This window comes from Athene cunicularia (genome assembly GCF_003259725.1).
Source record: "Athene cunicularia isolate RWA chromosome 4 unlocalized genomic scaffold, athCun1 chr4_part3, whole genome shotgun sequence".
In the NCBI taxonomy this organism is placed as follows: Eukaryota; Metazoa; Chordata; class Aves; order Strigiformes; family Strigidae; genus Athene; species Athene cunicularia.
Window position 1 is genome coordinate 14,546,328 of NW_020799100.1, and position 144,179 is coordinate 14,690,506.

The 144,179-nt window shown below is 45.6% G+C and overlaps 1 protein-coding gene across 1 annotated transcript; it reads right to left on the reverse strand.

The window, feature by feature from the left end:
• Positions 1 to 14,511: 14,511 nt before the first annotated feature.
• On the reverse strand, positions 14,512 to 99,851 carry HS6ST2 (heparan sulfate 6-O-sulfotransferase 2). The gene is made up of 2 exons (XM_026848842.1): positions 99,767 to 99,851; positions 14,512 to 17,469 (listed from the first exon to the last, which is right to left on the reverse strand). Exons 1-2 carry the CDS (start codon positions 99,817 to 99,819, stop codon positions 16,767 to 16,769), a joined length of 756 nt encoding a protein of 251 aa, XP_026704643.1. The 5' UTR covers positions 99,820 to 99,851; the 3' UTR covers positions 14,512 to 16,766.
• Between the last annotated feature and the right edge of the window lie 44,328 nt (positions 99,852 to 144,179).

A 144,179-nucleotide genomic window follows, 5' to 3' on the forward strand; every position in this document is an offset into this window, starting at 1 on the left:
GGAACATAACATTGAAGGTAGAAACACTGTAGGGGAACAAGAACTCACGAGGGAGGCAATGGGCCGTGGGCGGTTGTGAGCATCAGGTACATGCAGGAAAGAAGACCCCAAAGATCAGGTAGTCAGGCTTTTCAATGAAGATGGCTTGGACCAGCAAAGAGAGGGCAGGAAAAGATGCTCTCGGTTAATTTGTGGGAGCAGATAAGGGAGGCCCAGATGTGTTAAACTAAAGCCTTTGGGAGTTGTTCTTTGCTGACTGGTGTAGTGGGATACCCACAGGACACCGCTTGGTCCCTTCCTCCAGCAAAAGAGTGTTTCTGCCCCCCCTGCCCTGCACACCCCTACGCAGAGATGCGCAGAGCCAGGCAAGACGGGGAAGGAGGGCTCGCTCCTCTCCACGGCCTGCAAACCACTACGGCTGCCCTGTTCGCCCCTCTCCTAAGCAGCCATGGAGGAACTGCTCTGCAGGAAGGACACGGCGGCTGCTGTAGCAGCAGTCAGGCACAGCCCCGCAGAGAGCCAGAGTGCCAGCATGTGATGAACACGCTGTCCCCAGTCACGTCGCCGCACCGCCGGGGGGAAGGAAACTGAGCTTCAAAGGGAGGGGAGGCAGGAGGGGCCCGAGTTTCCGGGGGCGGCTGCTCCCCAGTGTTTGTCATCGTCCGAAGGAAGAGTGAAAGTTTTTGCTCTTGGGATAATTATTAAAGGCATTTGGGTTTTGCTTTCACATGCCCTCTTCATTTTTTTTGTTTTTCTTTTTTTAATTAACTGTAAACCCCATCCTGGCTGTTAAACAGGGATCTGTAGAACTGAAGCTTGTATAACCGTAGTGATTTATGCTTCTCTGGAAGTCAACTGGCATTTCTGAGGAACCCCACCCAAGCCTAGCAAATACTGAGCGAGTGCGCTGACTCACTGGCTGCTGGCACTCGCTCCTCTCCCTCGATGGCCGGAGCCTGCACCAAATTCGGGCGCATGCGAGACGATTGTGGTTAATGAACTCCAGTCCCCAGAGACTCTACCTTACACTGGAGAAGTGCCTGCCAAAACCTCCCGCTCCCAGGGGAGGTTTGGGCAGGAAGAGCAGCAGCGCTGCAAGGCTGAGTCGAGCTATAATCACCAGAGCGATGCACTGGAGGAACCAGCGTGTTGGCATAGCCTCTGCCTCCAGCAAGGGCTGGTAACCTGCCTCCAGTTCACAAGCATTTATGTCACCTGAAGGCAGAGGAGAGCCCTGCAGAGTGGCCTGCATGGCAAGTCCTGACACAAGCCCCTTTGCTTTGCTACATCATGAGCAAAGACCCTTAAGATCTTTGGATCAGTCAGGAAGGGTAAATGAGCTTGAGGATACTCCAAAAATCCAGTGCTTATTGCAGAAGGCTCAGCTGAGGAAGCAGTCGCCCCCTGAACACCTGGCACAGAGGAGCCCAAGTTACAGAAATCAGTTCAGCCATTTGCAGGTGTGATCTTGGGGTTAAAAAAAAAAAAAAAAAAAAAGGCGTTACCCTGTTGTTAAAATGGCCCCTGCCTACTCAGCTGTCTGCTCCCTCGCATTAATGCAGTCATGTTTGATGACTTGAGGGAAAAAAGTCCCTTTTGATTGCAGCGCTCCCACCAGCTGTGCAGAGCCAACCTCACAGGCTGGTTCTCGCCTGGCTCATGGGGCATCTCCCAGGGCTTGCAACACATCCCCTATACAAAAGGCTCCCCCGGGACCACCAGCTCACTGACCCACCTGCCTGCACCCTCTGCCCCAAAGAAGAGCCCCTTCCCATACACCTGGAGATAGCAGCACCGTCTGCAGGGGCACCTGGGGGTGTTTGTCTGCAGGAGCATGTGCTGAGCCCCTACAGTTCCCAAATGCTGGAAAGCAAACCAGCTGGGCTGGTCTTTCCCTGCTTTCTTTCACTAGCTACCCATCCAATATCTGCTGTAATAAAAAAGGCAAATCAGAAAACAATGCAGTCTGTTTGTGTGTTGTAAACTGGGAGAACAGCTGCTACTCCTGGGCTAAATGGGAAGCCTTGCTACGAGAGCCATAAAAAGCAGAGTTTCTACTTTCAGTTGCTGCATCATATTGCAAAGAGTGGCTTCTGGCAGCCTTGCTGCCTTTTTTCTAAATAAACTAGATACGGTAGTAGGGAACAACGCACAGGATACAACTTTGTCCCTCAGCACTCAGCTGTGCCTTTGTAGAGCCTGAGATGCATCTGAGAAGGAGAAAAATTGTTTGCCAACAATGCCCAGCATGCAGGGAACTCTAACATACCCTGCCCCGGTGTGTTCTGCCATTTCGCAGCATCACCTCCGAACACAGCCAGCTCCATCCCCCGCTGGAGACCTTTCCCTGCAGATCACAGCACGGACACACTCTGTCTGGGTGTGCATTTCAGATCACACTGGAATAACATCTCCCTGGGTCATCGCTAGACTCAGGAAGCAGCTGATGCTAAGGAGGTATCTTCCTTTCCCAAATGGGTCTCTTTGCTTCTCCCAGTGTCACGGCTCCAAGCAGAAGCATGCGCCAGGCTTCATCAGAAGCTAAAAGCTGCTCTAAATTTGATCTTGGGCCAGGCTGGGCAGCCGAGCTTGCATACTTGCCATCATACCGAAACACACAGATGCTTTGTTTAAGCATTACTCAGCTAATATTTTTTTTTTTCCTGTGATTTACAAAAGGTGCACTAATCACTGTGGGAGAGGCCGGGAAGGATGGCTACTCCTTGCACCACCGTGGCTCAAACCTGTGGGCCTCAAAATGCGGCTGTGCATATCCCACCTGCCGAGCCCTGCATCCACTGTGCCACGGGTCAGCTGAAATCCTGGAAACCCTTCCTGCCTAGTTAGCTAGTGTCTGCTTCCCTCTCCCAGCCTGTTGCTGGATTTCTTTATCCCTAGGGTCAGGTCTTTTGGGGAATTGCATCGTCAGACCCAGAGACCCTTTGAAACTTTACACAGCTGGGGGCACAAAAAGAGCACAGGAGCAAGAAGAAATAAATAAATAGGCGATGTCTGCTCTTTGCTGAGAATAACCCTGTTTGATGGGAGAAAACTTTTGTCCTATTTTCTGTTTTATCAGCGGAACGGCGCCTGACAAGACCACTGCTCGGCTTTTCTTTTCTTGTTGTTCAGAGGGAAATATTTCTGCCTTAACAGAGATGATGTTTCCTTACAGACAGAACAGCAGCCCTTACCCGAGCTGCAGCGTAGACAGCTCATCAAAGCTGCAACAAAGATGCTGTTGTACCGTAACACAGCAAAGCAAACAGCCTGCGCCTGTTATCGTTCAGGCCTCACATATGCAGCACTGTAATGACCATTAATAACAGCATGGGCTAAATTCTCATACCTCTGCACTGATTTCAGCATTGTTCCAGTAACAGCCTCACTCTTCTCCACAAAGCCGTTGGTGCAAGCTGTCCCTGCAAAAAATACAGCCCTCGGAGCAGCTGTATGGCATGTCCTGGCCTCGCAGTGCATTACCCTCCTCAAGGGTCCTTCAGTGAACATGGATTATAGCACCAGTTCCTAATATTAGCTTACAAAGGAGGGAAAAAATGATTATTTGCATTTCTGTCATTATAAGTCAGCCTTTATAAACAAGCATCCTCCAGCTGAGGAAAACGGGGACCCAGGAGGCGGTTGGAAGCTGGGACTTTGCTGGTGAGCTGGGAAAACCCATTCCCTGTTTCCCAACACAGAGAGGGGTCAAGCAGAAGAAAAACAAAGGAGCTCCCTCTCCCTCAGCCCCAAGAAATCCCTCCGTGGGAAGCTGCAGATATTAGGAGCGCAGAGGATTTTAAGACGAAATCAGGCAAATTTGTGGGTGATGGGCACATGAGGACCATGGCAGTTCACTCCCTCTCCCACACTGGAAAGCAAAGATGCTGGAAGCAGGAGAAAAAGCTGGAATTTCAGATTAAACAAGTCTGCAAGAATAGTTTCCAGTCCCTGGAAACATTTTAATTGGGTCCTGGTTACCTTCAACAGTGGCAATTTTTCCTGCTGAGAGCGGTATATGGTGTAAAAGCATTTCCTGGCTGTATGCACCATGTTTCGGGGTGGAGCAGGAATACAGGGTAAACATCTAAAGAGACCAACATCACCTAACAAGGGACATTCTCAAAATGCCACATTTTGATGTGACTGAAATCAAAGCTTTTTCCCATCTAAAACTTTGTCAAAAATCAGCATATACAACAAATACACTTTACTTTCAACAGAACTGCTCCTCCAACATCCCCAAACAGCTTTTTTTGCAGGATTTGCTTCTCGAAGACACCCATTTTCCCAGGGGAGAAGGCGGGAGCGGGCAGGAGTCAGGGCTTTGGGGAGAAGGGCAGGAGCCTGGCAGCAGCCTGGGGATCGGTTTTTCCATAGCTCCCTCTAGCGTGTACAGTCCAAAACGGGATTGAACACATACATTGGGTTTTACGCACTTGATGCAATCTCAGATAGATTTAATACAACAGGCACTTAAAATGTATTTCCAGAGAAAATGTTTGCTCTAGTAGAAATGCTATCATTTTGCGCAGAAAAAGAGCTATTGGAGTTGCCTGATCAGCTGGCTGCATTTTGCATGATCACAGAGTCTGATTTCCTGTGCTTTTGAACCAAAAATTAAAAGGTCAGAAAGACTATTCTGTAATAGCAGCTCTGGCCTATTTTTCACCTATCACTTTTTAATTTATTCATATCTTCCTCAGGGACTAATCTACCTATTAGAATAATAAGGTTATTTTCTGAGTCTAATCTAAGAAAATAAATTAAAAAGTCTAAACCTTTCATTAGATCTGAGAGAGACAAAATTTCTCGGTCAAGGAGAGCTGAGACACTCAGGAATAGATGTCCAGCAAATAACATTTATTAATTATGCATATTCATCCCCACAGCCATGGATGGCAGTCAGCCTCTGCAAGCAGACTCATAGAAGGCTGCCTGCAAACTGATGTGTTAAGTAAATAGGTCTTTTATTGGTCTAAGTAGTCACATAGTAAAGGAGCTCACATTTCCAAGTATCCGTGGAGCAAAATAATAGAAACACTATTAAAATCCAGAGAAAGATAGATTGCATTATACTGCCTAAATTAAAGCCTAAATTGTTACGGATGTAAACATTAAGGTTCCTACTTTCTTCCAGTTCTGAATACCAAGCAGAACTTGGCCAGCATGTATAAATCCCTTCAATAAATGGTTTTGTTTTTTTTTTTTCCCCTATAGTTTTGTGTGTGTGTGTGTGGTTGTTTGTTTGTTTGTTTGTTTTTTATGTTTGAATCTATTCTAAGCCCAGAAGCATGACTGTACTGGAAAGGGCAGGTTGTTATGGCTTCAAGCAGATAATGTGCCAGTGGCAGCTCATCCCCTCCACTGCCTGCCAGCCATGAGCAGCTGAAGGATCCCATGTCCAATGCTCAGCACCTCCGAGCTCAGACCTCCACCCCGGAGCTCAGGTGGGGCTGGGGAGGGGGAGACTTTGCCCCTGAGGGCAGAGGTCCCGGCAGTGGCTGCAGGCAGAGTGGGCTGGGATGCAATGAGAGGCCCAGGCACCTCTGCTGCTTGGCAGGTGAAGAGAGCATCGAATATTCAGCCCCATGGTTAGCAGCACACTCTTCTCACACAACAGTCTATGGCAGGGGGCATCCTCGGCTTTGGGGGCCCAAGAAATGGACGCTTCTCTGAGGTGTCACCAAGCAAGTCACCCTTGAGACATGCTAGATGTGTCCCCTCTCATCTCAGCTGCACTTTCTTTGCTCCCCTGGATGGGAGCCCTCCCTGGAGGAGCCAGGCTGACCATGGGCAAAAGCAAAACAAACAAGTCATACCCCAATTAATCGGTGAAGCAAATCCAAGGTGCATCCTGCTTAATTAGCAGTCCTGAGAACGAATCAGAGCCGTTTCCCAGGACTGGAGCAATGGAGCCGCATGCAAGTGCTTGTATCCAAGCCCCTGTGTGAGGTCTGCGAGGAAGACGAGCGCTGCCAGGGTCAGAGATGGGGATGAAGGGCAACGAGGACCAATGTCTTCCATTGTGATCTGCCACACACAAGAAATACATAAAATGTTCAACCAATTGCAGCACAGAGAACCCATTTTTGCAGTTGACACTGACGAAAGGCAGTTTTGCTGCGCTGTCACACTCAGAGCAGTCTCCCTCCCACCCTGGGGCCTTTCCAACCCCCAAAGCAAGGCACTGCACATCTCTACAGCTGAATTTCTCTGCCAGGGAGGCTGCACAGCGTGCACAGCCCCACTGAGCACTGCAGGGGATGGAGGCAGGCAGCATACTGCAGCATCCCTGGAGGCACAGGGGACAAGCATTGACAGTGGCTGGTGCCAGCTGAAAGATATTTCTTTACAGGGTCAGAATAAACTGACCCATGACTATTCAGAACTTGCAAGACCTTTTTTAAGAGCACGTCACAACTGTTAAGGGTGGCTGAGATTAGATTATCTCTACTGGCCACCTGCATGTAGTGGGCTCCCACCACAGTTCAGCCAGTTGCACTTGCACTGGGTCCAACAATTTTGTCTGGCAAAAGCATGCCCTGCACGGCAGCAACCAGCCTTCATCTGGAGACAGCAGGAACTGGAGAATCCCCCGCTCCCCTTGGTGGCTTGTTCAAGCAGTTAATCACCCCCGCTCAGAAATTTGTGCATGAAGCAGTAACGTAAAATTAATGATTTCTTTCATCTCCTGCCTTGGCAGCCTGCTTGAGCTGCTTGTTCTACTGACAGTAATGATTCAATAATCTCAAAAACATTGTACTTCGTTTACAGTATTAACAGCTGAGTGTACAGATACAGAGATTGTATTTATCCTCAAGGAAAGGCTGTTCTGCAGCCTGCAGAAGGTGACAGAATGAGTCACCTTTAGATCTTAATTTCCAGTATTGCCTCTGCAGTCTTTGCTTTGTCTTCTATTTTTATACAAAAGTGACAGAAAAGCAGCCAGGTCAAACGGGCTTATCGGCGGTTAGGATTAGGGCACAAACTGCCAGATTCAGCAGAGAACTAGCAGGCAGGAGTGTGTTGGGTCCGATCGTCCTTTATCACAGCTCATGGTCTGCACTTTATAAATCTCTAGCCCAGGTAGTGATGTCTCATCCACCACCCAGGTGTCTTGGGGGAAGAATCTCTGCCAACAGAGTGCGTTCAGTGAGTCCCACTCTGCTCAAGAACTGAGCACCACTGGGGAAAAATTGAGCGTCAGACATTTCGGTGCTGATCTCCTTCTTCCCAACCAAAATTTCACCCGCTGCTCCCGGAAAATCAATGCAGCCAAACCAGATAATGTTACCCCTCTGCCCTGCCACCGGGAAAAGCGAGGGATCAGCTTTGACAAATGCAGAGGGCCACAAAAAGTGCACTGCCTTAAAGAGCCATCAAAGTAATTTTAAAATCAATGTGATGTTTGACAAAGAGCCAGCATGACTCCCTCCAGACGGGCAGCGACATCCCGAAAGGCCCTGGGAGGGAGTTAAAATTCTGCAGGCAGCACTTCATGCGCTGACGCCGATGCAGCATTTTCTCAGCAAGGCCATAAAAAGGAGAAAAAAAAAAAAAAAAAAAAGAGAAAGCATTGCAATAGTGTGACCCGGTGGCGAGGGGAAGCTGGCTGCACCATGGCGTGTGAGTCAGCAGCACCGCGGCGTCCCCGCAGAGCCAGCCCCGCTCACGCCAGCGGCACGGCCGGCCAGGCAGCTGCAGTGCGTAACATGCTCTGAAGGGCACCGGAGGAAGGCAGCCCGGCATTAATTTTAATTTGTGTTCTCTCCATGACGGAGCTTGAGGACACAGCGGGAGGGAGCAGCCCTGTTCTTGCTGCCGTGAAATCTGTGACTGCTTGGGAAAGCTGCCATTGCAAACCTTGCCCCCTCTGCCTGCTTTGGCGTCGGCTCTGCCTCCTCGGCTGCCCAGTCGGCCCCAGCATGCGGTAACGTTTTGGCAGGGCCTGATGGACATGGCCAACCTGGGCTGAGCCGTGGAGGGACCTCGGGAGCAACCCCAGCACGGAGGCAGCTGAAACGCAGCAGTGCTGCCCAAAGCATGGCAGGGAGAGGGGCACGGGGCTGTGACAAGGACCCGCCACGGACACCGGCCTTCTCTGTGCACCCACTCGTCTGCCCTGAGCAGTCCCGGTGCCACCACTTCGCACCAGCAGACAGGGGGTCCCTGCTCCCGTGCGTAACCCTCTGCGGAGAGGACTAGCACACTCGTGACTCACCAACCCCGTGTCTTCCAGGGTGACGTCACATCCCAGGCTCCTCGATGAGGGTAGGAACTCTCCGTTGCTCCTCTCTGCAACAGCTGCCCACAGGTCACCTCTTGGCTTAGATGCCTGCCAAGGACACTGGCCGTAGGGACAGTACCTGGCACCGCCTGGGCCACCTCCAGGTGTGAGTCCTCCACAGGCAAACTCAGACACTGGAGCGCAGAACCTGAGGGGAACAGTTCTGTGATTCCCTCCCAATTATTCCCATACATTTGCACGGTAAGAATACATCTTTCCATATTTTAAAAATGCAGCATATTGCTGCTTTTTATTCACAATTCATTACTCCCAGGAAGCACCTGTAGCTTTTATATATATATAAATAAACAATGCAGCCTCATTAACTTTGCACAGCATCAAATCCAGCTTTATGTTATTTAACCAGGGGTGAAATACTGACTCACACAGCCTCCCTGCTCCTCCATCTCCACTTTGTGCTTCCTGGAGAGGATGGGCAGATTTTCACCCCAGTTCCAGACCCCCTCCACCCCCATTCCCTCTGCCAGTCCAACCCTCACCCCATGGAGCACCCCACTTTTTGGCTGCCCAAGCCAGCATAGCTGTGGCCACGTGCTGGCAACGAGACCAGCTCTTGATGGCAAAAGGCAGCCTTGAACTTGGCAGGATGGGCTGGATGTGAGACAGGACAACAGCTTCTGCAAGACCTGGTGCCATCAGCCTGCGCTGCACAGCTCCAACTGCAGGTCTCAGACTGGTGGTGACAAATACATTTTTTAAAAACCTCAAGCTTCACTAGCCCCAGTGCCTCGGGAGGTGCTTATTGGCAAAAGTACAACATGCTCCTTCACTCCGGGGATGTCGGGGTGTTTTGCAGTGCGAGTGGTACTGTGGTGCCCATCGCAGGGAGGACAGTGTTACTTGCCAATCCTCAGTGTGAACGATTCTGACCTGATATAAAACACCCTTTTCCCACACCTACCACCAATCTCTCCAGGGGGAAAGAGCCGCTTGTAAAGAGAGATCAGAGAAATTTGTTTGCCAGTTATTTCTCTTTCATCTGTAGGTATTCAGAAACCAAAGGAGCTGCCACTTGAAAGCGGGTGACGGCGGGTTAGCCAAAGGGAGGCAGGAACCTCAGAGCCACCCTCCAGCCGAGGGACACGCTCGCTGCATTCATCTGTCCACCTGAGCAATTAGCCTGCCTTGATCTAGGGGGCAGGCAGCGTATCCTTCTAGTGAATCAAGATAAATACATGCCCATAAAAAAAACTCTGAGGATTACAATAAACAGGGCAGTAGCAGCAGCAAATGCACTTCACAGCAGCAGCCCGGGTTATCCCCCAGCACTGGGAACAGCACTGGGAACAGAGGAAAGGGGAGTTTCTAACACTGGCCTTCAGCCCGAGCAGCCGGGTTACTCCAGGTGTGGCTGTTCTCCAGAGAACACAAAAATCCCAGTCATGACTGTAAAATCTGTGGTTGGTCTCTGCAAACAGCTCTGGGGGGCACGAGTGTGGGGCACACTGACAACCGGTACACCGTGGCTTCTACCCACCGGCAGCGGGCATCCCCACCCTGACCCACAGCTGGCCCAGCACACGGCCAGCGTGCCCCAGCCATGCTGGTGCTCAGCTGGGATATTTACCCCCTCATAAAACCACGAAGCTGCTCAAGGGGAGCAGAGGTCCCTGCTTGAACCTCAGTGACAAGACGTGGGTGACTGCCAGCTCCAGCCAGCCTGGCCACCACGCTCCTGAGAGCAGCCCGCCGCAGAGCGGCTTTGCCCGGCCACTGTTCGGGGTGTGGGGCAGTGACACGGGCTGGTGCATGGCTGTATTTTGCACGAGCCACTGCTGCTTGACAGAGCAGAGAAGCTGCAGCAAATCCCTGCTGCCACGGTGAGCACTGGCACAGCCTTGCAACGGCCTAAGCCGCACCGATTTTGGGTCTGTGCAGCTCTCGGTGAAGGGGATGTCTGTTTAGGATGCAGGGGCTCCACAGGGCTCCAGACTCTTCCCAGTGTTGCTGATTTATTTTTGAAAAGAATCAAAACATGGCATATGAAAGTCAGGTCTGCAAAACAGTACAGCTCAAAGCATGGGGACAGATCATCTCCCCAGTGGGCACTTCTCTACATGGGTCCTGCTGCTCAGAGGTGCTGGGGACCCTTGCCCAGCTGAGGTTTCTCACCCAGCCCCGTAATCGCTTTCTGTGCCCCTTTACCCTGAAATCCTGCCACGGGGCCGGCCGGGGGCCGGCTCACCAGCCACACGCAGAGCACATCTGCACAACCGCAGATGCTCCAGGAGGGACGGGCTGGTCCTGGAGCCTCACGCCCAACACGCCCCATGCCCCCAGCCCCGCAGCAGCATCTCCCCAGAGCATCCCTGGCGGGTGCTGTGGCCGGGTGGGCTCTCACCCGGGCAGAAGCCAGCCCCAAGCTCCAGAGAGTGGCAGCCTGCAGGGATGGGCCCCTGCCCTGTCGTGCGTTAATAGGGGATTGACTTCAAAGTCCTGGAGCAGCTGATGCTGCTGAGGGGGCTGCAGCCATTCAGACAGCTTTATTCATTAGTAATTAGGCAAGCATTGTCTGGCATCTAGATTAATCCCACTTTTAATTATTTTGAAACTGTGTGAGATTTCCCAGGCATTAAAGATTATGTACGCACTTGCTGATTCCACAGCAATTATTCTAATGTAATGATGTCTATTAATACACTTCCCAGCTTGCCATGCCCGGAGGGGAAACTCCCAGTTTCCCCCTGTGGAGCAGGCATCTCCCATGCGGCATAACCCCTCTATCCACCTGCTTATATTGCACAAAATACTTTCTATGTGCTTCACCTAATGCTAGTAACATTACAGAGCTGTTGCTGTACCGAGCACCCGGCACCACTTGCAAAGGGGTGAGAGACCCCTCGAGGCTCGTGTCCCCTCACAGACACAGAGCAGCAGCTCCTGCTGTGGGGATGGGAGTGGAGGCCCTGCTGGAAAAGCAGGAGCATCTTTTCTTCCCTGGGAAACTGCTCCAGAGCTCACACTCAGCTGCAGCCTGCCCCCAAAAAAGCAGCTTATATTTGTAGGGCTATTTGAAATTAAAAGGTCACAACATTTCCATCCTGGGTCAGGCTAAACCATTTGACCTGAAATCAAAGGTTTAATTCAGTTCATGGATTGTTTGAACTCCTTACAGATTGCCTTTATAATTTAAAGACAGTATTTAAAAGAAGAATGTAATTTCAAAGAGGAACAATAATAGAGGTGTGAGCTGAGAACCTCAAAACAGAGCTGCTCTGAAATCTCCTTTCATTTAATATCCATTTAGTTCATCCCATTTCACTATAGCTCTCATCATTCCTAAACTTCATTTACTAGAAAATTTATTATTCACTGGCAAAACGAGTGTCGTGCCACTGGCCACCAAATTTATGCTGTGGAGCTGAGACCTCATTAGCAGAACAAAGGCTCGACTGAATGTTGTGCCAGGAGTCATTTGCAGCCCCCTGTCCATGAATGCCCATCAGAAAATACATGTATCTGACATAAACTTCTATAGTTTATATGGTTTATGTAGATGTTTATGTCCACAACTGCTTGTGACATCCTCACAAGTGAAAACCTTATTTGCAGTCATACAAGGGAAGATAAAAATTCAAAAAGCTGAGAATACCAAAAGGAGGCAGTCGTAAATGAAAATGAACACTCAGCCCTCACTATAAATATTTTGATTGCTTTGCATATATATTGTTTCAGCATTTCATTGCTCCCAAAACAAAAAGCGATATAACCTCACCTGTCTAGTCTAATGCATTCTCGCAGAGCTAAACTGCATGACAAAGCTTCTTGGTCGAGACCACGGGTAATTTGGCTGATAGATCCTCTGGAAGCTTAGAGCCAAATTTGATTTCAGGTCTAAACTCATCCCTCCGTCCCTACAGATAGCAGAGCAGCGATATTAGCATGATGGCAATGCAGTTGACTCTGAACTCAAGAAATGGATTAAATGAAATTACACTCTTCCCTGATGAGGCTGGTGGAACAGGGAGATTGCTTTAGGAAATCCAGAATCGAATTTCATAGGTAAGAGTTCAGATGTTGTGCTATTTTCTCAGGGAGGTTTTGTGCAGGCTGTTCCTCCCCTGCGTGCAGGAGCCGTGGCTGGCAGTGGGGTGGGAAGAATGGATGGTGCCGGCTGCCTCCACAGCCCGGATCCCACCCTTGTTTTTTCATCACAACTTGGTATGTCACTGCTCCATGCACCTTGGAGGCAGGGATCCAAACTCCCCCATCCCTGCATCCCCATTCCCACATGTGGAGGGTCCTTCCCTCCACTTTTCTCCTGCCATATGCAGGGACCCGGCAGGGTCCAGCAATAACCAAACCATCTCTCGGCTCCACCCAAACGCTTCAGAGACAGGGATATCTTTAGTAACTGAAAGATTTAAATCTATCGTCTGCTTGGAAAATATTTGTCCTGCAGAAGACAACTCCGTAAAGATGACCTCTCCATCCAGAGCTGCTCCCTGTGGCTCCCCGGGAGCACATGGGCCAACCTGGCAGCCCAGGTCTGCAGCTGAGGGTTTGCATTAGTTTGACAGGTTTCCTCAACTATCTGATATTTCTGGCTGAAATTTAAGAAAGGAGATATGTCAGGTTTTCTTCTTTCCTCAGCGATCTCATGAACTGAACCAATAATTGCCCTGGTATCTGTTGGGTCTTATTCACGGCTCCGATCATTTTGGATAATGTGTGAATTAAAAAAATTACATTAAAAAGAGCATTAGTTAATTTTTCCTCAAAAATGACATAATTGGAGGCACACATGTATTACAGCATACTAAAATATATGTTATACAAAAAGGCTGCAAAATTCATTGACAAAAATCAGCTGAGCAGTTCACTTCCAACAACCTTTATGTTCCAGGTACCCTTTAGGAAAGTTTAAGTCCCAAACTACCAGCCCCAAACATGGCACTTTGCAAGGCCCCACAGGTTTCACATCTACCAACTTTCCAATCTTTTGGAGGGCAAAATGAACGAACCCATTCCCTTTAACATCACATATTAATGCTACACATCCCCATCTCCAAAGCAGCCCTTGGCCCCACACCAACTGCCCCAGGCTGACGCTGGCAGCATCAGCGTTGCTATCTGGCAGAAACGTAAGAGGCATCTTGGTGCTCAGAAGAGTTTTCTTAACACGTGCACCAGAGGGTTTGAGTGCTATTTGATTCATTGCTGTGGCTCCTCAGCTTCTGAAATTTGTCTGTCCAAACACATCTCCCCCTCCTCCATCCTTCCTCTCCTGCAGTAAAAGAGTTTTCACAACTGTCAAAGTACTCCTCGCAAAAGGCAACCCCAATTGCTTTTATGCCAGACTTCACTGCTGGGTGCTTTTTGGGTTGCAGGGAAGCATCTTGCATGACCTCTATCCCACTAGCAGCTCTACCCGCAGCTTTCTCAGTGTCCTAATAGACCTGTATATAAAGTCACGTCAGTCAAAAGCAGATTCGCTGGCAGATCCCTCTATTTGTAGAGGTAAGATGTCCCTGCAGGCATTCGCAGGAGGAAGGGCACCTCTGTCCTCACAGGGGAATTCAACTAGGTCAAGGCAAGGTCCTCCTATGGACACCTTCGGGTGTACCCCGCTGCAAGTCCTGCAAGCCTGCCGATCTTTTATAGCCACCAAGAAAAAAATGCTCCATCCAGATTGTAAGAAAACATCTTTTCTAGTTTATCTGGGGCATTATGCTCAATTAATTCTCACCTGTTTTTCCATCTAATTCTGGTTTAGCTTTTTTGTGTTTTAAAATATCCCCAGGATGGATGCAGCAGGAGGCACTGGAAGTCAGTGGCTAGGCAGCATTCTCCAGAGCCAGCTGGAACAAAAATGATGGATATCATGTAAAGCGGAAAACCAAAAAACCCCATACACACACACACACACACACACACACATATATGTACATACACAGAAAGAATCTCTTAATGCTGCAGACCATCGACAATCATATTTAAAATCACCAGAAATGACAGCTTGTTCTTCTGAGGACAGCTCAGAAAAGCAGTCAAAACCTCTGCAGTAACTCCTGAACCAGAGAAAGTCTGAAGTGGCTTTGCCCTTCAAAGCTGTAGTTTAAATACAGTTCAGAAAAGCCATGATTTTAAACTCATATACTTGCCTGTCAACTGCTATTTCATTTGTGTTGAAATTACTGTTCATTCTGAACTGTGCAATTCCCAACACATTGTCAGATAAAGAAATAATCACATGAAAATCAGAAGACTGTAGTTAAATTTTATTTATCAGTTCTATTGTTAAATTACACAATCAAAGTCAGTGGATCGGCCTGTAAATCTACACAATAAGACAGCGTCTACAGTGGAAATCAGTAGAATTTGATATGGTTATGACAAAACGGTATCCTTATATTCGTACATCCCCTATATACAATAAACAGTATACACAAAGAAAATGCAACTAGTCTCTGTAAACCATGCACACCACAGCATAAAAACAAAATGCACTTTCTGCAACAGGCCCTCCAGCTCACCCACGGTTAAATCCTGTTTACAGCAGTGCCTTTCAGTTTTAAGAGCGAATATTTTCCCCCGTAAAAACCAAAATACAACCGAGACATCATATTGGCAACTGCAGTTTTCATTTAAAAAAAAAAAATAAAAAAAAAATTGCTGTACATGAAGTTATTCTCTTTTCCAAGCTGCTAATGCAGGGTATTGGTTTGCTGCTGCTTTGCTCTCCGCTTGCCCCCGGCAGCATTGCTGCACCCCCGGGCTGCGACACAACATCAGGTGTAAAACAACTTCCAGATAACTTAGGCGTGGAGCCCTAAGATGTTTTTAAAGCCTTCTGCCTCATTTTATGACCCCCTGCCCTCTTGATATATAGAGTATTACAGGCGAACGGCAATAGTGCAAGTGAGCCTTGTAAGCGTCGTGCACAGCGGGATGGAGCCGCCCTGTCCGGGTGCCTCCGTCACCGCGCACCCGCACCCAGATCGCCAGTGAGTGCCAAGCTTGGGAGCGTTGCAGGCTACATACAAAATGCCTAACTTGCTGAACGTATATAGCCCAAGCCTTGCAGAGGTTTGTCTTTTTTCTTTTCTTTTTTTTTTTTTTTTTTGCATAGAGATTTATAGGAGCCCCTCACATCCCTCCTGCCCCATCTTCTCTCCCGGTCGGTCTCGGTGAGGCTGAAGAGCTGCAGGTGAGCCCGGTCCAGCTCCAGCTCCGCACCCTGTGCCCCAGCAAAGCCTGCTCGGAGCAGGCTGCTGCATCCCTGTGCATCCTGCAACCTTCTCATCCTGTATAACTATGGCTATGGTATAACTGTTTTCCATCGTTTTTAGTCATCGCTCATCTGTCATCGCTGAGAAGGGCTCAAGAGCGTAGGGAAAAAAAAAAGCCCTGTTCTTATCTGGTGTAGCAAAGATTTACTGGAAGTAAATCCTAATTCAAGTGTAAATCTACTTCTTCCATTGAGCAATTCCTGTCATAGTATTGCTGGGATTAGAGAGTTTTATGACTTTTTAAAGACACTACACAAATATCCGCAACATAATTTCATCTAGTTTATACCACCAATTATTAAGGAATGATAAATTCAGCATTATGTATTCTAATGGGTAAGAAAGACTTAAAATTAGACACTGTCACAGGACTGTAATTTGGAAAAGGCTTTATGAAACATGAAGATGTGCTATAACTTTTCCAGAATGGTTAAAATCATATTGCCCTGAAAAATTCTGGAAACAGTGTCTTTAACATTGGCATTGAGTTCAGAAAAGTATGTATGTCTTTTTTTTTTTTCTTTATTTTTAATATGAGATAGACCAAGCTTAAAACTCTAAACAGCAGTAGGTAGAAAAAGTTTAAAATTTTAAATATTTATATAACTAGAGAAATTACTTCTATTCCTTTTAAAAGCCAATATTACACATAAAACTAGTCGATATTTTTTCTAGACCTTTATTGTTCCCTTCATCGTCCATTCATTAACTTGGTAAATATCATAAGCAGTTGGTGCCCTTGAAAACACATTATTAAAATAAAATTAAGATAAAATCAAAGGGAAGAGGTTTTGCTCATATACTGTATTGTGAGAGTATGCTAAATGCTCATTATTAGGAAATGAGTTTGCTTCCCAGATAGATTTCAGCTGAGCATCATAAACATTTTCCAGCATCCCATTTTGTACTCATAACTAATTTACGGATTGTTTTTTTTCTTTTAAATAAACGTCCAAGCAACCATTTCCGATGAGCCTACTTGGCTCCTGTATTTCATAAATAATCCAACAAACCTAAAAAGGACAATTTAATTACACGCTAAGATTAAGTGTTCCACGTACAGTACAACATTTACTGCAAAGGCAACTGCAAAGGCAACATTTTAACCTCTTTTTGCTTCAAACCCTTGAGAAGCGTAATTTGTTGGGATTGCTCCGTCGTCTCCTGTTTGTGGGTTGGGTCGGGTTCTGCTTCGCTTTCGGTGTCCGGCGAGTCCCCCCCCACTACCGCCGCCACCGCTCCACGTTCCCTATGTAGTCAGTGCTGGAGCTGTTCTCGCCCTGCTCTCTCAGGCGCGCTTGCTTCGCCCTCAGGATCTTGCGCTGCTCCTGGCGTTTCCGTCGCGCTTCCTGGTGCTCCTTCTGCCGCATGTACTGGTACCGCTGCAAAAACAGGTCTTTTGCATAATCGTACAATTCCATGTCTAAAAAATTGAGGGCCTCGATGCGCTGCTGAGTCTGCTCATCTATCTCCACGCTGGAGGCCCTTGTGCTATTGTACTGCGTGAACGGCGAGATGAAGTTCATGTTGAAAGTCTTCTCAAAGAGATACTGAGTCTTCCGCTGAAATTCAGTCAGGCCGAAGAAGGCCATTCGCTTCAGGTTCTCCTTGGCACTGTCTAGCAGAACCTTATTTCTCTGCTCCTCGGGCATGACCGACAGGTTGTAGCATCCCACCAAGCTGAGGTCGGACAGCATGCGGACCTGGCGGTTGTTGGCGAGGTTGTAGGGGCAATCCATGAACTCCTGCAGGGAACAGCCCGACCAGTCGTCCCCTGTGTAGCAGCTGGGCAGCTCCTCGGTGGTCGGGGATCGCCCGTCGCAGACATGCAGGGACGCCTTCCACGTCGCTCCTCGCTGGACGTGGCGCCATTCGCTCAGGTATCGGGAGACGGGGTCACGCAGGATGGTGATATAGTAGAAATTCCTGCCAAGGGGAGAGGAAGGCAGAGCGTTTAGTCCCGCGTGTCTCCAGCACGCAGTGCATTAACGTTCAAAATCAATAGAAAACTTGGAGATGCACTTAAGAGGCTTTCAGGCAGCCCTGCTGCAGAGTGCTCCTCTGCGTGCTCACCTCTGCAGGGTGAAGGACGGCTGAACAAACTCCCCAGGGGGAGCGGGAAGGGTTCTATCTACCTGCACATATCTGTCTCTGCTTAACGTGTTTTGCCTCTACAGAGGCAGAAAGGAACCCAAGATTTCCCTCTGTGCTGGGCTGCCCATGTGGCACTGTGCTCCTGCTGGGTGCCTCAACTGATGCCCTCCGCAGACCTTGGGAGAATAATCAAAATATCTCCCAGGATGTAGGTCCCAACCCAAGCAGGGCACAGACAGCTCTGGCTTTTTTATTTTCCTCATACAACAGAGCTGCACTGCCAAGTTTATACAGTCTGCAAAAAGCTGCTTGTGCTACATTTCCCAGTGAGCAGCCGTGGGTCTCAGCTGCACGAGCCCCAGAGCAGTGTTACACCTTTATGTTACACCTTTCCTACACTTCCTGTCACAGGTGACATAAATGGGATGTGCCCAGAAGCCCCAACCCACTCGCCCTGAAATGAGGACCTCAAAAGAGCCCAGGCAAATCCCGTTTTATCCTCCTGCCTTCACTTTACACAGGATTGCGACAATGAGGGAGGGGAGAGAAGTGGATAACAGGAAATTAAAGGATGCATTACAGCGTTCTGTAAGAGAAAGCACTTCTAAGGGATGTCCTGGCTTTGGCTTGAAGCAGCAGGACAGTGGCACAGGCTGGGGACACGCTGCTGCAGGGAACCCCGTCAGGCCACCAGCTGGAAAAGCTGCAAGCTCAACCTTAGGAATATCATTAAGAGATCACTCTGGTTTGCACATTAATATCCACCATGGAACACCGTGTTGTCCGCCACCAGCAGCCTGAAGCCATACACACTGAGCTCTTCACACCTCCTTTAACATGGCCACAACCTCAGTGACGATGCTGGAGGTACACTGTCAGGATACCAGCCGTCTGCTTAAGTAAATGGAATTAAAATAGCTCAATAAGCAACTTGCCCTGCCAGGAAAGGCCACTCCTCCAGGATGAGGACACCGAGGAGGAGCATGTGCCTGGGAGCCCCGAGCCCCCGGGGTGTGATTGCTGTGTCCTTTGTGCTTAGTAAGGTGGAGAAGGGACATTCATTTGTTTTCCCGAGTGGCATCAAGACTGGCCACCCCGCAGCCAATCTTTTGTTCTCTATCGTTTCTTTCGGCAGAAAAGCCACTAGATGTCAATGTTTTACAGAAAATTGTCTCTGGGTGGACTAAAAAGCAAATCACAACCACCAAAAGCATCCAACAGCACAAGGGAAAGGAAACAAGGGGAGCTGCCATTCCTCTTCCCATTTAAAGCATCCAAGCTCATAAATAATTAAATAAGTAGATAGTACAATAAACTTGCAAAACCAAATAAAGCCAAGGAGCCCAGTACAGCATCAGCGGCCGGACACAATGGCACCTCATGCTCAGAGAGCCAGGACACTGCAATCAGCACTGTCACTGTCCCCACACTCATCCAGGCGCTGCTGCCACCCCCCCAGCTCCGAGGGCTTTGGCTACAGATCTATGCAGGCAAAGGGAGCCAAAGCCACCCCCACAACCCCGAGGAAAGTCCTTTTCCCAAAAAATGCCATTTAATAATTTCACAGTGAGAGCTGGAGTTAAGAGGGAACAAGGACAAAGCTCACTTTAATGTTGCAGACCCAGAGCGGCAGCTGCCAACCTCACACTGTCCCTTGCAAAGATGGGAAGAGTTTTGCTCTGTCTCATCTCAGCAGGTCTCTGGCAGTGTTGCAGAACTCAACCTGGCAGAAAGAAAGGCCTTTCCACAAGCACCATCACCCCAAACAGCCACTCCGATGAGCAGGAGCTGCCCCTGGTCATGCTTGTGCAGCAGGCCCCTTCGATGCAGCAATGTCGGGGTCCCCAGCATGGGGAAACGGAGCATCTCCGGGGCAAACCCAAGCCCCTTCTTCAGCTCCTGCCAGAACTCCTCACCCTTGGATATAGTTTACTGGGAAACTGCACTAAAGTAATGACCCAACCCTCAAGCAAGAACAAGTTAGTGCCATATAGCACTAACCCCTCTACTAACCATAGCAACTAACATAGCGACAAACCTCTGATGCCCAAGGAGGCAAAAGCAAAGCTCTGCTTACTCCAGAGCACTTTGTACAACCTGGCCCATCAGCAGTTCAGAAAGGCTGGGAGGGGAGCTGCATGCAGGCACGGGGGTGCTTCTGGCTAAGTGAGAAGACCAACAAAACCATATTCTCTAAGGTCATCAAAGCAATCGATGGGGTGTTAATGCAAGAAGGGAAACAAATCCTGAGCCAAGATCGATACAGCGAGCTTTTCATCATAGCTCAAACTCTTCAGCAGCTCTGCCTTTGTGCTCTTTGGTCATAGGCAGTGACAAAGCGCCTCCCTTGGCTGCTGTTGTAAAAACAAAAGAACAAATAAAAACTTGTATATTGGCAGAAGAAACTGTGTCATAAACAGATCCTCATCACCCCAGGTGGCTGTCGGCCTCATCCGGGCAGGTACCTCCATCAGTGCTGGGCAGGGGAAAATACCACAGTTGATGGAGACGGGGAAGAGGAGGCTGAGTAAAGCTGTACACTGGACTCTGCAGGGAGCGTGGAGGCATCTGGGCTCCCTCCGGCATCCCATGCTCAGGAAGCCAGGCCATCAGCAGGGATGCTTATGGGATTCCCCAGCCAGAGCCCATACCCTACCTGGCCTGAGCCTGCTTCCCCACAAACAGGCTTTATGTATACCTGCTGTTATTTCCCAGTGTCTTACAGAGAGATGCTTTGTCAGTTGCTGGGCCAATCTCAGCTGTTTTGTGCATTTCTCCCCCATCTTAAGTTTCCCTGTTAAAATTCTACCAAAAAAGACGCTGGCTCTTTTGGGAACACCAGCCTTTGGGTTTGCCCCAAGCCACTCTCATCCGAGTTAGAAATCACAGCAGCTCCAGAAGAGCAGCCACACTGCTCTGCATTTATCTGAACTGAGCTTCAAAAAAGTCATGAAAGCATTAATGCACCGTCAAGTCAGAGCTGTGCCAGAGACGGATTCGGCCATCAGCGCTCAGAGCATCCTTCTGCTGCAACTGGGAGGAAGACTCAAAGCTTTGCAATTATTTTTAGCTTTGTATGTAACAGCTTGTTCTTTCTGCTGTCTTAACAAGGGGGTGTTGAGCTCTTGCCCATTCCTTGAAGCTTGTGCTTCAGAGCCCAAGACAACATGTTTGCAGGTGGAGATCAAACTTTACTGTGAATCATCCCTCCGACTTAAAGAGCTGCACTCATCAGAAACATGGGTTTTCTAATAAAGTTGAGCTGGATGACTATGAAGCAGAGAATAAAAGGAGCTTGCGGGCAACTCAGAAAAGTAGGTTGACCCTGGAGCCACGAGGAAAGCGAGACGGTGTGACAGTCACTTGATTTTGGCATCTCCCTGTGCACAGCTATTCCCTGAGGAACATGGGGAGCAAAACAGTCCCTGAACAGTCTCACGGTGTTGAGTTTGCTTCCTGTGCTGCATCACCCGCTCTCTTCATCACATCATTGCAAGGTTGAAGCCAGAGCATTTTTGGGAGCTGTGAATTATTTGTGCACAATCCAGTCCCTCAGAGGAGCTCAGGAAAGGTTAGAAGCTCCCCTCAGATAAACGCCCAGCTAACGCCTCACATCATCTGCTGGGGTATGAAAGCTGGGCTTCTTGGTGCTGTGATGTTTCTACTCATGGGTGGGACAAGAAAAATTGGGAAAACGGCAGAGACAGGTGGGGTGATGCACTGAAAGCCAGGGACAGAGAGAGGAGATACATGCTTGGCCTCCGCACAGCCATAGCTATGCCAGCCCTCACGCTGTATCCTCCCGCCATCCCATCCCAGCATCACTGCAGTGGCACAAAAGCCTCATTTCACCCATGGGCCAGAACCGCAGCTCCCTCCGACTGACCCAGCTCAGGCACCCTCTGGGGCTGTGGTGCTGCCGCACGAATGCCCATGGCCAGTCCGAAGGCACTTTAATAACCTACATGGTCATGAAGATGCTCTATTCTCTTCCTCTTGAACAAGTGCTGCTACTCCACATCAGCATCCCAGAGACCCCACACGGGAGCAATGCCTGTCAGGTTGGGGGGATAGCACAAGCCCCTGCCTGACATTTTTGCTATGAGATGACTTTTGCTAAGATTTTTTTTGTTGAAAGGGAGAAACGTGTGCTGTCAGTGGATGGACCTGCTTTCAGCTGTCCAGATCCTCAGCCCAGAGCAGTCTCCTCTCTTCTTCCTGCACAGCCCCTGGAGAAAATATGAACCAAAGAGAAACCTCAAAGACCTCCGCGAATTTCTCTGAGGGGTTTATTGAGACTCAGCCATCTGCTTCCTTTGAAGGATAATTCTGTGGTCACATAGCGCATCTGTGCCAGCCCCTTCCCCACCTCTGCCCAGCACAGGGGCTGAATGAGAATCCTTTTTTCTAATCTAATGATTTTTTTAAAAAGCATCTTTGGAGCAAGCTTCTAAAAGCAACATTAAAGAAAAAAAAAAAAAAGTCAAAGTGAGGAGGTGTGAAACCTCAGGGGATGACAACATTGAGTAAAGCCAGAGACTACAGAGCCCAGAGAAGCTGCCAGGGAAGGGATACGCAGCTGCCCATGCCGCAGCACTCAGGAGGCTCACTGTGAGAGGTGAGGAAGGGGCGACTTTGCTTAAGGATCAAAATGGGTCAGAACCTCCCGAAGCATGAATACATCTCATCCCAACACAACTGCCCTGGCCATGCAAAGCAAGACTGCAAAGCAGCAACAACCCAGGCGGTGCAAAGAGAAAGGGTTATGGCCAAACCTGCAGATGGAAGCGCGTGCGGCTCCCTTCACTCCTCCCTTGCCGTGCCACAAGCCCCGCTGCCACAAGAGGCCTGGCAGAGCGGCCCATCAGCAGCTGAACATCCATCCTAAGGGCCTGAGAGCAGCGGGCTGCATGCTGGTGGCAAAGCAAACTCCTGTCTAGCAGCTTTAACTCTTGTACATGCTCCCAGGGCACCTTAACCCTGATGGAGAGGCTCTAAGCAACTGCTGTGGGGTCCAAACAGGTACCGTTTCCACGAGGATCATAACTAGAGCTGGCTTCAGTTTGGAACCTCTGAGCCCCTTTGGGTCAAAACTCCTGCTGGTGCCGAGGCTGAGGAGTATCGATCCCTGCCAGAGGACAGAGGCTGATATGCTGTTTAATTGCTTGTTGAGGTAGAGGAAGGCTGGAGGTCAGACGCTGGCAGCTGCCATGTCTTCAGCCTGGAAACCTGAGCCTGGTTTGATGGAGCTATGAGGTAACGAGCTGGAGAGAGGAGCTGAAAGCTAAACATCCACTCCCCATTACATCCATTAGCGTATGGATCAGTAGGTGAGGGACCGAGTGACCTTTTCCCATTTCTGCTGAGAAATGAAGTTATAGCAAGAAGGGCTTTGTAGGGTAAGAAACCTACAGCCTTTGCACAGGAGAACTGCATTCCCAGGAACATCCCGACCTCCCCCCTCCAGACTGTGTCGGGGGCACACTAACCCAGGAAAACACCATTTTAGCACAGGGCTGTGGAATCAGAGCTATGATTTCCAGGGAATGTATTGGGGCAGTCCTATTCACCCAGCAAAACTAAGTCTACCCTTTAAGCTAGCTCACGCACAGCAGTTTGTATCTAGGTCAAGCTCATCCAGATGGCAAGCCTGGCTAGGACAGTTTGTAGTCGCAGACAGGCTTGTGCAATGAATGGGAGGCAATTTTAAACAAGTGACTCCATCTCATTAGGTGAAGGTGGGGGAGGAAGGGAAATTGGGGAATGTTTCCTATTCTGGGGGATTTTTTCCCCCAGTCCATGGACTTTGTGGTACATTAACAGGGCAATGTGAAACCAAGTTATGCTCCAGGTGAAAATGGACATTTTGAAAGTTAAGTTCCCTCTGGAGGGACAGAGGCAAAGGAATAGACCAGATAAGTACCACATCCAGCAGAAAAGCAGATAAAATGAACTAAAACCCTGCAGCAGAGATTCTGCATATGATGCAAAGGATTAAGGACTGAGTTACTGAAAAAAGAAAAATAATCATAGGGTTGGTGCTTTGGTACCAGAAACAATGCACAATCACCAGAACCAGCGAGCAGCACAAGGACAATCAGTGTCCTTCCCACCCTCCCTTGTAAACCGCTCATGCCTCTGGATTAAAATCTACAGAGCTCATTTATAAAAGAGAAGTCACATATTCATGTTTTTAAGCTTTTCATATTTTTTTGAGACAGAAACTACTTCTCTCACACTGCGCATCCAACCAGAGGAAGACGGCCCTGCACACGTGTCTGAGATCCCATCCCCTTCTCCGCTGCTGCTCCCAGCGGTGTCCTGACACTCCACTGCAGGCAGGCTCCCACGCTCCTCCCTCGCCCCGCACTGCTCGTGAAACACCTCCGCTCGGGATAACCTGACAGCAAAGTCGCAGACAATGATGGAAGGTCAGGAATGCAAACGGCGCGAGTCTCACATTACTTGCTCTGCTCTTGGAAACCCTCCCCGTGCGGCTCCAAAGCTGACAATGGATTTTAACCTTTGGCAGAGGGTCTCCCTGCCAATCAATCATGCCCACCATGTCTCTACGAGAAGTCAAACTCAATTACACCACGCTGTGCGCCAGGAGAACTTCGGTCCCAGTAGGTGAGGTTAATTCCCATCAAGAGTGGCCCACTGAGAATTTGATTTGCTAATACCGCAAAATTGTTCCTCCAAGAGAAATACCGCTGCTGCCTTATTTGTTGGAGGCAGGCATCTGTTTGGAGAACACTGAGAGAGAGGTAAAATCTTCATTTAAAACTGTGACTCATCCTGATTCTTAACGAACTTTGTCACCTCGAGACGCAATTAAAAGGACAGGGGTGAGCATCCTGGTGACAGCCTCTCCTGCCTCAGCCATGCACGCTCGGAAACACCCCTGAAATGGGAATACCTCTTCCCTGCCGAGAGGTGCTCCCGCAGCACAGCTCGCAGAGACAAGGCCAAAATATTTGGCAAGCTCACTGACACAGTGCTGGGAATCAAATGTTTGCATCTACTCCAGATCAGTCCCAGATGCTTCGCAGCAGTGATGCGGATGGCAACGGCAGCAGCCAAGAAGCATCACCCATGGGGCTTCCCACAGCACTCCTCTCTGCTCCCAGACCTCCTAGCCCTGTAGACAAGGATAAAGGGCCCTGTCTCCGAGCAGGAGAGGAGCAAGGGGGACTGTTGTGCTCCCCAGCAGCTTCAGAGAGAAGATCTCATGTCCAGTGTCCCATGGAGGCTGCACGGCTGCCTCCATGCCCCGATCTGCAGCCCAGCTGCCCACACCGGGTCCTCCCCTGCTGCAGTCACAGTGCTTGCAAGGAGGCGAACCCAGAGCAGGGTTATCGGAGCAGGTCTGCTCCCCTTCTCCTCCCCTCTTCCCAGCAACCTCAGTGCAGCACCTGCCACGCAAGCAGACCCAGGGCTGGGTCCTACTTGCTCCTACGAGACCTCTTTTCATTCAATCATTTCAATTAAACTAGATTTCCAGCTCCACTCATCCAAAATGAAAAGTACAGCAAAATCTAGATGAAAAAATGACTTCTTTATTAAAATGAATTATAAAGATTATGAGGAGGAGGAACAACAAACACTGCTTTTCTCTGCAGCAGCCTGTAAACCTACAAGCACGTGGATTATATTCCTTTACTCAGGGTCTCAGGGTGGCACAGGAGAACCATGCATTAGCTCGGAACAAGGGCCTGGGAGGAAAGGAGATAAGTATTTCAGAACTGTGAATTAAAGCCGTTAGCAAATGTAAATTTACATTTCCTCTAAGTAATCATTATGTTTTCACTTCTATCAGCACCCAATGAATCACAGAGATGTTTTGTCTAGAAACACTAATGGTGGGGGTAGGAAGCCAGCAGCCTACCCACGGTAACGGCAGCACGAGAAAAGTGCCAGAGGAGCCCATAAAAAGGAGCTGGATTTTGCAAGAATGGCAATTACCAGCCCATCATTGCCTATGAAATTATCAAATAGGAAAGATCTGAAAAAAAAAAGGAGCATTTCAGGCACAGAGGAAGGCAGCGATTAAAGATTTTGCAGCTCAAGGTACATGTTCATATATGTGCAGACATGGACATGCACACAAAGATAATGAAAATAAGGCTTTAAATAAGTAAAAAATATGCAGCCTCACACACGCACATGCTCCCAGCTACCCTCACGCACATACTAATTGTCCACAGCACTGCCTGTGGAGGGGAGAGCTGCCCTGCAGATTTGCCAGAGTGGTATTAATTTCATAATTGCCTGTATTATTAAGATCTCTGCAGGATACCCTTGCTCACAACCAATTCAGCAAGAACAGTGGCATTTTTACTTTTTTTTTTTTTTTAAGTGATGCATAAAAAGAGAAGCAAGTTTCCGTTTTTAGACTCGGCAAACAGAAGAGTGACTCAGCTGCTGGAGCCAGTCCCGAATCCACCACCTCCACCCTGGAGTCTAGCACGGGAAAGGGCGGCAATGCTGGGCAGAGGGGCCCAGACCCATCCCACCCACCAGACCTGCTGGGAAAAGGGCTGAACTGCCCTTTGGAAACACCCGTCTCCCACCACCCTACCCAGAGCAGCAAAGCTTCCCACCTCATTAGCTTAATTATATAATAGAGGCATCTAGATGGAGGGCAGCAGCAGTGCCGAGATCCTCGAGCTGCACATGGGAGGTAAAATCCAAGGAAAGGTGAGAGAAGGTGGCAGAGGAGCATCAACAGTGTTAAGTGTGCGCCATGCTTCTTGGTAGATGATGAGCTGCAGCACAGGTGATGCTGGATTGGTGACACTGGCCTCAGCAGCACACAAGTCCTGGCTTTGGAAAGTGCCTTTCTTAGTAAGGGCGATTATCCCTTAAAAAACAGGATGCAGAGCTGAATTTTGACCTTTAAACATGCTAGGAAAAGTCAAGGTGTGAGTGATGTCTTCTGAAAAATCAAGCTCTGAAGCCCACAGAGTACCAGAAGTACTTTCCTACTCCCAGTATGAAGAACCATCCCCGTCCCCCGGAGCTCCCGTCTCCCGGAGCCGCGGCACACAGCACGGTCCAGGTGTGGGACAGCACCTCCCCATTCACAGAGCTCTTAGGGATTCATTAAAAAGCACGGCAGACCTCCCAAAGAGAAAAGGAGGCCACTGCAAAATTGCTGGTGAATAACGACAGGATGTTGCTATAAATCAGATATTTACAACAGTATTTACCCTATCTAAATGCCGTCGCAGGAATTGGTTTTAGCTTGTAACTGATATTTCTGCGGCGGTGAAGATAGAGGTTTGCAAAGCCTACACTCCATAAGCAGCGGTTTACAGAGAGGGAATAGTGGCAGTTTTTCATTTTCCAGAGTCCACTCACCCTTCCAAGAATCTTAATGCCTCATTGATTCATAATACAGTACATAAAGATTTCATTTTTTCCTGCACACAGTGATATATTATGGAGGCAATCTATTTTGCCACTGAAAAGTTTGCTTAGTAGAAAAATTTGGAGTTTTGACATTCAGGAAATTACAGTCATCTGTAAAGCACGATTGATATGCCAAGGCTAACATTTTCATTGCACTTATGGAGCCAGAATAACTATGCTAAAATATTTATATTATTTAAAAAAAATAATCCAGGTTCTTGTTTATAAAAAGCATATATTTAGTATTAAAGAAAAAAGCTTTATCCTTATATCCATATATATTTTAACTATGTCTGAAATGTGATAAGCCACATAGTCTCTGACCAGATGAAAATAGCTTTAATAATTTAATAAAACAAATACTTCAGATCGCCTCTGCTGAGCCCTGAGTGTGCAAGTGGAGGGCAGGAGCTGACCACACGGCCCCATGGAGCAGCACAAAAGCAGAAATGTGGGACAGGGGCTCCCACACTGAACCTGCCCCGTATCCCCTGGGGCTGCTGACACTCATCCTGCCACCCACCAGCCACCCAAAGCGTGCACATTAGCTGGTGCACGTGAAGCAGAAGATTGCCGAACCCTGTGTACTTCACGTGAAAGTTTTGCTGTTAATACGATCTAGAAGCAAGAGGGTGCAGAGGGCTCCCATCTCAGCTTGACACATACATTTGTCTTTTTTACGAACGGTTGAATGTGAATTTAGAAGTTGTGATTTACTGTGTTTCCTGAGCACTCGTTGCAGTTTCCTAATTGCTGCTTGAATCGCAGTCATGTGCCTCCCAACTCCTTCGTATATGAAAGTATGTACTATTGAACACCTCTGCCTCAATGCTAGAGAAATCTTGAAGCTCTCAAGAAAAAGATCACACAATCAGCTCCAAGAGCTCTGCATATCACACAACGGGGAATTAACTCCAGAGGGATATTTATAAAATCATTTGTTACTATATCAGAGTTCAATCAATTCCCTTCAATAATACATAAAAGGAGAGGGTTTGGCTCACGTGAAAAAACGTAAGGCTGGTGTTAATTCCTTCACAAGCCTTTTGCAGATAATCTTCCATATGCCAGTTAATATATCCCACGATAAGTTACACAAAAGTGCTTTTAAAAGCTAAAGTGAGGATACATAGCACATAAAATAGGCACATTAATGCAACTTATATTTTGCTTATGATAATCATTGGGCATACAGAAATCCAAGGAAAATCCTTCTCAGGCTTTCTAAAATTTTGTCAAAGGCAGGCATCTATTGAAAATGTCTCTGAAATATAATTAATGAACTGATACTAATATATTCTCAGCCTACTGATATAAGAAGGACCAAGGAAGGGACAACATATTTACAGCTGCAACTTGCTACAATTTTAATTTCAGCTTTCATTGATTTCATTTAGCACCATGAGACTGTATAATGAAGAAATCTGTATCAATTGGAAATACCAAGTGTGCTCCTGCCCCACTAGGGCACTTCAGTAATATCATGTAATGGAAGGGGATTCTCATTTAATTGAATTGGAAATGAAACACATATTAGCTAAGAAAACTTAATCAGTGCAATAATATTAAAATGGGCCACTCACACAAACTATACTGATTAAGTCACTTGCAAACATTTCCGTAATCATCACTGAGACTTGTGGCGTTAATGATTTAAACTCACTTTTCTACTCCAGGGAACAAAACTGTAATTTCATAGCAGACAATTAGAATATTTTAAACCCTCTCTCACACATTACAATACAGTCTCCTGGCAGAAGCGCAGGACCTGATCCTGCAGTGGTGTATCTTGAGCTTTGATGTACAAGAAGGTCTGTCTGGATGCTGGGATGTCATCAAAATGTTTGATTTAAGCCAGGAGCCAGACCAGAAAGTACCTTGCTGGCTGGCAAGCATTTCTGAAGTACTCGCTGCAGCTCCTCCGCAGACTTCATCTTTAATCTTGACTAGTTACTGATAACACACACCAATGCACTGTAAAGCTGTAAGCTTCAAATGTCTCCCAACAGACCTGGATTTTAAAAAACTTATTCGCACATAGTTGACATAAATGGATTTAAAATTTTCATGGGATAGCAGTGTGCATTTCTAATAAAAATCTGTAGATGTATTTGTTGTGTCAAAGCTCAGCTGGGAGGGGTTTTTACATCAGCTAAGCAAGCAAGACGTTGCAAACATTACAAGATGTGCAGAACATCCCATTTCCCATGTCTGCTAGTTTCACCCCACACATTCAGCAAAAGCATACGTTACATAGTCTGAATCAGAACGATGCCCTCAGAAAGCCATGTTTATGGAAAATGCTACTTTTGCCTCTTATACAACCCTGAACCAGTGCAGGGATGTATCATGTTGTGCTCGGAGGACCATCTACACAGTCCAAGTGTGTGATGTGCCTGGGAACCAGGGACTGAGCTGGCAAAACTTCATCAGATGCTTTCCTGGGGGTTAGCGACAGCACATTCAGCACAGATATCAGCTAGGACACATTGCAGGTTTATGGATTTCAGATGTCTCCTATATTGTTAATTAATCTGCAGCATTAAGATGTTCAAAATCCCATTTTCGGACAGCCAAAAGCAAATTCAATTTTTGCATCTTTTCACTGCCATGAAGCAAACTTCAGCCAACTTGGCAGCTGTACTGAGGCCACCGCAAAGAGGAGATGCAGCAACCTGGGCTAGGCAAGGAGAAGAGCCCAGCTCCCCTCTGCACCAGTGGAAGCAGTGAGGGCTGGCATCGCTATGCAAAAAAAAGCACTCAATTCACTGCCCACGAACAGCACTGCTTTGTTTTGCCTTTTGCTCTGGCTCTCTCGCAGTGAAGGTAACTCAAGCATGGGGCAAGACCTGACCTTTCTCTAAGCAGCTTCTCGCTGTGGTCCTTGAGCCCTGAGCCTGCTGCTCAGGGGAGCTGAGCTCCCAGCCCTCACCACCCACAGCCAGCCAAGCAGGCAGTGCCTTTGAACCCTCAGCTACACCAGCTGGAGGAAAAGTCTTGCTTTAAGTCAGCTGAGATACCCTTAAAAACAAGCTGATTTCAGCTGAAGTCAAAGCTAACCTACCGCTGCCAGAAGAAAACCAATGAGAGGCACCAACAGCCCAGCCCAAGCATGACCAAACTAAAGCAAAATAAAACACATTATATCCAGTGTCATTCACTAAGCTCCTTCTAAAAGAATCTGGTGTTGCTCCCATTCCTCTAACCACCTCCTCAAAATATGAAAAAATGCAAACCTCCTCTATGAGCAGTGAGGAGAGATGGTTCAAAACAGCATCGCTCCTATCTGCGAGCATCTCTTGAATGATTTTCAGAAGACACAGTTCTACTCCTCCACAGATTATTCTGGCTAAAAATGTGTGTGACATTTTAATTATCAAGTACAAATGTTACTGCAAGCAAGCAATGAAACAGATGGTGTCCTGAATTTTACAGTACAGCCACATTTTCCTACTCAAATTTACAGTTCACCAATCAGCAAGCTTCAAGTCCTGCCTCTACTGCGTGTCCCCTACCCATCTGAACCGCCACAACCTGTCTGATGCTGGGAACGCAGCTTTGGGAGTAGAAACTCAATGCAAGCTGTCCTCCTCCAAGCAAATGCAGAGTGTTTTTCCAATGAGGAAACGAAACAGAGCACAACTCTATACATCCCAAAAAGATGGCAGGTATGAAGCAGGCAAGCACTTGCCTTGGATAAAGGATGAAGGGGTGAAAGGTGGCTGAAGGGGAACTGCCCTACTCAAGGGAGCAATGAGGTGACCTTGCTAGCTCCATCTCAGTGAAGGACTTATCTCAGCATCTTCCTCAGTGAGTCCCATTTATATGAGTTAGAACTCCCCAGATTTCCTACTGTTCCCTGCAGGCATATTTGGCAGTCCTCCCAGAGGGCATCCCCAAGGGGAAGGGACAGGATGGCATGACTGTCCCTTCAGAACCCATCAGTGCCAAGTCCTACAACCCCAGGGGATGAAAGAGCAGCAAAACCAGAAGCTTTTCTATTCATCCTTATCTACCATCTTGTCATAAAAACAGTACCTATGACCAGAGTTGCACTTTCACATGTCTATTTTCCCTCTCTTATAAAAAACATAATTCCAGAAACAGAAGCCACATAGGGGAACGTCACCACACGTCACACAATGTAGACAGGGACAAGGAGGACCTGGGGCCACCTCCAGCTGACCACAACTCTACAAAATGTACGTTCAGACATGTCTGAGCATTATCCAGTAATGGATGTAGCCACAGCCTAGAGGAGACCCAGCTCGGGCTGAGTCCGCCCTGGGTTTGGATGTTTCTTCTGTAACCCCCACGCTCAACACAGCGAAGTGGGTGAACACTCATCTCCCGGGTTTACAGCACCATGGAAAACATGGTTCTTGCTTTGAGGAGCTTATAGTTCAGTTCAGACAATTAGGAGAGTGTGTGGGGCCAGTGACTGCTGGGGAAGAGCTGCGGCAACATCCCCGGATTTCAAGCAACAAAGACGGTGAGCTCCTGGCTGTCACTCCCTGCTGTGTGCCACCAGGCTATGTCCCCATCAGGCAGAGGAGAACACGATGACCTCATTGAACAGGCTCTTGATTTAACAGGCTATGGCCAAACTGAATCTTAGAGAGTTTTTCCTGACACTCCATTCATCTCCACTACCGCAAAGGGGAGCTGCTGTCGGGGCTTACAGCATCAGTGTTGTAATTACTGCAAGGAAACATTTTCTGGGAAGGTGTCCCAGAATATACTACGCTGAACATTTCCTCTTGCTGCTCGCAATAGTAATAACCCCTTCTCTCAACGTCAGCACCAGGCTAGCTTCCAGTTAGGTTTGTGAGGACAGGCACCCCTCCCGTTGTCATGGTGCTGGTAACACCAGCTCTGCTCTCCCACTTCACCCTTGTGCAGACACTCCAGGGATGTGTAAGTACTCCTGCAAAGACCAGACAACAGGAGATGCTGCATGGGCCAAGGCACAACCCCTTTGGAGTCCGAACTTTTGCCATTTTGCTGTCTAGGAGTGGAGCTTTGGAGGTAGAGGGGCTGACTCACCCCACCAGCCAGAAAAGCATTTGCCGCGTGGGCTTTGACTCTTGCATGCAGATTTCCTTGCTGTCACTTAATCCAGTGACACGTTGGCATCCCGAGTTGCAGATGGTGGGACTCGTGGTGGTACTCTGAGCCCACCTGGGGAACCTCTTCCTAAAGGGAAGAGGGCACTTGCAGAGCTGGAGGGACCAGACCAAGTGCAGAGCTTGCTGTGGAGCACAGGTGCCTTCACAAACACTTTCCAGTGAGCCCCTAAACACCCAGAAAAACCCACCTGGGCATCCAGTTCCCAGGGAGAGGAGTTAAAGCACTGGCCAGGGCCACAAATGCTGGGGTACACAGCCTGGTTTGCAGCAGATCGATGATTTCTCATTTGAACTCAGCAAACAGGTGCTCCAGAGCATGATGAAGTGTATCACAGTAGTGCAGGTTCTGCTCTCAGTCACACCGGCAGCTGGATTGCTGCGATAAATAAACCTGAAAATCAACTGTCTGAGAGACAACAGCCTCTTCCTAGGTGTCCATCCCTGCAGGGGTTAATCTAAAACAATCTAATTTCTTCCCAAATTGCACAAAATCCAATAATCACCAGGCAGCAGTGTCTTTTTCCATTTAGCAGATTAAGAAACTGTGCTCTACCAAATTTATCTGAACAATTCATTCCCACGAAATTACACTGGGTTTTGAACCTGAGGTTGATAGACTCCATTATATCTGCAGGCTGAGCCATCCACCAAGGGGCTATATTAACGCACAACCAAATGCCACCCGAGCGGGGTTTCTGGCAAAGCATCCGAGCAGAGACACGGACAAGAGCAGTGGGTGTGAAAGGGCTCACGACAGCAGCGACTTGGGCCCAGGCTCAGGCACAGCAGCATCTAAAGCTACATCTCCGCCATCCTGTCATTAAACCAGCAGCACCCCCATAACTCATTTCAACATACTGAGACTGGTCTTCTCTTCACATTATTTTAAACAGAATGACACTTTCTCTAGACACTTAAATGCATCCTGGTCTCATCACATCATCGGAGGAAGCATATTTTTTCTGTTTATGTGAAAGGTGATATTGGATGCATCATACATTGAAATCGTTTGCTGGCTTCCTCTCTCAACATAAATAAGGGGAAAGAAAGTCAGAGAAGATAGATTTTAAAGATGTATACATATGCATGCCCATTTTCTAACCTAGAACATTATTAAATTCTTTCATATATTCATGTGAGAACTGCAAAAGATTGCAAAAGTAGAGATGCTATCACTCATACTTTCCCAGAGCAAGGATTAGGGAGCTTTTCTTCTTAATAAGAGCTATATATTTAAATAATATCTGTTTGGTCAAGACCTAGTTACTATTGGCTAACAGAGGCGGGGTGTACAGCCCACATTCCAACTTCATGGGATGGCCCTGCCTGCAGGACCAACCCAACCAGAGCAGGACTGAGCACAAGATATCTCATGGTTGTCAGAGCTTTGACCTTTTTACAGCTATTAAACACCTTTAAATTTCTGCAGTTTCCACAGGTCTGAGCATCCTCTACAGAAAATACATCACATGTGCCCCATCCAGCCCCTTCCCAGCCCTTGGAGAACTGAGCCCAACCAAGCTCCATCTGAGCTATGCTATCCAAAGGCATTGCAGAAATCTTTGCAAGTAAGGTTTGTAAGTGATGCTAAATTCATCTAAACAGCTTTATTTATGAGTGGTGTTATATTCCCCTTCTTGGGGAGACAGATCTGCCACTAGAATTGCCTTTTCCTGCCTGCAGAAACTGTAAGTCTGCATCAACACTACACAATTATTTTAAAGACATTATTTAGATAGCTCTATGGGGCTGGTGTACATACACATTACCAGTCTTGCAGAATTTGCATAGAAGAATTTTTTAGCATGCTTCTTAAAGGTTAATAATTTAAAGCAAGTTGTAACTGTGCTAAGATTTAGTCTTATGTTTTCATCACTGCTTTATATTCTCATAAATATCCACCATTCCCAAGTATATAGGAATCTGAGACGGTATTCAAGAGGAAAAACTGCAACCAATATATCTTCCATTTATGGAATTGAATATAAGATCATATTCAAAGTGCTGCATTTACTGTCTGATTTTGAATACATAAAATATATAGCCATTACAAATTCACCTTTCATTGCAAAGCTTTGTTCTTGTAGTGACATAACTTATTGCCAGATTAGAGCCCTAAGTACAGCTAGACTGTTTTTCATCTTCTCCATTCCCACAAACACGACTGGGAGAGACAGGTCGTGCTCTCTATCAAAGTTGTGCTTACCACACAGCAATATTGCAACATGTCCCATTACAGTTATGTCTGCCGAGACTGTGAGCACAGACTTGGCTGCAGGCACCTCCTAATGGAATTACATAATTGGAGGCATGTCATCTAAATCTGAACAAATTGGATTCCCTTGTCATGCACTATTGAATCAAAACGGAAAGAACACTCCATGCTGTTATCTATGGTAAACCAACAATGGCAAATCCAGCGTCACTAATGTTTTGATACTGTGATGTTTATTAAAAATGGGGGAAGAACAAAAAAAAAAGAGAAAAGTTTCATGTCAGGAGTGCCAGAATCATGTTGCATGCAGAAATGAGCTCATCCGAGTTTGGTTTCAGACTGGGAATTGTGTTATTGGTTTATGATGGTTGAGATGTTAAGAAGATGTAACAGCAGAACAATGCGAAGCTGGTGGCCTGTAGCAGTCAGGGAAGTGGAGATGAGGACTTTAGTCAGGCTCTTCCACCAGCTCTGCGTCTGGAAGAAGTGACACCCACCAAGGTGTTTTCTCTGCTGCCAGTCCCTCCTCTGCCCAGTTCACAGTGGTTTGGCTGCATTAACATTCACATCTTGCAAGCAAATTCTCCAGCCCTTGTAATTCATAAGCATGCCCTGCTTTTCGTTTACAAGTATATCAACTTTAATTTGGAATTACTGAAGGAATCATAACTAGGGAGCAATAACTTTGAGGGCACCGAACTGCACATTCAGGGCAAATTTCCACTGAGTGCTCAGCTCGACCTCCAGTTCTGCACATATGAAAGAACAGAGGCATTAATTACATTACCAGAATCACTAATCAGCCCATTGCATCTTTACATTTCATCAGCTAACTGCTGGTGCAAAATAAGAGGCTTTTTTCTTTTAATTCAGCTCTTCAAGCCTCACCAGGATATTTCGATGAGCACATGGAATGCATTCATTAACAAAAACAACAAGAAAAAAGAAACTACGAAAAAAATTAATTCTGACACCTTATAGAATTTCTGGTTCTCCTAGTTAATTAACTGTGGGACGAGGCTCCCCCATCTGCACCAGGCCATCAGGGCGTCTCGAGGATGGAGCTGGGACACGCGAGGCGGCAGCGTGCAAGGTGCAGGGGAGCAGAGCAGAGCATCCCACCCAGGGCCCAGCCCAAGGCACGCAGGACTTCGGGCGACCGGCCGGCGGCCTGCGGCAGCAAGAGGGGGTTATCTGCAGTACGACTCTAACGTGGCTAGCGCACTGCAGAAATTTGGATTTCAGAATGACATCAGCACACTCTAACACCAACAGCTCTCGGCTGCCTCTGCCCCCCACCTCCAGCAGCGCTGCATTTATGCAGTAGGTGTGCCAAACGCCTATTTATATTCGGTGTGAGGGAGAAATGCTGTCAAATCACCAAATTACCTCGAGTTGTGAGAGCACACAGTACACAGCAGGGGGAAAAGTGTTAACTACCTACCTAGCCTCCGCCTGTAGATCAACACTGAGAGGAGCCAGCTAAATATTTACTTTGCGCTCCCAGGGTCTGAGCGTTTCCCCCGAGTCGCAGTGCAGGATTGCACCACCAGGCAGGCCAGCGCCCGCCCAGCGCCCACCCAGCTCCAGAAATGCGCAGTCCTGGCTCCGCAGCCCCTTGCAGAAGATCTCCCCCAAAAAGCAGTACCCCTAAAATCTATGAGCCTGTGCAATTGTCACCTAAAGGGTCACTGATCCATGTAGACGAAGGAACCGTATGAAGAACAAATGCTCCTTGGGTTGCCCAGCACTGTGTTTTCAGCCAAGTGGGTTTCTCCTGCCCCGCGATGGGAGCGATGCCAGCTCACCAACTCCTTGGCTGCTTCTGCACTGAGCTCCTGGGGGGAACTGCACCATGGAAAGTGATAAACATGTGGGAATGGGGCAACTTCCCATGGTAGGGAAAGAAACAATGACAGGAGAGCCCATGCTCTAACTGAGACTGTCCTACTACTTCTTCAATACCACTACGTGGTCCCACTTCGATGGCTCACACCAGTCCAAAATATTGCACTAATATTTAGTGATGCTTCTAGATGTAAAGTGAGGGAGAGGGAAAAAGGAAAATCACCAACCAGCTCAGTATTTTGCAAGAGCTGGCAATGCCTGGCACATCTTAAATCTGAAGATTACTAAATTATGTTGATACTACTTGGATCTCTGAGTGTCCTTGGGATTAAAGCTGAGCAGCTGAAACACCTCTGACAGGAGCACTGTCTGTGCCGATTGCCCACCCTGGCACTGCCCTGCAGGAGCACAGCAGGGAGCTACACCCAAACTCCCCGCTTCCATGGCTGTCTGCTCAGCTCACATCTTGGAAGCTGTGCCTAAATAAATTGCAAAGGATGTTTACCTGCTCCTATCAGGCTCAGAGTATCACAAGGGAGCCAACTGACCACAGCGTAAACAAAACCAAAGGGGATTACTGACTGCAGCATCGCCAATTCTTTTATCAAACCATTTTTTGTTGATTTGCAGCTTCAGCCTTTTCTGCCACCAGTTTGTGACCTTCCTCACCATGTGCCCATCTCCATAGAGACGAGATCTTCTTCTCCATGGCAGTGCTTTGCTCTCATTGACCAAAGAGATCCTCTTAAGTGACTGTGGCATATGCAAAAGATCTGAAAGACAGCCCAAATTACAGGATACATCCTTACATCTTCACATCAAGCGCCAGCCTGTCTTAAAGCCTTAGTGCGTCTGGTTGCACAAATGACCTCAACCATGTTGCTAAGGCTGAGATTTTGCAGGGCTCGATGCCACTATGCTAATATCCTCAAGTGACACAACTGACGCCACCAGACAACATGTACTTGACACAACCGTGTCACAGAGAGGCTGCTGTTTTGGCTAACAAACCAGGGACTGAACTGGGGACCTCCGGGAGAGGCAACAGCAGATTTGCTCTTTGCATTAGAGCAAGAATGGGGGCTAATGCAAACTTTTTATCTGATATGGTTTAGAAAGAGCCAGGACAAACATCCCCCTAGGGCAGTTATATGGAATCAGAGTGACTCGCCACCTTCTGCAACACAGAGTTGCAGAGCTGTTGAGTTGCAGAGCCCTGGAGCCACTCGAGAGCCAGCAGCCCGGGCTTGCCATGGCACATTGCGTTGCACCAACATGGACAAAGCCCCTGGGGCACCACAGCCAGGGAGGGGAGGTGGGGAGGGCACACTGCCTCGCTGAGCAACAGCAATGTCCTCAACACAACAGCAAGAACCAATGCCAACCTCCACTCAGTTGGAAGACACTGGCACACCAGCCCTGACCCTGTACACCCACACAACATCATTAAAATCGTTATTTTACCTCTCAGATTGTACGATGCTTCTGCTAGCAGTAACGAACACAGCTGTACAACCACAGCTCTCCAGGGCAGCTCCAAAATTCAGAAAACTCTACTTACCCACAAACAGAGAGGTTACAAAGCTCATCCTTGCACTCAGACTCCTTTACATTAGAAGTATCAGCTTGTAATTAATACATTAAAAGTAATTAATATCACTAATTAATGAATTAGAGCAAGGACAGGAATCTAGGAGAACATTGGTTTAGATAGCTATAAAATGTACTAACAAGAACTGACTGGGAAATGACTCTGGTTTTGGGAGTTTTTACAAGTTTGATTTTCAATCAAAAAAGTTATAGTAAATATTTCAAGAAAAACATATTAAAGAATAGACTGAAAAAAGCACTGCCTAGTGCCTTCAGTGTCACCCGTCCTTCCCCCATGGCAATGCTGTCAGGCTTTACTGGACCAGAGGGGGTCCACGTGGGAGAGGGATGGCAAGTGCTTCAATTAGTGCTCACACCTCTTTAAAATCAACCAACCATGAGACATAAATCCCCGGGAAAATACGTCTTGTCAGTGGTCAGTGGATGGCTTGTCTGGAAAGGGCCATGCTAGAGTGAGGTTCCATGCACTGCCATGATGCTGAGCTAGGGAAAGAAACCCAGGGAAATATGCTCCAGAGTCCTCCCCCTGTCCACGGGGAACCTCATTTTCCCCCTTCATGGCCAGGGCAGCCTTGGTGCCTCCCTCAGATGCTAACCTGGGGACACTTGTCACCCAGTCAATAGTGATGGAAGTGCACCCAGAACCCAGACCTGAGACAGCCTGGGACTGGCGGGGGGGGGTGGGGTTTGTGTGTGTATGTATATATGTGTGTTACACAGTAATAACAGCTGGTCGGAATAATAAATTAGCACCTAATTAACAGGAGTGTTGGCTGCAAAACACTGCGTTAATGGAATAGAAAAAAAGAAGGCAAAGAACCGCTGCTGTGAAATAGGGAGGTTGCTTTGCGTCAAGGACGCATCTTGGAAGTTGAGGGTTTAAAAGCTGAAGAAAGAAAAGTGCTTTCATTGGGGGAAACTTCCCCAGTCCTTACCCAAGGTCAGGATTTGTTTCCCAGGCAGGCATTAGCCTGCAGCACTGGTGGGTGATTAAGTCCAGACTCTGCCTATCAGGCAGAAGAAGGGGCTGTAGTGTCTTGAGATTGTATGCGAAAGGACAAGGTAAGCATTTGGGATGCAGATAATACAGTCAGGACAAATATTTATTGTGTCAGTAGTTGCTGGTGAGAAAGAGAAGCTATAAAGCGGAGATAACAAGGAATAATGCTGTCACAATGGGAAACAGCACTAATGACTTAACAGCTCTTTGCACCTCTCCATAAAAGCCTCCTAAGGGAAATCTCTTATTCAGTGCCAAGGAAACAGTGGTGTAAATCTGCTCTCCACTACATCTGACCCCCCTTGCACTCACAGCAGCTTCCTCCTTAGCCTACTGTTTCCTACCCTGTTTCTGCTTCCCTTCTCCAAGCAAGCTCCCATAAATACTCTCCCTCAGCTTCACGGCAGGTCCTAGCGGCCTGGTGGAGCAGGGCAGGAGGAGAGACCCTCACCGCCCTCCCGTGAGCTTGGGGGCTTCCCGGCAGGGCCATCGGGACTGGCACAGGCAGCAAGGGGGACCTGCACCCTCCCACACCAGCAGCACTCCCCCAAACCCCAGCCCACGCTTGCCACGGGACCACGCATGCAAGGCTAACGCAGAATAAGCATCTCTGCTAGGTAGGAGACGCTAAGGACACAGTTAAAAAAAAATGCCATTTAACTGTCTTTAATTAATATTCCGCACTACGTCTAAGCCTTTAACACACAGCAGGATCACGGTGAAAGATTTATGAGATTGGTTCACCTTTTGCAAGTGCTGCCTTGGGTCATCAGCACAAACTTATCGTCAAGCCCATGTACCAGTGCAGAGCTAGAGCGAGAGGGGAAGGGTAACATCTGCACGAGTATGATGTGACCTACTTTTACAGTAATTTGAATGCATATCTGGGAAAAAAAACCCACCCTCTAAAATTTTAAGGGAGAATTATAAATCAAGGCATGACAGTAAACAAGTAATTTGTGAAGTCGTACTGTCTACTCAGTACAAACAAGAGATTCATCAAATAATAAAATACTACTTTAGAAGAAAACAAGCACAATTATTTTATAATTATGGCTGCTCTAGCCTTCTGAGGGCAGGAAACCTTCCTACCTCCATAGAATCATAATCAAGACTCATCAAAGTCCTGTAAAAGCAAATCAATATCTGCTCTTGGCAGGACGAGTTAATTAATACCAGAGTGCTCTTCTGCATGCCTTCCTGGCTGTCAGTCTGAAGGCGCTAAGTACAGTTCTTCCTAAACCCTCTATAAAAAGAGCACCTAGCACCACTGTGGCTACGGGTGACAAAGGACGCCGCGTTTCTGCGTGTCTGGATGTACAGGTACCATGGGTGGTACTCTGCGTTGCGAAAGGACACAGACATCTAGGCATTTAAAAATCAGTAAAATGCAATCGACTACTCGCTTCTCCAGATCCTTATCTCCATCAAACAGGAGACTCAGGCAGCACCATGCAGCTAATTTTCTGGATTATCTATCACCACATATACAGGGAAATCAAAGCCATATCCTTTGCATCACTACTGCACTTGCAGAGCTGGTCCCTGGTTATGTGGTTATCTGAGGTGCTGTGGCATCCCACATCAGACACCGTGCAGGAATGCTGGTTGTTATCAGATAACCGACTCCTGTTGCCAGCAGCAGTGGGTTAACACTCTGCCAGAGACTTTGGAGATGCCATGTCAAATATTGGCAATCAGAGCACAAGCCTTCATCTTTCCATGCCAGATTCACTGGAGCTTTGTGCCATTTACTGCATGTCTCTTCCTTCTTTTTTTCCTTCTTATGAGACCTTTAAAACGGAGGTCTTGTCTGCCCTCTGTGATTAGCAAAGATCTCACAGCCTTTCTGAAAGTGCAGGGAAAATTACAGCCAAGAACATGACAGCAGTTAGACGCCCAGAGCAGGAAGGAGTGAGATGCACTCAGCAGATTGCTTTGAAGCAAAAGCTCGGTAAAAACATTATTAAACTTATTTTTAGCCCCATTTCCTAAAGAAATCAGCCTCTCATGAACGCACTGTCCACCTCCATCCCCTCTCACTAGCCCCCTGATAATTTTTTAATTGGTTCCCTTATCTGGAGACTTCGCTGTCAAATTTGGGTGGAAGATAAACAAGCACTGAGAAGGGATGTAAGGGAAAACACCCTGCTGGCACTGGAGAGCAGGCATTGCTGGGACCCACAGCCAGCCCAATAGCATAAGCAACTCCCATCACCCCTGCTTGAGATGAGATGGTGATTTTTAGCATAGAAAGCTGGCAGATGCAGCAGGGGCAGAACACAGAGGTACCGCTTGATGGCTTTGCTGAACAGCACTCACCACATCCCAAGAGTGCCAGTGACGTTTTACAGACCTCCTGCCAAGAGGAGCTGACACGTCATCTCAAATCAGGGATAAAAATGGGACAAAGATGCAAAATGCCAGAAACGTAGGAAAAGCCCGTTCTGCCGAGCACCGCTGTTGATGTCCTTTTATTATTGTTTAACAGTCTTCTTGAACCAAGCAAGGGAGAAGATCCAAGCGTGCAGAGAGAATTGGCTGTTCCCTGCGTGCAGGAAAAGATATCAAAACCACGTAGGCTAGAAGAGTACAGACACAAGAGAAATAGGTGAGAAAACAGGCTGTATAGTAAGGAGGGGTGGAGAAACACAGATGCCTGTCGGGACAATGCCTGCTGGAGCAGGGACCAAACTGTAAATGCAAGCATTTGGCTGGGAAAAGCAGTTTTTCTTTGCCTAGTTAGCACAGACTTCACCTGTGTCAGTGTTTTACTAAGAGGATAGGGAGAGAATGCAGGCTATTAAGTTTCCACAGGACTAAGTGGTATTAAAATCCATTGCTGGAGTTTAGGTAAGTGGCTGGGTAAATACACTCCCCAGCCTGACGCCGCTGGGTCCATTAGCTGGTGCTACCTTCGGCGGAAAGCGGAGGGAGAGCGATCCATACAAATGCTGTTGTTCATAAGCCAGCTCTCATTTCAGTGCAGTCTTTGAGCAGACTGCTCAGTGACGGTGCTAGATCTCTGACCTGCAGCCGTCCAGGCAAAGCGGATGGTCAGGAAAAGGCTCTCTAGGAAGAGGCTTTGCCCTCTAAACCACACTAACCTATTCCCCTCCATGTATTGGTTCCTTTTAGGGAGCAGACAAGGACAGACACTCTGCATACTCAGAGACTGGTTTCAGCTCATTTTATCCCTTTCCCTGCCCTTTCTTGGGTTTTGCTCTGTTCTGGGATTTCAGTAAAATAATGAAAAATGAACACAACCTCCCCAAACCTTTCAGTAACAGTGAGGGCAGGCAGCCACCACGAACACTGGGCACACACACATCCACAGCCTCTCTGTTCTTCAAAGTGGGTTCCCTGCTGCTTTTGGCTGAAGGATGCAGGGGACATCACCGCACCATTTTGCATCTGTTAGGGTCTTTGCTTCAATAACGTCTTTGGCAGATCTGGCCAAGAGGCTCCTGTTATCCAAAAGAAAGAAAGAGTGTGGCAAAGAGCCTGGGTGCAATTTGGTCACAAACAGCCAAGCACCCTTGTGCAGAGCTGGCTGACCCAAGACAGTTCGCTGTTGTGTGCTGTTTTCTGTCCCAAATAAACCTCTTCATGCACCCCTACACCCAACCAGGGGGTCTGGATACACTCCACCCCCTCCCTGTGGTGAGCAGAGGGGGTCTCCCTACAGGTACCCGCACTAGGCAGCTTGTGAGGGATAAACCACACTGTAAGATCAGGGATTGTTTCAGAAGATGCTCCATGTATCTGTGGCTCCATGGTGCCCCAGGAGCCAAAGGCACTAGGAAAGTTGGCCCTGTGCAGCTCCATTCTGGTGAACAGAAACCTCTAGCCTCTTCCAAGTCAGTGCACACAGACGTTCCCATTCATCTTCAAAACCAAATTTTGTGTGAGTCTACAGAGCAAAGACAACATTTTTTGCTTTCTAGGCATCTTCTTTGTTTCTGCTTTAGAGAGACAACAGTTAGAGCGAGCTGAAGAAACGGAAAGGGACCAGACAAGCACACCATCAGTGAAGGTGGGTTCCTAGAGCGGGAAGGCTCAGCTTGGTCCCATGCAACCCCAGGGCAGGATGAGCCATGAGGAGGACCAGGAGAAGGACCACTGCTCACCTCGGGGCCGGTGCAGGCTCCTTGCAAGTTTGCCCATCAAGCAGACTTCCAACCAGGCCACCATGTCTCAGGGACAGGCTTGGTGTCCCACGCAGGGACCTTGCAACAGACCAGTGTCCCACAAAACCACATTCACACTGGAGGAAATAATCGGATCTTTGAGATGCAAGTTCTTGGACTTAACATACTGACTGAGCTGCTCTGATGTAGACAAAGACCAGACTTTGTATTCTTGCTACTTTGGGCAAAATATTTCTCTTCTCAACAGTGAAAACGTTTCTCTGAACACCTTCCTCCCCCTGCATCCAGTGCTCCTATCACTCTGCTGAAGGAGGCTGTGAGAATGGGAAATGCCGCAGACATTCATCTTTTGCAAGTCTCATCTTTCCTGTGGATTTGGCAATTATTGCAAACAACACAGGACAAGCTCAATAGTAGGTGAGTGAAAAATTGGATCTGACAGCCCTAATTGAGCCTGAAGTCCCATTTACTGAAAATGATCTGGTATAATTAAAAATTCACAACTGGAGACCAGTTGTGAACACTATACATTATGGTTTCTCTGAATTACTTTGGGAAACATAGACTCTCCAGACTTTGGACTTGCAGCCAAAACAGCTCGAGCCACATCAATGGAGACATTTGAGAGGAGTAACTCTGGACTTCAGGGAGAGAGGGAGGCAGATGGCCCCTCTTGCTCAGCACCACCACCCGTCACAGCAAGAGGGTGGCTGTGCCGAACTCGCACCAAGCACAGGTTTCCAAACAGTCTCTCTGCTTCTAAGATTTCTTCTGATGCAGTTTGTTGCCATTCCTACACCCTGGGGATGCTCACCGCTACTATGTTAAGGCAGTAACAGGACAGCTACTGTTTTTATATTTTATTTCAAGCTTTTCATGTTATCTCAGTACAGAGCAAAGGGACTAACTTTCTTGCAAACACTAATGGGAGCAGCTTTGCACACACAAGGGCTCCGAAACCTCTGCCCTGTGCCATGCTGCTGTAGTTTAATCCCAACTGACTAAGCACCATGCAGCTGCAACTCTGCCCCCTACCCTGGTGGGATGGGGAATAGAATCAGAAAGAAAATAAAGTAAAACTCATGGGTTGAGTGAACAGCTTAGTAATTGAAACGCAATAATAAATAATGAAAAAGGAGGATAACAAAAAGAGAGAGAAATAAAACCCAAGAAAGGCAAGCAATACAGAGTGCAGTTGCTCACCACCTCCTAATCGAGGCCCAGCCAGTCCCTGAGCAGTGATCAGCCCCTCCTGGCCAGCTCCTCCCAGTTTATATACTGGGCATGACACCCTATAGTATGGAATATCCCTTTGGCTAGTTCAAGTCAGCTTTCCTGGCCACACTCCCTCCCAGCTTCTTGTGCATCTGCCTGCTGGCAGAGCACAGGAAACTGAAAAATCTTTGATTTCGGATAAGCACTACTTAGCCAGAACTAAAACATCAGTGTGTTATAAACATTGCTCTCATACTAAATCCAAAATACAGCACTATACCAGCTGCTAGGAAGAAAATTAACTCTGCCCCAGACAAAACCAGGACACATGCCCACTGCTAACATGCAAAATCATCAGTGCCCCAGCACAGACACATGTGCAACTTTGCAATTGCTTTCTCCTTATTAACGTAATTGGGACTTAATTTCAGCTCATCATTTGCAAGCTTCACTTAGCCTGAGACAACTTAGGGTAATGCGATTGGAAACATCTTCGTTTCTGCTTTTAGCAAGCCACCAAGATATTGCCAGTAGACAGAGTATTTGAATAAACACACACCAGTCTTCAACAGGGCAGGGTGTGGGATGTTAATCCAGTTGCGGTGCGTTCGTAGGGAAATAAAAGCCTCAATAAACAAAGCACGTTCTGTTCTGCACACAAACATACCAATCACTGCTAAATAACAGGCCTTGGATCATTTATAATAAGACCTAACTTTCCATTTATAAATGTTTTTAGGAACAGCCCTCAAATAGGAGATCTAACTGAACTGAGCACTGAAGGTACTAATCAAATACTCTACTGCTGTATCTCCGTCAATAGGCAGGATGCTTGCAGGAGAAAAAGAATAATCACTTAATCATTAGCATTTTTGAAAGCCAACATATCCACAGTGGTAACTTCATTATGTTTTTATCCAGACTAGTATACTGATCCTCCCATCCTATAGCTAAGGTTCAATGGATATAACATGCCATTCAGTCCTCCTTACCAGCAGGGTTTTGTTGTGGGGTGGGTTTTTTTTCCCCTTTCTCCCTGTCAGCTGCTGAGAACTGGCACGACAACACAACCTCCCAATAAATCACAGAGGCAGTGACTCATTTAAACCTTCCACTTCAGAGGAACAGCAAGGTGTCATCTTCTCAGCAGCGCCGCAGCAATCGTTAGCAATGCAACGCTGCTTTTCCAAGGCACGTCACCTGTGCTGCAATCCAAAAATAGGCCATCCCAAAATAGGTCATCAAGGCAGGAGAGGGAACCGAGCTGCACACGCAGGCATTTCCAACAGGTAATGCAAAACCCTACCGCATGCCCAGGCTGGAGGAAAAAAATAACCAAGGTCTAGCCCCTGCTTAATTCTGCAGGGCAGCTGGACCTTCCCAAGACCCGCTGTGATGCTAATTTGAGCATCTAGGTGTGAGACGAGCATTTATGCACCAACGTGCCCATCTGCTGCCAGAGAAGAGCCCACAGCCGGGCATGGCTTGCCACCATCCCATGGGGCAGGACAATGGCTGGACCTGGGCAGCTCTCCAGGTGCTGCTGTGGCAGATATGGGGCCACTGAAGAGGGCTCTGCCATGGTGGGGGACAGCAGAGCATTCCTGGGGTCCAACACTCAACCTGGGGCTTGGTCCAGCTGTGGAACACCAGGACTCAGCTTTATCTCTCATTTAACCAGGGATGACTGCAAGTGGGTTCAGCTTCCCTGACAGCACCATGGGATCAAACATTTTTTAGCAAGGAAACCTCAAACTCCCCAACCTTTTTGTTCCCTGTGCAACAGATCATGAAAGGGAAAAACAACTGTAAGCTTTCCTGTCAAATTAATGCCCTTTACATTTCCTTTGGGTTTTTGGCATCACCATCTAAGGGTACCCAACGACAGAGAGGCAACTTGAAGAGAAAGAAGCAGGGCTCACATCCTCCAATAGCCTGTGAAAGGATTTAGGAAGAGGTAGTAATCTGTTAAAACCACTGAATTTTCAGGAATTCAACCCATCCCCTGAACTCTCTGTGGGCTCTGCAAAGCAGAGAAAGGCAGCACCTCTGCCTGCCAAGTTTGCAAAAGCCTGACTTAGCCTATCCTCAAACTGCCTAGGTCCGCCAATGAGCAAAGCACAAGGAAGTCAATAAGACCCAAAAAATAGAAAACTGGAGGAAAAACCCGACACCCAGAACAAACTACTCTCCCTCTGCTGCTTTCAGCTACAGAATTTCATTACATTTGATGCTGTCTTGCTAATTTTCTGGCACATTTGGGACACCGGAACAGAGTATTTTGCACAGTGTCTGCCATTATCAAGAGACTCACAGTCTGCAAACTTGCACACAGTTTATTGCCCGTATTCCCTCCCTGGACAACTCTCCCTTAAGCTTTACATAGAAAGCATTCACAGCAAGCCTGCTTTGATGCTTTCTCTATAAATTGTGAGTATGGAAAGATCGCTAACCCCTCTCCCTAGACAGTAGCACTTTGGATGCTTTTATTTTTTTCCTAATTTGATTAAAAAAGAGGTGTCCCAAAGCTGCAAAACCAAAAAAAAAAAAAAACAACCAACCAAAAACCACTCCTCCTGACCTCAGTTACTAGTGCCCTTTGCCAAGCTTTCATGTTGTCCTTTAAGGTGTCAGCAGATGTTGATGGCAAAATATTCTCCCGGGATCACACACAGCCTGTCCTCATAAATCGCTGGCAAGTATGCTTCTAAGTTTGCCCCAGAATCATCTTGCCTCAGACAATTCCATATTTATAGGCTCCAGATATATTTTTCAGCTTGGGTTTATTTATTACAACCCAGACCAATAAAACAAGAAAATTTAGTTCTACGTGCACACTGGATTCAATGAAGAGAGCAAAATTTGCATAACTTTGAACTATAATCTTCCACAGCAACAACTAATCTGCCAGTGATTATCTTTTTATTCGCTTATCGCTGTCTATATTGATAGGGAGATGAAACAGGACAGCACCACAGCAGCAGAGGGGAAGTCATGCTGGAGTTCAAATAATCTGGAGCTAAGGCAGGAATCCATGTGTTTGTTTTTAGTTAGGCTAAAAGTTATTCTATCTCATAAATACTTTGCCTTTCCCAAGCTTCTGGATCCCAGAGTATTTTACAGCCTCGGAAGAGTCTCCAGGGTGTCGGTTCAGCTGCCAAGTGATCAACTTTCTATCTATTAAACATCTGAAACGAGCTCAAATCTGGCTAGCCGCCACTTCACAAGCCCACGGAATAACAAGCTCATTGTAAGTCCTTTTAGCATGGATTAATTGGTGCACAGAGCCGGCAGTGTGAAGAGGGCAAAAAACCAACCACCCAGCTCCCCCTCAGAAAAGGCAGAAAGCTCATCAAATTTCATTTGCTCCGGATACCGGGCGAGTAAAGACTTCCGTGCTACACGAGCAGACACAAGCTGTCGGTTAGCCTGGCTTCAGATGTGCATCACCCTGCTTCTCTGCTGCTATTTTAACATTTCCTGCCATTCCAGCAGTTGTTTGGGAGAGGAAATAAATTAAAAAAGCATCTGGAAACACTGCAACTATCATCAAGGTAATTAAATAAAAGGAAAACAGCCCAAAGTGCATCCGTGAAGAAAGGAAACCAGAAACCCAAAGTTCTGCTCCTGATGGTGCTGGCCAAGACGCAGCTCTGCATTCTTCACCTCGCTCGCACATTAAAAGAGAGCATTAATAGAATCTTTGGGCACCGCACGGACATGGGAAAGATGTTTATTTAACATAAGGTTAGCGTGCTGTCACTAAGAGTTTTTCTAAATACTTGCATGGTGTTCTGGCTGTCATAATCTGTTAATAATATTACTGGTGCCAGGTTAAACGCAGGAGTTACCAGTTTTTCTGCAAATCACTGAATCCACCTCCTTCTCCCCACATCCTCCCAATATGTACTTGCTGTCTTTCAGCCTGGATTTGGCCATGTGGGTACCTCAGCTCAGGAGACTGCATCTATTCAGCCAGGCAAATCTGCACTGCACAACAGGGTTGGGTCACACTCTTTGGATGCACAAAAGCCCCCAGCAGTTAGTACAAGCAGGGTATGGTGTGCGTGATCCTAGTGAGCATCAGAGGGGAGAAAGAACTGTGATGAGAAACAGGATGAACATTTTGACATCCCGAGATGCATTTTTCCTGACAGTTCACTGGGCAAAGGACAGTCAAAGGATTGTGTTGCCTCATGAATCAATACTTTTTGGAGAGAATTTCATTAGCTGTGACACCTCTTCCCGATACAGGGGTAACGGGAAGTCATTCAAGTTAGTGGACCCCATGACAGTATCTGCATACTGATGGAGGGCTAATTGTATTTGGGACATCAAAAGGTCATAAATCAATCTGGCATCTCCCTGGGAATACAATAACTTGATTCATACACGAAGGATTTTAAAATTTAAACTCAGGATCAAACAGGGAACTACATTTATTAACATTTCTTCCACTGTGTTTCAACTCCTCCGTCAAGTGGTTGAATTGTCCAAACGGGCTTAAAACTACAGTTAATCAATATCGAACGTGTTATTAAGCAGCATGTGGCCAGAAAAGTGCCTGCTGGTTTGTGTCAGCCCATTCTTCTTCCAAAAACCAAATGACAGGAGCAGTCCCTTTATTCCAAGTAGACGCCTGCAAAAAAATCAGCACCAAACCTCAGCTGATTTTACACCTCTGCCTGCATTAACATTTCTCTCCTGGTAGCAGATAAAAGCCTTGCTATACAGCATGTGGGTCAAAGAGCTTGTGGTGGCAGCAGGAGGGAGCTGTTGGTGGTCTCCTTCCCATCCAGGAGGCATCACGGTACTGTAATGCATTGGTCCAGAACCAACGTGTGTCAGCATTTATTAACTCAATATAAAATTTACTTTGCCCAGAAGACAAAAGTAATAGACGCAAAGGAAACTAAAGGAGAAACACTTGAATGCTATAGATCACAACATGCAAGACTCATGTGCTGCTCTGCAGTACAAATTCATGGGACAAATTAACAATGACAAAAAAATTAGCCAAGTGTCAAAGAACATGAATTAGCAGTAGTACATATTCACAGTGCAAAAATCATACTGCCACTTCAGAAGGCTCCAGGGAGCAGCAGGGATAACCCTGTACCCTTATCATTCAAGCATTTTACAGTCAGACCATGACTTAGTGCTCTGCTCACTGACCAGCAACCACTAACAGAGGTGAGGTGTAAGCAAAGCCAGCCCAGCACATCCCAGCAAGCTGCCGTGATGCTGAGCAGAAGCACCAGCTCTCCGTGCAGGGTGCTTGCATGCCTTCGCTCACAGGGCACTGAATGATGCCCGTGGGCAGGCGTACCACTAACCAGGGCACTGATGGGTTGGCCAGGGAGGAGGAACTAATGCCCTTTGAAGTTTTTAAGGCATCTCTTAGCACATCAAGGGTAGTGAAGGCACAGGAGAGCCTGCCTTGGACAAGAGAAGACACAAGGAAACTTAGGTCTCTAATGAGGCAGATGTAGTTTTAAAATAAAGCAAAAACTGGGCATAAGGTAGCTTTTTTAGTTTGCAAATTTCCTTGCTCACGTGCTTTGGAAAGACCCTCCTGCTGAAAAACATGTCCTGATAATTGGCTTTTGCACAGCACTGGCTCTGCAGTTGCCTCCCTCCCTTGCAGGGTGTCTGCACCGTCAGCAAGCGGCACTTACCCAGGAATATTTGTAACAGCAAACAGAGCAAGATATACAAGCCTACTGCGCTCTGCATGCTCGGCTGCCCGATTTGGGCTGAATCAGCTGTCATACACTGTCTGTATCACAGATGAGTGCCTTCCCTTGTCTCTTACAGCAATCTCTTTTTCACTATGCCGAGCAGCCCATATGGCCCTAAATACAACCCCATAAAGGTCCCCTAATCCTCCTTGAGCATCACCCTGCTTAAGCGCAGAGCACGAGAGCAGCCCTGGAGACCACTGTGCCGAGCAGGAGCTTCCAGTGGGGGCTTCTGCCCTGGACCAGAGAGCAGGATGCCTCCCTCCTACCATAGCATGTCCCTGTCAGCAGCTCAAGTGCAGGGCAGTCTTCCAGGCTTATTTCTGTTAGACAAGGGGGAAGGAGAAAGGAATTAGCCTTTAGACAACCAAATTCCTTCCCCCTTTTCTGCAAGGGAAGCCTCACTCACGTAGGCTTTGATTTCCAAGTAATTTTTAGCCATCTGAAATATCAAGGAGATTAACTTCTTCCTGCTGACCCGAGATTGACTCAGGAGTAATCATATTTAACAGAAGCGCTGCAAAAGTGAAATTGCAGGCAGAGACTGTGACACCTGCAAAGACTAGCAAGCACGAGAGGGAAGATTGTCTGAGTTCCTTCAGCTCAGCCTTATTTTGCAAGCAAGGGGAGGACACAGAGCAACATGAAACTGGGAAGAGAAGCTATGTTCAGACAGGTGAATGCCCAGAGCTGCTGAGCCTAGCAAGTCCCCGAGCCTTTGAAAGCTCTTTATTTGCACACTTAGAGCATGGCACAGTCACTACACGAGCAACAAAATGCATGGAAAGCCAACACTCGTGCCTCTATCCCCAGCAGCACCTGGTCATCCATCAGGGACCTCCCCCCATGGTGCAGGTGACAGTGCCCATGGGGACATGCTGTCAGGTATGCCACAGCCAACAAGCTGTTTTCACTTTCCCAAGATAGATTCTGAGCCAAAGATAGATATATTCTGATCTACTTATCTTGTATAGATCATATTAAAGGCTTGGATAAATATTTTCTGCCAGCTGCTTTATTCCAAATTCCAGGTGATTTCTTTTCCCCCTCTTTTTATTTTTAATTAAATCAAATTCACACAATCTAAGTGCCAATGTAATAAACATTTTTACAAATGGCTGCTTCTTGCTGTTGATCTATGCAACGACAAACACTCTGCAAGAATACTATTTGGGTATTCCCAGGCTATCCCTCCACATTCGTAACAGCCAGGGTAGTCAGTGGAGCATGAAATTATTATTTTAATGGCTTCTAAATGTGCAGGTGTTAATTTGAAACCTGTGATCAGATAGAGGGTGGAGAAGCTGCAGGTGCATTTATTTAAATGGCTCATTTCCAACTTCTCTGTTTGGGAACTGCATCTGGCTGAAGAGGGCAGGCATGGCCTCTGTGATGGAGAACTCCTCAACACTCCTCACACACTGCGTGTAAGCAAAAGTCAGGGAGGACTTGCATGACCACCTCTTCCTGCCAGGATACGCAGGATACACAGCACAAGGTGCATCACTTCCAGTGTGGTCACTCTCATGCTGTGCCTTGCATTTACTACTTGAAACGCTGCCTACTTTTATTCTACTGCCTTATTCCTTTTGTTACCCCCAAGTCCTATAAGACCAAAGCATCATCCAACATCGATGAGCTACAAGACTCTAAGCTCACATGACGTCTTTGGCATCTGTAGACTGATGAGGTTAAAGAATAAACGGTTGGGGTTTTTTTGGGCAATCCGTGGAGAGCTCTGCTGAGATGAGACACTGGCTTATGAGGCTCATTACGATCATACTGCGGCAGTGACCTTCAGCACGCAGCAAAGGAAAGCAGGATTTAGTGTTCATGTCAACAGCATAATGAAACAACTCAGGGGAAGGCCAGACTCAGCCTCAACTTTCATCCTGCTAAAGAACTTGCAAATCCACAGCAGCGAGAGGGAATCTGCAGACAAAAATAAAAAGGACCCTTTTCATCCTGCATTACAGAAGAAGCCGTAAATAAGGCAAGAGAACATTTTGCTGGATAAAAAGCCATTAGGGGAAGCAATTCTCAGCTTTTCACTTAGAGGAGTTCTGGCAGTGGCCATCCAGGTGAGATTGGCCTCCCCAGGGGCAGGCAGTGTGTGCCAGCCAGGCTCACTGGAAACCCACCCCTGGCCAGTGCCCGCAGCTTAACGCACTGAGGCGAGCTGCCCTGAACAGGGCTGGCTTCCCCAAAACAGCTTCAATGTCCGTTTGTATACCATCACCCACATTGCCCGCTCGCTGAAAATTCCTTCACGCCCTGATTTCTTTTAGGGGCAGATCGAGCCACAAAACCCGCTGCAACCTCTCACCACATCCCAAGAGCGACATGGTGAAACTGTTGCACGCAAAGTCAACAAGAGGAGGACAAATTATGCCTCTCTTTTTATACCTCTCAAGTTTTTATCCTCCTGCCCTTTCTTTTTGCCAGCTCTACTCTTCTGGGTTTATACCTTAGGCACCTGCATAATTTCTGATAGTACAGTCTTAGAGTACTCCACATCTCATTTGTATCTTCCCCACAACCTTGTGCAATAAGGAACTGTCACTGTCCCTGGATTCAGGTGAGCACACGGACAGATTGCCTCTCATATGGCAATGTAAAGGAAAGGCAGGTCTGTCCAGGCTGACCCCCGCTGTGAGCCTGTGATGCTCTGGGCTCATCCTTGCTTGGGACATCTACAGTGCCATTTTATGTTCACTTTCTTCCTTCAGCAACAGTGAGAGCTTGAATCTGGCACTGCACACCACACGAAAGAGTCTGAAAATGCAGCAGACCTTTTAGTTCCCCCTCATTAAACCAAACACATCCGCAATCCCCGGGAACATGCCGACAAGCCATCCGCAACCATGCTCCCCGACAGACAAGGGAGAGACCACAGCTTTGGATCTGCTCCACAGCTCAGCAACCCTCTGCTCCTCAGCCCCGAAGACTTTTCATCCAGTGCTAGTAAGTAAACAACTGTGTGACAAGCCAAAAGGTACTTGAAAGCCCTTCCCAGTCCTCCCGCACCACATGTGTGCAGCTGGCTCTGCCGTAGTGGCTGCAGTGTCAGACAATAATTTATTTTCCATGTGAGTTAGCCAGCTTGCAATTATAGATTTGATTGACTTCCTGGAAATCCCAGAAGAAGACCTGTACCAGACGGAGAGTCACCCTCTCAGACTTCAAATTAGTACCCAAATTAATCAACCCTTACATAGTGATTTCACTAATTTGATGAATTATCATCAACATTGCATTGTTGATTTACCTTGGCTTTGATACTTACTTGATAAGCATATTGCTTTGTTGCTATTTTAACACCGTTGACAGCACTGGGGGGACACCTCTTTCTCAGAAATGTGTTAAAACATTTTGTAATAAGTGATGCACATTTATATTGATAAACTGCATATAAGTAGGGAAGAATGAGGGCTTGAGCGAGGGATGTGGATGACTCTCCTTATGCACCCCCCCATTGGGGTGTACCTTGTCTGCTCTGCACCCCTCGAGCAGACCAGGACCAGAGTTTTGGGTGATGGGAATGATGCTCCTGTCACCCTTCAGCAACTCCAGCTGCCTGCCAGCTTTGCTGGATGGGGCAGAATGGGGACAGCCGAGGAACTGTCTACTGAGAAATTACGGTATTTTCTTCAGTTACTTACTCAGGTAGGTCCACTAATGACTGGATCATTCAGAGCCGAGAAGCAGAACAAGAAGAGACAGAAGATGACAGCTTTTGCTCTTCTGTCAGTTTACGAATAAAAATAAGATGCGAGAAGATGGAAATTGCTTGCTCATCTTGAAGGACGGGATGACCAAATATCACCAGGCTTGACTGTAACTGAGGGCAATATTTTCCTTCCCAGTCAATGACGAAGACAAGAAAAAAATGTTTCAAGAAACTTGCTAGTTTTCTATATATCCTCTACCTTTGAATTACTTCAGTCAATTAACACCAAATTCTAAAAAGGGACTTTCTAGAATGCCTCTTTCATCCCACCTACAACTCAAGGCAAATTATGAATCAAAAATAAAACTTAGCAATTAGCTGCAAAGGTAACATGAGGGGACCCAGGTTAGCAAGAGGTACCAAACAATAAGACCAAACCTCCCTTCAGGGAGACAACCAGCACACACAGACGGAACAAAAGAAAAAGGAAACATCGATTATTTAAACCTTAGGTGCTGCTTGGCAATGCAAATCACAATTACAATCAGGAATTTAACAACTGCTTTCGATTTACGATCAGTTCATTGGGGTGGATGATTAATGTTTGTTTACTTGCGGGGTGGCTGTACTGGGGGAAATCAAGCTGCAGCCCACTCCCTTTGCTGCGACTCCGAGGGATGCACTCCCTGTGCTGGGGGAGCAGGAGCCTCGCAGCACATCAAGGCCAAGTCCCTATCCCAGGTTTAGCATCTTTAATCATCTGCCAAAGCAACAGAGCAAAGCTGCACCCAAACAACGACCCGAGCAATGTTTTTTAATTACACAAATGACACAATACAAGTCTTAAGTAGTTTTAAACACTTGCCTTGGCTGCTTCTCCTTTGGCATAATGAGAACCTGCCACTGAAATGGCAAGTAGTTTATTGTGAAAAAGAAAAACAACCACCACCCCAACAACCCAAAACTGCTTCATTTGAGTGGCTGGTGACAACTGTGCAGCCAACAGGCTTCCCAGAAGACAGAGATGTACAAAAAAGAAACCTAATAGGCAAAGCAGTATCTCTATAATCTCATCAATCGTCCTTTGTAAGTGATTCCTAGAAAAAGATCCATAGGTCTTTTAACCTCTTTATCTCTACATAAAGGTGGACTTAACACCTACCAGTATTTTTTCATGAACCTGCAATTTGTGAGGATTCCCACACATTCACAGGCTTGGCTTTGCTGTTTCGGCCTGGTGAACTTTCCTGGGAAGAAAGAAGCAGCCATCCATGCCAGGAAAAGCTCAGGAGAAACACCTTCTAAAACTGGAAAAGCTGATGGACAGGCTCCAGTTTTTCTTTACATGAAAATTTTGTTGCATCTCACATGTTTAAGGAGCCCAACCAACCTGAATCCTCAAATAGTTTGAACTCCGGTGTCTGGAGACTGTAGGTCCAACACACTGGAATGGCTGGGATCACGGGGCCTGATCTCACCAATAATTCCCACATCAACAAAGTTGCACAGGCACCCTGCAGCTTCTTGCTAGGAAACACTGGTTTGACTCCCGTGTCCCCAAGCACCACCAAACAGGTCCTTGCAGAGGCTCTAAGTGCTTCTTTAGCAGGCACGAAAATCCAGTTAATGTTCCCTTTCAGTTTGATTAACGTGCTTTAATGCAATCCAATTAACAAAGTATTATGGTTTCTAACATCACAGCTTTTATATCCTTTTCTAACCAGGAAAAATCTATGACATATGATACAGCCATTAGAAAGAAGCAGATAGCTTTCACTCAAAAGGCTCCCTATTGCCTGATCCAAAACCAGATAGGGTCAGCAGAAAGACATTTGCTGACTACAGTGGGTCACGGATCAGGCACTAGAGAGTGAAATCTATAAATGCCCTTTCACTGGGGAAGTCACATTACTGAAGTCCATGAATTATGTGGGGGGAAAAAAAAAAATCCCAGCTAAGAACTGCAGTATTTACAATGCTGTCTCAGCCATAAAAACCCTTCTTGGGAATTGGAGGTTGGGGAGCGGCGACTGCAAAAGACTGTGCGAGAATTACGATCAGATGGATTAGCTGAGCATCAACAGGCCAAAGCTGTACAGAAACATTAGAGAAGGAGTATTTGAAAGCCAGCAGAAAGTCCTTCCAGGATTAAGTCCTTCCACTGGTCTTCCTTTCAAAATAAGGAAAAACAAGGTAAGATGAATTCCTTGTCAAGCCTGTGAAGAACAGACTCCAGCACAGAAATAAACACAAATTGAATTTACTCTGGTGGCTTCAGATAGGTCACATCAAGCCAGAACTAATGCAGTATTGACCTGCTCTTACTCTAAACTACATAACAAAGCAGCAAACAACATTGCAGGCGCTGCGGATTCATTTCATTTAATATCGTCTGAACAGCAAAGTTAGCCTGGGATAGAGGCTGCATTCAGCAGGTACCTATCTGTCAGTGGGAAGCAGGATGAATACTAAAAGTTGGATGTTTAAGTGCCACCTCAGAGAGACGAATGCCTGTGTTCCTCACCACAGCCCGTCTGCAGGAGTCCACATGCAGCCTGTTGCCCACCGGAGCGGCCACGCCATTGCTCTTACCAGTAACACCCCTAGGACTCGACTGGACAGCCAAAGTGAAAAGGCAGCAATCCGCCTTTTAGAAAACCATGCTGCAGGCAGTCAATATACATTTTGAAGCCACACAAAGCTGTCAAAATTTGAGCAGCACAGCCACCAAAAGAAAACTCGATCTCATGCAGAGCCAGGTTTTGTGGTGGTGGTAAGAGACCCCCGCTGTGCGTTTCCTGCAGATGCTGTCAAGTTTTCATCCATCCCTGCAGGCCTCAATGGGAACCAGCTGGAGTCACAAGAGCTGTGCTGAGAACCCTTCTTCTCTTACGCCCTGGGAAGACTGGGGAATTCAGGTCTGATGTTTCATGTACAGATTTTCATGCAGGGCAAGGAACATACAGAGTAAGATCCACAAGAACAAAGCATTAAGCAGTATCAAGATGGTACCATAAGGAAGTTTTGAACAATCTCCCATCCTCCCTGACCTTGTACTGAAGATGACATTACACAGATCATGCAAAAAAATCTCAGAATAAAATATTTATCATATTCTCCTTTAATGTAAGCATGCAGCTTCCACACCAGATTGAGTGAAGTGAACATGTACCTTCTCTGCTCTTCCACTGCACCAGGGCACTAGCCTCTCCCATCTGCAATTAATTATCATCAGCCACATAATGGAGTGGAAACCAGTGTGAAAAGCATAATACATCAATAAACACAGCTATCGCGAGATCTGTAACATGCCCATGCCATTGTGTACTTTAGGTTGATGCTTATAAATTAATTTCTGCCAGCTATAATTCCATCAGGCAGTCCCTGAGACTGTGAGCCTCCCCCACTCGTTAATGTAATCTTGGGAACCATCAAAGAGTCACTCCCACAACTTATTCACAACCGCTGTTGCTTTCAATGGGAGTTGTGTGATACATCAAAGGACAAAATAAATCAAGTCTGCTTGTGCAAATAAGGGAGAAGTAAGACTAAGGGTGCACATTACTAAGAAGTTTCCATCAGAATGCTTTTGAAGGAAAATTAGGTTTTTGACAAAACTATTTATCACGAAGGGTTCCTTTTCCTCAGGAAGCTTCTGCAGATTGGGAAGGTAAACATCTGAGACAAAATGATCAGAAAGCTTCCAGCCACAAAGAGAAGCTATGCTGCCCCATCTCACCAGGCAGTCCGAGAGCTGCCTTTTCCCTGCGTTTTCCTCTTTCTGGACAAATGTCCTCAGTTTGGGCTGCATCTTTCACCACAGACTGCAGCAGCTGAGCAAGAGGGGATGTGCAGCAGATGCTGGGAGAGCTCTTCTGGGCTCCGTGTGCTGTTGGGACACAACAGGCAAACAGTACAGGACTAAGTGTGCTCCTGCTACAGTGCAATGACAATGCAAAGCCTCTCCGCAATTCCTGATTTTTATCTTCTCCTTGATAAAAGCCAAATTTCCAGCAAGAAACCCACTATAATTTCTTACCTGCCCCAGCTATTGCTATCCTGGGATGCTAGAGGTGTTAATTCCTCCTTTTCCTGAGTCGAAAACCCCCAGTTGGAAACAGGGAACGCTCCAATAAGCAATTTTCATTTTGTTCTTATTCAGTCTGCAATCCCTGTCCCCCCTCTCCAGAAAGTGCATCTGTTTGAGGACCCAACCTTGCAAGAGAAAATGGATCCGTGAAAGGACAGAAAAATTAAAAAAAGACTAAAAACCTTCAGCCTTGCATAAGAGCCCAGAGGATGTCTTCCCTTTTCCCTGCAATAATTTATGCCCAACTCTTCTCCTCCTCATGTGAACATGCATTACTCATCCTACCTGATGGATGGAGAAGGGTGGGAGGGACAGACAACTGCAAGAGAGACTGGAAAACATCAGTAATATGTATCTCGAGGACCTCTCTTCCCTTTCATGAACAGTTTGACTTCTAAGTTCCACTGCACAAAGAAACACTGATTATGCCCCAAAACACCTGTTTCGACCCATGCAGAGTCAGAGGAAGACCTTGTTTCAGAGGAAATGATGGATGCCCCAGAAAAGCATCCTCACAGCCAGGCAGAAAACCCGCCTGACGAATTAACTAAATGCCTTGCTGAGTTGGTTCCCGATCAGCATTGCAAATAAGCGCTGCCTTGCAACAGCCCAGGCTCCAGGAAGGGATGACAGACCCACTCATGCAGCGTTACACTTCATGCCTCTAAGCAAGCATTATTTACAGCCTCACACTCAACCTGTAATAAATGCAAATCAGATTAAAACTCCGTTAATAGTTCATATTTATTAGCAGTGCATGGAAGACACTCATAAAAATAAGTAAATTATGTTGGTGCAAGCCTGCACTTTTACTTCTTTAAATGAGATTTTGGGTTCATTGCGTATTAAACCATTTGGCTTTTGGATTACACAGTATCATCTTGTTTCAAGCAAGTTCTCTAAAGACACTATCCTGCCCTTTAGGCCATCATTTAAGAGCACTCTCAACCCCATACCCAGCATCCCATGGTATGTGCTTCAAAGCTTTCCTAGCAGCAGTGCTTCGCTGGATCTAGACATGGTAAATGTTTGTTACCACATATGACATACGTTTCACAAGCAAGTTATTTTTCTCAAGCATTATTTATGCAGAAAAAGCTACAGCTTGGTACAGGAAAAGCTTTTTAGATGATCTTCTGTTTCAGGATTATCAGCAAAAGCTTACAAGGACCTGCTCACCCAACCACTTTTCTATGCTGCTCACACCTTTCTTCTAGCTCATTGCTGCAGACTTTGCTTCTGACCTGGGCACAAACGGATGCCTGCCACCCAGGGAGAGACATACTCTTTGCTAAACACCAAAGAGAAAGCAGCCACACAGCCCTACAGGACAGGGCTGTGCAGGAAAGGTACATCATAAAACATCCACTAACTGCTGCCCATTTCAGGTGCAGAACAAACAATTTCTGTTTTTCCTCAGGATTCATGAGCTTGCTGAGGAAGAGCTGTGTATTTTTTAAAATTCCAAACTAAAGACTATTGTAGCTCGAGTCAGCAGACATTCAAAAAATGAAAATTCCCAGGGTTAAGGTCTTTGCCAGCCTATCCTTTGCTCCATCTTACTGACCCAGCTCTACATCAAACTCAGACTATGTGGCACAAAACATTACTCACCTAAGAACTTAAATGGCTTTCAAAAGAAATGCTGTGACACAGAGGTGGATTTCCCAGCTCCCACAATTCCCACAGTGCATAAGGACACAGGCCTGCTTGAGCAGGTCTGGAGGAGGCCATAAAGATGATCGGGGGGGCTGAAGCACCTCCCCTGTGAGAACAGGCTGAGAGAGTTGGGGTTGTTCACCCTGGAGAGGAGAAGGCTCCAGGGAGACCTTAGAGCAGCCTCCCAGTGCTTAAAGGGGGCTGCAGGAAAGCTGGGGAGGGACTCCTGATCAGGGGGTGTAGGGATAGGTCAAGAGGTAACAGTTTTAAACTGAAGAGGGTGGATTTAGATTAGATAGGAGGAAATTCTTCCCTGTGAGAGAAGCTGTGGCTGCCCCCTCCCTGGCAGGGTTCAAGGCCAGGCTGGACAGGACTATGGGCAACCTGGGCTAGTGGAAGGTGTCCCTGCCCATAGCAGAGGGGTTGGAACTAGGTGATCTTTAAGGTTCCTTCCAACCCAAACAATTCTGTGATTTTGTGAAATAAAGCAGTCATTTTGCATGGGGTCAGTCTGGTCCTCCACATAGCCAATACCAACTTTCCACCCAGTTTTGCAAATTCAAAACCATATGCAAAGTCCCTCTTCCAAAGGTATATTCTATTTTCTGGAGAGTAGGAACAGGTGAACAGGTAAAGCCAGAAAGCAAAGGCAGGTCTCATCTCTTGGCACTTCCTAGGCAGGAATGCTCCATCAATGAGCAGGTACCCAAGCTATCGCCAGAACCTCGGCTGAGCCCTCGCTTCATATGACAACAGCAGATACAAGGATCCATTGTTTGGAGACTGAAACGCAGCCCTGACTACATACATTTACATACACTTCATCGCTTAGACAGAAGCTTGGGAAAAGAGAAGACTATCGCAAACGCTACACTGCAAACACAACAAATATAATCTGGTTACAACCGACTGCAGAGCTTATGATACCAGTGGCTATGGGGAAAGAGAGAGAGGCACTCAGAATTAATGTTCTTCCAGTCTACAGAGAAACAAATGAGTTTCTGGTGCTGAACAATTAGTACTCCTGTTAATTATGCGTGCGGGTTAGAAATAACACCAAGCGTTTGGGACTGCTTCCATTTCGATTGTTTTCCTTCTGCACTGGATAACAAAAATATATTCAGACAGCTAAATAAATCCTTCATAACACTGATGGGACTTCTTGTTCACAGCAAGCAGTTATGCAAATTGCTAATTATGAGGCAGAGATAATCATAATCTAGCACATTTATGCAACCACATGTACAACAGGGATAGATAAAGCAATAGTTGCCTTATTGTCCTCACTGCATTTTTTAAAGTCATGCCAATGGGCTGGCTCGCTGCACAGCACTGCAGCCTGGTGCAGTGGGTATTATAGGCCAGGAGCAGCCACGTGCCCCTGGGATGCAGGAAGACCACAAAATAGAGGATTTAATATACTAAAAAATACCAGTCACTGGAATAAAAAGACCAGGTACCCTTGAGAAAAATAAATGGGATAGTATGTGCCAAGCATCCCCACTGGTTTTACATTGTCCCACGAGAACCTGCTGAACCCCAAACTCTCATAGGTGCTCAGCCACTTCTCCATGGTGCTAGGCTTCAAATTCCAGGCTCTCAGGGCACGACAGGACCACTGGGTCAAGTCTCACCTGTTCAAACCTGCCTGAAATCCTGACATGGCTCAGCTGGGAGAAAAGCATAAGAGATGATAGGCATTTGGAGAGTGTCCATTTGCTGGGATGAACTCCCAAGGGTGAAAGGAAAAAAACCTCTGAGCTACCCAAAAATATGATCCTCCTACCACTAATGAAGAAGACGCTGAGCTGCAATGCTTATCCTGAACGCTATTTAATAAAAAGTATCTGTTTCAGTGATGTTCTTTTGCTTCAGACTGAGGGAGACTAATTAAAAATACCAGTCACCAAAAAACAACCCCATGAGAGAGAAGGAAGACTGCAACACAAACACAAACCTCCTCAACCTAGAGCAGTGCCTGCTCATTTGCTCTCAGCCAGTACACACTTGTCTCACTATTTTTGTCCAGTTTCCCAGGTCAGTTATTCCAGTTCAATAAAACCAGCATTACTTTATCATTTCCACTTAAGGCTCCAAATTCAGAAGCTTCCACCAAGTTACTGCAAAAAAACATAGAGCTAAGAGCACAAAGTGCTGCAATGCTGAGGAAAGTGCACGGTGACATCCAAAAAGATTTCCTGCAAGGAAAGCCTGGAAGATGGCCTGCTTCTGCCCTAATTAACTATCGTTTTGACAAGCGCAAGGGAAATGCAGTGAAAACAACCCTGTGACTTCACGTACCCAAAACACAAAGAGCAGCCCTGGATGGTCTCTGAACTGGAAATGATGGATGTGGCTCGCTCGTGCTGTAATTAAATCTCCTTCCACAAAATAAGAACAGCAATCTGTGTCCTGACGAAAAAACCTGCTGCATCATGGAAACGGAACAGACCGTTCCATGGTCCTGGGTGGACCTGGGAGGAACTGTCAAGGATTTTTTTTTTTTTTTTTCAGCCTGTCAGTGAGATATTAAACTCAGAGAAAGAAAGAAACAAACAGCTTGCTCAGACCTGGCTGCCTCTGCTGGGTGAGAGACTAGAGCAGGGCAGCAGGAGAGGGGGTCCTGCTCTGGGTAGTGGCTGGAGGGCTGGCACTAAGAAAGCAGCCATGACACCGGGGTGCTGCTCGGCACGGTCCTCTGCTTGCAAGGAGCTGAAGGTGACCAGGTAAGAGAGTAAATTTGTGCAGGGCTGTTCCCTTTTGTACCGTGCCAGCCAGCCTGGCACCGTACATCACCTGCTGGTGCTCATGCATGCACCAGACCCAGAGCTGGTCCTGGCACCTTGCCTTCTGTCACCCACCTGAGGTCATGCCTGTGCCCAAGGGATCGTCTCCCTGCCTTGCAGAGGACATACGGCAACAGCAGGGAAGAGTCACACCTAAGCATGGATTCTGGCCAACCAACAGTAGCAGCTTTCCAGAACTGAATGCTGTGTATGACAGCAACTCAAGAATGGCAACTAGAGGTAATCCAGGATCAAGCCTTCAAAACCTAAGAAAAGCCCCAAGAATCCTCGAGCTTGATTATTTGTATTTGACTTCTACTCTCAGAGCATTTCATTTTCTGTCTTCAAACTGTCCTTAAGAGCTAGAGGATTATAAACCTAGTTTGTTCCTTGCAGAAGAACGATGCAAGTAAAATCTTAATTCCTAGAGAGGAACCAACAAAAAGCCCACACCAATTTCAAGAGGTGATCCTCAGTGCTGTAAACATTTGGCAAGTTCCCGAATGTATTATGTTGTGTTTGACACTCTAACATGGCACACCAGATTCAGTTTTACCCTTGCTGGTGAGCATTTTGCAGCATTGATACGTGGCGACAGCATGGAATATACCAGAGACTGATTGGTTCCAGTTGCTGGCAATTTCCTTCCCAAAATATAATATAAAACCTAGACTAAACCAAAGATACAGATGTATGTACTTTTAATAAATATGGGCTTACCTTCAAGTAGGAATGTCCACAAGAGTAGCGATAAAAAATGCAAAATATCCAGACGTTTTGTTTCCCATCATTGCAGGTGAAAGGCATTAAGAGAGAAACAAGAGACACTGATTAGCATAACAAATACAGTGTTTGCAACACATATTTTTAACTCTTAGTTGCATTCATAATTCCACTAAGAACCAAGAGTTCTCCTTCCAGTTTTCCTTTAAAGGATTTTCCTTTATTTGAGATCAGATTGATACAATTTTTCAGAAGGCTGGGCTCCATCTTACAGGCTTCAGGCAAAACTCCCACAACAGCCACGGAATTGCGGACAAGACAAGTAAAGCTTTGCAAAGCTTGGCCTGAAGGTCTGTGTCCCCCAGCCAAGAAAAAACAACCCCCCAAAAAAGATCCAGTAAGAGGACAGCTGTAATTTATGCCCCATGGCAATCAGACCTTCCAGTTCAGAGTGTGCTCTGCTTTTAATAAGATTTCTATCTTCAGCTGGAAGGCGCATTTCAAATTCATTCTTTTTCCTTGTGGAAATCAAAACAAAGCCATAAGAACTTCATTTCAACACCAGTCTGTTTGTTGCCCATATAACTTTATGTGATCAAGCCTCACATAACTGTAATAAAAGAACTCTGTAAAACATAGTTTTATAATACTTGAGCACACATTTAAACAGCTGGGGAGTTCCTCCAACCTGATGGAGCATACTGCTTTCCATCTACTCTTAGAGACTGCAAATTTTAGATGGCTTTCACAGCTCCTTAGTGGCTTGCATTTTCCCCAGCAGCTAGGTGGAAACTGGCAGGGCAGTTAGCTATAACTGCCCTGGCTCACAGAGAAGGAGCAATCCTCATCTGAGCAGTAAGAGGAATCTACCTTTGCAGTGCATCCTTAGGAAAGGACAGCCTGGGGGGTTGCTACATAGAAATTCTACCTAAAATTTGCATTTGTTGTTGTTGTTGTGTTTTCTTTCTCCTCTTCCTTCTTGAAAAATTAAAGAAAATACGTGAATTGATATTTCAAAGACAAAACAAGAAATACAGGACAAACAGATAGTTCCTTACAGTATTGCTAACTCTTTACATTTGATTATGCACCAGACAATCTTAGCTCCTGGAATCATGTGAAATCAGAACCTAAACTGCTGTAAAAAACACATTAATAATTTCTGCTCCCCAAATACTAGGAAAAGCTTGAAAACATGATCCCTACAGGCTTGGTATAAGCAAATAAAGAAAACCCAAGTTTGGCTCTGATCCTGCAAAGCACTTAAGTGCATGTTTAGCCTTGCAAAATCAATGGGAATTTGTGAGCTTCTAGAGAACTCCAAGCCCATGAGAGATTTGTGGGATCAAATCAGGAAAAAAAATCTTAAGGTCTTAAGCCTTAACCTAATGGTATTTCAGCTTCTCTAAAGCCTGGCTCATGATTTCTAATTTAAATGCTGAGGACTGAGCTTAATATGTTTGCATAAAAATATTTACTCAGCAGTCTTTAGAAAGGTGAAAGGTCTTTGCAGACCTTCAGTGGGTGACGGGATCTAACAGAGCAGCTATTGACCACCACCACCACTCCAGTGTCCCCAGGCAGGAGCCTGGAAGGGCAGCAGACCCAAAAAATTAAAAGACACCCCTAAAATTCCCATTTGCCTTTATCTTCATTACAGTATTTTTTTCAGTACCTTCAACATAAACATTACTTCCATGGCTGTGCTACTTCAAGTCTGCAAGGCTTAAAATGGAAAATAAACTACAAAATTGTTATTGCACTTCACCCTAAGCCATTACAGCCTCAGTTACAACCTTGAAAGCAAAATAACAGAAGCTGTCTACATTTTGAAGCTTCTGTAGAAAAGAAAAAAAAAAAAAAAGAAAAAAAAAAGATTTCGCTCAAAAGTCTACTTAGGCACCAAACGGCCCAAATGGCCCAATGAGTCTTCAACCAACATATCTGCTCATATCAGCTAACAGGAAAAAGTGACTATTAGCAAGATCTCAGAATTAGCTTAACGCTGATTTTTTTTAATTTTTTTTCCCCATCACATCACACAATCCGACATGCTTCTGATGGGAATTCACAGTTTTAGCATCTCCCCAGGGGTCACTGCAAGCAGATACTGACAATGGGAAAATCAATGCCACACTCAACACCACCTTCTTGTTCCACTACTTCTTGTTTTCAATGAGTCTGAACTAGTAGGTCAGGGGAGCTGCCTGATGACAGCTACAGCCTTGGCAGTCGCTGTGAGCAGAGGAGGACAGCAAAGGGAAAGGCAACACTCCCCTCTCACTCAAAGTGCCCATCATACCATGATGGCTTTTTCCAAAGAACCCAATGAGACATCTCAGCAGATCAGACGGATGCTGATGCAGTACAAGAAAACAATAAAACAGCAACTACACAGAATTAAAGAACAGAGGAAGAAAAACTGAACAAAAAAAAGATATTGTAAAGCAAGCTAAAGTGCTTTCCAGCCAGTAATGAAGTCAACTAAACCTCTGCTAGCCCCTTTTTTTAAACCTATTTGCAATCAAAAGCAGGATAGAGAAGACACTTGAAAGCCATTAACAAACTACATTTTGAATTATTCCTTTATAGTAGCTGTTAAACCATAAACACGCATTCTACTAATGCTCATTTCTCATGTTTCCCCCCAAATGTTGTTTTTACTGCTGGATTGCAATGATAAACACCAGCGACTCCGATATTTCTTCCACTTCCTTTGAGAATGAAGGCGCATTCCTCCAGCAATGTATTCACCAAGGCACCAATCACATTTTTTAAAGTAAGTGGATTTGATGATGAGAACTGCTGAACAAATCTTCAGCAAATGGTGTTTATTGCCTATGCGAATGTTAACCATGCCACGCCAGCTGATATACAGGTCCTTAAAGCACTCAGCTCCCTGTATTTATAGGTACAGCTCTCCCGCTTCAGAGTGTGAATTAGCTGAGCAAAGCCTGGCCATTTCCATACCCTCCCACCACCCTCCAGCACTGTCACGATTTGCATTGCAGACTTGCAGTCTCATCTGAGCGCACCTGCCCTGTAAAATACATTCCTGCCTGAAGCTTCACAGAGATTAAAAAGTCTTCTGCAGTTGGTTTTCCTGAAGTGCTTCCCAGCTATCATAGAAAGGGACCTTTCTAAGCAGAAGGGTTTAGATAATTTCTTTCTGATGACAGGTTAAGGGATGAGTGATTTGTCCAAGCATGGGATGCCTATGTGCACATGGGGATTTTCCCCCAAAAGCAGAAGTCACCCTGCAATTCCTGTAGGCCATCTGATTTGACTTCGAAGCTGGCCCTGCTATGAGCAAAGGGTTGCAGAAGAGATGGCCAGAGACACCTTCCAACCTACCCCAGCCTCTGATTCCACAGTGACGCCAATGCATCAGCAGACAGCCCACACCAGCCCAGAAATGCAGATGTGCAATTCTCTGCCCAAGCAGCATGACGGCACTATCCAAAGGCAGCTGCAGAGCGCTTCAATACTGCAAGCAGCACGGTATTCCCATTTTAGAAGCAGACTCCTCTGACACAGACCATTTATTCTGCCATCTCCGCAGCCTCTGTGGAAGACCACATGCCTCTACCACAGACCCAGAGCTGAAACAGCTCTAGACTCACCCGCTGTCACTCTTGCTTTGGGCACTGGACAGACCTTGCCCTTACTTTCCTCCGGAAAATCCGTTTCTCCAGAAGCATAAACTTTGCATACCGCAAGGCAGGAGAAAAAAATATGAAAAGAAAACCTGAATATTAAGCATTTTTAAAAGTTATTCACTGAATATCATAGTCTAAACTAATTTTTAATAGCCTAAATCCTTTTTAAGTTGATGGTTTTTCTTAGTCAAGAGCCTGCACACACACTAAACCAGAGCAAGTCAAGGACAAAGATACAGACCTTAACATTAATTTGGATTTTGCAAAATTTTTTTGAGTCAAGCTGATTAATGTTACTTTAATGTGCAATATTTTTTGTTTAATAACCCCAGCCTTGCTTCTGAAAGGAGGAAGGGGTTTTACAGTTCAGCATTTTACAGTCAGTTTTGCAAAGGGCTACCACTAGATTGCATCCATAATTTTTTATGTTGCCACCTCCGACAGCAAATGGCAAACTGCCAAGATGGAATCCAACCACATGCCTGAAACGGCAACATTCTGGTGCAAAGTGGGACAAAATGTGGCTGCAAAAGGACGAAATTCAAAAAGAAAAGCAAAGCAACATACTTTGGCCAGGGCTGCTCAAAAAAAAATTACCCAAGTATACAATTACCCAAGTCTTCATCCCCTCTGAATCCCTCAAACAGGACAAAAAAAGAAAAAAACCCCATCTAACTCCTTCCCCAGTCATTGCCCATCCCAAACTGAGATTATGTGCACTAATAAAAGCAAGATGGAAAGAATAGTAAACATTTGATGAAAAGCATTCAGGGTCAGTCTCCTGCATCGTCTCTCTGAGGGAGCTGAAGGTGAGGAGGCAAGAGCTGTTCCAGGAGAGCCACAGCATCCCTGCCATGAGTGCTCCCAAGAGAGATGCTACTGAGGGCAAACATCCCATGCAAGGGAGACGGCTGATTCCTACTACACTTCTACACCATCTTCTGCAAACAGTTACAGCCAGACCCAAAGCCAGTCTTAAAATACAACCAAGAAACCCATTGTGCCAAAAACGGTTGGCTTTACTTAACACCTCTTTGCTTTTCCAAGAGCAAAGAGCTAGTTTTATTAGGATAAATTCCTTCCATAGGAAGGGCTTCACTTTTAATTACACCATTTTAAGGTTATAAATTGTTTTCTGGCCCTTATACATAATTAAATATAGATGTACTGTGAGCTTAATGTCAGTTTAAATTCCAGGCCAGAGCAAGTAATTTGTTTGCATGTTCAATGAACAAACCATTTCTTGCAGGTTTCAAAGAACAGTGCTCATGCATCATGTATAAAGGTTGCCTTTCTCCAAGCTAAAAGGTCAAGCCAAGCAGACCTGAAATTACACTTTGCCCTCTAAGGAGGAAGCGAGGGCCCCTAAAAAACAGAAATCAGACTTTTGATCTTCCTGCCTTGAAAACTTAACAGTTCCAAATTTTCCAGGCTAGCTAATGCCCCAGTCACTAGTGTGATCTCAAATGCTCCCAACACTGGCTTGTGTCAACACAAGCCGCAGACAGTAGGCTAAAGATGCACAGCTATTGGGGCAATTGTGCAGGGATTTGGAATTACACTCCCTGGAGTCATTTAACTCCATGCTGATGGCGAACCACAGTCTAGGAGAGACCATCAGACTAGATGTAAAAATGCATGTAAAATAAACTCATGCCTCCCAATCTCTCTGCACCATCAATGCTTGCTCAACTACAGCAGATTAAAATTGCTAGCTGGAGACTTGTGAGAAATTAGCTGATGAGGACAATTCACAGCATGGATTGTGGGCTCACCTCACCTCAGTTCTGTGCGGGATGGCAGCAGGATGGCACATGAATGCCCACATCCCAGATGTGCAGCCACCCCCTGCTGAACCAGGATTACAACCCTCCTGCTTTGGTCAAAAAATCTCATTCATAGAGGAAGGTCTTCCAAAAATGTCTCATCCACCATTTATTTATTTATTTAAGGTTGCTCCTCCTAGACTTGACGAAGTTGCAATGATTTCTGCTCATAAGCACCTACCACCAGTTAAACATGCATGGAGAAAGAAGGCTGTCAAGACAGTTTGCCACAAAATTTCAGAGGAAACCTTCCCGTTCCCTAGGAAGCATCCCTTTTCCAGCATGGGGTTGCCAAGTCACCTACAGAGACAGCCTTAAAAGGAGCAGGCTGGGTTCTCCCTGTCACCATGCCAAAAGGCATAAGAAATGCTTCTCCCATGAGAAACACTGAGTTACTAACCCCAGGTTTCACCCGTTTACTGTAGATGCATCCTCTTCTAAAAAAACCATTGTTCGATCACCTAGAAAAAGCACTGGAAAGACCCCAAAACCATTGATTCACAGTAACTGTTAGTGATTTTGCTCAGCTTACACGTACAGAGCTTTTAGCCCTTTTATTTCAATACCACTGCAAAAGTTAGCTGGCACAGGAAGATCTGGCCCATTTCTTGATTTATCTTGCAGCATTGTTGGTAACAAATGTTTTACAAATCAAGTGCTCCACTGAGACTTACATAGGGAACTTGTTTCCTCCACCGGAATTATGCTGTTCTCACTAGAATCAGCAGGGAACAGACTGGGGTGAAACCACAAAATTTTGAGGCTTCCCACAGGACTGATATTAAAAGTAGCAAAACTTTGTTCACCTGGGAAAGCACAGGGGCTCTGCAAGCTGGCAATTTTATTTCCAACTGCTGTTCCTTGAGATCAGCCTCCCTTTGACACCAACTCTGAACGAGCCATGTCCGAAAACAGCCCAGTCACAGCAAACCCCCACTTGCACTTCACCACATCAGTGCCCAGAGGCTGCAATGCTCCTGTAGTTGCCTGCAGCTTCCCACACACAGCAGCACTGCGGCGAGGGAGCTATTTTTGCCCTTCACATTACACAGGATTCATAACTCTTTCTCCCTGTACCCACTGTTTCCTTGATACTGAGAAGTTTTTTTGCCACCTCTGCAAGCATCTGCTTCATCACAGGCTCTACAAACTCCACCCACCCCAGGACCCACCCCAGGCATTTGAGTTTTATCTATGTCAAAGCACAAAGAAGAAATACTGCAGAAAAGTTGGGAACAACCTGGCAGCTTTGACACTACACCAACATTTCTTCAGTGTTTCACTGCACTTTTTGTACGGATGGTTAAAGTACAGCCACACAAAGAAATCAGGCCCAGGTTATTCGGCTTCTGGCCTCTGGCTCTTGCTAGGAATCCTCCACTAGATTAAAGAGCTCTTTAACAGATGTTATTTTCTTTGCAGGGAAGTATCTGTACACTAACCACATCCCCTTAAAGCCACCTTTGTGGCAATTTGAAAACGAGCTTGAGGATGTCTGTATCTCCGGGTATCTTTCTTAAGAGGCTGGTCCCTGTAGTACTGTGATGTGCAAGGTGGGACAATGTGCCTCCCCACTGTCCAGCAAGCCCCAGATGCCAGCAGCTCCCATGCCTCATCCTCTGCATCATCCTCAGCATGGGACACAGACCATGGGGGAAAGACCGATGCTAGGGTCAAGAGGGGACACTCACTCTGTGCAAAAACAAAGGGGAATTTGGTCAGGTGATTTTTCTCCCCTCACTAAACATTTTTTGTGCTAAAATAACTGCTGGAGGCAGCTGGCCTCCTCTCTTTTCCTCTAGCCCGGCTCATCCTGTGGCTGGGCTGCAAATCCTGGCTGCTGCCCACTGAGGTCCTCCCCAGGCACTGGCCAGGCACACCTGCAGCGCCGCAGTCGGGTGTCCCAAACAGATGGGAAATGAATAAAAAAATTTTAAAAAAAGAAATCAAATCCCTGATAGGTTTCCTCAACCTATTTACTTTTTTTTTTTTTGAGTATTTCCCAATTGGTTGCACAATAAATTATTTGCCATGAAATTAATTATGCATTATTGACTTAATACATGGTAATTTATGTTGACAATGGCAATATTTCTCTGTGCTGACGGTGCTGGATGCTGACTAGTCACCCAGAGAGATACTACTACCTAGGCTGAGCAAAATGCTTCACAGCCATTAAAGACATAAGTAGCTTGATGCTAACTTTGACATGCAGGAAGCAACAGAAATGCCTAAAACATCCTGCCAAAATTACTCTTTCACCAAGGCATTTCAGAACCTGTTTCCTTATAGGAAGCAACAGCATTTGGCACTACTTGATCATCTGGGGTTAAAAGGGAAAGGATGGAGGAAGGTGACAGCCGTACAGGAAACTCCGTATTTCGTTATCAATAGTTAATCTACTGTGTCACATTTCTTAGAGAACTAAATGAAATGCAGTAAGTGCTGTGTAAAATTGGAGCTAGGGAGCAAAATGATTTTGTAGAGCAAATAACTTTTTCGTACTGGCTGTTTTATGCCCTATTGAACAACCGGCAGTTTATGAAAACAAAGTTTCATAAATATAATAGTGGGTTCCTTGGTTGAGATTTCCTTCTTGGGCAGAAAAAACTCAGTGGATTTACAGGGGCTCACATGGAACCAGAAGAACAACCCAAGGGCTGAGGAGCAGGTCCCCAGCCAATGCTGGCTGGGTCAGGACCAGAAAGCGGCAAAAAGCAGGGAGCCTTCTCCCAGAGCAGCATCGGAATGCATGGCCACAACTGGAGACACTCAGCAGCTGGAGCAGCCCAGGGAGTGCAAGGAAACCCGGCAGATCAGGGTGTTGAGCATCGGGGTCCACTGAAGCCTTGCAGCTGCTGGTTGAGGTCCCAGCACCTCTGGCTGAGGTCCCAGCACCTCTGGCTGAGGTCCCAGCACCTCTGGCTGAGGGGGACTATTGCAACAGCACTCGGGTGTAACTACAATGGGAAGAAAGGGCAGCTCACAGTGCTCCCTGCTTTCTCGTCAGTTCCTAGAAGAAGGGATGGAGGAAAACTGCTGGGATTGCCCCTGATGACTGTGAAAAGTAGGAGTTTCTGTTTTTTTTCAGAAAGATTGCAGGGAAAACAAAACCACCCATGTAATTCAGAGGCAGGCTTACCCAGGCTTGTCGTGAGTGGGACTTATACCAGAGGATAAAACATGCTGAATCTCATGCAACATTAAAACCCAAACAGAAACAGCCTGGTCATTAAACCACCTGGCATTGCTGGTAACACATGGCTCTTTGCATTATTAAGAGTCATTTTCACACACAAGTCTCAGGCCTTTTACCCAGAGCTTTGAACACTGATCCATCTCTTTCAGACCTGCCTCTGTACAAGCTGTGTATCACCCACAGTGTATTATCTCTGGCCACAGCATTAGCTGGGAGGACTTGACAGAGACACAAAAATGTATTACTTTCATCTCAAACAGAAACCTGTCACCTCCATGTCAACCTCACCTATGGCGTAGGAGTAAGTCTGACTACTTACTAAGCCAGGATTTCTGCCAGATGCTATCACAATTAGAAATTCTATTTTTAACACCTCAAGTAGAGCCAATTTATTTTTTTGAAGTTAAATCATGGTGAATCTAAATTAACTTCTATTAAATGAGTTGGGAACAAACACTTAATACAGCAATCAAATATTTTCCTCTGTTGCCCTCTCTCACTCCTCACCTCTGAAAACAACCAACAGCATAACAGACACACATACCAGCCTTGTTGTTGGGATGCTTCAAGATAATACAAAACAACTTTTTGTGTGGATTTCCCAAGGATAAGCAGAGTAAGAAAAACATACAATTACTGTGAGCCATGTTGGAAACATTTCAGATAACCTATGGCCAAGCAAGAAATCTGGACTGAAGAATTATCAACTCCCTCTGAAAGCTGTTTCACTGCAAAAAAAGCACAATCCGAGCATCACCGGGTCTGAGGAGATGTGCTAACTCCCAAATTATCAAGGCCCTGAAAGCAAACCAATAAAATGTAGGTTTTATGAAGTTTCCTTGCAAGAAGCCTCCATCAGTTACAGCCCCCACGGGAAGCAGCAGATGGCCAGCACCAAGGGCCATGTTTTTGCCATCATGTGCTAGTTACTGGCTATATTTTATACCTCCCTGGGCAATGTCACAGCACCCCAGCCCTTGGCCCTGCAGGATGTAAGGCTGAGATTGAGCATACCACCATTTTCAAGTCTCCCTTCATCTCCCTACACCATAAACCCCACCCTGCACCCATCTCCCCTCCCCATGGCTCTGCCGGGCTCCATCAGCCAGGGACTTGCGTTGCCCGCTGGATGCAGTCTGCTAGCACATCTGGTGCGAGGCAGGGTGAGCGAAGGAGAAGGTTGCTGCCAGCAGCTGACTTTCCTGGGGTGACCCTTTGATAGTTGGTTTTTTTTTTTTTAATGTTTAAATGATGTGATAAAAATCAGCAATGAATTATGCAGCATCACTTGATAAGTCCAGCCCCAACAGTTCTTGAGAATCCCATTTTAAAGTTAAATTGAAGCTTGATCCTTTATCTCAAAGCTTTAATAAGCTAAACCGGCCATGTACTGTACTCTGCACTCAATCACCCACCCAGGGGCTGGGGTGCCCTCTCTCTCCCCATCCCCAGGTGTACAGGAAGCCCTGGAGCTCCCACTGCAATGACCCTGACCTCGCGCACAAGAACAGCACCTGCAAAACAAAGGTCTTGCCCTTCCCTGTGCTACAAGCAGGCAACTTGACAGTCATTTTTTCCCAGCCTTGCATCAACCAGCTCACCCTCACTGGCATCGTGGAGGGGGAAATACCCATTATCAGTGCTATCACACAGCACTCCTACAAGCCATCAGAGAGGTGCAACTATTTTTCCTTGGTCATTGCTTGGTTGCACTGACTTTTCCAAGACATCTTTGCAGCGTTTGTAAGTCAGCAGGTCTCATATCTGATTTTTATTTCAGCTGAGCAGAGTTTAATCTAGGAAGTGTCCTGGGTCCCACCCCAACACAGCTCTTCCAGTCTGGGAGGGTGATGACTCCTAACTGATCCCAGGGCAACTGGCCATTCTCTCCTGCGTGGATTCATCAGTAAGAAAAATGGCAGTAGCCATTAACGGGACAAGTATTTTGATGGATGAACTCTCACAACACTGCTTGCTATAACATCTCATACTGCAGCCAACTCCTCTCTTGCCAAATGACAGACCAAATCAGCAAAAGCGAGGGTTTTTTTTGTTTGTCCATCTGTTTCCTCACTCTGAGCAGCAATTTTAAAGATTCCAGCCATGAATTCTTTAGTGGAGAGATTGAACAGATACCTTTCTGAAATGTTAACCACAGTTCAGGTTTCCAGACCTCTGGGGCTTGCCCTGTGAGTACTTTTTGGAGATGCTGCTGAACATCCAGCAATTCAGGTAGGATAGTTGGACCAGGAGGTAAAGCAAGCAATATCAACGCAACAGTAATGCTGCCTTCTGGCTTTATAAACATGTACTACAACAGAGATAGAGGCCTGAGACACACCACACACAGATAAGCCAGCCTCATCCCCAAAAAGCCGGTTTTATTCAAGTGGAGCCTTATTACAGCTTCTGCTCTTGCAGCACTGGGCAAGGCACACGGTGAACTGGTGTCCCATTGTGCATCCTGCTGTACACACTTTAAAAGGACTCAAAGTTTAGGGGCAATGTGCATGCCCAGAGTGCAGTGAAACCGCGAGATGGGGTGCAGGGGGTTAAATGCAAGATCCCCACGATCCCAGCATCCAGCGACACAGCACTGGAGACACTGAGCACTGAATAGTGCGAATCCCAACGTACAGAATGGGAACACCCGCCCTGGCCCCACTGCAGAGCTACAGCCTTAATGGAGCCACTAGAGAGGGAAAAACCAGCACCATGTACCTCTAACAAAGCTTTTATAAAGCACTAAAAGGCTGCGTGCTGCGAGCTGCATCAGCCTGCTCCACTCCAGGTACCAGCTTCCTGTGCCTTGCCCGTGACGTATCCAAAATGGACAATTTAATTAATTAAATTAAAATGCATTAAGCAATCCAGCAGGAAGGCAGGGCTGCCTATTTCTGTTCTTCTGAAGTACCAATTATTACAGCAGGGGGAAAGAAAACAGCCATCATAGCTCTGGTGACATTAAAAATAAAATCCAGAGGAAAAATAAGCACAAGCAATAGTGAAGCACAAGGTACAATGGTGGCCCAGGAAGAACTGGGAACAAGAACAGCTGCCACACAGACAAATGGGCAGGGACAAGAGCAAAGCAGGGAAGCCTGCCTGCTCCCTGCCATTACTCTAGGGCAGTCCCCAACGAGCAGGGGCAAGAGGCACACTACACCCCTCCACGGACCGTGCCGGACTGCCAAGTCACAAAGCCCCAAAATGAGCCAGTCTCTCTTTCATTTGAAATTAAATCGCTTTGGTGTAACCAGGAACAGAACCTGACCTCAGGAAGGGATCAGTCTCCTTGTTAAGAAAACCTGTCTCTATGCCAACAGCATTTTTATGGAGGAGGATACCCCTGGAAACGCCAGGGTATGAAAGCGCCTGCATCCCACCTGGAGTGCCCAAGCACCAAGCCTTCTGTCTGGCCTGGTGACAGACATGAAAATAAAACACATCCTCATCCACAGATGCCACACATAGGAGAAATGCACTGTCCCCACAGGAAGCAGCTTTCAAATTAAAGCCAATGCCTTGTACAAGCTATTTGTTCCTGTATCTAAGGCAGCCTTTGGTGCCTCTGCAGGCATGGGGACAGCCCAGCAGCCCCACGTGCCCCGTCACACACAGCCAGTCTGGAGCCAGCTAAAACCCAACAGAAGCCTGGAAGACTGTCTCCAAAGGAGAAAGTCTCTTCCTGAGCACGTTAGTGCAATTCCTTTGAGATCACAGCAAATAAAAGTTGACTGGTTCTCAACAAATAAAACAAAATAAACAAAATACGCCCCTGGAAGGACATTTTGTTGGAAGCTGGCCACTGGCTTCATCCACAGCATATTGCGCAGCCAGCCCATGTGCTACATGTTGGTCCCTTCCCTCCCCCAAACCTGCCTGCCCCAAAGCACATGGTCAAGAGAGGGCCACCTCAATTCCACAGGCTGGCCCATGATTTGAGCCAGTCAGAGACAGGTTGCAGCATCCAGATCCAAATAAGGCCCGATTCTGCAGTGATGCTGAGCTACAGCCATCCTCAACCGAAAGCGGGAAGAAGCACCAGGGGACAGCAAAGCAGACCCGCCATGAAGAGCATCTTCCAGTGGGACCCTTTCTGCAGCACTCCGCCAAAGCCAACGCAATGCTACACTCTCCTACTGAACCTAAGTTTCAGCAGGGCCACAGTAAGGCAGAAGGCTGTCCCGCTTTTATTAAACTCGGAACATCCCTGCCATGCCTGGAGATGTAGACACGCAGCATCTGTTATTAGAACATTTATCTTCTGGTATGAGGTGTGTCATACATACACCCCCAAGAGCCACAGGCAAGAGATGTGTGCATAAGGTTGGAATAGCTTGCTGATATTTTACTTTTGCAAATAAAACCAGAGAAAGGATTGCAGGCGCAGGATGCCAAGCAGATAGCTGAAAGGACTGATTTGGATCGACAGCTATGAGTTCCTGCAGCCGCAGGAGTGAGGTTAAGACAGAAAATGTTCCCATAAAATATCAGTTTATCATAGCCACCTCCACTGGTCCTCCCCCATCTTTTCATAAGAATAATAATAAACGGTTTCTCCATTATTTCCCTATTTCCCAGAGAGCAAGCACTACCACCAAGATCAAAAAGTTCTTGCAACAGATTGCAAGCCTGATTCCTTTCCCATGTCCTGCAGACTTCTGAAGGAACCTGCAGAGCCATTATCAGTGCCAGCTCCCATCAATGAGCCTTTCATGTGCTAAAGCCTCGTATTGACACTCACTTATTTATAGCAACTGCACTGCACCATTCATTTAAACACATCAGCATTTGTGAATAAAAGATAAAGTGGACTTTGAAGCATCGGCATCAGAACACACCAGCCAGAAACAGGAGACAAAGCTCTCTAAAGGTGAAGCTGTAATCGGTTATTGTCCCACAGCTCCCCACAACCTGACCTCCAGAGGCTGCACCTCCATTCCCCAAACCTCCCTCTTTCCAGTCAATATGAACAGAACCGAAAGGCTGCAAAGACTCCAGTATTTCTTGGCTTCAGCCAGCTCACCTTTAAATGACAACTGCTCTTAATTATTTCTTTTTATTTAGTATGTTCCAGGTATAAAACACCTGCTACAGATCTTTGCCATCATGTTCAGTGTCAGCTGTCAACATTTCCATCATCATCATAATACTATTTAATCATCACCTCTTATTAAGACTTACTATCAGAAAAAACAACTCTACTCCGAAGAGCAAACCAGCTGAAGGGAGAAAAGGGCTCTAACCCCCTCCAGCTGCAGCAAACATAACTAAGTGACAAGAGTGTAAGGGTAAGCCAAAAACATTGAGAAAATTCAGGGAGACTACAAAAGATGTAGCGACCACAGTGTGAAGTGCCTGTGCTTTTCATTTCAGATCACGCATTGGTGAGGTCAATTTTTAATTAAGCAAAAACCAACGATGGAACTCCAAGCCTGGATCTCTTAGCGGCAGAAGGGCAAGATCAATGCTGAAGAAACAGGGATGCAGATGACAGCATGCAAGAGTGTGGCCTTTTCAAACCCCTCTGCAAACAAAAGAGCCCACTCAGGACCAAACCAGCTCAATTCAGGGCTGGTCTCATGCCAGCCTAAAGCAGCCGATCCAAGGTTAATTTGGATTTAAATGAGTGTAAAAGAGAAGAGTAATCAAGCCTCCAGGAATCAGCATGGACATTCATATGGCTTTATGAGACAACTCACAATATTCTTATAGTTTCAGCTTTTGGCATCTGGGTTTCCAGTTATAAAACATTTGGGTCTTTATCATTCTGGAAGTGAGTAATAAGAAAACAACTAGAAATTCAATGTGATCCAAATGCATCCAAAAAGCTCAAGATACAAAAGAAGTTGCTGCTCCCTCCTTCTTGTGGTTTTACTGTTTCAGTCAAACATACTTCACAGAGAGGAGCTGCTGCACGTGAGCTCAGGTCATGGTTGCTGCTACGTGGAGCATCACACACGTAACTACAGTTTGAGCTTAAATCCTCATAGAACTCAAATCTCTTTGAGAATAGTCCAAGAGCTCAATTAATTAAGAGGCTGAAATTCAACTTGGCCGAGCCTGTTAATGGATGATCATCAGGCACCTCCAACATGCTCCTGCAGTCCCAGCACTGGGTAGATCTTAACTCACAGGGCTCCAGTGGGAACACTCCCACAGCGCTCACCGCACTGCAATAAACACTCCAGCATCCAGATATGCATGAGCAGGTATTTATGACCCAGTATTACTGGGTACACCTTATTTTAGCCATATTTTTCTGGAAAACTTCCGGATCACAACCAAAGGGAAACATATTATACAGCAAAACAACTTGCACGTTATTTTTTTAAACCTTTATCTTGTTATTTTGCTTCTGAAAATATTTCAGAAGCACAAGCAGGTGAAAAAGTAGAGCCAGTCTGCGTGAGAACCACAGGAGATATATGTCTTCTCCAGGTACACAGACCCCAGCTTGACATGCTGTCTGGCTGTATCACCAGGTCTGAGCAAGCATCACTGATGTGACACACGAGGAACAGTTGATCAGGATAAATCTTTGCACACAAATCAGCATAATGGCAGTGTTTATAACCACTGCTTTTGATCAGCCTGGTTTACTCCATGCTATGAGCTCAGCACCGCCAGCTGCCTGCCTTAATTAAGTCAAAAGCCCAGGCAGGCCAGGGAAAAACTTCCTTTCCCCATCTCTAAGCCCTTGAAGACCATCATATTCTTTTCTGTCACTGGTACCTGGATGCCTGACCTGGGCAGGATGCGCAACCCACTTTCAGAAATAGCAAAATCCTGCATTTAGTTGGTCAATTATAAGGAGGAAAATACTATTTTTCTCCTGAAACACCACAATATGTGATAAATACTATGTTTTAAAAAGAAGAAAGACTTCATGGGAAGCAGCATGTTACCTAGAGCATCTTTTTCAGCATAGACACTGCAGGTGAACACACTCCCTTTCCATGGGGAGGGCTTTCTACAGCAGTAGAGTAGGTTTGAGATAACCTGCTTTACCCAGCACTGAGATGAACAGAACTCTGGCAGCCAGCATGTGGGGCAGCAATATCATGCAGCAGTTCTGATGGTCTTACCCGGCACAGAAAAATACAAATCTCCCCTTTAAACATCTTCTGAACCCTCTCTCCCACAAGTGAATTAACAGCCTGCGGGAAACAACCTAGTCTGCTCAACAGTAAGTGCACAATTTTGTGCTAATGCACAATCCTAGGTCTGCAGGAATACCACACTCCTGTGGCCAGGCACAGCAGGCAACCGCTGCTGAAATCAATATTGCTTATCAATGAAGGGGAAAATACATCCAAGCCTTTGAAGACTTTTAAGCTCATTGTAATGAAGCTTCCTGCTCTAATCTAGCCTGTGCACACAACAAAAACAGCCAGGCTTCTGTTTGCAATTCCTGCATTTTAAATAATTCACAAAGAAATCAAGAGAGCTTATCACGGTGCACCAGGAATCGCAGCGGATGCGGTCATGCTGCAGTGTTCCTCCCTGGGACGCCTGTTGCTCCTGGCTCTGCAGGACAACCCTACCCCTTGTCCCATAAACATCCCAGGGCAAAGGACCACTTAGGTGCCTGGAGGACACCCGAACATCCTGCTCTGGGTGTCCTCTGCAGACTTCTCTCACCATTTGGGCAAACACTAACATTTTATACACTAGACTACTCCAGTAAAAGAACAGTGCTGGAAAAAAACCCAAAAGCTTCATTAGCCAAAGCAGAGGCAGAAGCAGATCTTGGTGTACCAAGCCAGGCTTTGCCGGGATTTGCATGCCCCTGGGAGCACAAAGGCTGTGGAGCGCTCCTCGACAGAGGGGGCTGCAGACCCTGAGCGGTGGGCTCTGCTGCAGGACCTCTGTGCTGAGCAGGGTGCAGGCACCCCTGGCACTGCTCCCCCCATCATCCCCGAGCACCCTGGGGCTGGCCTCCCACAAGCCATCACTGATGCAGCGGAGTCCCGATCACTGCCAGCAGTCCTGCTCCATCCTCAGCACAGCCCAGGCAAGCAGAAATGCCCAAGGAGAAGAAATGCCCTGGGATAACAGAAAGCACACAACATCGGTGGCTGGGTACACGTTTAGGTACACGTGCAGGAATGGAAGACCAGGAAAACCCCCCAGGGAGGCACAGCCTGATACCACAGAGAGAAAGCATCTTCAGTGCAATGTTTTCCCTTGTTCTCTCACGCTTCAGCGCTTCCACTCAACCATGTCCAGCCAAGCTGTTGCTACTGGCCACAGCACAGCAGCCCCCAGGGCTGAATTAGTGCTTCTTCTACAGCCAGCTCTGCTCTTGCCTCAAGGGCTGCCAGAGAGGAGGTGGAAGGAGGCTCCTTCCAGCAGCCACCCTCCCGGCATGGACATGCAATACTTCTATAATTCACTTTGAAGTTCCCAGCCTCCGGGCACGAAGCAGCAACCAACATACAGTTGATCTTGCTCTGTAAGCTCCCAGTCAGCAGACAGCATTTTTCAGCACTGGCATCTTCCCTGGTGGGTTTGTAAACATCAGAACTGCTTTGCCCTCCTCAAAGAATGGCTTTTTCGGAGGCAAGGAGGTAGCAATCCTTTCCCTGGGTCAGATGCTGTACAACTGGTGGTCCAGCATCCTACTGAGGCAGGGGCTGCTGGGAGTGGTAGGATGCCTGGCATACATCTGCTGCAGCTTCATCTCATCCACCTTTAGGTTTTGCTTTCTCATGACACGCACTTTCTGCCAGCAGCTATTTTTCTTCTTCCAGTTTTACTTTTAAAACCAGGAAAAAGTCAGCTTGCTTTCATGATAAAAACTGGGAAGTCTGAGAAGCAACTTTGTCTAAAGGGTCTGTTTTTCAAGTGATGAAGATCTGGGGGAAATTTTTCCCCCCAGAGCAGTCTACCTGGCTTGGAAGCAACTCTTTGGTTCTTTTTTCCCCAGAAACCTCCCTGAGTGGGTATGTTCATCAGCCATGTGGCAGGAGCCCAGCCAAAAATACAGAGCTACCACTACAGGGGCTCACTTACCCACAATCTCTCCCTGGGCCCACCAGTGCTCCCAGTCCTCAGCCCACCAGGAGAACTGAATACAGTCAAGAGACACTGCTGCCCAGCACTGGCCTATAGCCCAGAACCCCTGAAGGACCAGAAGCAACTCGTTTATCCCTGAATTGCTTGTGTAGCTGCCTCCAACTTATAGACAGCAGTATGTCCCTAATGCCCCTCATGCACTTCTGGGACCCCAGAGGATGAAGAGGGTGCAATGAGAGGGGTCCTGGAGCAGACCTGAGTGGCTGGGTGGGACAGACCAGCATCCCACACACAGGGCAAGAGCCAGCCTGCTGCAGAGCCTCCCCCCCTGACAGGCCTTCAACGGAGGGGCAAGCAAACCCCCAGAGAAAGCTGCTAATGCTCTACAGCCCATTTCGTAAATCTAGTACATTTTCCCCTCCCCTGAGTGCCACAGTATTCTCGGCCCCAGTCTTTTAATCTGATGCTCGCATTTAAGCGTTCTGCTAATTAAACAATCCATCGCAAAGCTGCTGTTGCGATGGCTCCCTCTCCCTTGTGTCCCCCTCGCTGGAGCAGGGCAGCACTATGGAGCGATACCAGCAGTCTGCTGGCACTAACAGCTTTGGGAATAAGATGGCATCAGCCCCGGAGAGCACCAAACCCCCACAGCTTGGGGATTATGTTACACTTCAACTTGTCATCCATCAAAATCCAGAAACCAATCTCACCCAGTGGAAGAAAAATCAATAGCTTTCTCTTTCAGCACCAGGAGATGTATTTTGTCTCCTCTCTCAGGGTCTTAATCAAGGGACATGATCCCAGATCACCTATCAGTGATGGTTTTGCAGCAGCTAAGGACATCTGGCACGTCACACAGGTTTTAGCCATGGGCCACTTCTCTGGGTCAAAATTACTTCCTGCTGTAAGGCTGAGGTTCAACCAAAGCATTAGATGGACCAACGCAGGTCAAGCCATGCGGGGCACTGCCAGGAGGACAACACCACGTACTCCAAAAGCTGAGCTGGAAACAGGACCAGTGAAAATTTGGGTTCTGACTTAACAGTAGCCCAGCAGCATCCTTCTGCCAGCAAATCACCTCGCCTTGCGTGAATATAGCCATATGTCTGCAATATCTGTGCGATGAGGTGCAGGAGCACTGCAGCACCCAGGAGCGCCAGGAGGGGAGACTGGAGATGCAGAGTACTTCTTGGCAGGAAGAAAGCACTCGTAACCTATCACTGAACACCCTGACGAAGCTAATTGCTACATTAGACATCTGAACAAACAACACTAATCACCACATTAAACAACTACAATTAATACTGCACTGACAAGCAAAGTGCCATGCTGCACACAACGCCTCCATCGTCAGTGCTCTGCACAACCAGCCCTACACCAGGTCAGCCACAGGGTCCGAACCCAGCCACGCCAGCTCCTGCTAACCAAACCCACTGTGGGGCCATTTCCCCTGACTGTCCATGAACAGAGCTGCAGCACGCAGCATCAGACACTTGCTTTCCTTCTTTTGGCATGCCCTTTGCAGAATTCACCTGCAAAGTAGGCAGAGATGTGTTGCTGAGTAGCATTTTACTCTTAAAATTTTTCGCATTTTGCTCCCCTCTTCCAGAGTAGACTCTTGGGAGTCTACTCTTGGGAAGGGAAAAGGTGTTTTAGCACTGACGTAGTTTCTGAGTTCCTGGAGAAGGCACAGTGACAAGGGACAGACAGGGACACAACAGCGCTTTCAAGTCCTGACACCACACGCAGAGCCAGATCCTGCTCCCACGCCACACAGTGCCTGAGGCAGCTCACCAACAGCCCCACAGCTCTGCCAGGACCAACCAGTGTGGCCGAGTCTCTCACCAACCAGGAGATGCCAGGGAGAGCTGGGCTGGTTTTAGAGCCTCTGGCTTAGCAATGAATTTAATTTTATTTATTTACAAAACCAGCATTTTTGCAGCAAGGTTGGGTTAAAAGCATAAATAAAACATTGTGTTGCTCTGGATTTTCACACAAGGAATCAATATGGTTTTGATTTAGTAATAATGAGAAGAGAGCCCAGTTTATTACCTGTCAGGAGAGGAACAAAAAGCACCGAAGTGTCTCACTCACCCTTGACACTTCCAAGCAGCCATTTCACACTGGCAGTGTCCCTGGCACAGGGAGCAGCCTGTGGCACCCTGTGTGGCCGGGAGAACACCTCAAATCAGGTGAGCAGATACACAGCTTGCTCTTACACTTTTTCCCCTTCAACTTTTCCCTGGACCCTCATTGGTTTGGGGACTCTGGCCCTTTTCCATCATGGTGTCCACATGCTCAGATTAAGGGGGGTTGCATTAAAAGCAACACCTATGTCTGAAGCATCTTTGCTCCACACATAGGACCTGCAGACAGGGATGGTGGGGGACAACCCAGCCAACCCCGGCAGCAAGTTGCCCAAGTCCCACAGCCTGCACACGCTGCCCTCTCCCTGCACCTCCCTACTACCTTCATGGCATCTCCAAAATGACTCGTCCGAGACTGAAGACCATGCTGCCAACTAGCAAGGACACAGGAGAGCTGGACCACAGAGCTGCTAACTTCTGTTTTTCTCTTGACCCAAACATCCATCCTGAGTTGACCGATCCTGAACCCAACAGAGAAACAAGACAGTACTTTTCCAGGAACAGATCATGGGGACCACAAGGTGCTGTTAGGACAAGGGGTCACTGAACCCTCTGCCTCTGAACATCTGTGTCCACCCTTGCACTGCTGCTGCTGGATGGAGGCAGGAACATGGGAGAAACAAAAGAATCCCCACACCAGAGGAGGTCTTGCTGCTCATTAGGCTTGAATCACAGCTCTGCCTCGCTGCGGCCCTCACAGACGTCACCCAGTGTGGTCTGGGCACAGGGGAGCACGGGTCGAGGCAGGCACCGTCTCATTAACACAGACCGAGCCCCAGCCTCACTGCAACCTCCTCCCCAGGCAGCAACTGTCAGTTCCCACTGGATCCCTGTCACTGGGACAGGAAAACAGAGAAGCATGTACTTGTTTCCTAATTTGCTCATCTGTACGCTTCCAGGTGAGGAAGATGAGGGTCGTCCAAGTCTGGAATGGCATCGAGCTCCTGCTTGGGGCTGTCCCCTCTGCACCCAAGGAAACGAAGTCCATGAGAGAAGACACACCCCCCCCCACCCCGAACTCTCCACAACAACCAGAGTGATTTGAATATCAAGTCTGCTCACGTAGTCGCCATCAGGTACACGGGACTTTCAGTTAATTAGTTTCTAATGTTATTAATTACCTGTCTTGCAAGCATTTTACATCAGACACACAATGTTCAATTTCATACATAAGAACCCAGAGCACTCAACTTCCAATATTAATCGAGATGACTGTTTTTAATGCCAGTCTCATTTTCACAGCACAATACTAGTACTTACATGAGAAAAGCTCTGCTACATCCTATCATCTGGCACTTGGTTATCATCAAGAAGCACAAGAACCACATGCTGTTGCTTAATTAAGTCCCTGTAGCACAGGGGTCTATGGGGGAGTTGTTTTGTTTTTCGTTAAGAGAAAGACCCCCTGGGTGCTTGGCACTGTTCCTGCGGTGCCCTGAGCCCCTCTGCTGAGCGCAGCCCTCGGGACTCACCAGGCAGCTTTTTTATTTTCCTGAGATGTTTGGATCAGGGTTTGCTCTCACTGCCTTCCCAGAACAGGATTGCTTCACAGTTTATTTTGGGAGGCTGAATATTGCACTTGGAGTCCGTTTCACAAAATGCTTATACTCCCCTTTGTCATGGAACTGCACGCTGCTTCCTTCATCAGCAACTCACCCTGAGCCTACAGAGGCAGGGGAGAAAGGAAGGGCGTAGGAAAATAACACGTTTTAGCACTGTCTGTAAAATAAAAGGGAGCATCTCTCCACGGGTATATCTGGACAGAGAAAATGCCCAGTCTCATTTGCACATAGTGCTAATGACCACAGCCATTAATGCTCTGAGTCACAGGCACTGCATGAGGATGGACGAGCTGTGTTCCTTGCAGAGAGCAGTCCCGTGGACTGGAGGAGCCATCACCAAGCCCAATTGCGAGCTGATACAGCTGAGCAGCCCACCCTGCACTCAGGGTGGACCAGCAACACCCATGGGGGATCCCAGCCCTCACTGCACTCCACCCACACTCCCTCAAAGCAAAAGCACCCAGTGGTTCCCCTGTGCTAGATGCTAACTTTAGGCCAGCTGGGTGTTATCTTTGCTAACTTGCATGGAAAACCCTGTGATACTCCAGCCGAGGGCTCTCAGCTGCTTAAAACAGCTCTACAACTGGGTGAAGTAGGAGAGAGTATTGGCACAACTCTGATGATGAGGTGCTGTAGAAACCATGTTTCTATGGCAACGCTGTATGACAAAGCTATTTGGATGTTCATTAGGGTTTTCTAATTCTCCTAAACCTGCTCAGTCCATAATTCCCATTTATCCCAAGATCATCTGTGTAATCTGTATGACCCTCTACAAACTGTGCAGCAGAGCCTTGCTTTGAAAGAGCTCTGCTTACCTGCCCTGCCAGGGAGGAGACCTTCACTCCAGGTGCACCAGGGGCCGTGGTGTCTGCACATGGAAGTGCAAGATTAGGTCTGTATCTCAGTTAAGTGAGTCAAGAAAATAGCTGCATTCTGCGATGCTCTGTGAAACTCCCATCATGGCACGCAGAACAATTTAAGCCTTAAAATAGACTGAGAACAAAAGACTAAGATCATTAATAAAAAACACTCCAGACAGTAAAAAGGTTCAAGTATAAGTCAAGAGAACAGAAGAAAAAACGCTCGCCAAATCAGCACCAGCACATTTAGACAATTACCAGACAACAGAGCACAGCCACCTGTTAGAACATGGGCCTCATGAAGCAACAGGGCAATAGCAGCACTGCCTATGCACGAAAAGTCTTTGTTTCAAGAAAAACTCATGCACTGTCACCAAAGTACCGCCCCTTATACCACACCACTCCCAGAGGCACAATCTCCTGAACACCTGTTTCCTTATGAACCTCAGACCTCAGGGGAAGGGGCTGCACACACTGAATTCACCAAATGAGCAACTAAAAATGAAGTCCCCACTTCCAGGGGAAAGAGTCCCCATTCCAACCACTCTTCTACCACCTTCCCCTTACGAAGAGACCAGACTGGAAGGGCAGCCTCGGGGTCCATTCACAGGCATCCTGCTCAGTCCTCAGCACCTCGGGTGATGGCAGCAACAAGGTCAGCTAAGGAGCAACTACAGCCCTGAAATTGCAACCCGCTTTTATAAAGTAGTAAGGGAGGGGGGAAAAAAAAAATCCTTTTTCCCCCTTGCAGCACTTAAGGTTACAGTGGAATTCAACATTGCAAGGCAGAGGGGAGGCAGGGATGTCAGCAGGTCCAAGAGGAGGATCTGCCACCTGCATACATCACCAGGATCTCCAGGCTTGCCACAAAAATCCAACATTCCTTGGAACAAAGAACGTGGTTTTAGACCTCGTACATAACTTATCCTCCTCAGTTTAGTTTACAGTCTGTCTGCACCTTCATCTGAAGCACTGTGGATCTGATTCCATTTAGCAATTCTGCTTAGTGCTGGCTGGGCAAGCATGGGGACTGTCTCATTTACACCTGGAAAACAGATACAAACCAACTGAAAGATTCAGACATTAAACTAAACGCTACTTCAGAAAAAACACAATGTTATGCTGGGAACTCCACAGCCAGGAATCACCACCACTTTGCTGGTTTATTTAGGGTATACAAGACTTTATCCCCAGTGCTCACTGTTTGCAATAAGACCCACGGCCATATCGGCAGCACCATCTGTGACTCCATCTGAGCTTGTAAGCTAAGCCACTCTGGGCACGGTGCTTTCGGCTACCGAAGCTAGTCTCCACTTCCCCCGTCGTGCAATGCCGACAACAACAAATTGTGGCTGTATCTTACATCCTAGAAACAGCCCCACTGAAGTAGCAGAGGCTACTTAAAATTAAATCTAATGTAACATGCACTTAAATATCCACGTGCAAAAAATCAATGTGGCACTTTAGGCACAAGTATTACTGAGTCTAGATGTCCATTACCAATTTAAGGTATTAGTTTAAGAACAGCTATAAAAATGACCTCTGCAAACAAACTTTCCGTTGCTAATAATCTTGCCAAAAGTGAAAAATTTACAGGATACAATAATCACATTTTCGAAGTTAGAGGAATCACTATGTGAAGTGAGAGCTCACGAGATGCTACAGAAATGTGTCACCAAAGGAACACACTTCTGCTGGAGCAGAGAATGATGTAAAGATGTTTGCTTATTTTTAGCCTCTAGAGGTCACAGCCTCACAGTTAAATCCCTGAAGTCAGGCAAGCAGTCTCTATTTTTGCTTCAATACATCATTTATAAAAGGCATTGCAATTTTTTTTAAACAGCCCAATTTAAGGTCTCAGTTTGGGGGACATCAAAAGAAACTTCGTCTGGCCTTTATAGCTCTATATAACCCACGGGGCTGAGCACAGGAAGGGCGTTCACGTAATGCTTCGGCTTCTGAAAGTTCCCTGGGTCCCATTTGCGACCTGTGGTGCCGAGATGACAGAAGCAGGTAGAACCGCCGAAGCATGAAATTGGTTTAAAATGATGAAGTGAAGATCTGTTTTTCTTCAAGATCAAACCACATCGGAGGACACTGACAGCAATCTCTCTAATTCCCCTGAAATCTGATCCACGCCATTGTTTTTTCATCCCCTTATTTTCCTGTTCAGAATCCAACACTGACCTACGCTATACTATTACCTGTGAATTTTTCACTTGACCAAATGTCACCAGGCAGTTTGGCAATAAGTTCTTGAAATGAAGAGCAAGAAATGCCTCCCTCCCAGCTCCTCCAGACTGTGAGACGATGCACAGTGACCTATGCTGTGCTACTCTGGAGATGTTCGCAAAGCCACTGTCACATGGGGCCACCCAGCAGTAGTGGAGCCAAATCCAAGCACAGCAAAGTTTCTTGCAGCGACAGACACCTCAACCCAACCACACCTGACTGCTTGTTTGGCCCAAGCGTGACAACCACTCGGAACCATTTTAACATTGCATGAAATAGCCCAAGGCTGTCTGTCTTCCTGGGGAGTGAGGAGGATGCTTGGATGATGATGGATGCTGGGCTCTGCTGGCGCCAATGCTTTAACTCAGAAACCTGAGTGCCAGGCCCATAGTGCCACCCCATCTAGACTTTGCATTGAATATACAACAGGAAAGCATGGCCCAAGACTGTAAAAGGGCTACTTTCAGAGACAAACAAGCCCTTTCTTTTCACACTGTTCCTTGTTTATAAATAGTTCAAACTCATTAATAACTTAAAAGCAGGTGACACTTGGTGTGGTTCAATTACAGCTGCAGCATTTAGTGTATTACCACTCTTTAGCACGCCTCTGCCATGTATTATCTTGTAACCAAATAACAGGCATACCCCTAGGGAGACAGGGAGCAAAACCTTGACTTCCAAACAAACTGGTGTTTGTCTCAACCAGAAGTTTTAACACTAAAGCACTGGTGCGGGTTCCCTTTCTTGACACAGAAAGCTGTGTCAGAAAAGCAGAAGCCCAGCCCAGCCCTGAATGTACAAAACTAGATCCTTATTTTGCAAATAACATCAGTTAAGGCAGTCAACCTATTCTCCTCGCTCCCTTCTGCCTCAGTGGCTGCCTGCCCCCATTGAAAGTCATCGATAGGAAAGCCAGACTTCAAATAACACATTAAAAGACCTGCCCGAGCACTTGCACCCATGTCCTGTTATATCCAAATTTTTCTGGGGCCTCAAACAAATGTTAGAAACTCAGGTCATAAAAAAGCAGAGCAGCAGCACCTGCATAAACTTCAACAAGGCACCTTCATTTAAAAGCTACAATTCCTGAAATCCTTTCTGCCATCCTCATTCCTACTGTAGGCAGAGCTCATTCAAGCAAGACAGTCCTAAAGAACCCAGACAACTCCAACGCCTGGGAACAGCAGCCAAGAAAACATCCTGAACGAATAAAAATCAGTCCCCTGCCGCCCCCTCCAAACATTACATTTTATTGTTTGGCTGTTAAAAAAAAACCAACACAACACCAAACACAGGCATCTGCTAAGCACTTCTGCTTCACTTCAAAATTCACTGCTGGGGGTAAGCAGTTCACTCTTCCCTCCTGTATAAAATACCATGCAGTCCCCATCCTGCTGGGCAGCACAACCTTCCCTTTGTCCCAGGGCTCTCTGAGGGGGCACCCACAGCAGCACCCACCACCAAGCATCTTTCACAAAGCCTAGCTCTACCATCAGCAATCATCTTCCCCTGGAAAACTGAATCTTTACCAAGAAGTGGTATTACCACTTGAAATTAGCTGATAACCATGCTCTTGCCACAATGTGACCACAGGCCAAAAAGAAAATAAAATAGCAGCATACCCAGCCTATGTCACCCCACAGAAACCACAGAGGTAACGGCTTCAATTGGGGAAACTATTAATACCAGAGGATGGATTCTGGATCCTTTAAAGGCAGTTGAATTTGAAGCCTGGCAAAGCACAAACAGCATCCTCTTAACAACATACCTGCACTTCAACTGCTTTAATGAATGATGCGTAAATGTAGGTAAAGCAAAGCTGACAGGTTTGTCTACAGTTGTGACAGACCAGATTTCCAAAATTTATCTCAATATTTCTCAATGCAGACAGAGGTGTATTTCCTACTGAAATTGGGTGCAGTTTGATACAGGATTTGATTAGGTGCTCACTGCAACTGCTCCAGAAGTCCATGTCCATATTCCCACATTGCAGATGGGACCCAGCTCCTCCTGGGTTACAGAGCCTGGGGCTAGGTCTTCTACTGCTCATTTTTATTACTACAAGGCTGTGAGAAGGAGCTAGAGGAAGAATATCTATCACCACCACTACCAATTCCCTCTTTTTTCCCCCCAGTTCCAAAACAATTTCTGAACTTCAAACAAATCCAAACCAGTAAATATTCTCTCTGCACCTGTTAGCTAAACTGACAAAGGTAGGTAAAGCAATTGGATCTCTGGTGCAAAAGGAACAGAACATACCCCTCCTCCACTGTCTCTATAACCATGGAGATGCAAAACATCTCCACCACCTTAGCATGGCGATGCTAAACAGCGCTGGTCCCTGTATCCAGCCCCAAGGAACTGCCACTCTGAAACAGAACGTTTAACAACTTTTCTTTGCACCTGATGGTCCAGCCAGTTTTTCCCCCAGCTTGCAGTTTACCCATCCAGTCTGTATCTCCCCAGTTTGGCTACAAGGATACTACAGAAGACTACAGTCCAGCTGGTATCAAGGTGGTCCAAATCCCCACAAAGAGCCCAGACTGCAACTAGGAGCCTCCCTGATACTAGAACAAGCTTCATCCACCTCCTCCTCTTCAGCCTCAGCCTATTGCTAGCATCCCCTTGTTGGCCCAACTTCTGATCCTGACCCATCAGCTCCCAGCAAATGTTTATAAAACCACAAATGCCAGCATAACCCATAGAGACTGAAAATAACAGATGCCTACATCTGCACAAGGCATTCACATATATATATGGTTTGAGCTGGCCTAGAAATATACCCATCTATTTTCCTCATGAATCACTGTTTAATTAAAAAGCAGCACCCCCATCTCAGTACCATAAAAAAGGTACAGCAAAGCTGCACAGTGTTTGCTTAAATCAATTTGAAAGACTTCATTCAGCTCAAGCCTGTCAACATCTGAGCTAGGCTGGGCAGTTGTTTCTTTGGGGTTGGTGGTGGGTTTTTCGGTGATGTTTTTAAGAAAATAAACAAATTAAACCCTCTATTAATAGCCACATATAGAAATTACCAATAGTTTAAAAAATAAACCACCTCATAAAAAAACATTATGTACCTTGATACAAATAACCTTTAAAACATGAATCATCTGCCTGCTATCACTTCGAGCCTGATCGCTGTTATTTTTGAACACTCAGGTAAATCAGTGTTCACATGTGTACTTAAGAAGGTGAAATCTGAAAGAACTGCATCAGGACAGACTTATGGGAACACTGTAACTGCAGATTCATCAAATTGTGCCTCAAAACCAAAACATCACTCTGTTAAAAATTCCTCAATTGTACGCCTCTGTTTATTTGGAAAGACGATGCTATTGTTAGGAAAATGCGCTAATTAGGATTCCTGTGCTAGTTTCAGGCTGATTTTTTCTTCAAAATCTGCCTCTAGCAAACGCTGAATCCATTGCTTTTGTTTAAATAAAACAGGCGTGTTTTTTTTTTTTTTCTTTGGTATATTTTACAGCTCGGATTTGAGTAAGAATTTCAGTTTAGAAACGAAAGAGCTCTTGCCAAGAATACGTTCCTGTAACATTGCAATTTGATGGTTTGTTTTACTATTTTTTTTCCCCACTTGGATGTTTATTTGCAAATGATTAACCATGCTATATATGCACACAATGAAAGTTAGTGGTTTTCACCTATTCTTTGTCTGCAAGGGCTTAGCTACCACAAGCCAACCTGCATATTTAATGTATTTTAAACCAGTTGTATTTGCTGCATTATTGCTGCGGAGTTTTGGATGACATCCAAGCATACTAAGTTTAGCTACAAAACTGGCTCTTTTAAAATAATTTCCTTGTTAAGAAGCTGACTGCAGAGCCTCCGGCCACTGCCTGGCATTGCAAAGCAATAAGCTGGGTGCTGCCAGCGCTGGGAGAAGGCAGCAACCCATGGGCACCCGTGGCATTTCCCCCCGTGGGTGGCACAGGGCATCCCTGCCAGTGCATCCGAGGGGAAAGTCCCGCTGCCTGCTCCCTGCCTGTGCTGTTTGATGAAGCAACCAGTGTGGATCACACTGTTGCCTGCATGGCCCTGACACATGATTTACTGCTGGGCAACCTGAGCGAACCAAAATCCACCTCCCCTGCTGCTGGAAAGCCACATAACAAATGGTAAAGGGCAGGAAAAGCTTCCTGCAAGCACTCCCATGCCCCTCCCTGCATACCTGCATGCTTGCTGGAACAAGCGTGCATGGAAGACAGTGTGGGAGGGCAGCACACTGGCAGACACCCTCCTCCTCCTCTTGGCTGTCAGTTCGGGTGAACACAAGAAGCCCATCAGAGCTGGGATGCTGGGGCCATCCCTCTGGAACATCCCCAGGGCTTAGTGCAAACAGGTCAGCGAAGGGACATCTGACAGTTCCAGCAGACCCTCATCTTCAGAAAAGCCATAAGCCACTCCTATCCAAAGGACAAGTGTGAAGAGAGCTGACACACACTTGCCTGTGGTTGATCTCTTTTGACAGATTCCACACACTGCACAGAGAGGTGCTGATGGATGCATGCCCACACCTACGGATACCCTAGGCTTTTCCGTAAGATTTAACTGGATTCAAAGGAACCAACAATTTATAAGATAGTATGCAGCTGCATTAAGAAACAGATTTTCTGTAATGAATTACTCCATATTATCTTTATTATTATTTAAGATTTCTGATTTAAAGTAGTGATATTGCAGAAATTCCGCCCTTCCACCCTTTCTCAGACATGACTGGCAGAAATAGAAGAGCTTTCAAGACTTTTCAAAGGGTCACGCTTAGAGTCTTTTGCAAACAAAGACCTTAGTTTGGCATTGTCTCAGCAAAACTGTAACACCATTCCGGATGAGATGGTCTCCAGGCCTTAGAATATTACACTCAATTCTTTGCCCTCATTACACTGTAGTTGCTTCCCTGGCCTCTGCATAGAAGCAGATTTCTTTCACTGACTTAAACCCAGCTTTTACAAACACATTTATAACTACATTTAACTTTTATACAGATCATCCTCTACAAGGAAAACTGAACATTATACTAATCCCAATTAGATTTGAGAGCAAGAATAGTGTATCTCTTTATAATTATTATGAGAACGTATTCAATTTGCTACTTTCATCTAACAGCAATTACAACTGTTTACCAGTTCTAAAGCACATCCTTTAGGAAGCCATGAGTCATATTTCATGCTAATCACTGTTTATTTGGTATTCTCGACTGAAAAATAACGGGATCAGTTCACAAACCCTTAAACAGAAATGATAAGAAAGAGAAATAGAAAAAACACAAATGAAGTGGTGCATCAGAAAGATAAAAAAAACCTCTATCTTCCAAACGCTAAATAGTTTTACAAAGCACTCATTGTAAAAATCCATCCCTACGACAAATGTTGACTGCAAATAAGACTGTTCAAGTCGGCTTTGAAGCTGATTGGAAAAAATTAACAGACTAGTGGTACTACAAAAAAAAAAAATAAATCTCTCTTCAATGAGATTTGAGCTTTAGAAGAAGAAAGGTTTCAGCAAAGAGATGAAATAGCCACAAACAGACCACTAATGAATGTGCCGTATCTCCTAGGCTATAACACACGCCTGTCTGCTGCTGTCTGGTAAAGTTTGGGGGCAATGATCGTGCTCATACAGGAGAGGAATCCCCTCCTGCTTCTGACATCCTGGAGCATGGGAGGTTATATGACGGCTTTACACCCAGCATTTCTCCTGCCTCTTTGCAGCCCCTCCGTTAGCAAATTTTTTTTACAATTAATGCCAGAAACATACATGGCCCTACTCCTTTTGTAGTTCAAATCTACAGACATGAATATATTATAGAGCCTGAGTAAGATATACTATCATCAGTGAGTAGTATGGAGAGAAAGAGCACCTAGAGGTTGTATATCTCCAGAAAGACATGGTAGTCATCTCTACCATTTACACACACAAATAAGGAAACCAACAGCTGATGGATCAGCAGTGGCTGGCAGCCCCCAAACCAGCTCCATGCAGCACTCTGCACATGCAGAACAGGCCAAAGTCAAGCTCCATCTATTTGTACTGGCTAATCTAAAACTAACGGGAAGCAAATTCCAGCTTAATCCAATTATTTGTGCTAAATTAAAATCCCTCACTAATCCTTCATCAATGCCTTTTTTTTCTTTTTTTTTTTTTTTTTACTGAGGAGAGAAGCGGGGGGGTTCTGTAGCTGCTGGGAAGCTGCACAAGTTATGCAAGCACAGGACCTGCTGCATGCTGGGCACGACAGCCTGCAAACCAGCGAGGAACCCCCGGGCTCCATCCCAGCCCTGGGGCTGGACACGAGCAGCAGGTCCTCACCACAGAGCAGCTGGCCCCCTCCTCTACAACTGGTCACACCAGGGAAAAACACGGAAAGGGGAAGCCAAGCTGTCCTTTAGGCTTCCATATGCTATTTGGAGATGCATGGTCAGTGTGGCACACACAGGGAACAACTGCCTTAAAGAAGTAATTGTGACTGCATCTTAAGATAATCAAGAATCTCAGCACAACAGACATAAATAAAATCTCTGTTCTCATCCCTCCCCAAGACAGACCTGATGCAAGTAGCTCCAGCAGGAACCATATGTCCAGATCAGGATCTAAAACCCCACCCTCAGGGTCCCAGCATGCTGCTCATCCCCTTTCCTTACGCCATCTGTCCCCAAGTCCTCCCACCGCCTGTGCATCCAGCCCGGGATGACCTGGCAGGGGAGCGGGAGCAGTTCCACAACCACTGCCCGTAGTGCACTTGCTGTCTGGACACAGACACATCAGTCTCCATGCTGCTGTCTCGACAGGCTTCACAAGACACCCATTCACACCAGCACAACCCCCTGCAACAGCCACCACCCACATTTTTCCAAAGCACCAAAATAAACTCATTCATTAGAACATTTGACAGCATTTTCCCCACAGAGGAGGAAAATGCGTGGAGGCTTCTCCTGAAAGCAGCATTATTCAGTGCTCAAGCTGCTATTTATTTGTTAGATGATGAAAAAGGAGTCATCAATGTACAACAGCCCTCTTGAGCAAAGTGCAAGTGTTATTCCGAATGCACATGACGGCGGGGTGAAGCCAGGAGGTGCTTCTCAAGCAATGGCAATGCAGAAAATGCTCCTTTCTGTGGCTCCAGCACCCAGCAGATTACCAAGCAGACTCCCTCACTGGCTCACAGAGACCTCACAGTCCACAAGCACTTCCCTCACCCACACGTGCCAATGAATGACCAAGGCCAGCAAGACAACACAAACCATGAAAACAACTCCAGAAACCCATTGGCCAACAGCATTTTTGCTGAAATAAGGTAAAAGATCAAGTTTGGGGGGGGGGGGGGGGGAATAGGCAAAAAATCCTTCAGCCACTACTAAAAATTAATGTGAGTTATATTTACTGCACATATTCAAAAATGCTCTTCTGCTTTAGGTGACGTTGGCAAGGACATGGCCTTTAATGCTGAGAGTTAGAGCAGGGGGTGGGTTCAGTGTCAAAGGACAATCTCCTGTGGAAAGAAGTAATTACAGCAGAAACCCACCTCATGGGGATTTTTATCCGAGGAAAGGTTTCAAACTGTAAACCAACAGGTGCTGCTGTTAACTACAAGCCCTATAAAATATCTGGAGATTTTTTTCTGATTGCCATAGGTGTGTTCAGAATTAAGAAATAGTCTTTCAGTTAATAAACAAACCAACAGCCAAAATCAGCCTGCAGTAAGAGTGACTCATAAAATGGTTATTAATGAAACTCAGGGGGGTCATCCTTATCTTCTAGTCGTCAGTAAAGGGAGGTTTTGAAAGGTCATGGGGTAAAACCTGAATGTTAAAATGAGATCTCCAAAAACCACCAAGGAGAACCATTAGAAGAAATCTATGCATTCAACCCACTCTGAAAACATGCTTTTTGCTGGCTTGGAGACATCAAAAGCCAAGGCATCGGCTCCAACAGCTCATCTCTCCCCTCCATATATCCCAGGGCAGAAATCAAATATTTGGGACATTCATAATTTAAGCTCCTTAAATCTCAAAATTAAATTAAGCTTTCTTAATAAGCTACACATCACGCACTTCTTCTAAAGGGCTTCTTTCTTGAAAGGTTTAATAAACCTTAAATAAATAAATAAAACATTGTACATCAAAAAGTCATAAAGTTCAAATAAGATAACCTTGAATTTAGTTTCCTGCACATGGTAATGAAGCTCCAGAGTATTGGAAATTCCTGCTGCCGTGGAGAAAAATAAATTGGGCAGCCGCAGTGAGTGCTATCCCTTAGTACAAATGAACATAAACAAGATGCAAGAATGCAAAGCCAGCATGTGCGGCCAGCTATAATTTTCTGTGATTAGAGACTAAAATGAAATGTAAAACAACATCCCAGAGTGTCAAATTAGCAAAAAAAGTAATGAAAAACATAAAAAGAGGATTTTTGAAAGTCTTACAACTCCCTATAAAAATGATGAAAATCAAAAGCAGATTCATCTTGGTATTCAAATGAGTTTTCTGCTTGGCTTTCCCTTGCATCCGCTGTTTTGATTTTGTAAGAGGAGGCTTACTGGGGTTTGTGAGGTGCAGGCAGGGCCCCAGGCAGCCCCCTGCTCCCTCCTGGGATAAGGCACCCAGGTGGCACAGCACCCACAGCCCTGCAGCCCCTTGGCTGGGGTTGCCTCCTGCCCTTGCCCTCAGTAGCATCCAAAACCGAGTGATGATACACAACTGAAGGATTTTCAGACAGGAAACATTGCAAGTTGAGGGCTCATCTGAAAGTGATTAAGCAATATACTATAAAATATTAAAAGCGCTTTAGAGGAGATCTCCAAGAAAATAATCTGGGGCTATAGAGTGTTCCTTCATCCAAACCCCGCTATCCTAGCAGACATTACCAGAGTGCTCTAGCTGAGGTCACCAGAAGCAATGCCACACTTAAGAGGTGATGCAGTACCTGGCCTGCACATGCAGCTGTATGTTTTCCATCAAGAACAAGCCATGTCCAAGGCCACAAGTATCTGATGAGCTCCGGAGAGGAGCCAGGCTCACCCATGGGGAAAGATCAGTCCAAAAGGAACTTTTTTTTAGAAACCCAAGAGTCAAAATAACCTCCTCAAACTCTAGTAGACTGAACATACAAACAGATGTGTACATACTACATAATCAAATACTCATTCTACTCATCCCCTCTGTGATCCCAAATGTGCACCCCAATGCAATAAATACTAGTCAAGATGCACTACTGCAGCAGGGCATGAAGCACTATGTGGGTGAAATGCCTACCCAAGGAAACAAAACACTTATCACTGGCTTGTCAAAAAAAAAAAAAAAAAAAAAAAAAAAAAATCACCTGTCATGCACTGTTACCTCACTTGAAGAAAATCCTGGCACCAAGGAACTCTGCCAGGTTTGGGACCAGAGCAATTCCCTCATTGCCTTTAAGAATCGCTTGTTTCTGAATCTCATTTTGCTCCAGGGTGCTGTAGCAAGGCTGGGACACCAGCCTGGAAACATCTCCCAGGCCAGCTGCATGGCTTCATCCCTGCTCCTAAGAATAACCAAACTGTATCCTGGAAATAATCAGGATTTGTCTTCCCCAGGAGGCTGTGAACAACCGCTTGCTCTAATGAACACTTTGACCTCCTCAATTTCTAGCTAAAATGTGTTTCTGGCCAGTTCATCCCCACAACAATACACTGCCCATAAGCATTCAGCTTCAGGTTTGAAGCCTTGCTAGCAGATGAAGATACATCTGCTTCCCTGAAGATAAACAACTCTGCTGAGGAGGCTCCAGACAACACACTAATCCTTTTACAGTCAGTTGTAATTTAAGGTCATTAAACAAGTTTAAATTTAACAAACAAATTTAAATTTTCAATGCAGAAAGCTTGTGTACAGCGTTCCTATGGACAGTCACATTTAACAGGACATCTGTGCACCAGGCTACATTCTAACGCGGTTCTTCATTATCCCAAGATCTGGAGAAAGGAGTCACCAAGCTCTGGAGACAGAGTCAAGGAGAGGTGATATGAAGAGAGGTACTATCTCTCCTTCTTCCATTCCACGCACCCCCTTTTGCAGGACAAATGGTGGGGTATCGAAGCAGCATGACTTTATGTCACTGATTTCTGACACTTCAGCAAAGTATTTGCCTGTGAGGCTCTGGGAAAGAGCTTAAGTGGAAGCTACAACTACAGAGATGAAAACCGACTGTCATGACAAAGGCCAAACAAAGCAATGAAGACCACTTGTTTCATTTAACACAGGAAAAGGCCAATGCAGTTCCCGAGCAGCAGATGGCTGGGGTGGTGGGTCCCACAGCAGAGGAGAGGTATTCTTCTGCCTTGGTTCAGGTGAGTAGGTGATGGCTCAAGACTCAAGAGCTCAAATGGAAGAAGCACAGAGCACACTCATCAGCAAGAGTACTTAGGGAGCAAAAGACAGCACAATACCAGGGGCCAAATCCAGTTTTCTACAGAAACATTTCTCAAAGGACTTGGACCCTCTTTTCAAAATGAAGCATAAGTATCCAAGGCCAGCAACTCATGCACCTGTCCTGTATTCATGGCTGTCCCTACAACAGCTTGTTCTCCGATGGTCATTCCTGCAGGAACAACAAAGAGCTACAAAGCATGGGATCTTGCCCATGCCCACCAATAACCAGCCTCAGTGACACCACAGCTACATTTTTAGTCCATAACTCTTCATGCACCAATGATGGATTAACTGCATGTGAAGCATCTTCTCACTTACACTGGTTGAACTGGTATTGGAGTGGAGATTGCTTTTTCAGCTCCGCAGACTCTATCTGAAGCCTCAAAGGAAAGACCCCATCTCTCTTCATCACTTTCATCTTCATTTATGCCAAGGGTCTTGACAGGTACCTTTTGCTGGTTTATCACCTTCAGAGGGCAAAAGCATGCTTTATAGAAATGAGTTTAGAACTGAGATCACTCAGGGAGCAAAGCCCCTCATTAAAGGCAGAAGCAACCTCCACCATAAAATTGGAGAAGGTAAGGCTGAAGGATCTCATGAGGCCATTTGATCTGCCAAGCTACTGATGCTTAAGCCTAGGGCAATGTCTAGCCTTTACCACCCAAGTCTACCTCTCATTTGTGAACACTTGCAGTTTTAGCCAACAGTCTCTCCTTGTTTCTTAACCTTTCATCCAGCAGCAATATCAGTAATTACACAGTTTTCTTATAAGACATTCCGCTCCAGTACACTTGAAGGGGAATCAAAGTGGGAGGTTATTAAAGTCTGGCTCTGTCATCAACCTGGTTCAAGCCACAGCAAGTCTCAACTTATTTTACTGCAACCACAAGACTTTGATACGGGCTTTTCCAGGAAAACACTACCGGAACTCCAGACAAAAAGCCCTGTGCAAGAGCCTTGCACTGTGCTCTTGAACCTGGCACTAGCATCCTCAATGAATTCTTTTTGGGATAGATGCCCCAGGGACAGAGCAAGCTTTGAAGAGACATCACCATGACTGCAGAGCATCTCTGTAACACCACAAATGCACCTCTTGTTATCTCTGGGTTTGCCCAGGAGGCTGCACATCACTGAAGGCACAACTTGTCTCTCTCAAAACAGGATTCAGGGAAGAGCATGGCTGGTTCCTGCAGCAAGAACATAAGGCCTCTTTAAAATGCAAGGACTTTCTTAGGCCAAAGATAGTTCTGGACCAGGATTCTAAGGTGAATTTGTCCTGGTTTTAAACTCATATAAACTCTGAGTACCCAAAGTGATGAGGAGTCATCAGGAATCACCTCCCACAGGTTGTTTGAAGTCAATGCCTGCTGGCCCCGTACTGAGAAAGACAGCAAACAGTCATCCCCCATTCGGTCCCTCCAAGCCACACGTGGTTTTACAGGTTTTGATCATACTCTCATCCCTCATTACCAGTTTTCCAGGCAGTGTGAGCTCTCTTTTGTGTGCATCTCTAAAGCTCAGTCCTGCTGCTGGCAGTACAGCGGTCACAGCTGCTCACCATGGAGTGTCACTTGTGCAGAGAGGGAACACCATGGTCCTGGCAGGAATGGGACACTCAGGTGTCAAAAGAAGTCTCGTTATCTGAGATGCTTAAGCTGATAATGGTTAGATACAAAAAAAAAAACAACCTATGAGAAAATATATTCATCTTTTCTTATTTTAGCTGCATAACAGAGACCCAAAGACATATCTATACGAGATGCTCAGCAGCACTCTGTGAGAGTGGTAGAAGCAGAGTTTTAACCTGTCCTTCAGGCTGTTTACTATGAAAAAATATTTCACTCCCCTCAGACATGAAACCCACAGATTACTTCACATACATGCTCCAGCATCAAACCTGAGTCCTTATAAAAACAAGGATGGTGGTACAGACTAGTGTCCTCCCACCTCAGAGGCTGGACTGGGCAGAGGCACCAGCAGGTCTTGCCTTCCTGCGACATTTGCTTGGGGTATCTCTCAGCCCAACCTGCAGCCACCATGCAGAGATAACCACCACGAATATCCCCGGGGCAGTAGGCAACAGGTCTTAAAGGCTTTACATGGAAGAGATAATGTCAGGCAAAGTCATTCTCCAGAAAAGTTGCTCACAGTCTGGTGCTTTCATTGGAAAACAGAAGAGTATTTTTTGCTCAGATAGAAGATCGTGAGTAAATACAGTGGTGGGAACAAAAGTTTTAAATAGGATTTTCCACTAATGACTTGCTCTTTATCACTTCCATTTTTCCACCTCTGAAGGAACACTGTCCCACAGCTGAGGGAGCAAGGGGCAGCTTGCAGCCTCCCCCAGCAAACATCGCATGATGGTGCTTGCACATCGCCTGGCAGAATATAAAAAGTCAGATCTCAGTTGAGCACTCAGCACATTATTCTTTATAAATACAAACTTAATTTGGAACTATAAATATCCCTAATTTACAGTTTTATTTTAAAAAAACAATCTTTCAAAGACTTTAACCAGACAGGATTTTGCTCTTTTTTTTCCCCCAGTAATTTGGAAGTCTTCGTAGTGCTTATTTCTCTTTTCCTTGCAACAGAAAATTTTCTTGAGCCCCAAAGAAATCCCTCTACATAGAATGACAAGAATAAAGGAAAATGATTTATAGGCAAAGAAAGCAGAGCACAACAGAAGGATTTTTATATTCTCTTAATCAAGAAGAATTTAAGTATTAACAAGCTACAAGTGTCAGAGAACTAATTTCACATACTTTTCCTTCCTCCAAATTAGGCTTTGCTAATCTTTAAAATAGAAAAAAAATAGCATTTTGCATTGTAAATTACTTCCACTGCTGTGCCTTGAAGCCTCAACAAGCTACACTGAAATTCTCCAGCCAGCCAGACTGCAGAAACAACTTCAACACAAAAAAAAATAAATCTACACTTTGCTGTGAGCCTGACTATAGCCTCCTCTTTTTCAAGCCTGAGTCCATTTCTAATAGCGCAGTGAGACTTTCTAAATGACATTTTGAACACAGAAATCCAGCAGCTTATTCCTGGCAGAAGGGCAATGAGGGAAAAGATGCGCGTGCACCAACTTTCTGAATTAATTGGGGTCCGATGCTGCACGGAGTCATGCAGCATGCGAGGAGAGCCATATGTGTGACCAATTAGCATTTCCCCTTGTTCCCCAGGCATGGAGAAACGTTACCATGCTTCCCTGTCGGGAATGGTGGCAGTGAGCGCGTTGCAGAGCCATCCACGCAGCACGCTGAACTGATGGCTCGCTTAATTAAATACACTGCCGAGCAGTGGCAAGGATTTCATGGGGTATTTTGACAGGAAAAGGAGATAGGAACCCAGAATATTTTGCAATTTCAGATTCACTTTCACTGCAACCAGTATAAAATCTGTCCCTAGTGGCACTGGTTGTTTTTTAAGATCATATATAAAGAAATTCTACACGGAAGAGCTACACTCATGGAAAAATAGGTTTAAACTCAGGTATAATCCCATCTTGAACTACCTAGAAGAGAACGGGCAGCAGCAAGCTCTTCTGCAATGAATCTCTCAGGATGTACTCTCCTCTTACAGGGTAAGTTACTTAAGGCAGGCCAGAACTGAAGACTGAGAGCATTTAAGGAGAGGAAATACTTTCATGATGGCACATCCCACCACCTCTTGAGTCAAACAGGTGTGGAACTTATTTTATATGAAAGCCTTGCATATTGAGCAAAATGCCCATTTCTTTACAAGAAAACACCCTAAAATCACCCAGTTAGCACAGGGTACCTCATATATATCACCCCAGAATAACTCTTATTCATGAAGTATTTTCTTCAACCTTAAAGACGTATGCTTGCCACAGACACCTTCAGTGGAAGCACTGTACGTTGCCAGTGAAAATCAGTGTTGACATCTACACTTTAAGTTTAACAGAAAATGCAATTTACAACTAATGTACTTCCAGATGAAAGAAATCTAGTTATCTTTTATGAAAGCAATTATTTAAGCTATCAGAAATAAAACAAAGCAGCAACATGTTTGACAAGTGACATGCCCCAAAAGTGATGAAACAGAAAGCAGATAATACCTTTTTTTCACCAGCCTACATTAAACAGGAGTGAGAGGAAGAGGAGAGAGAAAAGCCCCCATCTATTCGGCATAAATCAAATTGACACATTCAATACCATGTGCATTAGGAGTACAACACTAACTGACAAACAACTGAAGCTACAAGAGAACCCTTCCCACTTTCCCGGTGCTCAGAAAGACACTTTAATACTGGGACTGCAACAAAATGCTGCGATGTTCCCTGTCCGGTAGCTTAGCAACTGTTTTTTATTTCTTAAGGCTTGTCTGAGAAAGAGGGGCAAGAGGGGGATGAAACAGGATGGAGGAAGCAAATGTCATGTTTGGTTTCTTTCCGAGTGGCTGACAAGGACACGCAGTCATTACAGTCGGGAAGGATGCGATGTTCACACAGGGGCTTGGGAATCAGCGGGTGGCAATCCCAACCCAGCAGCTTTGCTGCCTCCCCGTCCTCGAAGGCATGGAGAAATCTCACCACGTCTAGAGCACAGCCAAAGTAGAGCAAATGCATTATTTATTACCAGAAGCTTCGAAGGAAAAAAAAAAAAAAAAGGAAAAAAAAAAAAAGATGCTCAGAGACTCCTTCCTCCCTGTAGCTCTCCAATTCTTTGGCCACATCAAAATTCTTCCTGCTTAATCTCTGCTGCCTGCTTGAAAAGGAAAGAAAAGCCTGACTAACAAAAGCCAGAGCTTGCCCAGGCCCAGCAAGGCTCTGCTTCCTCAGTGCAGAGGGACAACAGGCTTGCTGCCAGGATGGCAGCCCGCAACCACCCTGTCTCACTTCCAAAGATATACATATTATTACCAGACTACTTCACCTGAACAGCCTTAATAAAATACGAGGGGATATTAACTAAGCTGTAAAAATCTATAAAAATTCTGCTTTACAAGAGATATTTACCTATGAATCAGCAGTTGGGTTAATTCATTATTCAGTAGGCTTGTTATTTACAGTGTATTACAGCTTTGTAAATTATTTATATGTGCTTGTCTCTGTCTGTGCATGATTTTCCCTTAAGAGACAAGAAATGTTTATTATCTCCCACACAGGGAGGTTGCTTCAGTCAGAGGTAGGGTATTAAAGCATCTGATGCTCTGCTCCAGCTTTCTTCTCATCTATGCCCTGTTGCGCTGTCGTGCACAGATGCAAACACACCAAGCACAGGGATCCCAGGGAAACCCACCCCAGCATCTGGGAGCCTTCAAACTCAAAATCTCAGCTTTTTGTGCCATGTGGGCGAGCATCCATTTAGACAGCAGCTACCCCGAGGCCACCACCAGCCACAGCTCTGGGAGGAAAAGAAAGTTTAAATTTTGTTTCATGTCAAAGTGTGAAAATCCACTGTCAAATCAGATTCCTAGTGGGGAACTTTTTAGCTGCTAATGGTAGGTAAAGTTTTAAAATCTGCTGCCTAACCAGCAAGTACATGTGTTTTGTGGTTTTGTGTAACAGATGCCAAGAAAACCATTGGAGGGATCTGGTCTCCATCTCTTCAAGCAGAGAGCTGGACCACAGGTATGGAAAAGCCATCAAACACACAAGCTCTGCAGCACCTCCGTCCAGGGCCAGCTGTTTTGGGCACCTGGCACAAACCATGGAAACATTAAAAGCTCTCTTAGACTCAAATACTGTCAACAGGAGCTCAGTGGATTTTTACAAGCATCCTAAAAATCAGTCGGCCACCCAGCTCGCACTGGTACCAACTCCAGATGAGTACTTCACAGTCCTCAGTAGCTGTGACACAAGGCTTGGCACCCACATTCCTTGAAAAGTGACTCCAGTGACCCATCTGATCCCATCTTTGCTTAGTAAATCAGCAGCAAATAACATTTAAACTTTTTTTTATTTTTATTTTTTTATGGCATCTAGCACACTTAAGACTTTTCATCAATCAAAAAAACCCCCTTAAGTCCACGTTTCTGTATTAATTCCATTCCAGCTCCCATGCAAACGCAACTTGGTGCCTGACCAAGATAAGCAGTTTGTAGTAAACATGAGCCATGGCATTCGCCGTTCCCAGCATAAAAATACATGCAGATGGACATGTGCTAAGACACATCATTAGCTCAGAGTGTGCCTGTCTGTCCAGCAAGTGTAGCATTCATGCTCTAAATTTGTTGCTAACAACTGTAAACAGCATGTTTTAATACTCTTATCCACTGATAAAAGTGATTTACTTAAAGAAATTGATCTAACTTAGGAAGTTTGAAAGAGATTGATTCAAATCATCTCTTGCTGATTTGAGTAGTGATGAGAGTTCACAAAAAACAGTGAGTGAGGAAGAAAATTGGATGAATGAGCTTCAGTACCACAAAGGTACCATCAAGGTAGAAAGCATCCAGTGAGGAGCAGCCAAAAGGACTGACAGGGCGGAGCAGAGACACAAAGGGCCAGACTGTTACTGTGATCCCATGGGGCATCTCTAACAGTGGTGGCAATCAAAGATCAAAATTTGCTCAACCAAATCGCAGGAAGATCAGGACTTGACAGCTCCAGAGACCCAGAGGTGCCCTTTCAGACCTGGGGACAAGCTGTAACCACCTTGCATTGCACTGGCATCTGCCACAGCAGCTTTGCAAGGTCTTACACAACCACAGTCTGCAAAGCACCCATGTTAGGGTAGAAAATTAAGCCATAAAAGAAAATGACTGAAGCCCTGTTTAACTTGATTAAATATTAAGAACATTTATGTAAAGTCAGCATTAAATCACTAACTGCATTACCAATTTTTTTAATACTATTGGCAATGTCAGGCCTAATTTATGTCAAGCCAATGAAAAACTATAGTCTTTTTTATTCCCACTAAAATCACAACATTTCTGACCTCAAAGAACTCTGTCACACAGTTATTGTTTCTTTTTCACAATCTATGATCATGAAAAGTTAATGAAACTGCTTATAGATAGGATGAAAAAATAATTTTCTCCCTTTTGAATGAAGTTAATGCATTTCCCTCCTGTATTAGAGACCACAGCAGCCCAGAAATGGCCAGTTCTCCGCTCTCATGATGAGAGTTCCTATCTTTAGGTCTTAAAGAACATTGGTTTGTTGTCTTGTCATCTTCTCCTTACTAAATGCTCAAAACGCAGTTTATTTATTTTTTACACATTTTGATGATGCTACGGTTTCTCCATTCATAATGGAATTTCCAAGATAAAGATTCTTATTAACAGAAGCTTGCTTTCCCTTCAGCTGCCTGAAAAGTGAATTTATTAGTAATACTTTTAGTGGCTCAGAGCCTGCACTTACATCTGGGCCACAAATTTTTTTCAGTGGGACTCCCACATGAAAGCAATATAGCTGCGAGACCAAGACCAGAATTTGAAGCAATAGATCGTGTTGGGAATCTGCACTGCTGTTTTTTTTAAAAAACAAGAAATAGCATTCTCAAAACACATCATAAACACATTTTCTTACTCTCCCACTACCAGGTGAAGATTTCAAATACTTCTATTCATTATTTGTTACCAGAAATGGGATTTTTAGCCTTTGTTTTGAAGAGAAAACTTTTTAATAAAAGGTTTGGTGACAGTGTTTTACAGCATTCAAGCCACTAAACTGGATTCAGAAGATGACTTCTGCACGTAAGAGCCCAGCAGATCCGCCCTGCTAGTCCCAGGCTTTTCAGACAGCTTCATCCTCTCAGACTTAAAAAAGTAACCGGAATTAAATAAAGTGAGGAATTTACTCGGGTTTTCTTGCTTATGAAAAACCAATGAGATCTACTAATCCTCAGATTTTTAGCAGCACGGTACGAAAAGGCAATCAGTCCAAATTTTTCACATTCTAAACTTCCTCATTAGAAGAGCAGTCCTAATGCAAAGGGCATTTCAGTATTTCTTGTGTGCATCTGATACACTTGAGATAATTATATTTCAGTAGAGCTTTGCAACTGCTATTTTTGTGCACAGTAATTGAATTCCAGTTTCTTTCCAAAGAGCGTTTGAGACAAAATCACAAGCAAAACAACAGTAATTAATATATCAAGAATGTTACAAATCCTAATATACACATATAAATCTATACTACTTATTAAATATGTACGCACGGACACTAGATTTCTTCCTGGCTAAGAAAGAACACCAAATCTGCTGCAACACAGCCACTCTTCCTCTGTGTATTTTATGGCTACCAGCCAATGATAATCACTTTAATAAATATAAATGCAAAAAACAAGATTCAAGTCAATTATTTAAATAAATGCTGTTGCTTGCTGATCTAAATCATGACTAAACCCTGCAGTTTAAATCAATCAAGCCAAATGCATTTAAGAGGTCTGATGTGGGCCTGCCCATCTCCAGCCCATCGTTGCTGTGTTTTCCTTGCTTCATTATTTTTAAGAAAAAGGGGTGAAATCCTGACTCTGGAGGAATCAGTGGGGTTTTCACCATCCTTTTCTATGCCCCTTGCTCAAGGATTGCCTGGGAAGCTGGCAACCCATCCTCAAGTGATGCACAGCTCCCAGGCAGCCCCTGGGCAAATCCCTCAGCCCTGGCATCAGGAAGGACAATTCAGCCCCTGTGGCAAGGAGACTGCTTCGTTAAAGCTGTCACGGCCAGCCAGAGCCAGGGCAAAGCTGTGAGTGCGGTGGACGAGGGGAAGGTGCCCACAGCTCCCTGTGGATGCGCTTGCAAGGACTTCTCCAAACGCAGAACAAACCACAGACCTCATGCCTACCATGGCAAGGACACCAGAAGCATCCAAAATGAAGCAGCCCCCACTGACATTGCTGGGTACCTGCTCACAATCCATAAACTCAAATGCCCTGAGCCAAGCACCACTGCAGAGGACTTTTTGTGCAAGGACTTTTTGTTAGCTATTACTAACAAGCAGCAAAAGAACAAAATAGTGCTTTTTCTCTCTGCCTTCTCTCCCTACATCTACCCCACATGCATAGCATCCCTCTCCTTGCAGCTCCCTTCCTGGGACCTCTTTCGGCATTTAAGCTCTGGGTGGGCTCTGTTTTCTCACTGGTAACAGGAATCATTCAACTGTCCTCAGAGAAAACCTCCTTTCCCAGCTGTGTGTATCGACTGGGTATCTGCAGTGCAGAAGACTCTGTAAGCAAACAGAGGATGATGCCAGCTCTTCCCCCTACAATCTGGTCCCTATTAATTTAAAATTATTTGAAAACTCCAATGAAATATTGAATTAAAATGTAATTGCAGGGGTTGGGAAAGGTTGCGGCACTAAAGCTCTTATGAAGCTGCTTCATCTACATGACATTTTGGCAGCATTTACTGCCAACTATGCAATTTAAGCATGGAAGCTGATAGCCAAATGGAGACAGATCCCAAAGCTGCACATTTTGGAGCTCACCCCCACGTTGTAAGATAACCATGCAGAGCCAGGACACCTCAATATACCAGTCTTAAACCTCCCCCACAGCACAAGACACTTCATATAAAGGAAGAAGCATTCCAACAACAGCAAAAACTAGTATAAAACCAGAAAAACTGCTCTTGGTTGGTTTCAGCATGCCATCTAAGACTCAAAGCACGCGATGTTCTTGCTTCACCCCTGCGGGCACGTTTTGGCGAGCATTTCTCTTGGAGGTACTGTGTGCTGAAGTCGCACTCCCTCTTTCAGCTCAGTTATTTTTACCCGCATTGACTCCCCAGCTTGGTTCACCACACAGCCACGATGAGGAAAGCAGCAGAGCAGAGGCAGCTTCAGCTGATGGAGAGAAATGCTCTTTCAGCCATGGTCTGAAACAGCGTGGGCAGACACTGAGTTAGATCCATGTTTTCCCGCTCCTATTTCATATTCATCATCATCCAGCAGCAGCCACCAACGCAGTCCCCCCGCTCTTCTGGAGCTCAGCCGTGCACAGCCATCCTGCTTCCCCCCTGGCATGTGGTGTTTCCCCTTGCTGGGCTGTGCTAAAACCCTCTCTCTGCCCCCAGGGGAGCATGGCTGCAGGAATAACCCCACACCATGGCCACACATCCCTTTTCCTAGTGCTCAGCATGGCTGTGTCTCTCCAGCAGGTACCGTGGCATTAAAGATGGGTACTCTGCTACATTTAGGTCGTTCCCTGCACATGCTGCAGCAAGTTAGTAATACAATTCCAAATATATCGGCTATTACGTACAGCCCCAGTTTGGGAACACAGAACATTTCTGACCTCCCCAGCATCCATCTGGCTGTTTCACATCAGCACAGACAATAGCTTGCGCAGAAGCCCGAGAGCTTTCGCACGCCCACTGTCAGCCACACGTATAGAGACCTGCCTGCTCAACAGACACTGCATCCTACAGCAGCTCAAAGTAACTCAATATCCTCCCATCGTGCCACCAGCCTTTCCCTCAGACACCCATATAAAAATGCCTTTGCAGGCATCTTTTAAAAAAATCCCACAACTCCAGCAGAGCAGAAGCAAGTTGTAAATCAGCAGATCCTACACAAGCCTCACGTTTCAAGCAGGATGCTCTGCCCACAGCTCCCTCCTGGCGTCTCTGCTGCTAAACTTGGATATGGCAAAACAGCCAGACTCCTATGCCACTTAGCCACATCCCTAAATAAATCCTCATCACCAACGAGCATCTCACAGGAAGGCAGAGCAATGCCACTGTGACACACGGTCCCGTCAGGCAGAGGGGTTAGGGAAGCAGGGCCGCAGGCTCACCCTGCTCCCAAACCAGTCCCTGTGCACCCACCAAGAGCTGACCCAAAGATAGGCCCTGGGCTCAACTGACCTGAGGTCCGTGGTTGCAGGGACAAGTCCTGCACACGCTGCCACTCCACCACATACAAGATGCATGGGCCACAACTTGTCTTGTATGTACATTTGCCAGAAATACTGGGGCTGTTGTTTTATTCAGCCTCAAGGAATGCAAAGACTTTTGCCAAAGACATGGCAAACATACCACTTGTCCAACTATATATATAAAATCCTGTATCTCTTCAGGAAAAAACAGATCTAGAATCCAAATTAACCAAAGTGTATCACGCCCCCAAACAACAAGGGCTCCCCTCTCAGCTCCTAGCTCTCCACCAGCCCAAGAATGATGTGGAAGTCTCCACAGAGATGGATCTTTATTTATAGACACAGATTAGCATAGAAGACTTCACTGTACAATAAGTCCCCGTGAGACAGAGTCCGAGGCAACACCAGCCACAGACAGTTATTGATTACAAGTCAAAATGAAGAACGGTCTGTTTTGAACCGAACAATTTTATTACAGTCTTTGCTACCAAGACACTGTGGTTCTGAAGACTGGCTTCAGTAAGCAAATGTTCAGGCTATCTGTCAAAGGCAATGCCAGCATATTATTCTATGGGGTTATTCAGGTGACCTTAAAGCAACTGTATGGACCTCTGATATTTGTGCAGGTCAAAGACTATCTTCATACATTCTGAAGACATATAGTAGATAAACGGCATTGTGTCAAAAGATGAACTTTTTTTTTTCTTTTTCTAACTAAAGTCTGTTAGATCATTTAGTCATCCATCAAGAACATGGGAGGCTTCTAGCTGAGAAGTAAGGAGACACCGTGAAGCTCACTTAAATGTTCATGCTTTCTACACCCACAGAGAAGTTACCCAGCTTCATGGCAAATACTTTCTAGAGCCCAATATCCTCTCAGTCTCTAAAGCGGGCTATTTCACTTGGCTGGGCACTAATACAAGTTTCATCAGACAAGTGTCACCTTCCAGAGTTAAACTGAGTTCCCAACATGACACAGAAACTAAATATATTGAAGCAACTGCCATATATCACCACTTTTAACAACACACTCCCGTGTAGTATTAGCCTAACAGCTCAGCTTCACCTCTTCATTCTCATGTCTAGGGTATTTATTTGATGTCTTTATCTGCCTGGCTCTGTCCATATCCACTCATACTAACCAATTTCTGTGCAGCACAAAGTAGTGGTTTTCTGCTAACTTGTCAGCCTTCCAAGCAGCAGTTATACCCAGGTAGGCAATAAAGCCATGAGCCTGCTCACCAAGAACTCTTCCCACATGTCAACAGATGCTTAGAGAAACATGATGAATATCAAACAACCAACTTGTACACCAACATTCACGCTAAGCAGCTGCTTCCTGCCTTTCTAATAAAAAAAAGACAACAACAACAAAAACCAGTTTATACCTTTCTGGATCTGATGGCAAGTAGCAGTGAGTACTCCAAAGATGCAGCTTTCTACATAATACACCCACTCTGTTGTCATAACACTTTAGCAGAAAAATAATCACATTCATTGAAAGTCTTGCAGTTCAGGTCCAACCCCAAGCTCTTGCCCCATGCAGGTGAAGGAACGTGCATCTGCAAAGGTTAGGATCTGTCTCACAGCTGAGATCACAGCAAGTGCATCCTCACTCCTGCGATAAACATCCCAGCAGCATTCCCCATAGCAGAGGGACAGGTGAGCAGCCTCCATCCTGCCAAGGAACTGACAGAGGGTGTGAGCATAACTTATTCCCAAAAGGGAAATTTGTGCAGCTAACCTATCAACAAAACAAACACCTTCCTAACAAAAGGACAGACCTGTATCTATCTCTTTCTTGCTACAATTATCTGGCAATTTGGTATTCAGAGGAAACTAGCACTGCAATTAGAGCTCAGAAAGGCTGTCAAATGACCTCTGCACAAAGGACCTACAGGGATGCACAGCTTTCCCCCTTAACCAACACATTCACTTTTCAAGTTCTTCACTTGTGAACTTTACCCAAAGTAATTTGATAATTCAATTTTTCTTCCTTGTTTGTTTCTCCCTAACATTGATTTTTGCTTTCTCACTCATGACTGAGCATGTTAAAAAAACCCAACAAAACCAATTCATCAGCCATAAGAAATACGCTATTGTTTTGTTTCTGCAGTTCCCAACTGGTACGTTCTCCTCCTTCAACTACCCGCCATATTCAGAAAAGCAGATGGCATCATTCAAACAAAATTAAAATAGATAAGAGCATGCTAATTTTTTATGCCTTATGACGATCATCTTTTTGATTCTGATTCCAAAGTGTGAAAACTATACCAGATCTAAGGTAATATAAAGTGCGTCACGGGAAAAGGATTAACAAACATCCTTCCACTCCTACAGTGAATGCAGACTCACTAAGGTTTTGCAAACCTACAGTCTTAATATTAATGCAGTGAGGTTGGTCACAGTTTGGGAAAAGAGAATTTCCTTTTGCAGCAAACATCGAGGGCACATGCATTAATGTATGATTATGTGCACACAGCAGGGGAAAGTGTGCACTCAAATGTACACCGGTCTGCATTACAAAATCCTTGAGCCAAGATGCCTTGCAAAAATTCACAGACACTTGGGGGTGAGGGAATATTGAATGTACATTTTAAAAAAATATTTAGCTAGAACTGTTTTTACCAACACAGCAGTCAACACTGTGCACAATGAACAGATGGACAGACTGTGGCATTTTTACCCCTTCAATATGCTGGGGAAATTAAAAAAAAAAAAAAAAGAGGCAAGGGTGGGGAGCAGAGGAAGGGATTAAGGGAGAAACCCTCAGTTCAGACAAGGAATTCACCCCTTCCCAAAGTCTGCAATCTGTAATACCAATGTCACCAAAGGCATATTTGCACAGCTGGGTGCACCCAGTCCTCAGACTGCAGGCATCCATCCTGCACCAGGAGCCATCGTAAGAGATGCTTACAGCCCCGCAGTCTCACTCGCATTCCACCCGGATCTCGCCCAACAAGGGACTGCAGCCTGTGGAGAAGGTGCTCTGTGTGTTTGTTTTTCTAGTAACAGGGAAGTGAAGAAAGGAGGAGACTCAAAGTCACTGCAAAGGCACATCTGAAAAATGCAGCCTTTGCTCAGAGATGCTACGATACGTGGAAAGTGGAAAGCAGCCGCACTCATTTTTGAAAGCATTTTTCCTCCTTCTAAAGACTCTGCTGCCATCCTGGCAAACTGTACCCTTGTCAGTCAGTGGCTCACCTTGTCAAGGGGAAGAAAAGGCTGGGAAGTGACAGGTTTGACAACCTGTCGGATGCCTGGTGCTCTGCTCTCCTCCTGATCTGATCACTATCAAACATTAAACCACTGTTCCTCCACACAGGAGTGCAACTTGATGCTCGCAAGCCTCAGCCAAGAAAGATAGTGAAGCTGGTGAGCTGCCAAGATCCTTGCTTTGTCCCTTCCTTGCATGTTCTAGACTCACCTTTTATGATCTGATTGTTGAATGTGTCACACAGGGAGCAGTCCCATAGGAGTCCCAAGGAGGTCACTGAAATTGGTTTTCAGGAAAATGAGAACTAGAGGAGAGTGATGGAGCTGTAACATCTGAAAGGAGAGAAATGGGTGACAACTGCCTGGTTGCCAGTCTGCACAACCTAGCTTTCAAATCAAATACCAAACCTGGAGAAACTCCAGGTGGACCAAAATCTGCCCCATCCCCTCAGAAAAGCAAAAAAGCCCACTCCCTTGCCACATGCACTGAAAATCCCAGCACACGGCACATCATTCACCCAGTCTTTAGACACCCACTGAATGAGATCATCCAAACATAAGGACTCTCTTTCTCTGTGTTCAGGAGAGGATAGAATATTTTAATTCAGCTCTTCCCTCCACACACAAAACCTCTGCTTTTCCGGAGCAGCTTTCAGGATTCATGAGCAAAAGCAGCAGCGCTGACTGTAAAACCCTGCTCTTTATGCTCTTTAATTCCACTGACACTGCAAGAGTCGAAGGCTGAATAGTCAGGAGGAAAAAGCATCTTGCAATCAGGAGCTTAGCTACAGTTAAGTGAAGTTGGAGCTGTAGTGTATATTTGAAGAGGCCATTTAGCCAACAGATGCCAAGGACAGACTACAAGTAGCACTTAAATTGTTCTTTCATAGTGTTCATATTTAACTTAAGGCAAGATGGTCTGCTATCTTCCTAGTTCCCAGTGGGTTTAAGTCAAAACTTGCATCTGGTTAATTTGCTTCAGCAAGACCTTCTCAGCAACAAAGGAAGATGCCTGCTGGAAAACCCAGCTGCTTCAGCTCAGTGTTGCTATCTAACAGTTAACTTAAGCAAAAGGCAACTTGGGGGCTTTCTCATGTCTGAGGAGTCTTGTTACCTCTTCACAGCCTTCTCTGTTAAAATGCAATTGCAAATGCAAAGCGGGCAGGGGAGCAATACCCCCAAAAAACAGTCCTCAAGTTGCACCATGCAAGCAAGAGGAGGTACAACAGGACTTGCACAGCACTCAGAGCCTGGTCTTGCCCAACCCACCTTATCAGGGGCAGCAGGTCAGTCACTTGTTGTTTCTTTGGATACTAATACTGCCCCCAAAACACCAACTGGATGGGCACATGGCTGCAGCATCTGCAGAGCAGGAGGGAATGGTTGCTCCTGCTCTCGGGTGCTGGCAGGTAATGAGAACCAACAGATTTTGAAGCAGCAGAGACCTGTCGAGTGGGAGCTGTGGTACTGCTGTGTGACAGCACAGGACAGCAAGGCTTGCTCTGTAGGGAGCTGTCGTCCTTTAGATAAGACCAAACAATCTAACTCAAAATACCAGACAAGCTTTCAGGAATATATAAACCCTTTTTCAGGTCTTTGTAGCTTGTTTGCCTGAAAGCTTGTCTGTTGGATTCCCCCTAAACAGACCACAAGATTTGCAAATGCATTCATCTATCACTGCTATTTCAATATTTCAGATCCTGAAGTGCAGGACATCACTTGCAGGCAGGGCAAAGCTGCCCCTTCCTCTGCTCTTCAGCCTCCTCACCTCCACTCCCCACCGCAAACGCTGCATGAGGATGCACAGAGATCCCACACCACTTGTCCACCCACCACATTTTGCTGTTTTGAACAGAGACAAAACCAAGCTTGTGAAAAGTTTAAAACTCAGCTAAGGATTTGGGGAAGAAAGTAAAACAATGGAAATATTTTTCTCTTTAAAAAACAAAATTTCACATCTCCCATCGCTTATAGACTTCCACGGTTGCTCCCTTGCAACAGACAGCTCACTGCTCACTTAGCTTTAAGGATCCTCCCTCTCTTTTTACACTCCAAGGAAAGGTTTCTTTTTAAACAAATAAAAACTAAGGCTTTTTAAGACTGATTTCCTTTTTCAAGGCAGTAAGGAAATAGATTCCTTTTAGCATGCTTCATGCTTGAAAAGGTTACAGTGGCCTTTCAAAATACCACACGCTCTGCATTCTGTATAGCATTAATGACTTGGAGGATGCACTGATACTTTCTAGTACATCTTAACCTTTTAAAATTGGGCCTTCATTGTCTTACCTTAATAAGCAGTTTGTTCACCTTATGTCATTTATGTCTTGCAAAGGCCACCCTGGCTGAAAATATACATTAGATGTAAAACCACTTGTCTTGCGTGCATAGTTTAGTGCATGTAACAGCAAAGCAATGGCATCAAATAAAATATGCTTATCCTCTCCTCCCATTATTTCTCTCCACTGTGACTAAAGCTTCCCAGTAATCCCAGATGAGCAGCTCTCTGGCTCTTCACCGCACTCCTTCGAACCGCAGGGCAAGAGGGCACCAACAAAGGTATAAGATTTTATTCACTGCACAGAAGTTGACCGGCCAGTGCAAACACACCGGCTCTCTGGGAAAAAGGGAGGGCAGGAATCGATAAGAAATCAGCAGTGATTAATGCTGTTTGACAATCTTTTACATTAATCATGTTTCCATGCTCTTGAGAATGCAAAGTGGAAAATCTATAGTCATAGAAGTAGAATTGGGAACGCTCTTCCTGCTCGCACTGAAGGAGAGAAAAATCTCAAAAAATATTAATTATTGTCTAATTTTAAGTGATACACACAATAGTGCTTTCTTATTCAAAGAAAATCTGGAGAGCAAATAGAGCGCCCAGGCATCTCCCTGCCTGCTGCAAGCACGCCCTGCCAGTTTAGACAACGATCTCTTTGTCTGATCCCTCAACTCCACCATTAACAACCTGATAAAAAATTCATAAAAACACACACCTAGCAGAAGTTAAAATACAGCCACAAACAAGGAGTCAATCACTTTCTGGAGAACAAGCTATGAGATGCCACAGAAAGCAATGATGTCTTCATTAGCTTTTACAGTAAACATCCCTCTTGGAAACCAGCCTTTATGATCCACCAAGGGCAATAAAGATGTCTTTGCAAATTGATGAGACAAATACTTTAGAGGTATAGTTTCCTCCAGAGCTAGTAGGAAACAGAAGATAATATAATTGTCTAAAATCATGTAGAGGGAAAAAAAAATATTCATCATTATCATGGCAAGTTCACACCTGTAACAAAATTAGGGTCAAGCACAAAAAGGGCTTTAGGCAAAGATTGAGGAGAGTTTCTGCCCAGGGAGGGTGCACGGAGGCACCTGGAGGGGAAGGTTCAGTTGGCACAGCATGAGCTGGATACCCACTGATCCAGCTGGACTCTGAAGTCTCACTTGTAACCATCAGAACCATTCTGTGACAACTTTTCACCACTATTCACCATTATTTCACCATTTTGGGTGTCCCTGAGTTACAAAGGAGAAGAAAGGAAAACAGAGATAAAACAAGCAGCACCTGATACACAACAGAGCTGATCTAAGATTCTCCTTGCACTAATCAGATATGATGCTGACCAACCACATTATACAGAAAAGCCATTTTTGAGCAAGGACTGAGTTACCAGAAGCTAAAGAAATTAAATTTCCAGGTCTAAACCTGCAGTCTTAAAATTGAATTTTATCCAAGGCAAGAGACCTCTGCTAGACTGGCAGTACAAAATGCCTCTGAAGGAGAAGTACGTAGGAATAAGGAGCTCAAGAAGGATATCTATTATGAAAAGCACCCACTGCTTTAGAAAACAGCACTGGAAGCAAGTGAAAACCAGCAGCACAGGTGCAACTGGGGACAGACGAGCAAAACAAAACTCAAATTCCTTCCTTGCCTTTTCTTGCTCCAACTACTCTTGTTATAGCTCTTTCCAAATCACATTTTGGGGCACCTGGACCATCTGGGACTAACCGGCAGGGACAGACAGGGCTGGCAGCAGCAACATCTACCGTGAAGCCTTGCCACCCCTGGAGCCGGCTGCAGCACAGGGCTGCACAGGCAGCACTTGGTGAGTGGGGAACCGAAGTGAAAGGACTAGCTGAAGAATGTCACTGTTTCTGTTACCGCTTTGCTGCCAAGGCAAGCACACCGCACCCTAAAATGTGACATTTCTCATAAAATCAACTCCTTTGAGTATAACCTTTACAGAGAGGAACGGATTCACCTTAACAGCTCTTCCTTGCAAGGATCCAGAAGGCTCATGCGCTCTCCCGCACCCTTCCCACCACACTCCACACACTGAATGAGCCAATCCAGTTTTGCAAGATGTATTGCTTAATTAATAACTTTGATGTTGGCAATTAAGGTGTGTTTGAAAGAAGATAATGAATATTTTTTCACATGAAAGCACCACCTTTTTAGTCTAGCAAACCTCTATGCAAACTATAATTGATAGTTTGGTTTAACGTGGAATATTCCTGCTGCAATTATGGGGTTTTATTGCTCTATGTTACTGCGTTTTGCACAAAAAATATTTTAGTTATCATAAATTCCTTTGCTAACAGACTGCTTAGGATGGGAACAGAAATGAGCATCAGCTTCTCCAGCACTGGAAATCTTGCAGTACAGCAGTGGAGGAGCTCGCATACAAGACAGTTGTGCCCGGCTCACTACAAACCTGGGAAGGCCCTGGGCCATCTGTAAGGGCACCACACAGCTCCCTGCTCTGAGGCACTGCAGATCTCCTTGTACCTGACACAGAGAAGACAAAAAGCAGAGATCTTTCTATGGGGAAGAGAGAGAAACTGAGGCAGAGAGCACGTACATAATATTCCATGAGTCACAGGTGTTTTGTTGAGAAGCTGCGGTTCAAACCCTCCCAAAAGTGCCTTCAGACCACCCTTTGCTCCAGGGACTGCCAAGGAGTAACAGTTTGCCCATGAGGGGAGGAGAGGCAGCGCTCATTGGGATGCTGCTCAGCCTGTCCTGACTCTGTCCTGCGGGCAAATCAACAAGATTTCAGCTCCAGGGTTATCAGTGGCTATTCCCTGGACTCTAAATGTTAACTGAAACAGGGTTTTTTAGCTCGCTGCCAGATCAGCTTCTGCCTTAGCTCGAGGAATAAGCTTGCAAGGAAACAGAGCAGTACTGGCTTTCTCCATATCCCAGCACATGTCCTGTGGCTACCACACTCCTTGGCTAGCTAGCAGGTCTCTGAAGGCATCATTAATTCTCTCTCTGCAGTAGCCCAAGGTACATCACGAGCATGACACAAGACTTCTTCCCCTTCCCTTGGAAAAACACTATTTCTCAGACCAAAACTACACAGCACTTCACTATCTGGCTCTCCCACAGCTGCAACATGGTGCCAAACTGGATTCCCATTTTATCCATGGTTCCTAGCTGTGAAACAGGAAAGCAGCTCTGCAGGACAGCAGGGTCTTGCAGGAAGCTAGTTCTCAAGTCAGAAACCCATCTAGGGTCCCTGACCCTAACCCCTAGGGCAGTTTCCAAGAAATGGTTCTGTAACAACAGGCCACATGCTCCCACTGAGTCACTGGATAGGGACACTGTGATCCCCCCTCCATGGCCAATTGGCAGTGTCCTCTTCTGAGACCACTAATGACATCTACACATCCTCTACCTAGATGAAACCATTGTAAAATGCCTTGCCTAGATCCGACCGAAGTTATACATCTGCTCTCAGGAGAGAAGATATTTACTTAAGTTGAAGAAGAAAAAACACAAAGAAAGTTCAGAGAGCCTCAGGGCTCAGACGTGGCACCAAACATTTTCCAGAACTCCTTCTGTGCTGACACCAAGTCCCATTCTTGACCCTCCCCTTGCATGACCAGCACTGTACATTCACCACCTCTCAAGCTTAGAAAGATGATTTACTGATCAAAAGTTGCAGCCTGAAGTCTAATCCAGAAAGCAAAACCACAGGAACCTGGGGTTCTCAGCATGAGATTTACACCAAGTTATTTTAATCCCACAGATGGTTCCCCAAGGAAGCACAAGCCCCGTCCTCCAGCTGCACTTTGCCACCCTGCCAGGACTGGAAGCAGCAGGAGGGCTGGTACAACCAGCACAGCTTCTGCAGGACCATCCCAAACCAGGCTGAGGAAGCAAAGCGCTCGCTCAGCCGGACAGAGCCGTGCATTAACTTGCCCAGTCCAAGCACTATGAAGGTGCTCGAATATGAGGTCTACAAAGCTACTAAACAATTCAGGTAAGACTTACTCTAAAATAACTCTGAGGAAATGGCAAACTTCACTTTATTAGCGCTTAAATAAATTTAATGCTATCTATAGTTGCAGCTCTAACTATAGCTACAGCTGAGAACCCTGCAGAGCTGCATTTTAAGACATTCCTTAACTAGAAACAATTTGCATCAAGCTGTGTAAGGTGCTGCTTCTTACCAAGAACAGAAAGGTAATTTGCACTTTTCCCCTCCTTGTACTGTTTAATTTCTTAGGAGGTTAAAAGGCTCACCTGGCCTTTAATAGAACAATACCACTACGTTCGCAGAACTGCCGTAGACCATGATCATTAGAGCAGCTGTGCCAGAAGTACAAGTTGCCACAGTTCTGTCCCAAACCTCAGCCTCTGCTCCGCACACCTGCAAAAGGACCATGAAACACTCTCACAGTACTCCTGATGGTGAATAAGCCCATCATGCATATGCCAAAGCAACCCACGCCACTTCTAGGACTCTAAACCTTTGTAGCCTGCACTGAAGAGAGACTGCATTATGGAGAGCTGAGGGGTCCATGTGTCCATTGCACATCTGCACTTGCTGGGAGGGATGACTTCTTTTCAAATGCTCTTTCCCTGTTACACTTGCTGCAGCAGCAGCCCAGCTACAATTTTTCCACAGTGAATTGGGCCCTAATTACTGAACAGTTTGTGAACAACTGCCCTTAAAATGTTAACAGCTGAAATGATGATAACAATAATTCTGTTTGCAGTTATAATGGCCCCTCATTAGAGCCGCTTAATTAAATATTTTCCAAAACTATCCCAGAAAAGAGTCTGCTCTCTCGACTGTAAAAGCAGAATCCAAAGCAGCCGCAAGGAAACGGTGGCTTTTTCCAGTTGAAGTATTTCCTACGGCCAACCACAAGGAGTGACCTCACACACGTCCCTAACACTGCAGAATTTGCCATCATTAATCCGTTCATTCAATAGGAAAAGATGCTGCAGGTCTCCGTGAGCATATTCCCCTGTGAGCGCTGTGTCATAAATTAGAAACGCTTAAATCTTTTACACTTATTTAGCCTTTATGCTATCTCTCCACCCTGTTCAGCAAGTGCCCTTGTAGGATGAAGCAATAATTTAGCATTCTCCCACGACCAAGTCAAAAGGAATAAATGTGCTTCCTTCAACATAAGCACAGCACATGTTTACAGCATAAGGGATGCTATGGTGCCCATTGTTCCACCTTCCCAGCTCCCTGCCATCCTGCCTCCACCTTTGCAGAGCCACATCTAATCCTCTTAACCACGCACCAACAAGTAAGTCTTCACAGTACCTTCCATCCCATGCAAACAAGGCTACATAGATGTAATGTAACGCATTGCCATTTGTTACCTAATTAAGATTTAATGGCAAACTGTGATTGGTTTACTCCAACACAATCAGCTGTTTACAAGCAGAGAGCTGGCCTAGGAAAGCAAACACACACTCACAATCTTGCCATTCGTTGCTAAAATATCTTGAGTCCCACTGATGAAAATCAGACAATCCTTACCATTAAATACATATAAAAAGGCACTTTAACAATGCCTTACAGCTTACACTGGGTTGCTGACTTCTGTCAACGGTAGAAAGAAAGAGATCTCGATTATTTTTTATACTTGTCCCCAAGCATCTGCTGTCAGGGCTGGACAGGTCTTTAGTCTGACCTGGCAGATGTGCAGACAGTGTCACATGGATTTAACTTTGCTGTAACAATGCAGTTGGCAACCTAATGGGGCCATGAGGGAACAGCTGTGCCTCCTGGACAGGAGCATCCCTGGCACATAATGCTGGCACAAGACTTCACCTTAGCACTCCTGAAGTAAAAACCGGGTGCAGGGAGCTGGCAGACTAAAGGATGACACATACATACTTTTTTTCCTCTTTTATTGGTGCACCAACTCAGGCCAGGGCATGCAATAAGCTGGGGAGATGGCTTAACAGAAGGACACAGTGGGAATCTATGGAGAACTAATACTGCTTGGACTCCCCTGGAGAAGGATACACAGGTTGAGGGGAGGAGAAATAAGTATTATCCGACTCAGTCATAGGATGAAATTCTTGGGTATTTTTATCCTAAACTCATCCTACTTCCAAAGCTGCACGATATAAGGGGGCAAACTCGAATGAAAACTGCCCAAGCTAGCTCTAGAAACATTTCATCTTGTATGAATTCATCCTGCTCCTCCTTTTTGGGGTGAACTAAACCCCAAATGAGCTATAGTACTCCTGGCTCACAAGGTAGGTGTCCTTTTTCACCACTGCAGTTGCCAGAATCACAATGTCTTCCCAGGCAATCAATAACATTCCTTGTTTTCCCAGGCACCTTTGCTTTCCTTCGCGTTTTTGCAAAGCTGTTAAAATCCATTTTTATGAATGAATGCTTTCCAAAGTGCTATAGATAGCAGCAGGGTTAAAGCATCCGTTGAATCCTCAGATAGGCACTTGGAGGAAATATGCAAAACGTACCATAATCCCTGAAGGGGATTACTCCTTTGCAGTCTGACTCAAAACAAGTTTCCAACTTGATTACACATCACAAAAAGCTCCATCCTGCTCTACTAATCTGAGGAAAAAAAAACAAAACCAACCAACAAACCCACCAGACTAGCTTGGACAGGTCTGAATTCATTTTTATTTCTTCCCCAAATACAACTTCAAAATATTTAGGGCCTTTCTGACATCTATGTAAGAAATAATCAACTGCAACTTTTCAAAAGCCATAGCTGTATTTACCTTGAATTCAAACTCAAAATTAAAGCTATTTTAATACCCAAAAATTGTCAAAGCCCTAACAAACTGCCCTTAAAGCACAAAAACATCTGGTTGGGAATGAAAGTGGAAAGACATTCAGCCAGGGCCAAGAGTTCAGAACCAGCACCTTTGCTGTGATTTTACTATGGCAAGACCTATGCTAAAAGCTTTCACTGAAACCAATAATAACTTTCTGAAGTACAAGCAAGGAACAGAGCCATGAGCCAGAAAACCAAAAGCAAAGATGTTAAGAAAAAGGAAATCTCTAGAAAAGGAAGACCGGAGAGGAGTGAAAGCTGCTGGGACAGGGAATGGGAAGGATTTTGCAGCTCACCCAGCACCAAGAACTGTCTATACCAAACACAATGCACACCACAAAGCCCACAGAAATAGAAAGGGGTCCTAGAAGTCTGAGTGAGACAGCCTGCTATTAACTCCCCCTCTACCCCCTGCCCCAAATTTGGGGCATAAATGCATGCACAAGCACTAACCAGATCTGAGCAGTGCTGCTTTTCCTGCAAACTCCGTCAGGCAAACATCTGTCAGAACGTCTCAGTTGTTTAATCACATAAAAATGTTTCCTCTTCGGTTTTGGCACCTTATACTGAAATAGACTATCGCAAGATGTCTCTGTATCATGCTCTATCAGCGTAACTCAAAAGAAAAGCTGTTTATAAATAAAGGAGGCACAGTTTGAGCCTGATATTAGATTTTCATGTGCTTGCTAGCATCCAAACATACATAACAGCAGAATAATTGCAAATAAAGTGTGAGCATATGCATGGTCCAGGGAAAGAACCCTTGCACAGTTCTGCACCACGCTTTAATTTCCTCAAACATTATCTTTCTAATGAACTGGGAGTGTGATGAATGATCACCTTCCTCTGCCTAGCCATGTTAGGAGTGTTCCAACTGCTGTCTGTTGTTTACTGTTTCTGGTCACTTGAATGTCTTTTTTTTTTTTTCAAAACAGCACTTACTCAATATTGATCTTAACAGAGGGGGAAAAAAAAATATGCAGAAGAGAGAAGTGCATCCCCCCAAATTACTACTGCAGCTCTTCACCTCCAACTCAAGATATTTCTTTGATAGATTATACATATTGAAGGTCCTGTCAAGTACCAATTTCATGGATATGCTGCAGGGTAAACTAACGGAAAAGCAGTGAACAATTCCCCCTGCTCCTGCAATTCCTATGCAGAATTTGAGACAGGAAACTGCAGAAAAGCTCAGGCTCAATAGCATTGGTAAAGGACACAGCAGAAACACCCAACACCAAGTGGTTTCACTAACAGACCATCAAGTTCTTATAGAATCCGCCTCCTCTTTAAAATGAGCAAAGTTTAATCGGAGGTTGAATGCAGGACACACGGAGGAAGAGCTGGTTACAACTGGAGAGGTTGATTTGGTTTTCCAAGGAGCATCTCTGCTAAAGGCTCCTTCTCCTAATGCCCGCCCACCCCAGCTGCAGCCACAGCCACCAGAAATTAGCTCCAAAATAACTGCAAAGCAAACTGATCTCAGTATCTTTGTCTTCCTCCCTTATTAAGGCTCTACCAAAAATCAGCAAACTGGTGGGAGGGAACAAGCAGAAGACTGACAATGGGTCAAATTATCTTCATTGTTTAACACTTGCCTTTCTTCCAGCTCTTTGTATAAGCACCCTGCATCCTCAACAGCAAAGTAGTATTTGGATTTTTAATCCTTTCAGCAACACAGCACGTTGGTTACTTCTCCGGGTCCATCACCAGACATGCAAAGCACTGAGGAGCAGTGCTGCACCCAGAGAGATGAACTCACACATCTGTAACCCCCAGCCCTCCTCTGCCCACCCTCCTGCTCCCCGACAGCTCGTCGCCCTCGCCCTGCACGCAGGCTTTTCTCTCCCTGGCTCAGATGCACTTGTCTCTCCGTCTTACCTTCACCTCTACACTCATCGAACATGCTTTTAACAAACCACTTGAGATCCTCACAACCATGCTGTATCTAAGGTTTGCTGATTCTTTCTGCGTGAGATTTAAAGAACAGCCTTTCCTACCCAGCCACACACAGCAGCTCCCACCCAGGGACTGCTCTTCTCATAACTCAATTAGAGCACATTCCTCGACCTTGACAAAGGCATCTTGCACTGTTGATATCCACTCAAGGCTGAGAAGAAAGGTCCTTCTAGTCAGAAACCTGGACTGTGCCTCCATCCCTGCTCCTCTATCAAACCAGCTTGTAAAGCACTCCTGCCCTCCATATCCATCCTTCCCACAGCCACCTTAATTCTTCCCTGCTCTTAGAAGACCATCTGCACACACACACTGGCATAAAAATTTGGAAGTCCCCATCCTGGCAGCTTGTTTAAGATGTGGCTGGTCAGCTACATTCAGCAGCTGTGACTGAACACAACCAGTTGTACACCATGAACAGCACTGTCAGAATCAGGCCACAGGCCCGCTTAATTACAGCAGAAAGGCTCATTTATTATTCCCTTTTCAAATGTAACTTTTCCACTTTTGTAGTTTTTTTTACCTTAAAACATTAGTATAACTGGGTTAACAGCCATGAAGAATAGGCAGTTAGTTTTATGGATAAGATTAGCTAACAAGCTTGAACAGGTTTTATATTTGACAATCAGCTGATCTGGACTCATTTAGTCATTTACCTGGGCTCTGCCTCAGGACACTTATTACCTCACTGCGTACAATTCCTTGGAAATTTTTTTTATTTTTTGAAGTCATACTTGAAGTACCCCTTAATTATTTGTGGTCTGGCAGAAACTGTAATACTAACCTATTAATGTTAATGAGAGAAATACAGCACGCACAATAATTATCTGCCACTATGTGCACTGAAATGAAAGTGAGCAGGTTAACTTAAGCTTGAAAGGCTGTTTTAACTCTAAATTTGAAAATAGAATTTGATGGTGCATGATTAAACCTCAAATTCTGCAATCACGCAGGTGTTATTGAAGCAAAAGCATGTTAACTTTATAACAGCAGGAAGTTTCATGAAGTCTTCCTTTAAAAAAAAAAAATCAAGCTTAAAAAAAGCACTCACTGTAAAACACCGTTTTGCTCTCCTTCTACAAATCTTTATGATTTACTTTTGAGTCAATAACTCACGAAAATTAACAAGCAGAAATTATGTTTTGACAAGTTCCAGTGCTGATGAACAGATTTTCAGATCACGAATCCAGCTTCACCTCATTTTTCCACCACAGCTGGCAGTCGAGAAGCAAATCATTCATTCCTTCTGGCCTTTGTGTATTTTATCAAATGTTATAGGGAACAACTAACTTCAATTCCCTCAAGTAATTTCATAAAATGCCAAACTTAATGTTCTTTCACACTTTAATAAAATTAAGTTCTATAGGAAAGAAAACATCCATCTAGCCAAGCCTAACCATTTTGACCATATACTATCATCAGATCAACCTAACCAAAACAGACTTACTATACATAATCCTGCCACTCAGAATACATATAAAATATACCACTGGATAAGCTTTCCATTGTTCCTTGGCAGCGGACAAGGTTGTCTTCTGCATAAGCATTAGGTCCCACCTCACCAAACAGATGGGTGTGATGGCTACACCTTATTTAGGATAAATAAAGGAGTTTACTTGTCCCTAGAGCCGAGTAGCTGAAGCAATCACAATACACCCAGAGAACAGGCACACACAAGCAGTACTTATCCAAAGTTTAGATGAATCCACACAGAGGAGCTTCACAAAGCTTCTGAAAGAGGCTTAACACCATGACAGTATCAAGGACAGCCCCAGAAGATGCAGACCAGAGGCTCCAGTGGGGTAAAAGAAGTAAAGACCATTTCTAGGTTGAACATTCATTAGAAAAGGTGAGCAAGGAGACTGTTTCCCCAGTCAGTTCTCTCCTGTGTTGAGGAAGGGACATACAGAGATCTCTAGCTTTACTGTAAATCTCCCCTCCTCAGCCAAACAGCTCAGTGGACCCCAGATTTCGGGTAACTGGTCAAAAAGTAAGTCATTCCCTTTGGACAGAATTCAGATGACTGCAAGCTACTGGTTTTCCCCAGTAAACCAGAGCTGTCAGGATGTTGGCAAGCTCCTTCTGCACAGCAGAACTCGGGAAAAACACACACCAAATTTTCATCATAGCCACTGACAGAAGCAAACATTAAGTAACTCTACCAAAGTCAAATGGCATGCAGCAGAGAACATGATCCCTCTGATAATACACCAAATCCATAAAACCTCCATTTTTGTGTACAGGCTGGATGTTTTCAAACTGTTTAAAGTGTTTAAATGTGGCACCCAGGGTACTATCCTAGCACTGCTGAAGTCAGCAGTGACAGCAAGCTCCACCAGCTCCTGCACCCCACAAGGACATTATGCAAGGTCAGGCAGCATGTGAGCTTGAAGGACACCTCCTCCTCCCCAAAATTAAGCATCTCCTTCCCTTGTGCCTCTCCCAGGAACAGCACCTACTGGAGCCATCCAAGAGTCAAAGAGGCTGCTCTATGTGCAGCTGCAAATGTTTTATTTATTCTGAAAATTCAACCAACACAGCTGTGCGATCTGAAATATGACTCAGTGGAGTTAGCATCTTACTGCAGGCAATCGCATTTATTATAATAAATAACTATAAATAAATAATGAGTTTGCTTAACAGGGACACGGGTAACCTGTTTAGACAATCATGGAGGTGACGTATTCTGCACTGGCATGTCCTCCAGATTTCAACAATAAGTCTTGATTAAAAATAATATGTTTAAAAAAAAAAAAAAGCAGGGCAATGATTGCTTATTTAAAAATACCAAAGCCTGCTTCTCAACACCACCAGCATGCACCTAGCAAATTTAGCTAGTAACACCTCGCTCTCTAGAAAGCCTTCGCTGTAACAGACCCTTAAAAGATCAGGCAACCACTCTAGTATACAGAATGTCTCATAATTTATTGCCGCATAAAAAAAAAAAATTCCTATTCAAAGCAGAAAAAGATAATGCTTCATCAACAGGCTGGCCTACCCGCAGCTCAACAGCACCCTGCGACCATCACCCAGGTCTCACAGCGGTGCCCTGTGGAGGAGAACACCCCTTTTCCCTTTCCCTGGCATTTCACTGTCTGCTTAATGGAGAAAAGCAATGGCCAAACTAATAGGTGGAACATGTGACCTTAATTAATTAGCAGACCTAGTGGAAAATGCCAACTCTGCATTGTCACTGCCTGCTTTCAAGGACCCTCTGCCTGCGTCAGCAGTACAGACGCTGGGCCCATTAACGTTTGCTCCAGGATAAGGACAGATGATGCAAGAGCGGCTTCAGCAACCTGGTACAAGAGAGGCAAGGTCTGAGATAAAGGAGTAACCTCCTGTGAATCAGTTTGTGGTGATGGTCTTCCCTCTCCATAAACGCTTCTCTGACAACTCTGTGACAGGCTCTAGGAGAAACCCACCAAAACCAAAGCTAAGGTTAACTGGAAAGGATCAGGAGAGCGAGCAGATGGCCACCTGTCACCTCACCAATCAGCAAAATCATTCACTTCAACTGCATCATGAAATATTTCCTCATTTCTTCCTCTCTCCTCTAGCTGCCTTCTTTCATCCATGAGCTGCGTCCATTTAGGTTACAAGACCCATTTAGCACGTAGTGGGGAACAGCTGGAAAAGCAAACAAACAAAAACAACCCCCCAGACCAATACCTTCCCTGATGATTCCAAAGTTGTACGGGCATCTGCAACAAGCAAAACTCTTCTGGGAATAACACAGGAAAAAAGCGAATTCTTATTCTATTAAAATATCCCTTGCCCTCAAACAAGCCTGCAGTTACAATCAATTTCAATAATAAACTTTATCAATACTGGGCACCACTCTTCAGGAAAAGATCTCCCTTTGTCCCCTAAGCCGTTATCTGCCCTTGGAGGAAAATCCCAGCGCTCTGAACTTTACAGAAGTAAATTCTGCAAGCAGCAGTTCTGCTAATGTTTGTAGGATAGCCATGAGGAGCTTGATCAAGGCTTAGACACACATCTGGCTTGCAGGACAGATGTGCATTCACATGGGCACTGATTCGTCAGACAGATCCTAACATGTGCTGAAAATCTTGTGCATCACAGGTATGAAAAACTACAATCACAGCTGCTCATTGGGATTTCCATTTTTACTTCCATAGGTCATATTAGGGAATGAAATATCTTGTCGTTTAGCAACTAAATTTATGCTTTTTTTTAAAAAAAAAGTACTGTTATTGTTACTACCTCCAAGCCATTAACACATGACCAGATGCTGTGCTAAGATGTTTTGGATATCAGTAATAAATAAAAAAAGTAAATTCCAAAGCATTGCATTTTTTCCGGGGACATGACCATACCAACTTCAGCTCTTCCAGGACCACAGGCAGCCTTGCAAGTGAAATCTGAATTCTTCCTCCAATTTCCGAGCTTTTCAAATTTTTTTTTAAGATCAAGTTCCTTCAGTATCCACCACACGTTGGATTTATAATGCTAATCAAACTTCTCCAGGTAGAGACAGAGTTTATAAATTAATCCTGGGTAAAATAAATACATCAGCCAATCTTGGTACAAACATTCCTGCCTCTGATTAAGTTGAATTCCGGGACTGTGCAGCATGCATTTCAAAAGGGTAAAGTGGCAGCAATGATGCACACTCTCACGGCGTACAGCATAGCATATTTGCATCAATGTGACCTCAAAGCAACAATGCCTGGGCAGGTGGCAGGATGAGACTCTTAGTTATTATGCAAAAGTGCAACTTGCTTTGCTGTTCCTTCATGGCTCCTTACCCACACAGCAAGCCCCAGGTGAAAGGCAGCGGTGCTTGCTGACAGCAGGGCTAGAGGGTTCGGCTCTGAACTTCCCGGTCCAGGGGCTGGGATGATTTGAGTATGCAACCCCATGACAAGGGGCCCGAACTGCGCCTGCCGAGGCTCCTTGGATGCTCCGAGGTATTTATAAATGTGCCCACAATACAAGTTGTACTTTCCTGTTTTATGCTAACTACAGGCACCTATAAGAAGCAATCAATAATAGTCTGTGCCATACCCTAAGAACCCTAAAATATTAAGTGCAGGAACCATCACAGACAAGACATTACGGCATTTATACAGGCTGAACTCCTATATCAAAAGCTATTTATACACTAACTCAGCAGAGCTGAAGTGTTCATCTGCTAACAAAATTGGCTGGGTGGTTCAAACAGGACCCAGGGCAAGAAGTTGGAAAAAGTATGAGCGGCTATGCTGCCCAGTTTCAGGTGTAGCTCTACACTGAAACAAAGTAAATACATGAAAGCTGCACCTAAGCATTCAAGCATGGAGAATATAAGGGCAGCAAGGGCATCCCAACCCATGGGGAAGAAGAAATTTCTAACCTTGAAATCATCTTGACTATACTCACGTTGCTGCATGACTGCAGCAGGTTGACAAGCTTGCCATGCAAAGCCCACAGGCACAGAAGAGGGCATAGAGCTGTTCATCAGCTAAGGTGAGACCCTTCTCACACACTCAGTTGGGAGCCAGAGGAACAAAGGCTCCTCTGACCCCATCCCTACCACCCACAGCAGCCCACACCCACCGTCATGCCAGCACCAGCCTTCCTCCCTGGCTGTGCCATGGCACAAAGTCTTGATTAGTTGCCATCGATGCTCTAATTTATCATTCTTTAAAGAGAGAGTTGAAGTGTGTGTTACATATCTGATAGGCTTCACTTAAGCAGACATCATTCGTTGTTGCAGTAGGTACAGTTTAAAGAGAAGCACGAAGTACTTTCCTCATTAAATGAAAATGCAGTGGTCCAAATCTCTGCCTTCAATTCCACAGCGATATTCCCTCTCTTCCACCATGGACATGATATGATTACAAATTAAAAAGTGAAAGCAGAACGCAATGCAATACTAAGGCAATTAAACAGGAAAAAAGTCATTAGAGCAGGATGAACCTGGTCGACTGGGGAAAAAAAAAAAAAGAAATTAGCCCTTTAAAAGCAACAGTAAAAAAAAAATGTAGATACGAGATCTGATTTTAAGAAAATGTTAGCAATAATACACATGCTCAGTTGAGTCGCTAAGAGGAACTAGTTTAAAAGAAAAAAGTTTAAAATATACTTAGAATTCAATAATATAGTTCTGGTTTATGTACTGTCACTCTCGTACACTGCTGCATTATAGAATGCTTCAGAGATGATGAAATACTCTCCCATCACCAGATTGAAGCCCAGTAAATCGCTAATGATAACAGTTAAAGCACAACGTGGAAACCCAGTTCTAAAAACGAAGAATGTCAAAAACTGCACGCTTGTTTAGCAGCCCTGGCCAGGCAGCCGCGTGCTGTTCACAAGCTCTTCCTCCCAGCAGACTGCCCCAAACAGCCAGGGCAAATCAGGAATTACCGATTACGAGTGTTTAAGGAGGAATGCAGTGACATTTCTTCATAAGGCTGGAGCATTTTGTAGGTATCACACCGGCTTTTAACTTCTCATCCCATCATACAACTCTAATGAGTTTTGTGATCCCAGCATTAACCATGTGGAAAACAGCTGACACTGCAAAAACCCTGCTCTTATCATTAAAGCTAAGCAGATCCTGTTCTTCAATCAATTTAAGATGAAGCTGGTGTGGGGCATGAAGTACATACCTTCCAAGGAGGGCACCCCTCTGGGGAACGGGGATCTTCATTCAGTGAGCAGGACGAGCACCCTTGTCTCTATCAGGGACAAGTCAGGCCATGAAAGCATCACCCCTGCAAAGCCCACAGCATACCTGACGGGGAGTATGAACACTCAGCTATGCAGCACCAGACCGGGCAGCACCAGAGATCAAGCCAAAATCAAACCTGGCAGCACCCTAGGACACAGAGGACAGGTGGCATGAGTGAACCTGGTCACAGCATCCACTTGGACATTTTTAATGACCTTCAGATGCCTCCAGGAGCAAGCAGAGGATGAGCTGCCGAAGGCACAACAGTAAGTACAAACTCCTTCCCCAGGTAGTTCAGTCTCCCAGCAACCTTGCAGCTATGATGCAGCTCCTGGAAAACACTTCATTTCCATCACAAACCCAAAGTCCTCTAATGTTACCTCTTCTAAAAGCCTATCTTGTGCCCATGAATCCAAGTAACATTCCAAACCAAAGAGAATGAAATGGTTAGATGATCTGTGTGTTTCACAGGTTTTAAACTGTTCACACTTCTGGGCAGCTGGTAAAAAGAGGGGTCTGACTTGAATTAGCTAGAAATTCCTAGACTTTTCACAAAGCTTTACTAGTAAACTCAACTATCCATCAGGGCACTGACCCTGTCAAGTTTGTACAAACCTAGAATTTCCGTATCTCCTCCAGTATCAAGAAGGAACTCCAAACCAAAGCCAAGTATTACACAATCCCAAATAACGTTCTTTTTAAAATGTGCTATTAAATCACTGCTATTAAAAATACTGACAGTGAAGCACTTTCAGGTATCCTGCAGGCATCTCTAGCATCAACCACTGCAGAGACAAATATGCCCAAACAAAGACGACTGAGGAGCTTTAGGATGCCCAGTTGCATGAGCTGGTCCCTTAATCCAAATTTTGTTCTAAAACACACAAATTTAATGGGATTTACTTGCTCATCCTCTAAATCTCAGGTTTATGTGTTTTATTTTGACAGCCTCCACCCTGGGCTTAAAACCTGTGACAGAGTGCTACAACAGTCTTCAGATGAACTCACTTTCAACTCACAAGCTGAGAGCAAGGAAACACACAGCCCTGCAGGTCATAAAACCTCTGCTCAGCAAACAAAAACCAGCAAGATGCAGGTCACTCAATTCAGAGCAATAATGTCCACTCCAGGAGGTCAGAGAAGGTGCAAGACACTGCACACAAGTCTTGTTGGGTTGGACACGGAAACAGGCAGACAACAGCAACAAGCAGCTAGTTATCTCAGGGAAAATGTGGTATTTTGAAAGCTAAACAGAGGCAGCTTCTGCTCACAGCCTGTGGTTAAAGCAGGTGTCTATATATAGTTACAGTAAGTGAAAGTGTCTGTTGATACTTCTGTTATGCAAAAGTTGCTCTAATTATTAGCTATGCCTCCGTAGCTGAAGCCCGCAGCCTTCAACGCACCTGCAGGAACATCTCCACTATCATTAATAAAACACCAGTCTAGATCCTGAGGAGACCAGCTCTTTGCTGCCCAGGAGCAGGCGGCTGTCCCACGGCAGGAGCCGGAGCCCTGCACCCTGTGCTGCTGCAGGAAGGAGACCCGGGCCTGCAGCACATGGGACTGTCCTGCTCCATCTGCCTCCACCTGCACCTCCAGCGGGAAGGGAAACAAACACACCACCCCACTGCCACCACCAATCTTCTGGGTTTTAATTAAGCAGAAAGAAAAAGGCTAAAACTCTGTGGGGAAAAACTGCCTGCTGGTTTGACTCTTACACCAAGTCGTTCCTCCAGCATCAGCCTTTCCCCTCCAACTTGCTTTTTTATCTTGCTGTGCAAAATGTCTTTTTCTTCTCTGGGAGGCTGGGTGAGTATCTCACAGGAAGGATGACCGGATTTCACAATACGTGGTTTTGAAGGTTGGTGTTAAATTTGACACTGTAGCTCCAAAGTAATTGTGACTAACCACTAAATCACCATGTGTAATGGATTCCTCCGAACATTTATAGCTAGCAGTTCCATTATGCTCTAATCTGGAAAACATCTAAACGACTCTCCACAAAAATTAGAAGGGAACATAAACGTCTTGATAAAAACAAGATTCCAGAGATACTCCACTTAACCACAGTGACTTCTATAATATAATGTCTAGTGTAGTAACATCCATTACAGTGCAGTCATTTGCTATTTGATTTTTAAACCCATGCTTCAAGACATCAATCTGGAAAGCATCAAGTCTACATGAAAGGTGAAACAATCAAGAACAAACCTCTAGGACAGTGCTGGGAGCTGCAAGGAGGCGTGAGTGGTAGCAAGGGAACCAACCAGCACCAAGAGGCTGCCTGGCAGCTGTGGATGGAAGCGGCCTCTCCCTGACACCAAATGGCAAACTCAAAGCTGCCCTTGTGCTCCTGGATGCTCATCCCTGCACATCATTTGAATCAAAAACCTTCAAAATAATAAACCACTGCACTTTAAGAAGTGTCTGTCTCCCCTTATTCAGCTTCATCCTCTTCTTAAATGCATGATTTCCACAGTCTGAAGGTCTGGGGGTAACACAGCCCTGGCAGGAGAAGCACTACCTTAAGAGACCCTGGCTGCCCTCTCTTGTCTAGAAAACAATGTCAGTCTGGTGGGGACACAAGGTGGCCTCTATGCAATCAAAACCCACAATGAAAACAATAATATTAGTTAAGCACACAAAAAGCAAAAGAGGGAAGCATTACTGATTCATTCTATTTTCCTGGAAAAGCCTGAACTGTGGTTAAGTGGAGGACAAGCTGAAATTTTCCATTAGTGGAAGAAAAAAAGCTTGTTTAAAGAGAGAAGGGAAAATGTCCCTCAGGTTACTGCTCAAGTACAGAAACAATAAATTTTACAACAAAATCACTGCCAGGCAGATACTCACCCTGCTCCCAGCCCAAGGAGCAGTGGAGCTTGCAAAAAGGCTGCTCCTGTTTAACACAAAAACTATGCAGAAAATAAAAACCAGTAAGAGAATCCCAGTCTTCAAACAGGGAAAGGAACAGCCAGCCTTCTGACATTCATCCCAGTAATTTTTCCTCCAATCTTCCTGCCTGAGGGGTGCAGGAGGAAGAACAGCAGGCAGTAAGGGAAGAGCTGGCTGGGCTGTGTGCATCAAGGGATGCGACTGCTGTAGGTGACCCGAAGAGCTTGACAGTGCTTGCAGCCTGGAGTGATCTTAACTTACTTTGGGCCAGGGACACAGGCGTCAGTCTAGACCAGGGACTTAAAACCACTTCACCACCACACCTTCCTGAGTTGTACTGTGCACTCCTACACCACAACCAAGGATCAAAGCCAAACGATGCAATAAGTGACTGCAGCACATCCCAGCCATGGTACCTGCATTCAAGTGAAGGCTTTTGCTTTTGTTCTTAACAGAAAGGGATGTTTTATCTCAGCAGCTCAAGCAAAGATGAAAAACAACTTGCAGAATAAAAGGATATTGTCCACAAGAGCTAAAAATGCCTGTGTTCTGCTCCCTCCTCTCCAAATATCACAAACTGACTCCCACCAGCTAGCACACTGCAGATTTTAGGATCACTTACACTAGCACAGGTCATGCCCCTGGGACACAACATGCTCTTCAGTGTCTATAAATCCCACCACAACCCACTTCCACAAGAAAGTGCGTCTCTCAAGTCCTGTAACAGAGCACAACACAAACTCCCACAAATGCCAAAAGGCAATGACTTCTGGCAGCCCAGAACTGCAACTGCCACCTTTACATCGCATCCCTGATGCCCACCTTCTCTTTCCGTAGAAAATTAAGTCAGTCCTCTGCCATAACTGAAACGATTAGTCACACTGTAAAAGATGCAGCCCTAGACAGGCAAGCCATCTGCAAATGCTCCTGTGTCTAGTGACTTCTACTTGCCCTGGGTCTACAGGGAGGAGATGAGCTGTCCATCCCAAAGCTGTCCTCAGTAAGGAGACAGGTTCTAGGTAAGCTGAATATGCAGAGGTAAAAGTCACAGGAAAGCAGCTTGCTAATGCCTGCTGCCAAAACCCAGCAACTTGCTTCACAGTTTTAGTTTCTCTTGATCAGATTTCAGCTTGAGTATCCATCATCACAAGATGCCGTATCTCCGGTTTAACCAACCTACCCTCCATTATAAGTAACAGGTACAAGTACTAGGATTCCAATATGTAGTGTGAGACAAATATCCTTAAAAATATCTTTTAATTATAGGAGTAAAGAGAGCAGAATTTCACTCATCTTGATAGAACATTATATAAAGACATTAAATGTTCCTACTCTAAGGCAAAAAATAAAAGACGATACTGTCCTTTATACCTATACCTGTTCCTTGAATACACAGGTTCATTGCAGGAAACAATTCATCTTCATGACTTTCTATGAGGAAAAGCAGATGCAAAACTGTCCTGATAATTCCAGGGATATAACATAACATGACAGGAAAAGCAAACCCAACCCTTTAGACAAGAAACAAGAGAGCCTTAGATTCCTCAAATAAGCCTATATTTGCGGTTTCCAAAGTACGGTTAATTTGCAACATTTAATACACAAGTTATCGTCAGCCTTAAACCTCAATTTCCAGACCTCAGCTGTACCTGGGAGAGCAGCAGGATGGGTTGAGCACATGGTCAAATCCTCCAGCACAACTGCCGAGCCACCACGGCTGAAGCAGAGAATCTGCTTATATATTTTACAAATAACCGGATCCTTCCATAATCCAGGCTCTGAGAAATTTTTATCTCGCCATGAGCTCAGCTGTTCTTAAGTCCTTTCCGTGTTTTTTTCCTCTGTGCTGCCTGATACGCTGACCAATTTTATACAAGGGATTGGCTGATGGGAGGTCCAGATTCAAGTCGGATGGGGCTGGCCTTCTGGGTATGCTCTCCCAGATGATGGTGGAAAAGAGGTCTAAAACTTCTCTTTTGCCCTATACCCTCAAACCAAACCTGCACAGGAAAGACATCTATTCCTACAGTGTTATCCTGCAGAGGCCTGGCTGTTATGTAGAGTCTGAAACAGCTGCTGCTTTTGGTTCTCCAGGTCCCCAACCCTAATATACTAGCCAGGACGGGCACCATCACATGGATGCATCACCCGAGCTGCTCTCCAGGTCTTTGGCTCCTGTAACAGTGAATCTCGATTTTCCCTTGTCTCAGCAAGCCTCCAGACCCTACACCCTCTACTTATCTTGGTGCACACGCAGCAGCAGCAGCACTGACCAGTTCCAAGATGTAGTAGAAGGATAATTATAGCAGTGAAAGCTGGCATCCCAAATGAGAGCAACAACACACAAAATCCCAACTCTGTAGAGCAGGAAACTTCACTACCCCTAGGGCAACAAAAGGTGCTCACGCCATTAGACAGACCCCTATTCTGCAAAGCACTTAGCAATATATTTAAACACTTCAAGTATATGCTTAAGCAATATATTTAAGTACTTTTGTTCACACAATAAAGTTCAGGCTTGACAAGATATAGTTTGTGTGCATCTTAAACCTAATGATGCACAACCAACCTCCTTCTGATCCCTTTTCCAGAAATATTAGCACTTTTCTCAGTTATGTGTCTTCAGTTAAATGTCCCAATAAATAAAAAAAGATTTAGGGCAAATTTCTTCCAAAAGCTGTACTGTACCAAACCTTAGGTCCAGCCATGCTTGCAGACAAGCCTAGTTTTTCACATACTTTTCTCCTTGAAGACAACAGAAGAGCTCAGTAACCCAAACACAGGGCAGTGCTTATGCATCTCCCAATACACATTTTCTGCTGTCTCTGTTTCTAATAAAAATGGAGATTTCTTCTTACATGTGGTAACATGTTGAATATGCCACAAAACACTGAGTGATAAGACAGCCTGCAGAACTATCACCCAGTCAAAATTCATCCCTAGCCACTGTCCTCCTCTTCAGCTGTTCTGCATCACTGCTAGCAAGCTGCCGTCTCCAAACTCCAGCAGCTATTGATCAGCTGAACCTCAACACTACCCGATAAATCTAACTCAGTGAGGAAGTCGCCTCTATCCATAAAAATTCTGGGAGTGCTCATATTCCAACCCAGAATGCTGCTGACCTCCAAGACGCAACTAGCAGCACGGAAAGTAAGCAGCAGAAACTAGCAACATGAAAAGTGGGCTGGCTCATCTCAGGAGAAGCAGCTGCAGGGGCAACCACTCTTTTCATTTGTTTTCTGCCTCTCCTCTAGAAATGGGATGAAAAAATGCATTTATAATTCTACTTTGAAAAATGCATCAGTTTTATTCAACAACATGGGCTCACCTGGGGTCTGACCTGTTTCAGAAGCAGGACTGGTTTAAATGGCTATAAAGGATCGTTTTGCAAACTGACTGTGTTCAAGAGATACAAGGAACTGACTACAGCTTTTCTTAGGTCTACCACTGCCTTCTGATGGTCTAGTCCTCTCCACTCTGAGCAGGTGCAGCCTTAACAGTCACCCACTGCAACCAGACAAAGCAGAGCAGCAACCTTTTCATTCCTACCAACTTTGGTCAGGACCTCTGATGTTAGATACCTAATGTCTGCTACTTAGGAGAGCAAGTCCTAGCTTCTCTATGGGCCAGAACACAGAACTCACAGACGTACCTTTATAACATACCTTTAAAGTCCACATACTTTAGGACAATTGTACCAGACTTCTGATCTTCCCAAGTTGCTCCTACCAAAGAGTGAAGTCAGAGATGGCTTTGTCCATGAACACAGGTGAAAACTAGATTGTGCAAGAGGTCTGATGTGAAAGCACTGAGCAGTGTGACCACACGCTGGCAGCTATGTGGTCAGGGAGCTTTCTTCTTCCCTTATTGGGAAGGGAATGAACATCACAGCCCTCACGGGACACCCGCATGGGTCAGGGTACATTGCAGGCTGGAGTCACCTGTCAGCACAGTACCTTGGGTTTATATTTCAAAAAATACAGCTTCCCTGAATTCTAACTAAACAAAAATATATCCAGTGCCTCTACTTAAGATTAGTCATGTATAGGTAGCAGAGCTACTAAATGCAGTCAGGTCAAGAAATCCAACATCCTTTATGGTACATACACCAGAAAGATATCCCGATTCAAAGAGCCGAATTACCTAGACAAGAAGCCAAGAGCATGGTGATGGACATGGAACCCATCCCAGGTGTGAAGTCCCAGCTTCTCAATTCCCACTTGTATGTTAGCCACCACTTTTCTCCCACACAGACCAGAGCCAAGACAACAGACACTGGCAGCAAGCCACCACCAGAAAGCCAAACAACTGACCTTTAAGTCAGCTTTATTTGAAAGCCAAAATGCTACTCCACATTTTATTGACCTAAAGTTATCAGAAATCACCAAAACAAAGAAAAAAAAAAACCCTACTGAAGTTTCAGTAAAGGTGCACAGTTAAAAAAAATAGAAAATGTAATGGGGAGATCATGCAGACACAAAAGCTTTTTCTCTTACCAGTGACTGACTTGCAGCACACAAGAATTAAAGGAGTTAAAGCCTAATTTATGCCATTTATGTTTTTGCAAGTCACTCGGCTATCATCAGGCAGACACATCCTGTTGCGTCTGACATTTCCTTGAGCGCTTTTGTCTTATTTCTCTGTGCTACCACTGTACTGATTAGATCCAACACCCCCACAGAAAAACAAACAGCTCTGTGAAAGGCAGAAGCCACGCAGCCATCTTCTTCCCCATCTACAGTTGGTGACATCAGTTCCAGGAGGAACCAAGTCTGCTGTTCTTCTGGGAGCATCACACGGATAGATGCTTCCACCTATATCCAGCCCCATTAAAGTCCTCCACGTGCAATGAGTACCACAGGAGGACAACCCCTGCAGCATCTTCCCTATCAAAATGAATTAGATGATGCCAAAACAGAAAAAGTTAGTACCTGGTAGGTTTTGCTCAAGCAGGACACAAGCACATTCCCAGTAACTTTCTTTGAATCAGCAAGGAAAAAAATCAACCTCAGAATGGATTGGGATTGCTCCAGGGAAAAGCTTTCCCACAGGCAAAAGGAAATGCTCTCCCCTCAGTTACCCTGAAAAAGCAACTCTCAAAAGCAGTTTCTCTGGCTTTGACCAAGGAAACATTGTTTTTTCTTAACAGAGAGGTTAAAACAGTTGCTTTATTCTAAACACAAGGAAACTTGGAGAAAATAATCAGTTGCAGAGTGCTTTACTCACTTGATTTGGGTGTTTGCTGAAGGATCCCACAGTTCAAACAGCAGTCTGAATGGGCAGATTCCCACTGCTGGGAGCCTCATCGCGTTTCGATTTACCCAACACAAAATGGAGTAAAGGAAGAATCGATCTTCCAGCTATTTGGACCTCTAAGAGCATCAAAACTTCACAGTCCTTTTGATTATGGGAAATTAAGAGCATTTTCTACAAGGATCTCATGAAAGGCATAGTCTTCTTCATGCTTTTATAGAAATGTGTAAAATCGTTTAATGCCGCAAGATTATCTCCCTCATAGCTGCATATATGTAGTTATATCACATCAAAAGTTTGGCTCCTTCAGAGTTGGATAAGCAGCTGAGAACCAAGAAGTAACATGATTTGAGACTCAGCCCTAATGGATCTTATGACTTATAGGTCTCTAAAGACTAATGATTTTTTCCAAGACTAAATAAATGGAGATTTCACTCAAAGCTGTATATAAGTAATATCTTAAATAGATTCTGTCTCCAAAAGCATGAACAGCTGAGGAAGAAGGCTACAGTCAGGGAAGAGGGAAAAAAAGTTGGTCCTAATTGCCACTCATTCAAAAACATTATCTCGTTATACGTATATATATACACGCACTACCCAGCCAGAGATATGTAGTAAGTGGACAGACACACAACAATGCATTAAGTGTTTACCAATAGACTTTTCATTACAACAAATTACACCCCACTGGATGTCAAACACAGGTCCCACCCAATGAAAACATACTGAAGGAATTATATATTCACTGTTTACATCAGCAATATGAACAAACAAAAAAAGAAAAAAAGATTGCTTTGGCTTCTTAGTCTCACATTAGCAAATGCAATTATCTTTCATTAATTTTACAGTGTTCACAGTAGAAATTAAATCATTTCTTCATGTCTGTTTAAGAAAAACTTTACTGTGTTAATTATTCATAAATACCAAAGTCTGCTACTTATTACTCATCACAAATGTGATTCATTTCAACAACGCCTCAATAATTTGGTGCTACCCTATTAGTCCCAGAACACACTGTACAATTGCCAGCATCAGCAAATCAATCACAAACAATAATCCACGCTTGGTCTCTGGTACCAGCTGCCAAGGAAGAAGAGGAGGAAGGAGAAGGCAGGCAGGAGCAGCACTGCCTCCCCACCCCGGTTACCGCGCTGCCTTCATCCTCCCATACAAAAACATCATCCTGCATCTCCTGTCCTGGTCAGCTTTGCCTCCATCCAAGATGCTGCAGACTCTGACAGGCGCTGCTCTGGTGAGTATCCCAGCTCCAAACTGGAGCAGGGAACTTGGGCTCCCGAGGGAGGAAGGTAGCTGTTGGGGATGCTCCATGGCTTTGCTTCCCTGCAGGTTTATATCTGGGCAGGCAGCTGCCCAGCAATGGGAATTAGCCGATTGAGAAGGGGAGGGGAAAATAATCCTCACAAGTATGTAAGAAGCCTACATGGGTAACTCCTAAAAAGGCTGAGAGTCCAGAGGGCTGCTCAGCCACAGTAATCTCTGCAGGGTGAAACAAAGCTGCAGAAATGGCATCTGGGCTAAGTGTTAAATAAGGAATTACCCAGAGTTTTGCATCCTGGCCACCACCTGCCCAGCAAGGACAGCGCTGGCCCAACACTGACTGCAGGGCAGACTGGACACTGCAGGCAGGGGAAGAGGGGACTGAAAAGTTACTACAGCAATAAAATGTCCTTGAATCTGCAGGAGTTACAAATATTTGTACTGTTTCCTTAGTCATTTCATAAAACAAACCTGGCCACAAAAAAAAACTTCTTACAGTTGTACCAAATCACAAATACTATTTTTTTCCCCCTACATAATAAAGCCGAGAAGTCATCAGGACCTTAGACAGAATTCTCACCTCCTTACACTCAGTGAGTGCTCGCAGGGGTCAGACAGGGCACACAGACACCCCCTCACCAGGCCCCAGCCACGGTGAGCTCCAGTCTCACAGTCCTGCCCTCAGCACAGCTCCCAGAGTCATCCTGAACCCAGTGGCACTTCCCAAGACCCGTATCACCTCAGACAGATCTATTCCCACATCCCATTTTCAGCTACGTATTAATTGTTTTGCTTTCTAGCAAGTTACATGAACTCATTTGGGCTGATGCCGTACAGAAATGCTGCCTTTATTATTACAGTTGTGGAGAAAGTAAATTAATGCAAAGGATTGCACACAGAGGCCTAATCCATTTGAGGTAAATCAATGCATTGCACATTTAAATTGCTCTGCTTTCCTTCAGAAAAGTACATTGAAGTGATTCATTACGCACTGAACTGTTCACAAGAAACAGACCAATTCTCTTAGGCATGCCAGTGCATCTCTGCTAGTTAAATTTAAAAAGCAATCAAATCTACTAATAAGTCCTTTTTGCCGACATTTACATCAGTAGCGAACATGATTCCTGGCAATTCAGATTAAATAAATGAGGGACAAATTAATCTCTGTTAATACACCTTGGAACTGATGCTCAACTTGTTAAACTTAAAAATACGCCTTTTAATAAAAATAACCTATTGGTGATGGCTGACTTTCAAGTGCCTTTGATAACCTTTATTAAAGGTTATAAAGTTATGAAGAAGGATCACAAGGCACAATCTGCATCTATTTTAATACAGTCAAAGCATCTATTTATAGCTTCATTTTAATATTTATAAATTCACCAAAAAAATTAACAGAAAGGCACCCTTTCAAGAAAAAGTAATCATGTCTTAGTACAACAGCACCATGCCACAGTGCTCATATTCCCACTCTCTTCTTTAGGGAGGACCAACTCAGCTAACAAATGGAATAAACAGTGCGAGGCATAACGCCTGTGCCTTGTTTAGTGCTCTATTGCAATCACTGGGATTTATTTTTGCAACAGTTAACATCCTCTCTCTACCTACAAAAAAAATTCTCCAGATTTAAAATAAAAGGAAGTAGGAAATGCATACTTTTCAATAACTAAAAGTAATTTGCACTTTATTAAAGATTTAGAGAATTGAAGAGACCTAATATGGAAAATTATTTTTTAATCCCTTTAAAGACATCCTTTAAGAAGTCCAACACTATCTGCAAAACTAGTGATATCAATTTAGAGAGCTTTACAAGTCCAACACTCCAAACTTAAATACCCACAAACTTCAGTTTATAACGAAGACTTTGAAGGCTAGGCCCTGTAACAGGATTAGGTGAAGGAACCACTTGTACTTATGAAAATAATCCCCTGCCCTTCCCCTCAAAGCCCCTTTTTTACTCTGCAGGCTGGCCTACTGCTTCCAACACCCCAAAAGCAGACCCAGCTTAGGTCCCACCAGGTGCTATGCAGGGAAATTCAGCTGCCACAGACACACAATCGCAGGTGGCAAGGTAATATTCACCACACATCTCATCCTGCAGCCGCAGCAGTCACCACACCGAACTGAGCAGGGTCATTAGGAAATCCCGCTGATAAATGAAGCGGCATGGAGCCGCTTGGGCCTGGCAGCATCTCTACAAATGCTGGTACTTTTTTTTTTTTTTGGCTTTGTAATTGTTGCAGAGTTTTTCCCAGGGAGTTTCAGTGATGCATACTTCAAGGGCACACAGGCACCCTCCCGGTGCTCTGGCCAGGACCCAAGTTAGAGCAGGTCACCCCATCTGCTTGCTCACAGCCTCCAGCTCAGCCATGCTGGTCCCCTTCTCTCCCCAAGCAGCTCCCCCCAGCCAGGCTCTGCCCCCAAAGCAGCAGCAGTGGGGGGACTCCATCCTTTGAAATGGTGTATGCTCCACTAGCATCCAGAGGTTTTAAACTGTCCACCTTCTGCAAAGACTTTATTATCTATACCAAGCCTTGGGCACTGTGGGATCCACAGCATCTCTCCTGCCTACAAGGGGCTTCATGATAATTTATGGGGCTTAACTATTCCCCAAATTTCACCACTACAGGTGAAACAATGGAGCTCATCCCCTTGCACAGCTATATATCACCTTTGCAAACCCCCCAAGTGACTTCTGTCTCCCTGGCAGCATTACATGATTATTTTTTTTCCCCCTCCACACAGAAGCAGCTTCCAGGGAAAGCCCCCACACAAGGCCTAGTCTGCTCCAGGAGAATCTGAGCTCAAGCCAGGGCTGATGGCAACACGCTGCACCACCTTCTTCCCAGGGCTTTGCCAGCGGTCTGGCTTGCAAGGAGTCAGACACACTGCAACGGATGTGATGGGTTCGCCCTGGCTGGACACCAGGTGCCCACCAAGCCGCTCTTATCCCTCCCCTCCTCAGCAGAACAGCAGGGAGAAAATAAGATGGAAAGAAAAACTTCGCAGGTGAAGATAAAGGCAGTTTTATAGAGCAAATGCAAAGGCCATTCACAGAAGCAAAGGAAAACAGAAGATTTACTACCTACTTCCCATCAGCAGGTGATACCCTTCCACTCCTGGGAAGAAGGGCTTCAATAAGTGTAGTGCTTGCTCTGGAAGATAAATGTTGTAATAACAAATGCCCCCCATCCCTTTCTCTTAGCTTTTATGGCATACCATACATCATATGGCATGGAACACCCCTTTGGTCAGTTTAGGTCAGCTGTCCTGGCTATGTCCCCTCCCAAGATCTTTCCCACCCTCAACCTACTAGGGAAGGAGGGAGAAACAGCCTTGATACTGTGCAAGCACTGCTCAGGAGTAGCCAAAACACAGGTGGGTTATCAACACCTTTCTAGTGACCAATACAAAGCACAGCACTATAAGGGCTGCTGTGGGGAAAATTAACTCCATTTCAACCAGACCCAATACAGAGGAGTACAGAGCAGATGAAATTTGCAGATGCAAATCCCACCCCATTTTCAAAAGCATGAGGATTAACCTGTTCAGCCAACAGAGCCACACACAGTAAACACTTCCAGTTTGCTTGGAAGTGTTTTAATGCATCTTTTCTTTAGATTTTCATAAGACTTAACTTGGAAGAGTTTAACTAACATGTAGGGACAAGACAAGAACACCCATGCATTGCCAGGAGCTTCTGTCCCACGTCACAAAAACGTGGTGCCAGCATCAGGCCTCCCAAATGCCAGTAGGCACCATCCCTGGTCCTGGTCCAACAGGCTTGTTTGTACCAGCAGCATAAAATTTCTTCCAATCTCAGACTTTCTGGCTCCAGAGGCAGTTCTGCAAGCTCATTCTGCTCTAAACAGAGAACCTCTCTTTTCTTTACCACTAGCTGGGAGGGGCAGCAAATACAGGCCGACCTTTACCCAAAGCCACGTCTTTCACCCAACGAGTGTACAAAGCCATGACACCACTTAAGAATGTAGGTATCTGTATTTGCTCCCATGTCTCATTACATTTTCCAGTCTAACCCCAAGGCCTTTTGTTTCTTGCAATGGTGCCATTGGATTTATTGCTATAGACAAGTTCAGTAGGTACTTCCCATAATAATTAGCCAGAGAAGAGCGAAATCTCAGTTCTGTGATGCTCTCACACACAGTTACTTTGGATGCTGCCTCCGCTCAGTGTGCCAAAAGCTTTGAGGCTTCCACAATCAATCAAGTGACCCAAGTCAGTCACTCATGACTAGGAAAAGGCACATTTCTCCTTTCTCACCGCTGATGCCAAGCAGCAGAGACAACCCCCTCCTTTCTGCCACCATCAGCCCATTCCACCAACCTCCCAAGCAGCAAATCCAGAGCACTCAAATCAACTGTGCCTGCACCTTCCCCTTCCCTCTCCTGAGATTTCCGGATGCTGCAGTGGTGAGTGGCAGTGCTCGAACAGGAGACAAGCAGGAAAGGGGGCACACACAACATGTGCCCCAACAAAACGCAAGCGGGAAAAAAAAAATATCCCTCTCCCCACACCCAGAGATTCATGTTCTTCTACGGGAAAGAAGGACCAAAGAAGAAGATCCATTTAGCTACTTACTTCCTATTAAGGAGCACAGACCACCACTGCAAAGCAACACAAGCTTCGGGAGCCTATGTGCTCATAGGCAGGGAAGCACCACTGTGTTAAACCCAAAACAAAAAAAATATCACAACAGTCATCCTCAGTAATTCTACTGCTCCAGTGCAGGAATCTGCCCTTCAACCCTCCAATTCCCGAAGAAAATAGGCAGACTAGTGATGGGATTATGGGCAGAGGCTGGAGGATGAACACTGCAGGCAACAGGGTTCTTCATGGGCACCCTCCAGCTTGATCCCATCAGATCATATCATGGTGACGCTCCGTACCTAGTGCTGAGCATCAGGAGGTCCAGGACAGGGCATCCTCCAGACTAACAAAGGCTCAACCTTTAAACATAAGGCACCTACAGAACAGCCCAGCTAAACAGCAATTGGACAAGCAGACTCCCCATGCCCCACAGGGTAAACCTCTGTGCAAAGTAACCACACACAAGTGCAAGCTAAAATGTGTGCTGGAACAATGACCGCTCATTTGGCTATTCCCAGATAAGGCAACACAGCCCAAAGACAGTAGGTACAGATTGCATTATGCAGTTGCCAAGCAGTTCAAATCACTCTTATAGCAGGTCTTAATT

What these genes read in the sequence shown, in the direction of transcription:
- HS6ST2 (XM_026848842.1), bottom strand. Translation starts at nt 99,819, where the DNA reads ATGTCGCAGGAAGGCAAGACCTGCTGGTGCCTCTGCCCAGTCCAGCCT. An exon ending in TGCCCAGTCCAGCCTCTGAG is followed by an intron (nt 17,470 to 99,766) that starts GTGGGAGGACAC and finishes TCCCCTTGGCAG; the next exon opens with GAATTTCTACTATATCACCA.